A 144,179-nucleotide genomic window follows, 5' to 3' on the forward strand; every position below is an offset into this window, starting at 1 on the left:
AAAGATCCTTATAAAACCATGGATAAAAGCATAGAAGCTCCTCAAATCCATGAAAGCCATAGTTGATCATAAGAATCAATGCATACCATCTAATGGTCATTAATCATGCCAAAAGAAACATTAAAATTGGTGGCCAACTCATCAATCTGGAGTATATGAACGTGGTGTTGTTCAAACTAAACTCCAAACTAAGCAAGTGAAACACATACGTGTAGCACTCATTAAAAACCCCTAGACACAAGTGATCTAGGCAGAACCTGATGAGTCCATATAAAACTTGGAAAACATCCAATAAAATCTACCAAAACAACCGATCAACTAACCCATGATAGAATTTGTTTTAGGCTTAAGAAAATAAGTATAAACCACACTTAAACAAGTGCAAAATAAATTATCATGGACAAGTGTCAAAGGTGAGACACACTTTGAACACAAATTATAGCCATCATTGAAGAAATTAAGGAACATGTCCAAAATAATGGTAAAAAAATCATGAAAATATCGTTTAGAATTAATCCAAACAGAAATAACTACTAATACAAGGTACAATCGTATTAATAATATGCAAATAACCCGCATCTATCTAATGTCAACACGAGAAAACGTACTTCAACATTAAATAATTCTCGATAATATTAAATTCTCGAGAAAAAGAATTATCATGATTTTTTCCTAATTTTTCCTAATTTTATAGGGCCTTAAAATACAATAATTTTGAATTCCACCAAACCTCTCTTATGGCATTCCAAACCTATATTTTTCCAGAAACTTTTTAGCAATTAGATTTGCCAAAATACCATTGATAGTGGAGCATGGGCTAGGACTAACCTTAAGGGTTAAGCTTAGGGTCAAGCATCCAAGGTTCACACATAGAAAATGGAGAGTCAAGAGTCACTTGAGGGTCCTCCTATATAATAGGGGCATGGGACACACTCAAGGGAGGCTAAGGCTATGTTATCTTGAGGCTAGGTTATGATATGATGTTCTCTTGTATAGAGGATTATATCTACTCACCTACCATTTCACACTACTATAGCTACATGCTACTGGATTGGAGTTATACCTCTTGTTGATGGTATGGGACATCAAGGTAAAGGTATAATGTACTTCATTATAATTCATGTGTGCATCCCTTGGGCTCGGTTGGGTGGATGAGTTTATGCCTGATTTATGCATGTTTATGCATAAGAATTATCTAGAGAGATCTTAGGGTTTTAACAGTGGTATTAGAGCAATCTCTAGTTAATTGTTGTTGATTTTTTTCTCTTATTATAATTTTTGGTATTTTTTTAAAGTAAATTTAAATATTTACTAAATAAAAATAATATTTTGTTGATTTGTGTTGGTGATTTCGCACGTGGATCGTCAATATGGTGGTTGAAACGCGTGTTTCATATGAATTATAATGAAGTACATCATACGTTTACCTTGATGTCCCATACCATCAAGAGGTATAACTCCAATCCAGTAGCATGTAGCTATAGTGTGAAATGGTAGGTGAGTAGATATAATCCTCTATACAAGAGAACATTATATCATAACCTAGCCTCAAGATAACATAGCCTTAGCCTCCCTTGAGTGTGCCCCATGTCCCTATTCTATAGGAGGGCCCTTAAGTGACTTGACTCTCCATTTCCCATGTGTGACCTTTGGATGCCTGACCCTAACCTTAACCCTTAAGGTTAGTCCTAACCCATGCTCCACTAGAGCTTGTTCCTATGCTCCCATGCTCACAAGCTTATTGTGGGTCAGCGTCCTAGTATATACACACATAATGTGCATATAACATATTGTTAAAACCCTAAGATCTCTCTAGATAATTGTTATACCTTTACCTTGATGTCCCATACCATCAAGAGGTATAACTCCAATCTAGTAGCATGCAGCTATAGTGTGAAATGGTAGGTGAGTAGATATAATCCTCTATACAAGAGAACATCATATCATAACCTAGCCTCAAGAAGATAACATAGCCTTAGTCTCCCTTGAGTGTGCCCCATGCCCCTATTATATAGGAGGGCCCTCAAGTGACTCTTGACTCTTGACTCTTGACTCTCCATTTCCTATGTGTGACCCTTGGATGCCTGACCCTAACCTTAACCTTTAAGGTTAGTCCTAACCCATGCTCCACTAGAGCTTGTTCCCATGCTCCCATGCTCACAAGCCTAATGTGGGTTAGCCTCCTAGTATATACACACATAATGTGCATATAACATACTTCCCCTCTCTCAACACATTGCACTCTTGCAATGAAAAGAAGGAGAACTGCACTAAACAATCTCAACCGACTCCCAAGTCGAATCCTCTATTTCCCTGTCATTCCACCTAATTTTAACCTCAAGGATTAGACAACTATAAAGTTTCCTTTCCCTGAATTCAAGTACCTTATCAGGTTCATGTGGAACATAGGATAAATCTTCAACTTCAATGAGTTCTTGGGGAGTAACTGTGTTATCCTCACCTCCTAGTTTCCCTTTCAATCCATTGATATGAAAGGCTCGATGAATAACATGTGGAGGCAGTTTTAGTTCATAACGCAATCGTGCCAATCCAATGTATAACTCAAAATGGACCATAATATCTCGGAGGTAAATTCGAGCATTTTCCTATTAACAAAGTCTGAGAATCTTTAGGAACTTTTAAATAAACCAACGCTCCTAGTTCAAAAGACCGAGATGAGAGTCCCCTATCAGCATAAAATCGTACTCTATCCTGAGCACTCCTGATAGAATTCTGAGCTTCGGTCAGCATTTCCTACATATCATGTCCTTAAACTGACATCAATAGGTGCCCTGGGTTGATACCCATACATAAGTATGCACGGACTAAAACCAATAGCAATATGTTTAGAACTGTTATAGGCGAATTCCATCATTGGAAGATACTTTTTCCAATTTGATGCTTTTCTAGAGACACATACACAAAGCATATCCTCTATAATCTGATTCATATGCTCTGTTTGCCTATCAGATTACGGATGATCAGAGGAATTCATACTCAAAATAGTATCCTCATTGTAAACCATTTAGAATAAAATAGGAAGACATGGCATTATAACTGCAGGAACCAAGGATCCATCGGCGACGTGACATACCCACATCTGCACAGGGAATCATCGACGTCCCGAGTTATCTATATCAACATAAAGAGTCATCAACATCTCGATGAAACACATATATACATCTGTAAACCATCAGGTGGATTGTATAAATCACCTGAAGTACGAAACTAGAGAAAGAAATGCCAACAAAGGAAGAATCCAAATTTCCTTAATCCGAACACAATAAGATAAACTCGTTGAACTCTAAAGAAAGAGATTTCAACAAATGAATATGCCGACGAGATTACACTCATCAAAACGTATAGGCTATAGATAAAAGAAGTTTATCTAGAGAATGCCTACACGACAACTTTAAATGAATTCTTAAAATGAGATTGTCTTTGAATGTTGAGGTCAACATGCTAAGTGATGTTAGCAAAGCAACAATCCTGAGCCCAAATTATCCCATAAGATAATATATGTGAGGGATCGCTAGCGTGCCATACCATCAAGAGGTATATTTCCAATCAATTAGCATGTAGCTATAGTGTGAAATGGTAGGTGAGTAGATATAATCCTCTATACAAGAAAACATACATAAATCAGGCATAAACTCATCCACCCGACCACTCATGAGCCCAAGGGATACACACATGAATTATAATGAAGTACATTATATCTTTACCTTGATGTCCCATACCATCAAGAGATATAACTCCAATCTAGTAGTATGTAACTATAGTGTGAAATGGTAGGTGAGTAGATATAATCCTATATACAAGAGAACATCATATCATAACCTAGCCTCAAGATAACATAGCCTTTGCCTCCCTTGAGTGTGCCCCATGCCCCTATTATATAGGAGGGCCCTCAAGTGACTCTTAACTCTCCATTTCCCATGTGTGACCCTTGGATGCCTGACCCTAACCTTAACCCTTAAGGTTAGTCCTAACCCATGCTCCACTAGAGCTTGTTCCCATGCTCCCATGCTCACAAGCCTGACGTGGGTTATCCTTCTAGTATATACACACATAACGTGCATATAACAGTGTGGGTGTGGGTATGGGTGTATGTATGTGTACAAGAGAGGGGGGGAGACAAAGATCATGACATTTTTAGGAAAAGCAACCTAAAATCCTCATCTTAAAAGTTACCCCCATATTTATGCCCATGTAAGGCTAGAGTAAACACCAAAGGAATGTTTTCTGATAAAACAAAGTACATATAGCTTGATGGGCACAATTCTTGCAGCAATTATGTGCACAAAAGGGTAAATAGCATATTATTATGCAAATAATTGTAGCAATTATTTGGACAAAAGAGCAAATAAATTAATAATGCCATCTGCAACAAGTCTCTCATTCTTATAAGTGACTCATTTCTAGATCATGTCATTAGGCACTATAGCTTCTACTTAATCTATAATCGAAGGGAAAACTCTCTCTAGACGTGGAAGCAAACGATGTTTCAAGTGATTTTTAATTATCCAACATGTTTCTTCTTGACAAATTCCATTGTCAATTAATATGTAGTATAATATAAAGTAGGTATGGGGGTAGTGTATAGGGTGGACTTCATGCATCAGGAGCGCACTCTCTCTTAGTGCCCCATCATGTACCTGCACACATGCTTCATTTTAGCCACGAAATAATGGGAGGGAGAGAGAGAGAGAGAGAGAGAGAGAGAGAGAGAGAGAGAGAGGATAAGCAGTGTTTGAAAATTCTTATATTTGAAAAAATCTACTTATCCTTTTTGTGTCTTCTTTAATAGGAAATTTTGTAAAACTTACCTTATAATTTATTATAATCTTAACTAGTTGTATTTCCTTCTACCTTTGATTCTAACCATCCATATCATATTTTCATGATAATTTGAGACATAGAGAGGAACAAGAGAGATGAGAGAGAGAGAGAGAGAGAGAGAGAGAGAGAGAGAGATTATAAAATTAAATTTAAGGCAAATAAAAGGAGCTTGCTTACTCTACCACAGTAGTGCCCTTAGCACACACAAAGGAGAGAAGAGAGGGGGGGCTATAGCCCTTGCACACACAACCGACAGAGCAAAAAAAGAAAAAGAGGGGATGCTCTTGATCAGCTGTCACACGCAGTATGCTCTCATGATGGAGCATAACTTCAACAGACTCAGAAATAACAATTTGACTCCTCACACATCATCCTACAACCTTGAAAAATCTGGCATAGGTAATGGGCGATGCTTACGCATATAACGAGCTAGACTTTTGAAGGTGTGGGGGCAAGAGCATCATCTTTTTAGAGAGAAAAGAGTGGCATATTTGCCAGGAGAACAATTCCAATGCCTATCATGAGAAAGAGTTGGATGCTATGATGGGCACTCTCGCCATGCACTCGTGATGCGTGCTATTGCCTACTACCTTGTGCATGAGACTATATAAACTGACTTATATGAATGTGATGCTTTAAAAAAATCAAGGCAAAGTAGCCTATGCCGGTGCAGGTTGCTTGTCTTGGTTTTTTTTTAATTTAATTATTAAAAACCCTCGCATATGGAGAGAGAGTCTTAGATAGGTTGAGGATTTTGATTGCAAAAAATATGAATGTGAAGCAAAAAAAATTCAAGGCAAAGCAGCCCGCTGCGCACGGGCTGCTTGCCTTGGTTTTTTTATTATTTAATCATTAAAAACCCTCAGAGAGAGAGAGAGAGAGAGAGAGAGAGAGGGTTACTTGACCCTGCCCATGCCAAGGGGGAAGAGGCTCCAAGGATGGCAACAACAATCATGCCATGAGGTCCAAGTTCAATTAGGCCAAAGTATATGGGTGGGAGGAGCACGCTAATTGTAGAGGTTCATTAGAACATAGAAAAAGGTTGTTTAATGTTGCAGTAGAGATTCTAAGAAAAGTGATCATCCTTTGTACAATGAGACACACATTTTCTCGTCAGAACTTAGGACTCAAGGGCAAAAAGGTATTAATTATTCAGTCACAATATCCGAGTTTCAAAGTTGTTCATGTCCTAGTTGCACTACATTTTAGCCTTGACCATCTTCGGTAGGATGGGTGGTTGATCAATCTATGTACTAAGATTTCATAGTGGAGAACTTTCTCTCAATGTAAATTTTTGTTTTGTTAGCTTACATTTCTTAGTTCAATAGTCATATTTTAGTGTGAACAGCATCTTTTTTTGGTATTCATTTTTTTCCAGTTGCTCAGTTTTAAGTTGTTCCTCTTCTATGCTTATATGATTCATGCTTGTGTGGGAGAGTGATTGCATTATGCGACGGTGCGAGTGACTCTACGATGATAGCGTGGAGGTGGAGCTTGGAGGTTGGAGCTTAACAAGTGAGCTTGGAGGTTAGAGCTTAACAAGTGAGCTTCGAGGCCTCAAGGGACTCAAGTTCAAAGCATTGGTAAGTGCCCTACGACAGTTGTGATCTATTGCTCATCCTTTAGGTGAATGCATTGAGTTCCCTCTTGGAGGTGTGGTAGCCCATAACAGTTAGTAGTGGACCCATATGGTGGTTCTTTGGAAGTCGTAGTTGTAAAGAACCTTGAAGCCCACTCGATGGGGTGGGCATAACATCTTCTGCATTCTTGCTCTCCACCTGGTATCCACCTTCCTATAATGAATATACCTCCTCGTTTGTGAGGTTAGTTCCTATAGCAACTAGCCATATCTTGGGTGGTGGATTGGGCTTTGGGTCTATGTTGGTGTCCACAATATAGCAATGAAGCACGAGGTCAGGGCAGAACCACATACATTATCTAATGAGACCATTAGGGTGCTTGCGCGAATAGCCTTCAAAAAGATGGTGCAAGCACACCCTTCAGCACACCCTTCAACTATGTGTTACCGACACCTCTTACCCCCATGAGGAGTTCTGCTGCATGTGACCTTGCTGCCAATGCATGTCCTTTGGATTTCCCACATTGCTTCATTCACCTTGCACTCAATGACACTGCACTATGTGACTTTTGCTATTCGTTCTGGAGTACTGCTTGTATCATGCTCCTTAAAAATGATCTTATGTGGCCTCCCAGCATACTTGCGGTCTCGTACATGTGCTTTATACTCTAGTCGATGCGTGGCCTCATCATCAATATCAATGACCATAATGGTGGCAGGCGGTCTCTTGTGATGTGCACTTTCTTTGTCACGTCAGTGTGAGAGGGGTAGGCACCTTATACATGGGTGTTCCTTCAGCTGCCTGATTAACTTTTGGATCACTTGGGCTAGGCTTGTAGAGCACCATTCTTTTAGTTTCTCCAAGATTTGTCCTCTCCCTACGTGCTTGCCTTGAGAGTAAGAGATTGCTTTTGTGCTTTGCAAAATTGCATTTGTCATATCGGTAGTACATGCATTGTAAAGAGAAATCATGCATCTATATCCTTCCCTTAAAAGCCAACTTCCATGCTTGCTTTCTGCTAGGTTTATTCTTAGGGTATTTGGACCATCGTTACTTCTCTCTATTATTGTTCATGACTGAACCCCAATGTGCTATGCACAGCTCCCACTCAAGAATATTCATATCCATAGCATGACCATTGCATCACCATTGACGTATCAATCAAGACTCCATTTATGCAGCGTCACACTGGTAGGAGCCATGCGCCACTTCTTACACATTGCTTTGTGCTTTCCTTGAGATGTAACACACACATACTTTGTTGTGGGGGAAACCATGCTCTGCTCCCAATGAAATAGGGAAAACCTCTCCCTATTTGTCTCAGGACATTATGGGTCAGCTAACATTTTCCCATAATGTGCCCTCTCTAGCCAAAGGAATTAATTCTTATAAATCAGGGCGTGGAGCTCGGAGAGGGTATGGCACATTGTGTTGTTTTGTTGGAGTGATCTCATAGTAGGCTTCTAGCATGATTCGTCTAGTTGGCTCAAATGGAATGATCTGCATAAGGACCTTAAACATTAATTTTGGGTTCAAAAGAGGGCTGTCAGCGTGAATGAAACCCTCGTACTCTACACCTGGCAAAGATTCCAAAATGGTGTCATCAGTGAAGGCCTCAATATTATTATGTGGAATAGGATTTCGTACCTCTTGAGAGTGATGTTGTGGAGATAGGTGAGGTGCTAGCATCTCCTCTCGGGGGTGAGAGGGTTAGTGGGAAAATCTATATGTGGAGGAATGAAGCTTAAGAAAATGCAGTCAGCTTGAGATGTGTTAGTAGGTGGCATGTTAGGATAGGGGTTAAGTAGGTTACTAGCGACATTAGAATAGACAGGGTAAATTGATTTTGAAGATGAGGAAGAGGATTCTTCTTGACCCTGACCTGTGCTAGTGGGTGGGTGGTTAGGCTTGCGAGACTTTATAAATTCTTGTAAGTCAGGGATCTCTTCGGAATTGATAGTGGAATATTCAATATGGGTAGCATCAAAATTGTATTGTACGTTTGTTAACATGGCTTCTACGTGCTTGTAGGTATTAGAGTATAGCTTTAGAATGCCAAAAGAATGATATAAAGTGGATTCACATAAGTTTAGATGCTGGTAAGTGTTATATACTTTAAGCCACCCATGACTTATAATCCACTGGTAACTATGTGCTACTACCTCATAGTTGGCCGGTGTCTCAGGAATGTCATCTGGGACAAATAGGTCTCTTTTTTTGACACTGTTGTCTAGAAATTCTAAATTTTGGAGGACCCGACACCAACAACGAAGGTTTAGCACTATAGGATGTAAAGGGTAAAAGAAGATGTCTTGTGGATTAGTTAATACTAAGTCTCCCTGCAAAACTCCCATTATTATGGTAGGGTCAGCATCTCTTTCGGTATTTTGTTAATTAGGGTTAGTTCTCCTAGGCCTATATCTTTAGATAGATTCATGTCGTACTGAAGTAAAGAGAGTGTTAGTGTAGCAAAAGCAAGGTGAGAGTTTGAGGGGCCGAGGAGTTACTGTCAACAACTGACCCAACTTAGAGACACGCTCAAGGAGGAGGTGGAGATCATCGTTAGGCTCCGGCCGCTGACCTCTGTCTTGGATCGCTAGTAGCCGATGCTCTAACTCTTGTAAGCGAGAGTCAGTGTTGTTGAGGAGGTTTGAAATTGTAGTTTCCCGAACCATCCTTGCAACATCTAACTCCTCAAATCTTCTGGTTACGTCCTCTTGGGCACGCCTGGCTGTTGCTTCTCTTTCTTGAGCTTTGGTGATTTGTTGGAGGCTTTGGGCAGCCATCCTCTTAATGTCGTGTAGTTGTGGTGTAAGATGTGCCATTGCCTCTTGGTGGGCCAGCTCTTTCCTTTGTACTTTGACCTAGCTTGCACTTATTATGTCCTTAAGTGCTCTAATCTTTTCTGCATGGGCCTTGTTTGTTTGTTCCCTCTCTTGTTGTAATAAGTGAGTTGCCCTCTCCTCCGCTGCCTTTAGCTGTGAGGTTAGCTTTGCTGGATTTGGCTTTGCAATTCTTCTTCTTTGGCCCTGGCATTGGTTTGGGGCTCCTGTACTTGGTGGGCATGAAGTGTAGTGAGCTCGTTGGTGTGGGTGACCTCTTTCTGAATCTCCTCCTTAGCTTGTTCTAGTTTTGCCTTGAGGTCCACATTTTCCTTGATTCTTTGTACAATTGTTTGGCTGAGGACCATGTTATTGTTTTCCAGGGCTTTATACCTGTTCTCTTTCTCCTTCATGGCCTTCAAGCTTTTCATGATTACATCCTTATGGGTAGCTTCAACTATTGCCAAGTGGTCTTTTAATGTTTGCACTTGTGTGTTCGTTAACTTGCTTCCAAAGGGCGGCGTTACGATCGTGGAGCATGTGCATTGTGAGGAGGTGGCACCTCCATACCTTTTGTTCTTGCTCCCAGACTGCACTTGTGCTTGCTTCTTCTTCGAGCCCAGCCTATGGTTGGTTGAACAGCTCATCTAGCCCTTCCATGGTCTCTTGCAAGAATTGTTGATAGTCCATTTTCTGTAGGGAGGCCAACTGGGGTATTCTTTCTTCATCTTCCAACTGCCTTTTTTTGCTTAGACTGGAGGGCTCTACACTTCTTTGTCTTTTTCTTGCTTCATTGGGGGCCTTTGTTTCTTGTACTTGAGTTATGGCTGCCTCAACGCCTTGTCTTTCCTCAGCCTGTACTAGTGCTTCTTGTTCGAGCGTTGTCTCTGTTGGCGTGTCTGACAGAGCTGATTCTTTGAGTGGGGATAGATCCATAAATACTAGTTGAGCAAGGCTTGTTGGAGGAGTAACTTATTGCAGGGGCTCCTATGTGGCTTGGCTGATAATGGTCTCTTGCAATGCCTCTTGGTATGCTCGGATTTCTTAGGCCACTCCGCCTCTAATCTTTGCCATTCGGCAGCTATATCTGGAACTACTTCCCTCATCTTCTTATCGGTCTTCTTCTTTCTCCCCTTCTTGATTTCCTTCATTATTCCCTGGGTCTCCATCAAGACATCCTGCCCCTTTTGCATATCTTCAGCTGTTAGTGTTGGTTGTTCTGGCAGCAGTGCCAGCGCTGCAACTGCTCCGATGGTTCAGGCTCTAGGAGAGGCCTTTTTGCTACATGATTTAGAACTTGTGTGAGTAGGTACGGGTTACAAATCTTGGATTGGTGTGGGCCTTCAAGTAGTTCTCCATCTCCCGATGGACATAGTAAGCCCAGTCCTTCTTTCATGTACCTTTGCAATTATGTTCAAGGGCACCCTGTTATATTTGTCCATGGGCTTCACCTGCATCATTAATGACATGGCCCTACAAGATTTTTTCATAGCCTCATTCACGGATGTTTTCGTACGCGGCCCCATTTGAGTTGTAAGAACTTTTCTTGAGCATTGCGTCCAGAGGCATTTTGTCGATTGCGTGGGCATGGACCTTGACTGGGCGGGAGCTGCAGAGCATCCTATATGAGCTCTTCTGTGATGAGGAGTTGCTCTGTAGTGTCGTCAGTCTTGGTGATAGTTCCCCTTTTGGTTCCCTTGTCATAGGTCTTGAGGTATTCAGCCCAGAGTTATGTGTCGATACTTCTTGGGAGTATTTGTGCCATTTTCCCCAAGCCAACCTTGTCTAGCTTTGCTTTGACTTCGGCCTCTTCTAGAATTTGGAGGCATTTTGGGCTATGGTAATGTAGGGCTACCTTTCCATGGGCCGTGAGGGCTTCCTTGCTGATGATGGCCCCATGGAAGGCCAGGGCATAAGGGCCCAAAAACTTCAACTTCGGGACCCGCACCTTGCCTCTTTTTCTAACTTGCTGGGGATCTAGTGGTGTTGGCTTGAGTTACAGCTGGGGGTCTCGAGAGCTTCTGACTCTGAGGCCGACATCTGTACATGAACAGCACATCAGAGTCTTCCGACAAGTGGGGTTGATACCATCTTTTCTTCTCTCTTTTTTTTTCTTTTTTTTTGGTTAATGGGTAATCGGTTAGTTGAATTGAGGAGTGTGTTAGTGTAGGAGTAATCATAAGGTGTGTTAATAGATAGGTGAAGGCTGTGGCATGAAGGTGCAGGTTAGAGTGGTTTCGTGAACCTACAGGCCGTGAAGTTAGGTTCCATGAAACAATGAGGTTCAGTGAAATGGTTAGGTTTCGTGAAACGTTGAGGTTCCGTGAAACACTGAGGTTTCATGAACCGGTTAGGTTTCGTGAAATGGTTAGGTTTCGTGAAACACCGAGGTTCCGTGAAACAGTGAGGTTTTGTGAAATGGTTAGGTTTCGTGAAATGTTGAGGTTCCGTGAAACAGTGAGGTTTCGTGAAGTGGTTATGTTTCGTGAAATGGTTAGGTTTCGTGAAACAGTGAGGTTCGGTGAAGTGGTTAGGTTTCGTGAACCGTTGAGGTTCTGTGAAGTGGTTAGGTTTTGTGAAACACTGAGGTTCCGTGAAGTGGTTAGGTTTTGTGAACCGTTGAATTTCCGTGAAATGGTTAGGTTTCGTGAAACACTGAGGTTCCGTGAAGTGGTTAGGTTTTATGAAACACTGAGGTTCCATGAAGTGGTTAGGTTTCGTGAACCAGCAGTGAGGTTCCATGAACTGTTGAGGTTCCATGAAGTGGTTAGGTTTCGTGAAGCTGCAGGTTCACGAAGCTGAGGTTCCATGAAACCACAGGGTGATAATATCGTGAATCTTTAGTGAAGGTGCCGTTTGTTATGAGGGTTTTCATTTTTGCCTTCATTGTTAAGATGCCGACTCTGCTCAATGCATGTGAGGATACCATGAAGAAATTTTTAGAATAATTATGATGTATGTACAATACGCATTGCCGACAAGATTTTGATCAATCATTGAGATCAAAAAATACAAGAAGAAAAAGAAAAGAAAAGGCAAAGGATCAAGCTCCCACCTCGATAGGAGACAGATAATTAAGCCCAAAATCCGGGATGGAAGATGCACAGCGATCAGTAATGCACCCGTCGGACAGGGCGGCTGCCTTAATGAAGAAAACCATGTGGCATTGCTTGATTGGCTTGTGAGAAATGACCGTTTCATGGCATGAACGTTTTTGAATTGGTTCATGGGACGTGAACCCTTTTTGAATCATGAATGCATAAGGTTGATACCTTCTCATTTGTTTTTTTGTTTTTTTTTTCTTCATGCTCAAGCAGTTAAACATGTATATAATGAGTGAATGATACCCTGCTTACCTTGTACCCATTGTCCAACCATTGGACACCCTTATGTTTTACTACCAAGGTGTCACTTGGGCACTTTTGGGCATTTGTTGATGCAGTCGTTTTAGCTCTATGTGGGAGTTTTTAATTGTTCCTTCTACCCAACTGAGCAATGTTGTTACTGTGCCTTGTGGTGGAGGTCTTCTATCTGTCCCTTTGCTGAACTTCTTTGTTTCTACCTTTAGGTTCCCTGTTCAGTTCTGTGACCGGAGTGGCTACTATCATTGCTTTGGTAATTCCCACCCCATTTTGCTGAGTTGTCTTTTTCCTCCACACAAAGGTTGGTGAGGTTCCTACTTGAGTTGGGAGTTGATGCTGTATGCTTTTACTACTCTCTTTTTTATGACTTGAACTACTGTGGTGTTGGCTACTGAGTGGGGTTTGGGTACCCATATTGCCGTATTGCCTTGGTAGTATCCTTGTGTTCGCAGTAAGTCTTTTCGAGCCCATTGCTTATGGAACCCTTGAGGTCTATTGGGATGCTTGGAGTCCTCCCAATCTGTTTGTGTCAACAAGGCTTGACTTTTGATTTTTTTTTGTTGATTCTTCTTGTGTTCCCCATATTAGCTTCTTCTTGAGCTTGCTGGATTTTTTCCTTCACGAGCTGTTTTTTGTTGTTTTAAGAGATGTTCTTGTAAGAGCATCTCTTGGGTCAGTGGTCCAAAATATTTTTTTAATTTACTTCCATTGACGTAACCCTCCATCTGTATGCCATCAATTGTCTCAATTTGAATAGACCCCTAAGGCGTGATCTCAGATACTCGAAATGGTCCCAAGCCTTGGTATTTGAGTTTCTTTTTCCTAGTGCATCCTACACCATACATGAGGACAAGGTCCCCCGTTTCCAATTCTTTTTGTTTTAGATTTTTGTCGAACCAATGTTTCTTGCGTAGTTTTTCGACCATGAGTCCATGTGATGCTATTAGCCTGGTCTCATCAAGCTTCTCTAAGTCAATTAGCCTTTCAGCTAATGCATTCTCCATCAAATGTTCTTGTATTGCAATCCTTAAGCTCGGGACTAGGTATTCCATAGGCATTACTGCCTCAACACCATAAGCTAGACAGAAGGGACTATACCCCGTCATTACCTTATATGATGCTCAATATGCCCATAGGGCTGCTGAAGCCAATGTTCCCAGTCTATTCGACTTGCTTCCAAGGTTTTTGTCAAGATAGTACACAAAATTTTGTTTGTACTCTCTGCTTGACCATTGGCCTGGGGATAATAGGGTGATGATTTTCAATGGACCACTAAGAATCCCATAAGTAAATGATCAATCACCTCATTAATAAAATGTGAGCCACAATCACTAATTCTAATGGGCAGTCGAACCTCGAGATATTTTGCTCGTATAAGAATTTTGTTGTTGTTCATACATCAGCTCTCTTTGAGGCTATGGCTTCTGCCCATTTTGTGAAATAGTCCATGGCCACGATCAAGTATCGAGCTTGGGATGGATGTGCCGCTCAACTAATAGGTCCAACAAAATCTACTCCCCATTTCTCGAATGGTTGTCTTACAATAATAGCGGTCACGCTAATGGTTCGGATGGTGTCCTGATTGGTAGTAGAAGTCGAACCACTTGCGTGGTATGGACAATCCTTGATCAAACGATCAATCCCACATTTAGTACAAGTGAGTACTGGCATGTCATTGGGCATAGCAACCACTTGTTGGGGTTGGTGTGTATGAACCATATTCTTGTTTGGGCACTCAACGACTCGATGCGGCCTTCCATAGCCAAAACATTATAGTGGTTCTCTTCTCAGGTTCGAGTTCATGTCCTTGCCCTTCCACTGTACCGTGGTTTGAAACACAGGTACTGGCATGTTATTCTATAGGACGTAGAATTCAGGCGTGACCACTGTTTCCTCATTGTACTCTTCACTAAGTTCTACTTCACGCACCATATCAACATCTTCTGACGGCTCTTCAATCAATACTTGATTGATTTTAGCTTGCGGTGGTTGTGGTGGTAGAACTGGTGGTGGCAAAGGTGAAGCGTCTTGTACCCGGAACATCCCCCTAGGTAAGTAGGAAGAGTTGGTTTGTCCTACAGTAGCGGTGATCTGTACAGGTGGCGCAGGTAAAGCCAATGGAGCTCTAAGTGCTGTAGCTGTGTAACATTTTGGAATCTTGGATATCTGCACATTGAAGTGTCATGATTCCCTAATTTTACATAGTGGGCACAATAGAGTAGGCCTTGCTCTTAATTGTGGACATTCGATGTGGTAGTGTGATTCAATCTGCATAGAGCACCACACCAATTTCGGGGGTAAAGATGATTATGCCCATGCCCATATGTTTCTCTTCCCTCCTTTACTATCAATTTCTTTAATATAACATTACTAAGCTCATCCACTGTCATGTTTCCGATTTGCTTGCTCCGAGTTCCAATTTCTTGGACACGCAAAGTCGTAGTTATTTGTTGAAGATTTTTTGACATCTTCCGGTTTGTGCAATTCCAATATATTATGTTCATATTCGATTGCCAATTCGCAACATGCATCAAGAGTAGCAGGTCGGGCTAGTACCAGATAATCATGCATCTTGTGGTCTCTAACCCCTCTCCGAAAGCAAGGTAATAACTTATCGTTAGTTAACCTCTCGCGTAGTTTGCACCTTGAATTTAAGTGCTTAAGTCGAGACACATAGTCTCTCATCGACTCAACTTCCTTTTGTTTAATATTATGTAACTGTGCCACAGGGCTCCATCTGTCACCACTTTGGGCAAAGCTTGGCACAAAAACATTCTTGAGTCTTGTGAAGTTAACCTTATCCTTGGGCTTAAGGGTTCAAAACCACTGATGCGCTTTCCCTTTCAGGGTTAGTGAGAAGGCATGAATCATTGTCACATCACTGACAGGCCCGCAGGTTTCACGTGTGGATTTAAAAATCTCTACATGTTAGATAGGATCTCCGTCCCCCAGATAGATTTTGGACGAGTTTGGAAATGATATGTGGCTTCATTTGGGAGGGTCGAGATTCTAGAGTAGTGCCTAGTTCTCTGACCATTCCTCAGCCCACCATCTCCGCCGCCATATTTAGTAGATCTGTCCTTGTGGCTACATTAAGGTCAATCGTTGGATCCATCCTTGGCCTTTGAGGAATTGCTCCCCCCTTCCTAGACCTCGTCCCCTTCCTGTATTGGCTCTTCTAGGTATCTCCGGTCCATGGGATGGTCCTGCCACCACAGTACCTTGGAGTGGCTCATCATTAGTCGCCTCCGTACGCCTTTTACAGAATCAGAAGTTCCATGTCTTGTAGGAACATAGGATGATTGATCATTTACTCAATATCTTTTTTGGTGTACATACAATCCTCCATTTCGCCCGCCACTCTTGCTAGGTTTCCCTCTTCTTTTATGGTTGTAAACCCTTCCTCAGCTCGGGGCTCCTCATTTATGGGTTCCAAGTTTGAAATTTCTCCCTCACTTCTTCCCATAACCAATTCCGGTTCCTTACCCCGTGATTGGAGTAGGTTTAAACTTCCCGTTTCCTTTTTCTCAGCTCTCACCCTTCGAGTATCGAGCTCTTATTTCCTTAAGCTCAACTCTTGTAGCTGTCGTTCCACCTCGCTCCTTCTGAGATCTAACTCTACTTCCTCTGAGGTGGGGAAGAATATTTGACCCATCCTGGCCGCACTTTCCATGTCCCGTCTCATTTGGGGGGTGCTGGTGTTTGATAGCCTAGAATTCGACGTTTGGATGGGCACTTCTTGTCGTGGACCGAGTCCAGCACTGGTTGACGGATCCATGCCCGCAGATTACACTTCTTCGTCATGACTAGTTTGGAGACCAAAAATCCCCAAGCGATATCAATGATACCAGTGGACCTGGTTGGGGAGGGTGGTTTCTCCTCTTCCCTAAACCCAGAGTACCTCAGCCCTTCATCCATGGATTCTTTACTACTAGCTTCAACGATGGTCCGGTTCCTTAAGACACTCAGGTGTGTGCTAGCTGAATGACCTGAACCCACACTTTTTTGATAGGAAGATCCTAGGTCATTCGATGCACTATCGTCAGGTGTAAGATCGTCTCCGATGAGTTTTCCAAATCTTAAGTGCATGTATGTATTATTTGATAAGCTACTTTGTTGACCCAATTTGATTTTGATCCGATTCTATTGCTCTGTTTCTGAAGCCATGAGACTGCAAAGAATAGTTCACAGCGTGAAGTGTCAAAAAAAGGTTCACGGGGTGAACGTTTTTCTACACTTTCATGTGTTCAATTTTTTTTGCTTTTAGGGTCAGAACCCCTCTTCTTTGTTGTAGGCGTCCCTCCCTTACCGACCTTCGTGGCCTTGGCCTCTGACTGTTCATTGGATTGGAATAAATTGTGAGTTTGCAAAAAAAGTTCACGTCGTGAACAAAAAAGGGTTCACGCCATGAAGAGTTCTAAAAAAGTTCACGGCGTGAACGTTTTTCTGAACTTTCACATGTTCAAAAATTTTGTCAGACTTCGTGGCGTCAGAGGTGTCAAGATAAGGTTACCTATTTTTGGCAAGGCAATCCTATGATTTGCGGTGTTAATTATGGCGTTGATGTCAGGAGCGATTCGCGGCGTGAAGTTGCATAAAAAGTTCACGATGTGAGCGTTTTTCCACAATTTCATGTGGAAACTTCCCACGTCAAATGTTATGTTTTTGGGTGCAAAATACTTATCCAACGGATCCCAAATTGATTATGCCATGCCTAAGGAGTGGAATACAAGTTCATGGCACAATCAATGGCTCCTTATATTTTTTATTTTCATAAAGTTTTGAAAAAGAAGAAAATAGAGCATCAACCTATTCATTCACGTTGATGCTTCCAATGATACAAATATCAAAATTATCAAGAAAAAACAGTGAAGCTCTATTCTAAGACCACTCCACCACACACATACACGACATCACGACTAATTTCACACGATTTCTTACTACTACACAAATCTTATCCATTCATTTTCTACACAATGCACTACCAGACTGAAGGGAAATCATGAATCTTATGCAATGGGAGCTGAAACTCCAAGAGGATGGAAGAAACAAAGGTGTTTCCCCGGCAACGGTAAAGGATGAGAAATAGATCACAAATGTCGTAGGGCACTTACCAATGCTTCAAACTTGAGTCCCTTGAGGCATCCAAGATCACTTGTTAAGCTCTAACCTCCAAGCTCCAGCTCCAGCTCCACGCTGTCACTGTAGAGTCGCTCGCACCGTCACATAAGGCAATCACTCTCCCACACAAACATGAATCATACAAGCATAGAAGAGGAACAATTCTAGAATGCTCTCTCTCTCCCAATCTCTCTCAAGACACAAGGAAGAGCTCTCTATAGTACAAAGGGGACTGTGTCTTTTCATTATGAGAAAATGCCTTATATACATTTGGCCCTTATTCACACTTGGACGTCCAAAACTTATATACATTTGGCCGTTATTCACACTTGGACGCCCAAAACTTACTTAACTAGGCCTTGGGTGGCCAATATCTCATAATGTACAACTTTTATAGTGCCGTTTCATGACACTTATTAATGTCCTTAATTTGAGGATCATGTTTGTTAATCCAAAATGGGATTAACACTAACATAGAGACTGGTGGCTCAGGCATGCGAAATGGCATAAGAGTCAAGTACCTCACGTTGATATCAAAGGAAGCAACAAGAAAAATAAAGGTCGCTTTAAATCATGCAAGCACTTGTACTTTATTTATTTGTGTGTTCTAGGCTTGAGCTAGAATAAGAATATGTTCATCCACCAACCTATCCTATTGAAACTTCAACTTTACAATTCCTTGTCTCGTAGGAGAACCTGCCCTAATTTAGACAATTGAATGCATGGATTATTAGTTGACCTGCAGTATTTTGGGATCTATTTAACCTCTGTGGAAGCAACCACGTAGAGGGTTTGATTATGCAATATCTTTCTCACCCCCTCCCTCCCTCTTCCCCCTCTCGCTATGGGTTGTGCATTTTCAAGCAGGTATGGTATTGTAGAATGTGGTCATATATTGATGAATGGTTCATCGGTTTGAAATCTTACACAAATGAGAGAGGAAGAATGAGCTAGAGAGAGAAGAGTCAGGGTCAAGGTGCTACACAAAACACACAACCACTTATCTAAAATTGTATGTATTAAAAAAACCAATACATACGCACTCTTTCCCAAAAAAGCACAAAAGATGCCTTTATTATTGTGGTGTATAAACTTTAGGAAAGATGCCTTTATTATTGACTAAAAAAGATAAAAATTATTTTTTATTTTGTTTGTTGCAGAAGCAGAGTACACCTCTCCCACTGCTATAAATATAGAGATAAGCTCCACAACACTTTGTTAATCACCATTGCCATCAAGCCTTGTTAGCAGAGTACATCACCATAAACCCTCCTTCGTATCGTTTGTGATGGCCTCATCAAATAGTAGCATTGAAGTTGTTTCTGCGCGTATCCAAGGGAGGCCACCAATGTAGAGGTCAAGCAGAAGACCATAGATGGTGCACAAGCATGGAAAGGTCTCACATCCTTTCCACTTCCTGGTAATGATGATACTATTTCTCAAGTGAAGGCCAAAGTGGTGGGATTAATTGTGATATGGCAAGCCCATGGTTTTATTGATGAAGCATCTAAGCGTGTCTTGCTAAAGGAAGTGCGGAATGGTACGAACATCGTTCGTTTACTTTGTGCCTTCACCCTGGAGGACAAGCGAGGCCTATAGTAGTAAAGATGATGGTTTTCACATTTCTGTAATTGGAAGTTGTACGTGAATGAACTTGGTTTTATTTTCAGTTTTTGAAGTAATAACCTTGATGTAGAGGATGTGATGTTGTCTTGTTTTTCTATTTTCACTCCCTCTCCCTCTCAAATAATTATGTCATGACACTCTCTCCAATCATCTTTGCCCCTCTCTCTCTTGATGGAGGGGGAGGGGAGGGTATCTTTTTCGAATCTGCTCACCCGATTCCCAAAATTTCTCGATAGAAAATGCTCACCAAAAAAGTCCCCCCACCTTCGGGTCCTAACCCCGTCTCTAGAGTTAAAGCGTCTTCCTCATTCCCATCCCGAGAAGATTCAAAACTAGACTCTCTAAATGAAAACTCCCGAGAGTATACTGATGTACCAAATAATGCCGCTCACACTCTGCCATGAGCTCTCTCAGCCATTCGAGAAAAGGCAAAAGCCAAAACCAAAAAAGAAATAAAAAGCAAAAAAAACAAAAAACACATCATGGTCGCCAAAGTGTTGTCGGGTGTGTGCGACTCTCAGCAACATACTAGGGTTTCTCTAATCATGTGCATGACATACATTGGTGTAAACTCAAAGAACATACACAAATGACTATGAAAGAAAACATAAAAGATAAAATACAGAGATCAAATAACATAGCTTCATTGCTTCATAAAGAGGGAAATCTCATTATAGAGACACAATGAACTATTGTATATTATACACTCTGTGCATCAGAGCCAATGTTGCTTATCAAGAAATTACATAGAATTTGAATAGCGCTATCCATTACATTAGTTCAAATTTAAATAGTTATTTGTATACATTCTTTGAGTTTACACTCATGTATGTCACACCCATAATTAGGGAAACCTTAGTATGTTGCAGATAGTCACCAATAATGGATATTGGTAATATCACTTTTGCGCTTTGTCTTGCAAGTTAGAGGGAAATAGTAAGCTATAACACTTCCCTCCTGATGTCCTTAAGACACGCCCATCATTGAAATACTTGTATGTGGATCCTTAGATCCCTCCTTTTGGCACCTTTGTAGAACAATAGTTCTATCTTGACACAAATCCATCGGTCTGTATCATCCTTACATCCCTCCTTTTCCTTTCATCTCTTCTACAATGGTATCACACCCTCTTTTCTTGTTTTCTTTACTCTCCTTTGAGATCTATTTCTTACATGCTCAAAGGAGAAGAACAATGACATGCTATTATTCTTCTCTCCTTTGAGCTCTGTTTCTTACACGCTTGGAAAATGCGTGATCCATCTTGTCCCTTCTCTTGTAACTTGACCTTTCATCTTTTAATTAATAATGTAATTCTCGCATGCAATTATCATATTCTATTAGGCAATTGCCTATTTTTCTCAAAAACACTTATGATTATATTCCTATGGTATACTGAGAAGGCAACTCTAGTATTGCTTCCAGATCACAACTCAGGAACCTTGACTCACCTTGAGCGTGTAGCAGAGGAGCCCTCGCTAATCATCACACTCAGGGTGAACCAAAGTTAGAAGTCCTACTCATTAACCATTGTTAGCAAGATAGGGAACTCATGTTTGGGATTGCCAGTTAGCTTATAGCCCTATACCTACTTGTTCTCATAGTTAATATATCTACTTGCTACTCAACATCCCTCCACATACCATATATACATAGTTATGACCTCAATTTAGCATTTCATTATATCAATGTACAGAGCAAATACAAGTACAAGAGTGATTTGTAAAATGTGGAATAATTCAAACACCACTTTAGTATTATCTACTTTTTGATCTCTCCACAACATCATGCCATGCCTTAATATATATTTTACAAATACACGTGGCGCTGACCCATCTGTCTTGGTGCATGGTTCTTGGATTAATTCCCCATTAATGTGAACCGTGGGTAATGTAAGGACTTCATTGTCTTGCTTTCTGATTGGTTCACCCTGCTGTCTGAAAGGTTGCAATGCCTTGAAAGAAGATTCTCTACCTACGCTTTCTTTGTATGAAACAAGCACACTATCACGTGGCATGTGATCTTCCGGCAAGATCCATGACCCTCAAAAGCCCAAAAGTGAGGTCTTCATTGACCATCACTAGTCACCTCGTGAGGTTGTGATGTCAAGTTACACCAAATGGAAATTTGATTTTGACATGCAGAAATCAGAATACTGCCAGTTGCCTTCTGCCCAAAGTTTAGCCAATTCACTCACATATGCTCTTCTAATATCAGCAAATTTTGTGTTTGTGCCCTTCACACTTCAATTGCACTCACAGATGCTCATCCAAGAAGACTGCCATTTGCCTTCTTTTCAAACTGCCCAGATTTCAGCCAATTCTAAACCCATTGCACTCACAGATGCTCCTCTAATATCCACAGTTTTGCACCCTTCAGTATCTTTGACTACTTGAGAACACTAGCCCATTGGACAAGATAGCAAGGCTACAGTAGCTTACAGACAATCATATGCGCCACTAAAAATTCAATGATGCATGGGCATCAAGAGAGACATAGTACACAAAAACTTCAGATAGCAACTCCACAAAATTCTCCGTGGATCAGAAACACCTACTCCTCTCACTTGGGTATCGATTGAAACATTTATCTTACCGAACAGCTGAGAAAACTGTATTTAAAAAAATCAGGAGTTGGGGGGCCCAAAAATCAACACTCGTTACTGCAGTAAGATAGAACCTACCATTCATAAAAAGACTCCCAAAGGTCCAGTAACTGTGGGAGCTTGAATCCCCAAGGACAACTAAATGAGAGGCTCTCTACACCTGGCATTACACCTGAGACTTGAACTTCATAATGCATTATACAATTGGACGTCTACCTTCAAAACCACACTTGGAATCCTCCTGGTGTGTCATTGTAAAGCCAGTAAGGGAATGTGAATGTATCTCAAAGCTCACCATCAAAAATCCCCTTTTAGACAAAACGTTTTAGGGCTCGAGGCACAGAATCGTCTGTAACTTTTGTTTTCTTGGAAGAGGTCAACTGATTTTGAGCCTGGATCAGAGGCCTTTTCGCTGAGATTATGTTGTCCTGCTTCCGCTTCTGCCGCTTTCTAGGTTTATTCCGCCCTTTGGTCTTATTTTTTATAACTACAGCCTTGCCAGCAATTATGGCAGCTGTCCTGTTTGCCTCCAGTGCTTGCTGGCTTTTCATTTGCTGATGCTCACTAGGCTCACGCCGGACAGAGCCAATCTGCATCGGATCAAGCACAATCATCTCTGGCTGAAGTTTATCAAGCAAAGAGTGAATCTCAGCTTCTTGCCTCTGCTTCAATGTCTCAAATGGGTTGGCCACATAAGTGTCAAAGTTGGCCTCACCAGAACCAGGCACAAGAATGGAGGATATACCACCACTATGGCCAATACCTATAGTGTCCTCGTAAGGACAGAAAGAAAGATGATTTGTCTGCCAACCCTTTAATAGGTGATGCGTCATGTAAGGCTTAGACTGTTTTGAGACCAGTGCATCCCTCCACACCTCAATACAAGAGCCCTGACCAACAGCCAAAAGCCCTCTCTGACTTACATCCAATGACTTGGCAGGTGATTTGGAAAAGTAAGTATGTAGAGGAGTGAGTTTCCTCAAATCAAACACCTTTACTTTCCCATCCATGCCAGCTGTAACCATCTGCTGCCCCTGTGACTCAAACGCTAATGCAGTGACAGGCCCACGATGGCATAGCAAGGAGATCAGTGGCTTGCTCATGTTGGGGCTCCACATGGTGACAGATCCATTGCTGTGACCAAGACCAACAACTCCATTGTAGGGATTCATGCGCAACACAGCACAGCGTCCTAAATGTGTCCGATGTTGGGCAACAATGGTACCAGTGCTAGTATCTTGATATCTCAAAGCACCGAATTTGTCGACAGAAACAAGCAGGAAATGATGAGGAAGGAACTCAAGCTTCAAAGGAAAAGTATGTTCCTGCCCATTCAAGTCAACACCACATTGAATAAGTTCATTGAGACAGGCATGGGAATAGATCAGAACTCATGAGACTATTACACATACTTTCAAGCAATGAATCTCTGTCCCCTTCTTGTCATATATGTAGACATACCTGCAAAAGAAACACAATGACATGAGATAGCTCTAAGAAGGCAAAGAGCTTTTAAAACTTAGGGACCATGATCGATGCAAAATATGGAAGTGGCAGTTGATAAAGCCTTACTTTCTCTGGGCGGCTGCAAAAAACAGCTCATTATGCAGGAACTTAACATCCCTCGTTGTTTCAGCAACCTGGTATCACACATCAGGAACACAACAAAGAAAGCTTGTTATACATTACTATACATTACTGTCATTTCGAAATAAATGCATGTGCACATGATTTAAGAATATTAGCCACATGCAAACCAACAAAACGATACTAGAACATTAGCTTGAGTTTGAAAATAGCTACAGAAGGTGAACTAGAAAAAAGGCTGCAGGCAAGGACGCCTTACACGCATGCCCCACTTCATCCACTATAGATGCATGTGTGGATACAGTGTCAGGGTGCAGCCTTGGTCCAACCCAGCAGCCCTTTCTCAGTTGGACAGCCCTTGCCCAGTTAGGCAGGGCCGACCTGCCCCCAGTCTTCTATGAAAGGCACTTTTAGAGTCTGCATTCCACATCTCAAGCACCCGTGGGTTCTACTGCAAGGAGGGATTCTCACAAGCAGGCCAACTAGTCTGATCTGCAGCAAGCCAACATTCCTAAAAACAGCGTTGGGCTGAGTTCAGAGAGACCTACATTTTTGTACTTCATTCAGTTGTAGCATTCTGTACAGGAAATATACATTAGGTTTGAGGTCTAATTTGTGAATGTGCTTTCCGTTTTGTGTTCCACTACTCCTCTCTCATAACTGCTGCACATAAGCATAAGCAGTTCACAAACCTAAGAAGCTTTTCTCGCACTTGTGTGCATTGACTACATGTTTAGGGTCACTCCGGTTTCGTCTCTAAAATGGCCCATCATTCGCGTGCAGGCGGATGATAGTCTCTCTGCTGTGTCACTCATGTGACATGAGAGATCATAGGCTGATGCACGGTAACATTGGCATGCAAGAAAGGTTTTAAACCATCCACAAAACGCTCAGAGCATGAAAACTTCTTCCAGAAATGGACCAAAGAGTCGGTTCTTGATTCGCCTTTTTTTTTTAGTGAAGTGCTCCTGTTGCTTTTTGAAGTGGCAGTGGTAATCCAAGTGAATTAATTGCTTCAAGACGGCCTTGCAGCAATCTTCCCGACTCAGGCAGTCTTCCTACCATAAGAGAGCGGCACTTTTCAATGCCGTACGAACAAGATGAAGCTGAAAGACATTAGAACTTCATGCTACAACAAGATTGGTAGCCCATCTCAGGGGTCCAATTGGTGACAACTTCACTGTCCATCTTCTTTCCGTTGAACCTCAGAGACTTCAATGGCTTCAAAAGCGAGCACGTTTTCACGAAGCTTGGAGGAAGAACTTGGCATTCCAGTAGTTTTCCTGCGGCGAGTTGGTGAAGGAGAATGGGAACTGTTATGAGAATCCAGCGCAGAGGGACTCTGAAGGAAACAGTTGGGGATGCCTCTCAGAATGGGAACTCTGATGAGAATGGCGACTCGGGTTGACTTTTACAACACTCCTAGTGACAGCTGTCGGACCAGGAGTGTGGCTCATCTACTTGCTCCATGTCATACATGGATAATTGCTAAGCACATGAGAGATTAACGCTAATCAAAACTTAGCAAGACATAATAGAGAAGGAGAAAGAAAGAAAGAAAGATATATTAACGTCTACACGAGGCCAAAGTGGCCTACGAGACTAGAGTACCAATAGATCCAAAACTCAAGGAAACTAAATGTCCCTAGTAGAAAATGAAAAGCATAAACTGAAAAACAACCAGCTATAACATGTGGCCAAAGAGGAACTAGCGGCCTGATACAACTGCCAAAAAAAGGCATATCTGATAAAAGTGTGGAACTCGAAAAATGGTACGCTATGGGAAGCAGCTGAGATAGACTCATCCCATAATGTCTCGCATAGGTCGATCCAGCATAGTCAGGCTGAAGCGCCGAGGTCATGTATCCTCTGATAATGTCTCGGCTCGGGGTGGACACCGTGCTCTACATAGCTCTGTCCAAGAATTTATGACCCCAAAAAGAGCCTTTAACGTGATCATATTGTGCCCAACTTGTGTCCCAACTATTGGTCCATGTCCAGGGCACCTCCCGGCACCTATTGGCTTGCCAAACAACCCCAAACAGGACATACTCTGCCACGTACTTTGCCTTGAAGTGAGGCCCTCCACGCGCCCAAAAGTGTATGGAACATAAGCCCATGGATGGGACAACTTTTGGGCATAGTTTAGAGGCCACATGCCTTTTAGAAATATAATTATGTAGTGAAAAAGGCAAAACCGACCTAAACACAACTTTCCATCCTATCCCTATATAAAGGAGGTCAAAGGACATGGTGTAACTATTTGGCCCTCCTAGCTCTATTTCAAATGATGAAACCCATGCCCGGACACCACACGGATGGAAGAAGACATGGGGACAAGGTCCATAAGGTTTGGTTAAGAAAAAGCACCATTCTTGGTCAGAAAGCAGGAAAAGGCAAAAAGTCAAACAGGATTGACCGCAAGCCAAGGACACCATTGGAAAGAGGAGACTGAGCCAAACCAAAAAGCTAAAAGTAGCTTTTACAAAAACCAGCTCCAAGGCCAAAAAAGAAAGGCCCTGAAGCTAGAAAAGCAAAACAAGAACTTTTCACTAAAGTTAAGTGATATGTTACTATCAAAAAGACCAAAAGCAAAGTAAAAGGCAAAAGCAAAGTAAAAGGCAAAAGCAAAGCAAAAGCATCACTTTTTGGCAAAAAGCAAGGCTTGCCTCTCTTGAGCATCAAGTTGAAGAAGAACCTCTTCATCGCGTTGCCATCTTCCTTGAAGCGTGGAGATCATCTTCTCCATCATCATCTACTTGATCATGAACCAAATCATGGAATTTTTCATTGCTGTCCACTGATTCAAAGCGCCTCCATCAACTAATGTGCCACATCATCTGACATCACCTGTCCGTACCGCCATACGGACGTGTACGGACTGAAAATTCAAAAGCCCTAAAACTGCTCCAAAAACCCTGAAAATTGCTTTTTTGAGGTTTTATCACCCGAACACCATTAAAACAAGTTTTATATCAACAAGTTTTCTTGCCAGAAAGAGCTTTTCCATGGTTTTCTTCATCGTCAATGCTGTAGGAGTTGTGGAGATTACTCATGGGATGAGTGAGTGATTCTTGGGCATGGAGCTTGGATTTTGGACTTGGATTTGATCTAGACTTGGATCTGGATCTGGACTTGGATTTGGATCTGGACTTGGAGCTTGGATATAAACTTGGACTTGGGTTTGGATTGGATTCATTCGATTTGCATATTGGATTTCGTACTAGCCCGGTGAGAGATACTTGTGGGTCATCCTCATGGTGTGCTCAGCATCAACATCGACTTGGATATCCCACATCGGCATTTCTCTTTGTTTTGTATTCATTGAAAGTATTGATCCCAGCCAACGTGCCCATGGATTGTTCCTAAATAAATTCCTAAAAGTGAACGAGGCCTATTCCCTGCTCAACGTGGTGTATTGTGCACGATCCCTATTCCCTTCTCTCTCTCCCCTCTCTCTATATCTTTATCTCAGTGTTGGATATTCTAGACTTTTTTGTGGTTAAACATGGAGAGCTTGCATTGAAGCAGTCTTGAACCACGCAGGCCATGTTGTGGCCTATGAATGCCAAAGACAACAAGGAGGCAAATGCATTATCTCGGAGACCCTTGAGCCATACGGTTTCTATGGGTTACTATATGGATTTCACTTTGATAAAGGATCCTTAAGCTACCAAAGAGGATTTCAAAGATGTTTTGGAACAGATTGCAGATTAGAGATTTGGTGACTTTTTCATGTCATCAAGTAGGGTTTTCTTATGATGCAAACCCGTTTGTGTAACAAACGACTTGAAGACCAAAAGTGTCTACAACTCAAGCTTGGGAGAAGCTACTACAATGGCCTAGCAGAAAGAACATTAACTTTTTTGTCCAAGAATGTTTGGTTTTGTCAAACGGACAAGTTTGACCGACAAAAGCTAGCATGATTATTGCACCCATTGAACGTTCTATGGGAGAGTATTACTATGGATTTTATCTTTGGATTGCCAAAGTTAGGGAATGATGGTATATGGACCTCTTCACGATACCAAGAAGATCAACCATGTGTATCATCGATTGGACCTTTCAGATCACTAGAGGATATATAATGCCTTCCATGACAGTTTATGGAAACCATGTATAGGGTTACCCCCAGAGGAGCCTGTATTGAAGAATCCATCAGGGATGGAAGAGCCAGAACAGATTGTGTTTCATTCTGTGAGAAAAAGAGTAAAGATGTGGTCAAAAAGTTTCTCTTTGAAATGGATGCCAGAGAAGTACTTCAAGGACTATCCATATATACTTCGAGTTTATGAGGAAGTGGTTGGTTCAGATATATTTGAAGTACAAGTATATCGACATCTTGCCATCAAGACAGATTCAATAGGGAGGCATTACTTCGAGTTTATGAGGAAGTGGTTGTGGTTCAAATATATTTGAAGTACAAGTATATCGACATCTTGCGATCAAGACAGATTCAATAGGGAGGCATTGTACCTCTAGCCCTCTTCATCGTGTATATATATTGGACTGAAATTGATCATTATTATGCTTATTATGATTACTTGGACATGCTCTAGTTTGGGTGGCAACGATGCCCAATAGCCCAAGGAGCAAGATTTGTATTTGGGTGGCAACGATGCCAGATGACCCTTTGGATGGCAACGATGCCCGAATGAGATTTGAGTTTCAGTGGCAACGATGCCCGAATGGGATTTGAGTTTCAGTGGCAACGATGCCACAATGAGATTTGTATATAGGAGGCAACGATGCTAGATGACCCATTGGCGGCAACGATGCTAGATATCTTGGAATTCGCAGTCGGGCGATCATTGCGACCACATGGCCCAGATGACTGTATTGGATTTCGCAGTCGGACGGTCATTGCGACCAAATAGCCCAGATGACTGTATAGGACTTCGCAGTCGGGCATTCATTGCGACCACATGGCCCAGATGACTGTATTAGATTTCATAGTCAGGCGGTCAATGCGACCAAATGGCTCAGATGACTATGGAAGAATGCTCAAGCAGTCCTAGTAACGAGATGGCCTTGAGGATAGTCTGAGTGGTCCCCACCTGTTCACACGCCACAGCTCGTCAACAGACAGCACACCCACGGTACACTGGGGACGTCCCCATCCAATGTAATGACACGTCAAAGCAAGCAAACACACGAGAACACGTCATGCGAAAACAAATTTATGCATGCAAACATAAATGCATGTGCACATGGACGAAATCTCCCTTTCATGAAACTTGTACAAGGATTTCTTGTCGGGCACCAAATTGGCGCGACAGAAATGTGAAGTCTTGGTTTTCCTATGGAGTGATAGTCCCATATGCAAAACACACATCCTGGCACAGGCCTTTCTATGGAGTGACAATCCCGTAGACAAAGCCCGGCACAATATCAATCCTACCATGGAGTGACAGTCCCATGGATAAGATGAGATCCTGGTTATACACCGATGGCAACACAAAACTGGTTCCCGACCATATGACACCAGATAACTGACTCTTTCACATAGGGACCTAGCCACATGTGAACATGGTACAAATCTGGCCGCTCTATGGAGTGACAATCCCATAGAAGTGGCTCCAGAAATGGAGATGAACCGAATGGTGACATCCCCCCGGCTTCTAAACAAATGACCTCAACTGAAAAGCCTTAAGATATGCTTGCAAAAGCTGCAGATAGTCAACAAAGTAATCCTCATCTACCTACTTTGCATCAATGGGTAAGTAGTTCTTGAATTTCACAAGGTATCTCCTAGAACGCTTCCCATGTGGTAACTTTCTCTCCTTGTGAAATACAATCTGCTCTGGCCGGAGAATCTCCTCAAGCTTATCAATCTCGGGCAGGTCTTATGTGACAGGCTCTTCCGGATCTGGCCCCACATACTTCCGCAAAAGACTCACGTAAAAAGCATTGTGAATCTTCCAATTACTGGGTAAAGCAAGCCTGTAGGACACTTCATTGATCTTGTCAATCACTTTGAAGGGCCCATGGCAAATAAGTTCTCATGAGAGGCCACTGAAACTGCAGCTATATAAGGCTTCCTGGACAAAGCATCTGCCACTAGATTCTTCTTTCCCGGAGTGTGTACAATCTGAAAATGAAAAATGGAAAGAAAGTTTGCCATTCTCATTTGCTTCTCCGAAAGCTTTGATTGAGATAGAAAGTATCTCAAGCTTTGATGATCTGTCTTGACTACAAATTCAGCCCCAAGAAGATAATGCTTCCATATTTTTAAGGCATGAATTACAGCCAAGAGCTCTTTTTCATAAATGTCCAATATGGATCTCGACATCATGCAATCGACGGCTTTCATAAGCAACTGCATGACCCTCTTGATTTAGGACAGCCCCTATACAATTCCCACAGGCATCACATTCTACCGTGAATCGCTTTTGCAAGTCCGGAATAATCAACACGGGTCCACAAATGATAGCATTTTTGAGTTGCAAGAAAGCATCTTGCTCATTTGAAGTCCATTTGAAGGTGGTTTTCTTCTTTGTAAGATCATGCAATGGGCGAAATGCCTTATGAATCGCCTATAGTATGAACACAACCCAAGAAAGCTACGCACTTGATGTACATTTTGCAACTCTGGCCAATTCCGAATGGTTTCAATTTTAGCAGGATCCATTCTTACACCCTCTTTGGATACGATGTGCCCCAGATAGTGTATCTCTGAAAGGAAGAACTCACTTTTCTTAGTATTTATGAAGAGTTTATGTTTTCGCAACTCTTCAAACACTGTAGCCAAATGAATCTTATGCTCCTCCTCATTCTTGGAGAAAACCAAGATATCATCAAAGAATACACCTGTAAACTTACGATGGGATTGAAATATCCTATCCATCATTCGGTTGAATGTTGCTAGGGCGTTGGTAAGGCCAAAAGGCATTACCAAGAATTCATACAATCCAAAAGCTGTTCTGAATGCAGTTTTATGGACATCCTGAGGTACCACACGAATATGGTGGTAGCCACTCTTCAAATCTCTATGTCTGAAGCAAGCCGAACCATCAAGCTTATCCAAGATGTCATCTAGGCGTGGGATTAGGAACTTGTTCTTGATGGTGAGCTTGTTTAGAGCTCGATAATCCACGCACATGCGAAAAGATCCATCCTTCTTTGGAACAAGAAGTACAGGAGAACAAAAGGGTAAGGAGCTTGGCTCAACCAAACCCTTTTCTAAAAGCTCATTAACCTGCTTCATGATCTCCTCTTGTTGCACGATATGCAGGTTTGTTAGGTGGGGAACTACCTGGCACAAGATCTATGCGATGATCCTCGGGTCTCTCACGTGGTAGTTCTCCTGGCAATGCATCGGCAAATATGCATTAAGAAAATTCAGCCTATCATGAGTCAATACATCTACATTCACATTACTTTGTTCAATTTTGTCACGAACAAAAACCAGGTACGCGGAAAGACTCTTTTTCATTGCCTTATTAATATGGATGTGAGATACAACTGAGATGGAATCTCCTTCCTTGCCCGCATCAATAACATGCATGCGGCCTCTATGCATAAATGTGATCCTGTTGGTTTTATATTCTTTGCAAGGCTCAAGCCTATGATGCCAAGGCTTGCCAAGTAATACATCACATCCATTGAGTGGGGCAATCAAGAAATGCTCGTGATCCAAATAACCCTGTATATGAATGCGCAACTTTCCAATAAGAGACATGACCTGCACTTCTTTGCCCACAAAAGCTGCCTCTGCTTTAATTTGGGGTCCCATGTCCCCAATCTCTATGCCCAAGGCAACTGCCATCTGTGTGGAAATGAAATTATCTGTCGCACAATCATCAAACATGAATAGAGCGAGCTGATCCTTGATTTGTCCCCAAGCTTTGCATACCACTCTCTCTTTGCCATCATGTTCAGTGGTACCCTGCACTTCAGGTATGGCATGCACATTTGCCTTTAGTGGCTTGTCTTCATGCTTTTGCTTGCACGTAGGGCATTGCCTAAACATGTGCTCTTTACTACCACAAGAGAAGCATTTTTCCTCTTTGACATATTACTCCCTTTGCTCGTGGGTCAAGCCAAACTTGTTCTTCTTTGGTGCAATGTCTTTGGATGGGGTTTTTTCAGCTTTACCACCCTTTTGGGCTTCGCAAAAGCTCTTTTTAGGTGGCTGTCCACCTTTTTGCAGGCTTGGGACAGCCCTCTCTTCCTTGATCCTACTTAATTTTAAGTACCGATTGCTCCAAAGCAAGAGCAGATACTATGAGTTGCTGAAGAGTGTGTTTCGGGTGCAATTCGATACCCGAACGATGCTGGTTGCAATCCGGAGCGAAACTTCCTCTTCCTTTCATCTTCGGAGAGTTGCATAAAGGGAGTTACCTCGAGTAACAATTTCCAAAACTTATTGACATACTGCTGCACACTTTCATTGTCTTTTTGCTCAAGTCTATCCCACTTTTGGGTGAGAGTTTGCTCCACATTAGGAGGCAAAAATTGTGCATAAAATCTATCCTTGAACTCTTTCCAAGTGCAAATGGAATTTTTGGTGGTCTTTTCAGTGATCCACCAATGGGCAACTCTCCCCTTCAAGAACATGTTTGCATGACGTATTTTAGACTTCTCAGTGAGGTCCTCATTGCTAAAAGCAATGTCAAATTGTGCCACAAAAGCAAGCACCTTGGAGACATCATACACTCCATGATAGGCATCAAATTTCACGGACTTGTCCCCTACCTTGAACTCCTTGAGCTTTTTGGGATGTGATACATCATACATGTTCTTCTCTCTTTCTCTTATCCTTGTCCAACGGGGCAGCCCTCTCTACATTGGCTTCATGGGCAACCAAAGATGTTTCAAGAGGCACGGTGGCATGTGCATTATGAATCTGTGCCCAAGATGCATGTGATGCATGTGACCTCCCCAAATGATGCAATGTCTCACCACGAGACAACTCAATGGGCAAAATCTTTTGGCTTGCATGCCGACCACTCTCTCCATGATATACATCCTTTGAATCCACAACGCCATCATGTCACCCACTACCTCCAGCATGCACATACTTGTTGCCTCCTGACCCATGAGGAGTAGATGCATGGCGAGAAGTGATTCATACCTCTTCCTTGTGTATAAAAGACCTCAACCATTGAGATGTTGGGTCTCCCTGCTTCAAACGAGGTGGATTCTTGAATAATAACTCTCCATCCTCTCCTTCATTGAGATCACCCTTTCGGATGAGGTAGGAGAGTGCCAACTCCCTTGGCTTCTTACCCACTTCACGAGCTATGGACTGAAAGGTCATATCCACCATAGCATCAGCTTTCCTTGCTTCAATGACACTTTGTACATGGGGATCTTCATGCAAAAATTTCAGCTCTTGCTCTTTTGCCTACAAAAGCTTCTTCATGTGCTCCAATTCAACCCTCAATGCATTGGACTCATCCTCATGCAAAGGCTCTTTTCCACGGGATGGATATCCCATGAATGCACTGGCATAACCTCTCTCAAGTGGCTTGTGCCTTCCAAGCAATGCATCAGAATCACGAGAAGAACTGGACTGGCCTCTAGAATTTGGCACTTCCAAAGGGTTGCCTTGGCTGTCCATTGAGTCAAGTGGCTGTATTTGCTTCTGATCTCAAAACACTGTGTCTCCACTTGAGAAAGAGCGACGACCGGGCTTTGATACCAATGTAACCACTCCCTATGGGAGGCCTACAAATCGGAAGACAAAATACACATCTTTTAGATCACTTAACTAATACAAACAATGGACATTATTAGCAACATTAAAACTCAAAATGACAAAGAACACTTGATACCATCACTGCCTCCCCCCCCCCCCCCCCCCCCAAAAAATACAGATTGTATTTCTTGGAGTATTTATATGGACAAGTGCTCACGGGCCTCAAGGCCAGATTTCTACATAACATGGAGTGATACAACTTAAAAAAAAACAATAAAATTTTGTCGATGAAGAATCAATTGTCGGAGTAAATTAAATCACAGGTAATCTCCCACCTTTACTGGGTGCACACCTACCCTCACTCGTCTTTCGGGACCGTGCACCAACAGACACGTCCGTACTAACACCTGGCAAGGTGAAGCACCGCGGAGGGAGTAATACCCAGTGCTCCCAAGTCAGCGTTGCTCCCAATTTTCCTCATACCCACATGACCTTCACTGGCTCCTCTAAACGAGGGAGCGCGGTCACGGTAATCATGGGAAAAAGTCACTATCCCGGTGGCCTTCCATGATGAACGCAACTGGAAATAATGTTTGCCTACACACAACTTGTAAAAACTACATTTAACTTTAATTTTATCTTAATTTTAAAAAGAATGTGGCAGTAAGTACCTGGCAAAAATTTCAATTCAAATCTCAGGAGAAAAGATCATCTCTTTTTAATGTATCTCTAATTGGTGCAAGCAGCAGGTACAAACAGGTACAGCCGATACTGCAAGTATTGCAAGTATAATAAGTACTACAGGTACAGCAAGTATAGCAAGTACTGTTGGTATAGATATAGGTACAACAAGTACAATAAGTACAATAGGTATTGCTGGTACCAATACAAGTACAGTAGGTACAACAAGTACTGCTAGTACAGATGAAGGTATAGCAAGAACAGTAAGTACTTTAGGTGCAACAGGTACATTAAGTACGATAGGTACAGTTGTAGGTACAGCAGGTACAGCAGGCAGGTCAATTCTGCAACAACAGGTACAGTACAACAGCACCAGAGTGCAAGGACAACAAGCGGATGCAGTTTCTGCAACAAGTACAGTACTTGCAAGTAGGCACAAACAGGCGGGCGCAGCTGGTACAGGTGTAGACCGGTACAAACAGGCGGGTACGGTAGCATACAAGCAAACGAGTACAGTTGGAAATAATAAGTTGGATAATTTCCTTCAATTATACTCCAATTAAACCTCCACGTGTGGGGGAAAAGAAAAGTTTCCCATGCAATATATGCTTTAAATATTATTAAATCTTACTCAAAGGTTAACTCTTGGGCAACCACACTAGAAAGTGTCCGATCAATATTTTAAATGTGTGTGAACACACAACCTTATAATTATTAAGGTTGACAATACTTAAAGGATTTTATATTTAAAAAGGCCAAAAAGAGCAATACTTACCACCTGTTCACACGCGACGACAACTAGTCAACAAACAGCACACCCACGGTACAATGGAAGCGTCCCCGTCCAGTGTACTGGCACGTCATAGCAGGCAAACACACGAGAACACGTCATGCGAAAACAAATTTATGCATGCAAACATAAATGCATGTGCACATGGACGAAATCTCCCTTTCATGAAACTTGTACAAGGATTTCTGTCGCGCATCAAATTGGTGCGACAGAAATGTGAAGTCCTGGTTTTCCTATGGAGTGACAGTCCCATAGGCAAAACACACATCCTGGCACGGGCCTTCCTATGGAGTGACAGTCCCGTAGACAAAGCCCGGCACAATATCAATTCTACCATGGAGTGACAGTCCCATGGATAAGATGAGATCCTGGTCATACACAAGGGGCAACACAAAACTGGTTCCCGACCATGTGACACCAGATAACTGACTCTTTCACATGGGGCACTGGCTTGGCCACATGTGAACATGGTACAAATCTGGCCGCTCTATGGAGTGACAATCCCATAGAAGTGGCTCAAGAAATGGAGATGGACCAAATGGTGACAGTACATATTCATGTTTGGAATATACAATAGATAAGGTCTGTGGGGATCGTTGAGAAAAAGATCACCCTACATTTTGGAATGAGGATTTGTTTTGTTCTGTCTTCTAGCCGTGATTTTGTAAGGTCTATTCATACTTAATAGAAGTGTCACATGCACCCTGCACTGGGGTACACAGTGACACACTGGCATGATCATCAGTGCAGCATTTGTATAGAAGTAGCACCTTTTTCAGGAATATTTGTCGTATGTTGTGACCCCATTGTGAGCCCTCAATCCAGGGACAGTCATGCACGAACTACGTAGGTCAGTCTCTGAGCCTTAGAGGTCAGTCAAGTGTCACTCCTCTTAACCCACTTTGAGAATTCATCATTTAGATGCATGTAGATGTCACCCTTAGCCATAGGATGCATGATTTAAGCATGTAAGCTCATTGCATGTAGAAGGGACCAGCCCTAAGGCCAGCCCCGAGGCAGCCCCCAAGGTGGGCTAGTAGCCAACCCCTAGTCATACACATAGGCCAGTCGGCAGCCCTTTAGTGGGCTTGGTCGGCCAGGCCAAACAGCTAGTCGGCCAGCAGCCCGACCAGCAGCAGCCAACAAGTGCAATAATCAGCCAACTAGGCATTTAATGCCAGTCGTGGGAATTCTGCAGGGCGACCGCCTCCTCAGGCTGCCGATTACATCCCTAAAGCCATATAAATACAGGCGCTTCAGTCCTCATCAGATATTCAGGTATCCAGCAAAAGTGCAAAAGCAGATCAGCATCCAGACTCTCTAGGCAACTAAGGAAGCTCCTCTTCACATTCAGCCAGCATATGTGCAGTCCTACAGCTATCGAGACTTGCAGCAGTGGCCTGAAGAGTCTTCACTAGAGCCTCAGATTTGCTGGATACTCAATCAACATACAGTCTTCCTCATCCTTGCGTTGGGCATTCATATCACTTGTTTACTGAAGCATTGTACAGCATTCTCCAAAGAATAATATAAGCAAATACTCCTACTTGCAGGAGGGGGGCCCTTCAGTGGGTATTTTTTACTCGATTTTGTGTCTTCTTCATTCTCATTCTCTTCTCTCTCTACTCTCTAAATAGGATGCCACGGAAAGGTATAAATAAGGCCATGTTGTGCGTTATCACGATCAAGCTCAGTGCATGTAACACTGGTCTCAGAGCATCAGGCTGGTGACCCAACTCGGCTACCTAAAGAAGTGAGAGCATCAGGTGGATGGTAATACTGCGGTCCCAAAAAAAACACCCAGGCCTCCGGCCTCCACCATGTCGGGAGAGAAATCACATCAAGAAGAAAGCCAACAAGCAGAGATGGAGGCACAAAGCTTCCAAACACAAAGCACACTTCCACCAAGAACAGAAGAACTCCTGAGAATAATGATGGAGCAAATAAATTCTCTAAAGATGCAGCTTGCCGCCGAAAAAGAGAAGCCCGAAGAAGGCATCTCAGATCTGGCACAGGTCCTTCTCACTATGGAGGAACAAAGAAAAAAAGAAGAAGATCGACGTGATGAAGTAAAAAGAAAAGAAGAAGAAAGACGTGAAGAAAAAAGAAGAAAAGACGAAGAAGCAAAAAGAAAAGCAGAAGAAGAGAGAACTAGGACATGCGGAGGAACAAAGAGATAACGAAGCCACACGCAAACATGAGGACCACCAGCGCTGTTGAGAAAAAGCCGACCAAGAGTTCTAGCAAAGACTCGAGTGGGAGGCTATGCAAATCCAGTGTCAGTAAAGATAGCATAGATTCTGGCGTCTCTCCCTTAACAGGCTCCGAATTCCTCGTCCTCCACTACCTCTACCACCACCGTCATACGAAGCTCTCCAAATTTTAGTAAGTGTGATCATGCTGCTGTTACTCTATTTATTCATCAATTTGAAGCACATTTTCCTTTCGCTAAAATTACAAATCCACAAGACAAAGTCCATGTAGCAGCACTCCAACTCACTCGGGAAGACGTTACTTGGTGGCAGCACTGCACAAAAAGTCCATGTAGCAGCACTAATCAGAACTTCACACAAACCCCATCACGGGCCAATTCCACTTTCATTCGACCATCTTCGTGGCTGACCTCAAAGCTTGTTTTTCTTCCACCACAATACATGACCAATCTTGAGGAAGAGTTTTACAAACTCACTCAAGGTGGTTCCCCTGTTTTGACCTATTCCAACAAGGTCATTACAATGGCCCAACAGTTGGACATATCGGAAGCAGATAAGCTCAAGCAATTCATTCGAGGTTTAGACACTACCATTAGGTACCCAGTGAGAAATTTTGAGCCTCAGACTTATGCATGGGCACTGACCCTCGCTCAGAATCAGGAGCTGATGTTGAACGGAGGTAAGCCCAAGCAGGTACAGTCTTCCCCAAAGCCCCAACAACCGTCATCTACCCAGTCGAAGGGGGCTCAGAACAACAAAGACCAAAAGGACCAAAAGAAAAATTCTCCGTGTCAATCGAGCGTTTTGCTTTATGTTGGTTTTCTCTGCACAACTCACAAAGCCGCCCGTTTTTTTCTCTTCCATCAATATTTATGGCATATCTTCCACGGTCCACCCTTGCTCTATTGAGGCCTAACTTCTAAGGTATCTACCTTCTCTTCCCCTTGCTCTATTGTTGGCCAAGATGACAGTTAAAATCATGAATCATATAATGAGATTACTTTACGTTCTATGTCGCACTTGCAGGGCCAACAATCTGCATTTATCCCCGCCTTGTAGGATGCCTCGAACAGGTGCTTCTCTTTGGAACAATGGTCTAGATATGGTGGCTCGAGCTCCGGAAAGTGGAAATGCAACTTTCGTGCTGATAAGCACCATGGCAGTGTCACCAAGCTGAAGGCACATTTGTCACAAACAAAGGGTTTGGCATCGGGCCATGTAAGCATGTGCCACAAGAAATCTATGATAGCCTAAAGGCTTGGAAGGCCCTGCAGCTAGGTATCCCCCTTGAGGATATCCCCAATCTGGGAGAGCCTTGCATCCCCTTTGGAGGAATGAGGAGCAATATCTCAATGAGGAGCTAGAGTCAGGATGGACCGAGTACATTTCCGAGTTGGTGGGAGTGGGAGGTGATATACAGCTTATGAGAAAGCTCGAGGATGAGCTTCTCATTTACCGCAACGGCAGCCATATGTTTGGGCGAGCTACTGCATTGCTCAGGGAGACATAGTTGGAGCCAATGTCTTGGTGGGAGAAATACGGTATTGGGACACCTAACTTGGTAAGGTTCTTGATTCTTGAATCTTGTATCTTTGTCTCCTATTCTTTCAAAATCTACATTCAAGTGCTACTCTCTTTTTGACTCTTTAACATTCTTTTTTGTACAATGTAGAGACGGATTGCATTGAGAGTTCTCTCCCAGGATTGCAGTTCAGGGCCTTGTGAGAGGAACTGGAGTACATGGGCTCTTTTTCACACGAAAAAGAGAAATAGACTCTCCACAACACAATTGGAGACATAAGATTGATATCATGAAGTGCAAGGAGATTCCCGACATTCCTCAAGAGGAGAGAGACATCTATTCTATGCTCTATGAGGAGATCATGGCTCCGGCTCGCACTACACGATCTTCTCGAGAGGCTAGTACTAGTGGTGCACCTGCACCTCTAGAGGATGAGGCATTTGGACTCGGCTACCGGCAGTGACCTTGAGAGTGAGGCTGCAGAGGCAGAAGATGCAGATGAGGATGAGCATGAGGATGCAGTTGAGGATGCAGATAGTAGCTAGCAGTTGCCAGCATCATTTTATTTGGACATGTTATTTAGTTTGAACTTTGGACATGTTATTTATTTTGATCTTGGATTTTGAGTCATACTCATCACCCACATGGTGGTCCTTTTGATTTCTATTTAGTCATCAGTGATCACCCACGTGATTTGTGATATCATCATATCTTACATGTATTTTGTTTTTATTGAAATGAATTCAATGTGGTATCTTATAAGTTATGTCAACACTTTTTTCTTTTGTATATTTCAAGTTAAAATTATATATGCTTTTTCTATTTTGTATGAAACCTTTTTGTACCCGTTTCTTACCTTTTATGAAACATTTCAAAACGTATGAAACCCGTTTCATACCTGCCGTTTTAGAAACGCCTGGCAACACTGCCCACAGGGGAGCAGCAGATGGCTGGTCTTTTGTCTCAATACAAAAACATCATGCTACGAGACGACCTCCCGCCCAGTAGACCTGAGGACCATCACATAGAGTTGGTTCTTGGTTCAGAACCTCCAAGCAAGGTGTGGATTTACCCCACCGTCTTCCTCACCTTTTGCCGCTCCCATTCTATTTGTCCAAAAGAAGGATAAGTCCGCACGCTTATGTGTGGATTACAAGGCGCTCAATAAGCTAATAGTTAAGAATAGATTTCCCATGCCCAGAATAGAGTACATCCTAGAACGACTCAATGGTGTTAAAATTTTATGTAAGATAGATCTTAAGAGTGGCTACCATCTAGGTTCGGATCTTCGAGGCTGACATTCCAAAAACCGCCTTTAGGACCGAGTGTGGCCACTACGAATTTGTGGTGATGCCCTTTGGCCTCACCAACGCACCAGCGACGTTCAACAAAATGATATCTCCGGTTTTTTGGGATCTCATTGGCAAATGCGCCTTCATCTTTTTAGATGACATTCTTATCTTCTCAAGGATTCAAGAGCAGCATGAGTGAGATGTGGCACAAGTTTTGGAACTCTTGGTCGCAACACAATGAGTTGTTTATCAATGCCAAGGCCCAAGAAGAGTGTGTTTGGAGTATAGGAAATCCATTACATGGGATACATCATCAGTTCATTAGGTATCAGCCTTGATTCTAATAAGGTATAGGTCATTCTCAGTTGGGATGTTCCCACTACAGCCCAAGAAATCCGCTCATTGTGGGTCTTTGTCAGGTCTACAGCACACGGACTAGTTTTCTAACCTTGCAGCACCTCTCACTGACTTGCTCAAGGGCGTGAAGACTCGTCGTCAAAAAGTGTCCGTTTACGGACAAGGCTGTAGAGGCATTCCACGCAAGGAAGAAAGTTGCCTCTAAGTCACCAGTTCTGAAGTTGGCATCATGGGACGATCCTTTCGAGATAATTACCTATGCCAGTAACCTTCCATTGGCACTATTTTACAGCAAGCTAGAGGGCGTGTGGCTTATTATAGCTGCAAATTGAATAATGCGGGAAAGAATTATTCGGTGTATGACAAAGAGCTCTTGGGGGTGATGACCACTCTTAAGCATTGGAAGCACTTCCTGAAACCGGCCTTTAGTAGAGACTACAGTGCGGTAGACTAGCAGTCACCGAAACACAGCTGTAAATCAGCAAATAAGACAAACCAAAGGCAGCTAGAGTGCTCCTGCACAAAAAAAAAAGACACCAATTGGCCCCAAAGCTTGGCGCCCCTTTCAGTATTTCTTTATTCACATTCAATGGAAAAATTCAACTGAATACATCATGGCTTATACATATGCATGTCCAAATTGTCAGTCCTCTTGTCCTCTTAGCATAGAGGTTTCACACACCCCAATGCCCAAAACACCACACTATGATTCACCTCTAATTTGCCAAGATAGTACATCCACGAGGCCCTAAATACGCATCCAATTGGCCCATGCACACAGCCATACATCAGCCCGTAGACTCTTCCAAAAACATGTTAGATATGCTCTTGTTTCTGCCCTCATAGGCTGCAAATCCCTCCTCTCACAAGGGACCAAAAGAAGCACTCCCAAACAGCCAACGAACCGGAGAAAAAAGAGCTTTAACATGTGCGCGACCGCCCACAAGCCTGTAAAAAGAAAGGGAGAAAGAAAGAGAAGAAAGAAAGATTTTATTAACGTCTTCCAAAAGACCGAACTCAGCCTATGAGACAAATCAGTGCACCTGTGTGGGGTATCCTCTGTCATCCCAACAAGATGAGAAAGTACTGAACTAAAAAGCTGAATCTGGGTGTGCAATATGTACAATGAGTGGGGGACGGGATGGAGCTCTACTACTAGGAGAATGCAAGGCTATATGCATGGAGTATACAATCATGATATGCAACCTAGCTAGCTCCATCATGTACCATACTGGGGGTATAAAATGGTATACATCGATGATGTCCACAGCTCCCTGAAGAACATGCCTGGGTCTGCTCTGAAGCGAGCCAATCGCTCCGCACCCTTTCTGTGAAACTGAGCTCTGATCTCTGTCATCTCTCTGGTATAGGCGTGGTGTCCGAAAGCCAGGTGTCCTCTGTCTCCTGCGGGCTCTGAGTGTCTCTCCTCTCTGGAGAGTAATTCCCTACTGTGTAGGGGCTGGGAGCGGGGTGAATCTATAAAAAAATGTAGTAATCTGTGTCTGTCGTCCCCCCTCTGGAGCTGTCTGAGCCTGTAATGATGTCTCTCTATGACGCTGTATGTCTAGAATGAATCTCCCCAGTATGCGCTGGTCTGCAACCTCAAAGATCTAGTGTAGGGAATGTGGCTCTCTAAATAAAATGGGATATCTCTCTCTGATGGCTGTATATGCTCCGCATCTGTATACATAATACTCCTCACTCTCCACCTCCTCTCTGCACAATCTGCATACCCTCTCCTCTCGGGGGATCCGTGCTGCTCTGCCAGTCTCAATCTCCAATCGATGTGATGAGACTCTAAGCTAACCAATAGCTACTCGGGAGCCGTGTGGTAAAAAGCACTCCATGTATCTAGGCCTCTCTATAAATCCATCATCAGTGATACTCATGAAGTGATCTCTGTAGTATAGCATCTTTGGTGGAAGAGGCTGTGTAGGCGATATCCATGTCTCTCGTGTATAGAGCTGCCATAGGTCCTGTCTCAATACTCTGTTCCTCTCACTATGAGAGAGACGGATATGTGGTGCATCCCTATCATACTGGAATGGTGGTAGATGATCCATGTCTAGGCCATGCTGTGAGAACCAATGTGTGACCTGTGCATACCATGATCCTCTGTCTCCTGCCTCAGCTAGCTGTCTAGATGCCTCAAAAGCTCGGTATGACAATCCGTCCTGTGGCATCTCTCTGAATCTGTCTAGCAGGCATATAGTCTGGAATATGGCCTCTACCATCATAGGAGACGCAGCAAACTCTGCTCGGATAATGTCATGAGGTACTGACGATTTGCTGAGTATCATGCGTGCCATCATGAGGGCCTATGGTCTCTCGATCTGTGTCCACCAATGGGTAGCAAGGCTTGGCGCCCATACCGCTGCTCCATACATCAGTGCCGGTGTGACTAATGTGTCAAATAGCCACCCCTTCGTCCTGGGCTCCTGAAAATGCGCCTGGTGGCACTGTCTCTCTAGCATAGCCAATGCTGCATATCCCCGTGTCAATCTAGCTCTGGCTGCTGAACCCATGGTGAAGCGCGTGGCTGCTGCAGGGGAGGTAACCCCTAGGTACACGTATGATGTCACCACCTCCACCTGGCGTCCTGCGAGAGTGAATGTCAGCTGACTCCTGCCCTGTCTCGATGTATGAAAGACCATAACCTTGGTTTTCCCAAGGTTCACAGTTAGACCCTCTGTGTGCAAAAATCATCGAGTGCATGTAGATGCTGTTGTAGACCTCCTGGAGACTTAGACACTAATACAATATCATCAACATAAAGCATAATATGTACTGAGGTACCTGCTAGATCAACTCCATCTCCGCCTCCCCGTGTAATTAGTCAGCCACCTCATCAATGTATAACCCAAATAGCATGGGGGAAAGTGGGCATCCTTGCTTCACACCAATGGTGCTAGCAATAGTCTCGGACATACCTCCTGGGCATCTGACTCGCCCAAAAACCTGCTCATATAATGCATACATGCCCCATGTCATATCTGCTAGTATGCCAAGAGACTGCAGGCGCTGAAAGAGCCTCTCTCATGGTACTGTGTCAAATGCCTTGCGGAAATCCACATAGCAACAACAGAGCTTTCTCTTCCTCACTCTGGCCTGATGAATCATACATCTCAAAGTGAATACATGGTCAGTGATAGAGAAAGCTCTCCTAGCCTGCCTGCCCTGATGAGCGTAAACCTGCTCGCTCAGCATATAAGCTAAGCTCTTGCTCCAACACTGCACCATAGAGTTTGGCCAACACGTGGCCAACCATAACCGTCCTGTAATTGCTCGGATCGAGCATATCCCCTGTTTTGTGGATCGGCACAATGGTGTGCATCGTCCACTCCGCAGGCAAACCCTCTGCTAGTGCCCTGTTAAACAGGTGTGCAAGAAAAGGAGCCAAAGAATCTACTGCATATATGAGATTCTCACCCTGTAGGCCCATATGGTCAGCGGCCCGTCCATGGGATAGCCAAAGAATCTACTGCATATATGAGATTCTCACCCTGTAGGCCCATATGGTCAGCGGCCCGTCCATGGGATAGCTTCCTTTACCATCGAGTGGGTAAAGAAGCTAGCAATGGTAGGTCAAAGCTCCTATGGCTGAGATATAGGTGGTTGCTGTGGGGCGTGTTATAGGCCCTCTACATATGTGTGCCATGTCTGTGGGTCTTCAATGGGTGTCGATGTCCGGGGCTCTCTGAAGTGCCGCCATGAGATAGGGCTATCTCTACTCATGAAGAAATGAAAGATCTCTAGCTCCTGTATCTCTGCGAAGGACCGCCTTTTGCGGCAAGTAAGTCTCCTCATCTCTCTCCTCGACTCCTGCTCTCTGTGATGGCTCCCAAGGCTCTCTGTATGCGGAGCCGTGAGTATAGGGCTCTGCACTCGTCATCATACCATCTGTTCTGGGGCATAGTCCCAGATCTTGCAGGCTCTCCTGAGTGGACACGATGTGGGAAGCTCTGTAATGCAGCCGTGTGTAGGAGTGATGCCAGCTGGTGGGCATTGAAGTCACCCGTAAGAAATACTTCCCCTAGTGTAGAATAATGCATAATCTCCTCTGACAGACAAGTGTATGGCGAGTCTCCTCCTCCTGTGGCATGTCCTCTGTAATGACATAGGAGGATCCTGATGAAGGAAAGTAACATAGGGCTATGTATATAACCGGTTCTGTCCTGTGAGAGCTGTAAGCTGATCCACATGTATCTGGCCTCTGGAACCTGTGCTACCACTCTCAGTCTCCCCTGTAGCTCCCGTCTGAATAGAACTGCTACTCCCCCCGACCCTCTCGAGGTACCCTGGCGTGTGGTCCTCCTATATGTTGACTCCCACTGGAATCCCTCTACTCGAGGTAGCCCTCTCTATGGGCTATGATGTGTCTCTGTCAGAAGTATGATGTCTCTCCTCACCATAACATGCTCCAGTCGTCCAGGCTACATCCATAGTGAACCATTACAGTTCCATACTGCCATGTGTATCTCTGTCAGTGGCCTGGTCTGTGTCCCATAGGCCCCAAACCGCTAATCCATGGGCCGGCCATCAATGATGACCCGACCATCTCGATAGAAGGCCTTCTTGCCTTCTCTCCTCTCGCGTGTAAGACTCGTGGCATGCAAGCTCTCCTATGCTCTAGCTGCATCCTCGTGAGATCATCATCCAAGAAAATAGGAGCTCCCTCTAAGCCTCGTAGTATGACCCTCTTCCTCATGAAGGTGACCCTCTCCGTCTCTCCTACAAACTGTAGGATGAGGGCTCGCTTGCGTGTTGAGTCTTTCCTGGCTCTCCATGCTTTGGTGAAGGGGAGAGGGTCCTCTTCCCTGTAGCCTAGCTTCATGCATAGAAGCTGTCCATCTTTCTCGGGAGTGGAGTTGGGTGTCTCGGCTATACTTGTGACCCGAATGTTGAGGCAGCGGGCATGCCTCATCTTCTCCTCCTCAATGGTGGTGTGAATGATTTGATGTTCTTCCCTTTGAGTCTCCTCCCTCCAAAGTGTCTCGTGCATATGAGAAGTGCTCTCCAACTAGTCCATCATGATCCTGTGCCTTTCCATTCTATAACTTGTCTATCGCATCTAGCACCATCCGCATAGTAAAAAAGGTGCTGCTAGCCGGTCTAGCTCCCAGTGGAGGGGGGGTGGGGGGCTGTCCTTGTGCATCATATAGCTCTCTAGCATAAGTATGCCATGCCTCAGGTACAATAATCGGAGTACCAGGCTGTCTCTCCTGAAACATCTTCCATGCCCTCTTGCTGTCCTTCCCCAGGAAGAGTTGGTAGATCTTCTCCTCTAGCTTAGCCAGATAGGCTCGTTTCTTCCTCCGCACAAGGCGCCAAAAGATCATCCTGGCCTGTCTATGCGTGTGAGACCCAATGGCAATCTCACGCTGTAGCTATGCTCGTGTCTCACGATACTCATCATCATACCAACTGTTCTGTGGGGCAGTGATGCAGGGGTGGGTGGAAGGGATCATAGTGCAGGGAAACGCATATGAGGCGGATGCATGTAGTACACCTGTCAATCCTCTCAGGATCTCAACCAGAGGGCTATGCGGGTCTAAAGTGAACAAGCCATCAGATACTGCATCTTGGTAAAGCCCAACTGTCTCACGTGTAAACTAATATCTCGGGTACCTAGGTAGATGAGTGGCTGGCCCATCTCTCGGGGATCTACCTACTAGTGTGAAACTCAGGTATGCATGATCGGCTGCTATGCCAATGGGCCTACTAGAAATCGTGAAACCCCGCACATCAGGTATCAATGAAGGAGATCCCATCAAGTAGTCCACTGTGCTCGCTCCCCCTTTAGAGTTCCAGTGTGTGAGAGCATCTGATCCTTTCCATCTCGATAAGCCATTGTATATGACCAACCCATGTGCACTCCCAAGTGTGAGAAAATGCCTGCCATAATCTGTAATCTCCCCCTCATCCTGTGCTGATCTCTGCAACCCTACATCCTCTATAGTGATCTCCCGGTACATAGCCTCTTGAGTATCATACAGCTCTGTCTGCTCTGTGCTTGTACATGCATTAAAGTCTCCCAATAGTAATGTCTCCCATGCTGGCAAACCTCATGATATCATCATATAGTGGTATATAGGGCGACTCTCTTGATGGTGCAAACCTGGAGTGGGCTGGGGGGAAAGAAGAATACCGCCACATATAGCTCGCGGAGCCCCTCTCTGCATATTCGGACCCACATGTACCTCACATCTGCATCTCTATGTACCACATGTATTTGTCACGAAGCTCCTCCCTATAAAGTATTGCCACTCCTCCAGATCCTCTGGTACCTCCCACTGTGCGTGGCTAAGGGCGGAAAACTGATTCCCATCTATAACCCCGTACGTCAAGAAGCCTCTTGTTTGTGCATTGATGGGTCTCCGTATACATAGCAATATCACTGTGTCTGAAAGTATCCTACATCTGTTCTAAGGGCTCCGTTGCAATTCCACACCGTGAATCGCAAGGTCTCATAGGCCGCGCACTGTCAAGCGGGCCTCCTCTCCATAATGATGACTCGGCCATCTCTGTATACCGTCCACTTTCCCTCTTTCCTTGCCTCAAGCACACGTGGCATGTGTTCCTTTCCGGTGTGCTATCTGTGCTTGTGTAAGGTCCTCATCCAAATAAATCTTTTCCCCCTTAAGGGCCATCCTTTTGAAGAGGAAGGCCTTCTTCTTCTCCAAGTCACCAAACCTCATGATCAATATCTTCGCCCTAGTTTCATCTCTGTGCCTACTCGCCATGCTCCGGTAATGGGTACATCAGTGGCTCCAATTTTTGTTGCAAGAGCTTTAACATCTCTTGGGGATTTCCCTTATCTTCCCACCCAACTACACATACATGTAAGGCACATGCCCGTCTCTTGGCTTCCTCTTCCAATGTAGCATTCATCACCTCTACTTTATTGATTGGTGTATCCTTCTGTTTTTTTACTACTTCAATCCATGGGTTGACTTCCTCAATTTGTTTCTTTGTGGCACTGGCAATTTCAGCCCATGAATGCATTTCCTTCTCACCTGTAGCCACTTTTGCCTTATATGATTCCAAAGTGTTTTGCATTTCTGTGATGTCTTTTTCACGGTCAGCCATACATGTCTTCAAAGTGCCTTCGTACGATGCAACTGTTGTGCCAATCTCTAGGAGCATGTCATCCTTCCATTTTTGCATCTCTTTTTTAATTTCCATGTGCAACAAGGCTTGGGCTAATTCCATCTCAACCCGTACTTGGGCTTGCATTTCTCCCTTCAATTGGACATATATCTCTTCCTTCAGCGTTTCGTATATCACTTTCCTTTGGGCACGCATCTGCTCGGTCCATTCCTTTTCAAGCTTCTGTCGCGTGGTGTTCATCTCTGTCCTTATGTGAAGCTGTATCTCCTCATAAAGGGCCTCATCTCGTCACGCCATCTTGGTAATCCTTCGTGAGCCAAGAGACATGATTCCTTCCCTCAGTCTTCTACGGTAGGCATTTGGAGCCTTCGTGGGGGTGTGAAAGGTTGTCTCACTGTAACTTGGTTGAACACAATGCTAATCAATACACTTAAATACACTAAGATTTGAAGGACACTTGCTCATATACAAGAAGTAAATTGCTGAATTGACAAGAGACACACAACGAGCCGGAACGGCCGACCCCTCCCTTGAGTAAATTGTATTACTATTGGAGAAATTCAATACATAGCTTCACGGGCATCCATTGCCAAATCCTCCATGCCAATGCATATGAAATTCAGCATTTAGAAAACAATGGTATGTCGATGTAGATCACCAAGGAGCTGCCTTGATGCCCGGCCCGACTTCAGTGCCCATATTCTCTACCATTGGCTCTATGTTCTACCAAGCAAGGTAGCAACATCTTCAAGAGCACATAGGACAAGAGAAATACTACACAGGGCGGCTAAACAAGGAGTCCTGCCCTTCTACTGAATAAGTAATGACAACACATTGTCCAAATAGCTTACCAGTCTTCATAGAAGTTGTTGCAAGCGGAAGCCTTCGCCTTGGAAGCTTTAGAAGTGTTGATATCTTCGATTTGCCGCAATCCTTTGCAAGACAAAAGTCTTCAAGAGGATGAAGGGAACCCTGGGAAAGCTTCCCCTATGGTTCAACTTGAGAAAGGAAGCTGAAATTAGGGTTTTCAGCAAAAAGACCAGAAATTACAGCAAAAATGAGAGCTGTTTTGCTGAATTTCAGTCATTGGGACTGAGTAGGAGAGTGATTAGCACTTGAAAACACTCTTGGAAGCTTGGAAAACACCTAGCAAGTTGGGTATGGCTATGGAGAGCTTGGAAATGGAGAGAAATGGTGGAAAAACAGAGTTTTCAGCCTCCAAAAATCCTCATGAAGAGAAAATACGAATTTTCTCTTAATAAGTAAGTGAATTGGGGTCCAATCAGGTGAAGGGACATGGGGAGATGCCCATTTATGAGTAAAAAGGGAGGATCAAATCCGGGACATTGAGTCTTGTCCGCCTCGGGACTTCAGTGAGTGTGAACTTGGAAGTGGTCATAAGTGACTTTTGGGCGCCCAAACTTTAATGAAGTGGAAACGCACTCACTTATAAATATTGGCTAAGGGCTATTTGAGCCTAGATTGGGTAATACTTACCACCTATTCACATGCCACACAACCATGTCAGCAGACAGTTTCACACGCACGGTTCACGGGCGGGCGTCCCCTAGCCCGGAACTACACATAGGTCATGCAGGCATGAAAACAGCATGCAATTTCATTTGCAGGCAAGCACATAAAGATGCTATGCAATGTAGCATTGGCATGAGCAATTTCCGTTCATGAAACCATATAAGACCAGGCGTTTCCAGGCAAGTATATGCGATACCAGACCCGGTGGAAAGCCAATCCTCCAGGCGTTTCTGGGCATGTACACAAAGGCACAAGTCCCAGCGGAAAGCCAAGTCCTCCAGATATTCCGGGCATGATAACGTCAAGTCCCAGCGGAATATCATATCCAACTATACAGCATGACACGTGTCAATCACATGCATAGGCACATTCCATAAGCCATGGACACCAATCCAATATGTACATAGTGTGAAAGCAAGAGTGAACCATTCGGGTGGCCAAATGGTGACATTCCCCCCCGCTTCTAAACAGTTGTCCGCAACTGAAATGCATCCAAATATGTCTGAAGCACATGCGGGCAATCTTTGAAGAACTCTTCATCTACCCATTTAGCATCAATGGGAAGATAGTTCTTAAACTTCACAAGGTAACGCCTCACAACTTTGCTTGCAGCAAGCTTGCGTTCCTTGTGATACACAATCTGCTCTGGCTGCAAGATCTCCTCAAGCTCATCCACTTGTGGTGGATCCTCAATGACCATTTCACTGGGCTCCGGCCCCACATACTTGCGAAGGAGACTCACATGAAAAGCATTGTGTATGTGCCAATGACTAGGTAATGCCAATCTGAAAGCCACTTCATTGATCTTCTCGATCACTCGAAAAGGCCCATAGTACCTGGTTGCAAGCTTAGGATATGCACCCTCTTTGCCAGGCCTCTTTGCAAGTCTTGCTTTCTCAAATTTCAGCAATACCCAATCATTCTCTTTAACATCTAATTGCCTTCTATGCTTGTCGGCAGCCTTTTTATGCTTGTCTTGTGACCTTGCAATGACTGTCCGCACCTGAGCAAAAGCAATATCCAAGTCTCTTACATACTCATCAGCTGCAAATATCTCATCCTTTGTGCGAAGGATGGGTGGCAAAACCACCTTACCATAAACAATCTCAAACGGGGCCTTTCCCGTAGATGCATGCACTGTGTTGTTGTATGCAAATTCCATAAGCGGTAAGTACTTCTCCCAAGAAGACTTCTGATCCGCCACATAACATTTCAAGAGATCCAACACGGCTGAATTTGCAGCCTCACTTTGCCCATCCGTTTGAGGGTGATAAGCTGATGAGAAGTCCAATTTGGTGCCCATATTATCAAATAAGGCCCGCCAAAAGAGACTTGTAGTCCAGGGATCTCTATCCCCCACAATGGACTTCGGCATTCCATGATGTTTGAACACTTGTGCAAGATATATTTTAACCATATGCTCAGCTTTGATGGTCTTTTTGACCGGCAAGAAATGAGCTTGCTTGCTAAACCTGTCCACAATTGTCCAAATTGCATCATTACCCTGTTGGGTACGTGGCAAGTCCATAATGAAATCCATTGTAATACTTTCCCATGGTTGCGTGGGAATAGGCAATGGCTGAAGCAAACCTGGTGCCTTTTGCCTATCAAATTTGACCTTTTGACAGGTGATACATGCACATATATGTGCCTCTATGTCCTTCCGCATACCTGGCCAAAAGAAATACCGCTCAATCATGTGCGTACTAGGCATTATGCCTCTATGACCAGCATATGGAGGAGCATGGCACTCATCCAAAACCTTTTGCCTCATGTCAGACACCACACATAGGCAATTATCTTTCATGAGATAACCCTCTTTGATCACATATGAGGCATGTGCATGACCAGCCGTCAAATCAGCCCAAATAGTGGCAAAATCAGTATCCGTATGATACAAATCACGCATGGTAGACAAGTCCCCATGAGAGGCAACCGAGATAGCTGCTACATACGGCTTTCGTGACAATGCATCGGCCACTACATTCTTCTTTCCCGGGGTGTGCAAGATCTGAAAATGAAACATAGAGAGGAAATTGGCCATCCTCATATGCTTGTCTGATAACTTAGTTTGAGTAAGAAAATACCTCAAACTCTGGTAATCTGTCTTCACAGTGAAATCAGCCCCAAGAAGGTAATGTTTCCATATAGTAAGTGCATAGAGCTCTTTCTCATAAATGCCAAGAGATAGCTCTGCATCATGCAATCTACGACTCTCATAAGCCACGGCATGTCCCTCTTGATTAAGGACAGCTCCTATGCAATTTCCAGATGCATCACATTCCACACAAAAAGGCTTTTGTAAATCCGGAACGATCAACACTAGACCATGAGTAGTTGCATCTTTCAATTTGAGGAATGCATCTCGCTCTACATTAGTCCATTTGAACACGGCCTTCTTCTTTGTCAAATCATGCAAAGGAGAAGCAATCCATGCAAAGTGCCGAATGAACCTGCGGTAGTAAGAGCATAATCCAAGAAAACTACGGATCTCATGGACCGAACTCAATTCGGGCCAATTCCGAATTGCATCAATCTTTGCAGGATCCATCCGCACTCCATCTTTGGACACAATATGCCCAAGATAATGTATCTCTGACAAGAAGAACTCTCTTCTTTGCATTTATGAAGAGTTTATGCTTATGGAGCTCTTCAAAAACAATAGCCAAATGAGCTTTATGTTCTTCTTCGGTCTTCGAGAAGACTAGGATGTCATCAAAGAAGACACCTGTAAATTTCCTGTATCCACAAAATATGCGATCCATCATTCTATTGAATGTAGCCGGGGCATTTGTAAGACCAAAAGGCATAACAAGATACTCATAAAGCCCAAATGCTGTCCTGAAAGCAGTTTTGTGTACATCCTGAGACACTACACGCACTTGATGATATCCACTCTTGAGATCAATTCAGCTAAAGCATGCCGATCCATCCAACTTGTCAAGGATGTCGTCTATGCGTGGAATCGGAAACCGATTCTTGATGGTAAGCTTATTCAAAGCTCTATAATCCACACACATACGAAAGGATCCATCCTTCTTTTGAACCAAGAGTGGGGAAGAGCTTGGCTGAACCAAACCCTTCTCAAGAAGCTCATTTACTTGCTTCATGATCTCCTCTTTTTGGGATGCACTTACACGATAGGCTGGCCTATTAGGTGGTGAGCTACCCGGCACAAGATCAATGCGATGATCTTCCGGTCGTATAGGTGGTAACTCATTTAGTAACTCATCGGCAAAACAATCATTGTGCTCTTGCAAAAATTTCAGCCTATCATTACAAAGAGTGTGTACATGTACATTAGTTTTCTCAATAGGATCTCGTACAAAAATCAAGTACGCAAAAATACTCTTTTTCATTACTTTCTTAATTTGTACATGAGATACAAGGGGAATGGTATCACCCTCTTCACCAGCATCAATTACATGTTCTCGGCCTTTATGTATAAAGGTGATCTTGTTAGTCTTGTAAGCCTTGCACGGATCAATACGTGTATGCCAAGGCTTTCCAAGCAATACATCACAGCCATTCAAAGGCGCCACAAGAAAATCCTCATGATCCACATAGCCTTGAATGTGTATGCGCAACTTGCCAAAAATAGGCATGACCTGCACTTCTCTACCAACAAAGGCAGCCCCTGCTTCAATTTGAGGTCCCATGTCCTCCACTTCAATACCCAAAGCAGCTGCCATTTGAGTGGATATGAAATTTTCAGATGCACAATCATCAAACATGAACAAAGCGGGCTGATCTTTGAGCTGTCCCCAAGCTTTACATACAACCCTATCTTTGCTATCATGTGAAGTGTTGCCCTGCACATCCGGAACCATATGCACATTAGGCTTCGGTACATTAGCATTTTCAGCTTTGTTCTTCTTATTTGGGTATGCTCTTGCCATGTGCTCAGTGCTGCCACAAGTAAAGCATTTGCCTTCACGCATATATTGCTCCTTCTTCTCAGCACTAAGACCAAAGTTTGCCGGCTTATAAGGGCGCTTTTTAGCAAACTTATTTTCAGCTTTTGGACCTGATTTGGCTTGGTTTTGGTCCCTTTTAGGTGGCTGTCCATCATTTTGCAGGTTTTGGACAGCCCTCTCTTTGCCTTGAAATGAGAGTTTAGCCTTATTGGATCGACTCAATTTGAGTTCCAATTGCTCGGTGACGATGGCGGCTGCGATTAATTGGTGTAAGGTATGACCAGGATACATTTGTAATCCCGCTTTGTACACGGGTTGCAATCCCGATTGAAACCTTCTCTTCCTTTCCGCCTCGGTGACATGCATAAATGGAGACACCTCCAAGAGCACTTTCCAAAACTTTTGTACATATGCCCTCATTTTGCTTTACCCAATCCCACTTCATTGTTATCTCATTCAATGCATTGGGAGGCAAGAATTGAGCATAGAACCTCTCCTTGAACTCTTCCATGATCTAACGGGATTCGGTGAGAGCTTCTCCGTGAGCCACCAATGGGCAGCAGTCTTTCATGAACATGCTTACATGCCGGATCATGGATTTCTGAGTGAAATCCTCATCACTGAAAGCAATATCAAACTGGGCAATAAAAGCAAGTGCCTTTGATGCATCATATTCCCCATGATATGTGTCAAACTTCACAGATTTGTCTCCGGCTTTGAAGTCACGAGACTTTGATGCATGTGTGTGCATCTCAACATGTTTTCCCCCATGTTTGTCCATTAGGACAGCCCTTGTGACTGGCATCATTTTTGGACCAAAAGGTGATGCATAAGGCATATATACATGTGCCCTGTAAGCATGAGGCATGGCTGGCCCCTCAACATGCATTGATACATTTTCAGCCATAACTTCTCCCTCATGAGCACACTCGAAGGCATGAGTGGCATGAGAGATACGTGGAATACCTGCACCAACAGAAAATTGCAGCCCATGTTGCATGTGGTGTGCATGTACATTTTCAGCCGGCAATGGCATTTGACATACATTTTGACCACTGCCATAAACATTGTATCCTTCACGGGCTACATGAGGTATTCCTACATGGCGTGAAGTCACTGATTGTTCCTCTCCCATAGCATGGAGATTTATCCTCTTAGACATAAGTTCTTGTTCGGGCACCAATGGGGATTCCAAGACATGTGGGATGGTTGCCTTTTCTGCATAGACATCCTCGGTACGAGCAAGGTATGCACGTGCTGCATCCCTCGGTTGCATGTGCAACTCTTGAGCAATCATTGCCATTGCATGATCCATATAAGATTCAGCTTTCTTAACGATCATGTACCAATGGATCCTCGCGGCGATAGAGATTCAATTCTTCTAGTTGTGCATGGAGAAGAGCCTGCATACGAGTAAGTTCAGCCTTTAAGACTATGGACTCTTCTTCTTGCATCTTCTCTTTGCCACGGGACGGCTGTCCCACATATTCATGTTCCCTATTGTGCACCACATGAGTTTGCTCATCCTGTAAAGCATTGGAGGCATGCATTTCATTGTCCCTGCCTCTTGTATTAGCATCTCCAACATTCATTGTATGGCTGTCCATAATGTTCTAAGTGTAGAGATAGCTAGTGTTCATGGTGATCGTCTCTCACGATAGAAGTGAAAGAGAACCGTATGCTCTGATACCAATGTAACTTGGTTGAACACAATGCTAATAAATACACTTAAATACACTAAGATTTGAAGGACACTTGCTCATATACAAGAAGTAAATTGCTGAATTGACAAGAGACACACAATGAGCCGGAACGGCCGACCCCTCCCTTGAGTAAATTGTATTACTATTGGAGAAATTCAATACATAGCTTCACGGGCATCCATTGCCAAATCCTCCATGCCAATGCATATGAAATTCAACATTTAGAAAACAATGGTATGTCGATATAGATCACCAAGGAGCTGCCTTGATGCCCGGCCCGACTTCAGTGCGCATATTCTCTACCATTGGCTCTATGTTCTACCAAGCAAGGTAGCAACATCTTCAAGAGCACATAGGACAAGAGAAATACTACACAGGGCGGCTAAACAAGGAGTCCTGCCCGTCTACTGAATAAGTAATGACAACACATTGTCCAATTAGCTTACCAGTCTTCATAGAAGTTGTTGCAAGCGGAAGCCTTCGCGTTGGAAGCTTTAGAAGTGTTGATATCTTCGATTTGCCGCAATCCTTTGAGACAAAAGTCTTCAAGAGGATGAAGGGAACCCTGGGAAAGCTTCCCCTATGGTTCAACTTGAGAAAGGAAGGCTGAAATTAGGGTTTTCAGCAAAAAGACCAGAAATTACAGCAAAAATGAGAGCTGTTTTGTTGAATTTCAGTCATTGGGACTGAGTAGGAGAGTGATTAGCACTTGAAAACACTCTTGGAAGCTTAGAAAACACCCTAGCAAGTTGGGTATGGCTATGGAGAGCTTGGAAATGGAGAGAAATGGTAGAAAAACAGAGTTTTCAGCCTCCAAAAATCCTCATGAAGAGAAAACACGAATTTTCTCTTAATAAGTAAGTGAATTGGGGTCCAATCAGGTGAAGGGACATGGGGAGATGCCCATTTATGAGTAAAAAGGGAGAATCAGGTCCTGGACATCGAGTCTTGTCCGCCTCGGGACTTCAGTGAGTGTGAACTTGGAAGTGGTCATACTTTATAAGTGACTTTTGGCCGCCCAAACTTTAATGAAGTGGGAACGCACTCACTTATAAATATTGGCTAAGTCCTAAGGGCTATTTGAGCCTAGATTGGGTAATACTTACCACCTGTTCACATGCCACACAACCATGTCAGCAGACAGTTTCACACGCACGGTTCACGGGCGGGCGTCCCCTAACCCGGAACTACACATAGGTCATGCAGGCATGAAAACAGCATGCAATTTCATTTGAAGGCAAGCACATAAAGATGCTATGCAATGCAGCATTGGCATGAGCAATTTCCATTCATGAAACCATATAAGACCAAGCGTTTCCAAGCAAGTATATGCGATACCAGACCCAGTGGAAAGCCAATCCTCCAGGCGTTTCCGAGCATGTACACAAAGGCACAAGTCCCAACGGAAAGCCAAGTCCTCCAGATATTCCGGGCATGATAACGTCAAGTCGGAGCGGAATATCATATCCAACTATACAGCATAACACGTGTCAATCACATGCATAGGCACATTCCATAAGCCATGGACACCAATCCAATATGTACATAGTGTGAAAGCAAGAGTGAACCATTCGGGTGGCCAAATGGTGACACTCACCATCCAGTTCCCCCTCGAGGGGTTGAGACATGTTTTCCCCTACTAGTTGCTGCCTTGGGGCTGTTCGAGGACCTCATACACACTCAAGGCTCAAGACTCACTAGCCGGCACACCTCATGGCGCCCTCGCTCTCTTGCAAGTCTACCTTGGTTGTGTCCCATGATCCAAGTCCTACCACTTGCAGCCAAGACACTTTTCATAGCACCCTTGCTCTCTTCGTAAGGAGATGAAACCGGCTTTCAAGACAGCTTCCATCATGACCTTCCCATGAAGTGTTTTCTGAACCAAACACTGTAGCACTCCAGACGAGCAGATTTTTGTCTCCATAAAGGCTCACGCTGCAACCCTCTATGCGTCTGACCATGAAAGGACTCTGTAGTCTGCCTCTTAGCCACATCTCGCCTTCTAAGTCACAGTCCCGAGAGCATAGATCCACAGAACACCGAGCAACCTCTCAAGCTCACGAGGCCCAGTGCAACTCTAGCACAAGGTAGATGAAGGCGCATGCGAAAGGGGGGGGGGGCGAAGGTGATGATGCAATGCCGGCTTGTTTCACGCCGCAAAAAACCGCCCGCCTGGCTGCTTCCACACACGCAGCCGCCACCAGCATGCGGCCTGCTCCATGTCTCCCAACACCCGGCTGGTTCGTTCTTGTGTGCCCATCCCCTGCACCGCCTTCCCAAAACTGAGATACGCCTGCTTTGACTTGCTTTTTGGTGACTGGCTGCTGCCGTGCACCCCCGCCCGCGATGTCTTCTCTCAGCCCTCGCGACCGGCTACTGTCGTGCACCCCCGGCCAACGCCTTGCTTTTTACCATGCTACTTCTCTCTTCTCGCCGGCGCCAACACCAAGGACATGGCCTTGTCTTGCCTACAGCGGTGCCTTGGTTGCTGTGTGCCAACCACCATGTTTGCTTGTGCTCTCTAGCGACCAGCTATCCAAGGAGAAGCAACCACACGCCTCTTCGAATTCCGCCACCCTTCGCTTTATAAGGAGGCGCCTCAGCCTGCTTTTCTCCAAAAACTAAAAGCAATGGCTAAAAAAACGCATCCTTTATTATTTTAAATCATCCAAGGTTTTAAAACCTTATAAACTTTAAATCCTTTTGTCCTCTTCACACTTGGGCTGGCCACACATGGGTTTCTTCTCGATTCCAAGCTAATGCCGTTCACACTGTCCATCACGTGCCCGTGCCCACCTGCTTACTGTCCTGAGAAAAACACAAGGTCGTAACACTCTCACCATCTAAAACAAATTGAACCACATTTTGTGGACCCACATACTCAACAACCTCACTCCATAACTCACATAGCACAGGAGCAGTTTTTTGTCTCACCCCAGCTTCTGTAGACTTTATGTAGAGTGGATTCCCTCTACACGCTGCAAGAACGCCTTCTAATGAATGGATGCGTATATCACTCCACCCATCAACCATTAAAGAGACCCCATACGTGCTCCATTTCTCCTTTACAGGTGCAATGGCTTCATTGATGGATGTTCTCATTCTCAAGCAATCTCTCCGTCAAGGCATCATAAGAGTGTGGAGTGTATGCACCACCCAATGCTGCAATTTCAGCAACCTGTGCCTTTCTTTGTGGATGCCATGCTGTGTAAAGATTGGACTGCCTAGCCTTTCCTTTGGGAGGAGCATGTGTAGGCATATCAAATGAGCTTCCACCACTCCCAAGAGACAATGCAGCATGCAAAGAAGTGGGTGGATGGCCAGATGTAGCACTTACAGGAGTTCCATGAGAAGCTGAATGCTAAGTTGGAGCACTTATTGTATGCTCCTTGCGCCGAGTATTTGGTCGAGGGGGAAGAAGTGAAGCTTCACATTCCATTCTTTGTGCATCTACCAGAGCAATCTTCTCGCATTTACCTATGCCAAACCCTCGCAAGGCAAGCAAATGGGCTTCAACCCGCTTTGGACAACCACCTCTTTCCAGACCACAATATCGACGACGAAATCTTCTTGCCCCACCTCTCTTGGAGTCATATTTATTAACAATGTCCACCTACTGCCACCAATAGTCACTCTGGGTGAATTCCTTCTCATTCTCTCTCTCAAGATGTGGCTGCCTAGATGCCATGAATGATGAGAGTGACAAAGAGATGCCTGCAAGAATGGGGATGGAAAAGAAAAGGGCAAACACAAGAATGGGCACAATGTGCAGTGTGCAGCAAATTGCAAGAAAGGAAGAGGGAAAGCAACTTGTGCCTTTCTCTGAAGAGGGAATGGAAGAAAGAAAGGAAAGAAATGGATTGCTAGTAGCTACAAAAACTTCAAATTTCAAAGAGAGAATCGACACTGGACAGGCTATGCACTGCTATGCGCAACCAGGTGGAAAAATGAGGATTTCTTTTTGCTATTTTTTATCTCCACACGTGAGCGTGACTACCAGGTTCAATAATGATTTGGGGCTTTTTTTTTTATCATTCGAAGATTGAAGTGCTCGCTGTTTGAAGGGCATTTTTTTAAATCATTCGAAGGGCTTTTTTTTATCCACCCCTGGCGCCGCCCTCGATAAAGATTTTAAGGCTTTTTTTATTCTTCGATCTGCCCTCCCGGTCCTTTTTTGCTCATTTTCGTTGGGAGTCGGGGATCGCATTGTCTAGGTGCTGTTTTTATTTGGCCTGCCTGCCACGTGGCTTGAGACCCACGAAACGGCTCATTAATGGCCTAGGAAACGTTTCTCTCCAACCAGAACGCCGGGAACTCGCCGTTTCCGGCGGACGGAAACATTTCTGCAAGTGAAACGCGTTTCAGTCCCAGCACTGCACGAGACAGCGTTTCTTCTCTCCAAAATGGGCGTTTCCCACGTTTCCCGTAACTATGGTCTGTCTGCCTGCCGACAGGGTTCCATGACCCCAGTTGAGGTTGATGCTGATGATGATGAGATGATGTTGATCCTACGCTGTAGATCATGCTGATGAAGATGATGATGTAGGTACTGATGTTGATGCTTCTGATGCTACTGATGATGACATTATATGCTGTCCTAACTGCTGCACTGATCAAGGATTAAGAATGTTCATGCCGAAGATTAGCCATGGCACGGGTGTGCACGTGACAGTGGCAGCACCACAGCCCTGCCCAGTACCTCCACCTGGCTCTCCAGGCTGTCACTCGTGTTTATATATCAAGGGTATACCCTGGACCGGCCATTGAACTTGCTTATGTTCACTGAGCTTTGTAGAAAAGTGCCAGCTGATTACATGCACCTAGTAAATATGATGATATTTAAAGGGGACATATATCTGGAGCAGCCAATATATATACACAAATCAACATATTTCACCCAATGGTCTCTAATTACCATGCATGGTGTGCCATTTTAAGGAATTCGTCTGCAAAGACTGATGCAGAGCGAATCACATGCTCCCAGCACAAAGGCCTAACCCTCTTTCTGCCCTGAGATTGATACTAGCTAAAAAGGGATCATAGGATATTCATCTGCTGTCTGGATTTATACACACATTGGTGTTCTTTCCATTTTTTAATTTCCTTTTCATGGCACCATTGTATTACTTATGGTCTCATAGACCCCTGGGTCTTTCGTAGACATAATATCACTTTTTTTCATGATTTCTTTTTCTTTCTTTCTACCCCTTTATATGCCGATTTTAACAATAAATGTGTTGTTATAAACTCCAAATATGAGCTTCCGTGTATATTCATTTCTATGCTTGTGTAAACGACTGCAAATTTCATATCTAATCTGAGTAGATAAATCTGGTCGCTAAGCATGACATCGTACAGGGCATTGACAAATCTGTTGCACTTATGTTCAAGTAAATGTTCAAATCCATGAACACTCTCATATCCAAGTAACCAATGACTAGAGCTCTTATCCAGAAATACCTTTGGTGGCCGTTACCAACAAAACTGATTCATGGGAACAAACCACACCCAAGGGGCATCATAAGTACATGGTCATTCGACCAATCTATACACCTAGCCCAAGCACCAATGTCCCGTACCACTAATATCCATTATCTGAGTGTCCAGCTAGAGATAGATTTTTGAGACATTATGGGTTAGCCTAATCCCTAGCAATTAAATCACTTGGACAACTTATTACATCAACTATGCAAGATTCCTATAGTATTTTAAAGATTCCATTTTCAAAGTTGGAAAGATTTTGAGGATAAAAAAGACTAACACGCTTATAATTCCTTCAACTTCAACTTGTATACATAACAGACCACAGTCGCTCAGCATCATAGGAGAGGTAAAGCATCAATGAATGACAAAAAGTAATAGGCAACACGAAGATGGGGTTTCGTTTTCCACAAAACTAGTGCCCTTAATCACGTCCTTATGTGGGTCACACTCGGACACGCTCATGATGTTTGTTTCTAATCTTTTTGCCAGCAAATACTCCACAAGGAAGGGCAAGGGAATCCACGACAGAGGACAAGAGAAGGAAAAGGGTGATCAAACTCACTAAAGATATCTAAGCATATATGGGGTCTTTAGGGCTTTCTTGAATGGCTTGAGATAACTTGTCACCATAGATGAGCTTGAACTAGTCAAATTCCATCATAGCTACGTGACACTTTATCTGATTCAAGCGCCCCTATCAAGCAATATTCCCCACATTTTGTTGTCTGGATATCCTTCCTAAATTCTCCTACTGATTTCCCACATTTGAACATCCAGGCTCAAATCTCTATGTCAACCATCTTTCACGTTGTGTGACAGATGTAAGTGTTTACTTCACAAGCTGTTTCCTTGGTCTTCATCTACTACATCTATTGCATCATGTCACTATGTGGGAGATGAGGTCTTCCACATGCTAAAGAATGTTTTCTCATGGTATCTAAAAGTGCAACTTCTTTCAGCCAAAGAAAGAAATTCTACAATTAGATTTGTTCGTATTCCTTCAAATTGGGAATGTCTTCACAACGGAGTTAAGTCAAACTTGTGAGAAAAAGACAGTGGTTTCCTCAGCATAATACTTTCTACAAGAACTAAAAAAGTAAAACTTTAGCGAACAAACCCTAACAAAACAAAATTTAGAATCCCTTTCCTTGCTGATTGAAAATAGCCCAAGAAGTAAGTTGTGATGCATACAAGACTATGTAGTTGCTACCTGCAATTCTGTGATAAGTTGGGCTGCCTTCCAATCCATAATTGCTATATGACCTTTCCTTCCTCCAAGAACTAAGTACCGCCCATTGCGTGTATAGTCTAACATGTAGGGTCCCAAAACTGCAAAACCATAAAGCAATGAATCCCTTCTATAATAAGTAAGCACTTGATATCGCCAAACCAACAAGAATATCAATACAAACTTTGAGGCATTTAGCATGCCCTTCAAAAAGCTAATTATCAATTATGTTAACACACGAAAAAGGGCCTCGTTCTGAGCAAAAGTATGTCTAAGATCATGCTTTCACATCAACATGATGCCATATGCATCACGCATCAGTATGCAGATCAGGAGTAGTGGGAAGAAGTGAAATAGTATCACAGAAAGATGAGAAAGTTTCGGGTAATTTGGTGAGGAGCCGATGAACAAAGCCTTCCTCAGTAGCCTTGATCCCCAAAGAGATCAACTACTTCTGGATGGTAACAAACTCCATGATGGAATCCATGATGTTGGCAATATCGGAGATCTTCAAGTTGGCATGTTGATTCTGTCACATGCACTCTGCACTGTAGTGCAAGGTGACAAGATGGCTCATCAACATCAATGCAACATTGTACAGTATTAGCACCCTTTAGGATGATAATTGTCGTACGCCGTGACCCCATTGTAATCCTCAATCCAGGATAAATCAGGCACGAGCTACGTAGGTCATTCCTCAACCATAGTGTCAAATCCCCACGGATCTCCTCGTGATCGTTCTTGGAACGAGACTCGAATCCTGCAAACAAACGAATAAACAACAAGGGGGGGTGTAGGCCTGACTCACCTCCCAACCATGACAGCCGTGGGCAAGCCCACAGTCTTGGCTGTCCCCACCGAGCCACGAGCTGAGCTAACTAGGTTGACGTACCGACAAATCTCGTCCTCGCGACGTCCCATACCGCCACGAAGCTGCCCTCGCGGGCCTCGAGATTGCTGCCGGCCTCGGTGCATAAAGCAGGTGCACGTCTGCACTAGATCCAGGCTCCAAGACCATAGAGCTCTCACAAACTCGCGAGACTCTCTATATCCCAATAACTAACCTTGGCCACCCTTTTATAGGCTCTTGGCCGGTCATCGGGCGTCCACACTTGGGCGCCCGCCCATCCATACTTGGGTGTCCACCCGTTAGTATATCCCTAACTCAGCTCGTCAATCAGCCTGCCTAGCTCCAAGCTTCCCCAAGCCTCGAAACTAGTCTTGCGTGCATGTAGCACACGGTAGATACACACTGTGCACATGACATACTCCCCTTCCTCTAAGAGCTCACTCCTGAGCTCGGTAAAAAGCCAGGGTAATCTCTCTAAAGAGTAGTCAATGTCTCCCATGTAGCGTCCTCCTCAACACGATCCTTCCACTTGATCTTGTATTCCGTGATAAGCGTATTACGTAATCTTCTTTCACGAAATCCAAGAATCTTTTCAAGTTCGTGCGGAACAAATGTCGTGTCCTCGACATCTATAATTTCTTGAGGAGTAACTAACTGATCTGTTCCATCCAGTACTTCCTTAAGTCTACTGACATGAAATACAAGATGAACTTTCACATGAGAAGGCAAATCCAATTCATATGCAACTGAACCAATCCGTCGTGTAACACCAAATGGTCCACAGTATCTAGGGAATAATTTCGAAGATCGACCTGTCCGTAAAGTCTCGGAATCTTTCGGAACTCGCAAATACACCATCGTTCCTTCAGAGAACTCTCTGGGTGAACGATGTCTATTAGAATAAAACCTATCTCGGTCTTGAGCACTTCTAATAGATTCCTTCAGTCTGGCCATCAGAGTGAGGATGATCAAAGGAACTCAAATTCAAAGTTGTTTCCAACTTCTCAAAAACAAGTTTCCAAAAATCACTCGTAAACTTAGAGTCCCTATCACTGACTATGTCCGGCGGTAACCCGTACAGTCTAAACAATTGCTCGATAAATTGCCGTGCTAATTGCGTAGCTGTAACAGTCTTCCGGGTCGGTAAAAATCTAGCCATTTTTGTCAAGCGATCTACCACAACCCAAATAGAATCGTGGCCTTGATGTGTTCTTGGCAATCCGGTAATAAAATCCATGGAAATAAAAAGTGCGTTTCACTAACGATAGTGTCCTGTGTACCCCAGGGTGTCCGGCAGAAGGGGCGTCGTGACACTCCTTAAGAATCTTGGAAAGAATCTTGGACCTAATGTCCAGGACCTGTGGTACACAAATTTTGTCATTACGGAATAGTAAACCATTCCGAATCATGCACTAGCCTCCTGCAGCCTGAATGGTAGACTGCTCAGTCATCGAGTCTTGGTCAATCAATGAGCTCCCGTCCTAGATCTTCTGCCAAAATGGACCAAAATAACTATCAGTCCTACAAAGCCCTCTCAATGACTGAAATAAGTTAGTAGAAATCCCGATGAAACATTTCCTGCATATCTTGCAAAAAATTACGTGCTACATCATGCTGAAGTCCTGAGAATCCTACTGTAACAGGTGATCGTATTCACCTCTCTAATTCGACTAAGCGCATCTGCAATACTATTCATGGACTCTTTCCGATAACGGATCTCAAAATCAAAATCTTGCATTAACTCCGCCCAACGAGCTTTCCTTCCTCTCAAATCATCCTCATCACACACATACTTGATTGACTGATGAATCATCAGCTCAATCCATCTCTAGTGATCTTGTGTCCCAAGTAAATGATTTCTGTCATAAAGAACTCACATTTACTCAACTTAGCATATAGTCGATTATGTCTTAAAATAGATAAGACAATCGTGAGGTGTCTGACATGATCCTCAAGAGTACGGCTATATATCAAAATATCATCCAGGAACACCACCACAAATTTCCCGAAATGTTCACGAAAAAGATCGTTCATCATTTGCTGGAAAGTGGCTGGAGCATTGGTTAGCCCAAAAGGTAATACGAGAAACTCGTAATGGCCATATCTAGTCCGAAAGACGGTTCTTTCGACATGCCTTTCATGAATACGTATCTGGTGATAGCCAGTACGTAAATCCAGTACGTAAATCTATCTTCGTGAAATATTTCGCTCCTGCTAACCGGTCATGATCTAGGGAGAGAATAACGGTTCTTAATGGTCAGCTTGTTCAATCTCTTGTAATCTATACACATTCTTCAGGTGTAGTCGTTCTTTCTCCTAAGCAACACAGGTGCACCCCAAGGTGATTTACTTGGACGGATCTGGCCCATCCTCAAATAATCTTCGAGTTGTTTAGCCAACTCATCTTCATCAGCTTGGCTCATCCTCTAAGGTAAAATACTGACAGGATGAGCACCAGGGATGAAGTCAATACGATCATCTACTGCCCGTTCAGGTGGTAAACCCTATGGCACTTCCTTAGGAAATATGTCTTGAAACGAACCAAGTATCTTCTGTAATTCTTTGCTTTCAAAAACACTTAATTTATTTACATCCAAGGAAGGGATGAGAAAGGAAGAAAGTGGAATCGATACACAATGGAAAGCGGTATACAAAGAAGAATCCATTATATTTCCAAAATCAATTGTATTTACAAGAGGTCCCTGAGAGGGATGAATACAATCACCTAAAATACTATACTTGGTGTCCCTATGCTGAAAAGAAAAAATATGACTAGACCAATCTATCTGGACTTCAAGAGTCTTAAACCACTCAATCCCTAATAACAAGTCTACATTTTCTAGATGCATTACATAGCATTCCAAAGTATCTTTGTAGTCCTGAATCTTGGATTGGAAACATCTCCACCTTTTGATCCCAAACTTGCCTTCCCGCAAGGCGTACCTCATAGGTATGATTGTTGGTTGTCGTATCAAGACTCAATTTCTGCACAAGTTGTGTGAGCTACCAGGGTAGAGAAGAATGTGAATCTTATGGTCATTCACTTCTCCATAAACTCGGAGAAGATCATGCAAGCCAAATACTTTAGAATTGAACAGACAATCAGAACAAGTACTAGGGCGAGAAAGTACAGTAATTGACGTACATGTCAAAGCAAATGGTTAGCTGCCTTTGGCTTGGGTCCTGCGTTTGTCTTGGCTCTTTTGCTTTGGGCACTCATTACGCATGTGTCCTTTTTCTTCGCAAATAAAACAACATCCTTCCTTCTTGAGCTTTAAAGCCCTAAGGAGTCGTTTCTTCTTCGCTGGTGTCGAACTTGAGCTCTTCGAAGGTTGGTCCGAAGACTTTCCTTCTGTCGTGTTAGCCATAGGTGCGGAGAACTTTCGTTTATGCTTGTTCCCCTACTCGGTAACGGGTTTCGACTTGGAAGAGACCATTGTATCATCATAGATACGAGCTGAATCAATGGCCTCGTCCAATGTTTTGCATTTGTTATTTTTTACCTGTAAACGGTATGAGTCTGGTAAACCAGCTACGAAAAACCCCAAAAGAGTAGTGGGATCCATCTTTGTAGCTTTCATCTGCAAGTCCCTAAACTTCTGGAGGTAGACCTCATAAGTGAGGTGCTGCGAGGTCATGGTCAAAGCTAAAAACCGGGCAACAACATTGAAGACAAAACAGGGTTAGGGTTAGGGTTTACAGAAAGCAAACAGGCGTGGAAACCAAGGTGAAGGAGTGAACACGACTGCTGTACTCTTCAATGATAAAAAAAGTGAAGTACAAGCCACATGATAGTGACCCCTAAAGGATAAGTGTTCACATGTCCGGCCATAAATGTGCCGGGTGGACCAAAACACTTATAAACTGCATATAAGTGAAAATGAACTAAACTGGGGGGAAAAACCTCCACTAACTGAAGTAAAAAGTGCCCCAGTAACCTACTGATGATCACTAGCACTCCTCTGGGTGCATACACAGCATAAAACCCAACAAACCCCCCTGGAGTGATATGTGATCACTGTACATCATCCACCAAAAGGAAACAAATTCAAAGCATTGCGGAATGCTTCAAATTTCGGACGTGGTAATGCCTTGGTGAAGATGTCTGCCACATTCTGATCTGTAGGACAGTAGATCAGACTGATATCTCCTGCCTGGAGTCTCTCCCGAACAAAATGATAGTGAATCTCAATGTGTTTCGTGCGAGCATGAAACACAGGATTCCTGGCCACAGCAATGGCACTCTGACTATCAGTATAGATAGGTGTAGGCTCCTCCACTGAAATATCCATATCAGTCATAAGACAACGCAGCCAAACACACTCAACAGTAGTAGTGTAGGCTGCTCTGTACTCTGCCTCACAAGATGAAGTGGCCACTGTGGTCTGTTTCTTGCTTAGCCAAGAAATGCATAAAGCGCCAAGGAAGAAACAATTCCCACTAGTGGAATGTCTGGTATCAAAATCACCAGCCCAATCTGAATCACTGTAAGCATGTAACTGCATGTCACCCCACTCAGGATAAAGCAACCCAAGAGACAAGGTACCCTGCAAATAACGGAATACACGCTTCACAGCTTGCCAATGTGACAACCGTGGGCTGTGCATAAATCTGCTCAACTGAGAGACTGCATACTGAATATCTGGCCTTGTATTACACAAGTAAATGAGGCACCCAACAGCCTGAGCATATGTAGTGGCATCAAAGGAAACACTGTCATCTTGTAGTGACAGTTTCATCCCAGGCTCCATAGGAGTACTAATAGGCTTGCAATCCTGAAATTTAAACTTCTCCAGAAGTTTAGCAACATAACGTGATTGCAACAACCCAATGCCTCTGTTATCCTGCACAAACTGTATGCCCAAATAGTAATGTACAAGGCCCAAGTCAGACATGTCAAATGTCTGTTGCAGTATCTCCTTAAAAGCTGCAATTTTGTCATCATTTGATCCCATGAGCAAGAGATCATCCACATAAAGACTGATGACCAGCAGATCTGTCTCTTCTTTCTTCACATACAAAGTGGTCTCTGATGGACTGTTCACAAATCCCTGAGTGAGTAGAAAAGCATCTATTTTTGCATACCAAGCTCGTGGAGCTTGTTTCAAACCATACAAGGCCTTTTTCAGCCTGCATACTTTCCCCTCATGACCATGTTCTGCAAATCCCATGGGCTGAAATACATATACTTCCTCCTCGAGGTCCCCATGTAGGAATGCAGTCTTTATGTCCAACTGGTGAACAACCCAACCACGATGTGCAGCCAATGCAATGACACACCTAAGTGTCGACATACGGGATGTAGGAGCAAATGTCTCCTCATAATCAATGCCCTTCTTCTGTGCATAGCCCTTTGCAACTAGACGGGCTTTGTACCTGTCAATGGATCCATCTGCATGTCTTTTCAACTTATAGACCCATTTAGTACCAATGGCTTTCTTGCCTTTGGGCAGATCAACCAAATCCCATGTTTGATTCTTTTTAATAGAATCAATCTCATTCTGCATGGCTTTGTTCCAATGCACATTATCTCGTGCATCCACAAATGAATCAGGCTCATCATCATCCTGTAAACTGGCTGCCATAACCAGATTCAAATCCATGATGTGTGCATGCTCATTGGTCCTTGTCTCCCTACGAGTACGACCAGCAAGAGGACCCTCTAAATGGCTGTCCTGTAATGTCCTCAAATACCATCTAGGTATATGTCTGACCTGTGGTGCCTGCTGTCCCATATTTGGTTCAGCTTCTGGCTGATTTGGCTGCTGAATTTCTGCACCACCTACATCATTTGCTGGCTGTCCAGTACCCTCATAAGTTGGATCACCAACTGTGGAATGAAACTCCATGGGTAGTAGACCTTCAAACACATCATTTTCAGCCTGATTTGCCTCATAACCAGCCATGGATAATTCTGATTTTTCATCAAAAATCACATCCCGACTGATGAATATCTTCCTGGATAGTGGGTCATATAACCTGTAGCCCTTGCTCTCACGGCTATACCCAACAAAAATGCATTTTGTGGCTTTATCATCAAGCTTCCTCCTTAACTCTTTGGGTATGTGTGCATAAGCAAGACACCCAAAGATACGAAAATGCGATACAGAAGGCTTGCGGCCATGCCAAGCCTCAAAAGGAGTAATAGAAACCAATGCCTTTGTGGGACATCGATTTAAAATATGACAAGCACACATTACTGCTTCCACCCAAAAGATATGTGGTAGTCTTTTTGCCTTCAGCATACATCTGGCCATCTCCATGAGTGACCGATTTTTCCTTTCTGCAACCCCATTCTGCTGTGGAGTGTAAGGAGTAGTATACTGATGTTTTATACCTCTACTCCCAAGAAAGGAATTCAGTACATGTGACATATATTCCCCCCCTCGGTCAGAACGGAGAGTCTTCACCTTGCATCCTGACTCTGTCTCAGCAAGTGCTACAAAGGCCAAAAATGCATCATATACCTGTGATTTCTGTGTCAAAGGATAGACCCAGCATATACGAGAGAAGTCATCAATAAATGTTGCAAAATAAAAGCAACCACCTAATGACTTTGTCTGCATGGGACCACAAAGATCACTGTGTATAAGTTGCAACTTTGCAGTTGCTCTTAGAGCCTGATCACGTGGGAAGGAAAACCTGTGCATTTTTCCCAAAATACATCCTTCACAAATGTGATCTGGAGGCTTCTCCATGAGAGGTAGATCTGTAAACATATTATGTCGCTGCATAAGCATAAGACTACCAAAATTTACATGCCCCATGCGAGCATGCCATAACTCCGCATCAACCATAGCTGGAGTAAGAGTGAATGCATGATAAGCAGACTGATCCACTGGCTGAAATGCATCCAACTCATAAAGTCCATGACATAATGTACCAGTAAGCATCAAGGTCAAGGCATTTGCTTTGTCTCTGACCATGCATTTATCATCATCAAAGTGGACTTGCATTCCACAATGTGCTAAAGAAGAAATGGACAACAAATTCTTCTTTATCCCTGGTACATATAAGGCATCTGTAAGGCGGAGAATGGAGCCATCAATGGCTGTAAGCTGAATCTCCCCAATGCCACACACTGGATATGAAGCATTGTTGGCACACTGAACAGTTTTGCCAACAGGGGCAGGGCCAACATGACTAAACAAATCCCTGCGAGATGTGATATGCTTTGAGGCACCACTATCAAAATACCAAGTACATGCATGCTCTGTCAAACTGAGTGCCTGTGAAGACCAAGAGGCATCATAGCTGCATGTAAAAAAACAGTAATCCCTGTCCTCAACAAAAGAAGCAGTCTCTGGAGGAGCTTTAGGAGCATCATTAACAGACATCCCAGCTTCCTTTGCCTTCTCTTTGGCAATCCTCTTCCTACATTCCGTGATGTAGTGACCTGGCTTCTTACAGTAATGACATTTGCCCTTCTTCTTGGGCTGTCCATCACCTTTCTTGGTATCCTGTGAAGAACCACCATCACCTGAATTTTGATTTGCACTCTTTGGCTGAAATTTCCCTTTCCCCTTTTGACCTGTAGTAAATGCTTGTTCAGCATTTGTGTTCATATTCATATTCTTCCTCATTTGCTCCTCTTGTAGTAAGAGAGCAACAAGTTCCTGATACTTGAGGGGTTCAACAGCATTCCTCATGCTGAGGTTCAAAGAGGTATGGAAAGCCAAGTAAGATCTTGGCAAAGAGTGCAAGATGGTGGACACAAGCTGTGTCTCAGGAATAATCTCATCCACATTGATGAGTTGCTCTCTCAAATCCTGCAGCTTGTTTAAATGGCTAGACATATCATCTCCTTCATTCATTTTCTGATTTTCCAGCTCTCTTTTCAAAAATGAGATCCTAGCCTCATTACGAGCAGCATACATCTGCTCCAAAGTCACCCATGCATTCTGTGAAGTGCCAGCTGAACGAATATGAGGTATAATGGACCTCTGAACTGACAATGCAATGAGTGACAAAGCTTGCGCATCCCTGGCATCCCATGTCTTTTGAGCATTTGTTCTCTGAACAGGCAATGGCTGTCCTGGAGCCTGTACCTGTTGTCCTCGTCCACGAGCACCCCCTTGGGGAGGAGTCTCTGGAGCCAATAGACCTGGACGTGGTTCATCACCACTAACAAAATCCCAAAGACCTTTTGCCACAAGCACATTTTTCAGCATAAAACTCCACAAGGAGTAGTTCGTGCCATCCAATTTGTCTTCCTTAGACAAATATGTGAATACATCACTTTGCAGTTGATTTGCCATTATGCTTTACGCACAATGTTGTACCTGTTTACCAAAAAACCCAATAGCAAAAACCCTGATAACAACTGTACTCCACTGAATACAGTTCACCCAAATCTGCCTGCACTCTCAATCCTCTGAATGTGCAGCTTAATGCACCAATGACTGAGTAGAGCAGCAAATGGCGTACACAATGCCAAAATGCCCAAATTTGCTGCACCCAAACTGTGCAAAAATCTGTATATTTTCTTGCTAGAAAATCTGCCTGTTGTGCCTGTATATTTTTCACAGAGAAAAAATAAGAATGCCCAAAACTCAAAACCTGTAATGCTTACCGGCTGAATTTGCAATACGTATGAGTTGATTGTTGTACTCGTAGACTGTTGTACTGTGCAGGTAATGTACGAAAGCAGTCCTCTGTAAGCAAGCAAGTACAGTACGGATACTGAGGCGACCACAATACTGAAGGCGTCGCACAGCTGCAGGCGGCGATGTACTCAGCTGGTACTGTACGGAGCACTGTATTGAACAGTGCGAACAGGTACACACAAGGTACTGTATTGAAGGCGACTAGGCACAGTAGGTACAGGCGCTGACAAGTGCAGTACAGTACTACGCTGTCTTGTACAGTTGGCGCAGGCAGGTGACAGACGGCACTTACAAGCGTATGGCTGCACAGTTGACTGTCGGCGCTGTTGGTGGCTGGTACAAGCACGCTGAGGTTGTAGGCGGCGTGCTACAGGTGGCGCTCAGGTACACGGGCGCTACAGGTGGCGCTCAGGTACACGTTGTACGGGCAGCAGCAACACAGAGCTTCAATGCTCTGCTAAAGTCGGCGCAGGCAGTGTACGTATGATGTACGGGTAGTGCTGAGCGCAGGCAGTGTACGTATGATGTACGGGCAGTTGATAAAGATAAATGTGTACAGCAATGGGCAAAGGCAAAGCTTCAATGGCTCTGATACCAATTGAAGACAAAACAGGGTTAGGGTTAGGGTTTACAGAAAGCAAACAGGCGTGGAAACCAAGGTGAAGGAGTGAACACGACTGCTGTACTCTTCAATGATAAAAAAAAGTGAAGTACAAGCCACATGATAGTGACCCCTAAAGGATAAGTGTTCACATGTCCGGCCATAAATGTGCCGGGTGGACCAAAACACTTATAAACTGCATATAAGTGAAAATGAACTAAACTGGGGGAAAAAACCTCCACTAACTGAAGTAAAAAGTGCCCCAGTAACCTACTGATGATCACTAGCACTCCTCTGGGTGCATACACAGCATAAAACCCAACAAACATCATAATCATCCTCTTTCTTGAGGAATTCTTTTTTGAAGACGTCTTCGAATTGTGCCCAAGTTGTTGGCTTAGGGTTGAGTTCCTTCCACCAAAGCAAAGCTTTGCCGGACAGGAAACCTGCTGCTAACTGGATCTTCTTTCCATCATCATATAGATGAAACTGAAAGTGAACTTGCCACTTATGTAGCCACGTGTCCACGATCTCCTTGGTGCGCTGCTTTTGCTCGCCCCCGAACGGTTCCGGAGTAATGTTGGAGCCTAAAGCTGAAGCCAAGGTATCCATACCCGATAGAGTAGTGGTCAATAGAGCGATGGAGTTTTGCAATGCTTGCATCTGGGCTGCGATTTGTGCCTGACGTTCCATCGAAGAAGCTTCGAGAGCTACTTTGAACTCTTGGAAATCTGATTTTGACACAAAATCGTCAAAAACATCGGCATCGGTACCTTCCATAGCCGGCAAGCCTTCACGTTCCACAAGGGGCTCCAACTCCGATTCTTGGGTCGACATCGTGAAGAGGGTACGCGGAGAGAAAATTTGATCTTTGCACGATAAAAGTACGAGTGAACTTGAGAGCTTGAGAGCTTGAAAACTTGAGAGATGTGTGGCAAGAAGCCCACTTAAGGGAGTCTATAAAGGTTTCTACAAAAACTAAAAGCCCCCAAAAGCTATCTTTGGCTTTTGCTTTTGTGTTTATATATATATATATATATATATATATATATATATATATATATATATATATATATATATATTCAATTTTCTAAAAAAAATAAAACACCTTTGAAACCTTGAAGGAGGAGACTGTTAAACTTTTTTTTTTAATTTAAACTAAAAAAAAACGAAAGCCCAAAAAAAAAGACGTGTGCTTTCCTTGTTTTTTTTTTTCTCTTTCCTCCTGGATTAGTGCTGCTTGTGTTACCCACCGAGCTACAGGCGTGCTTTTTTCTTGCCGTCGGCCACCTCGCCTGTCGGCTGCTGTCGTCACGCGTACAAGCGCCTTCCGCTAGCTTTCCTACCGGAGCCTTCGCGCCACTCTGCACCTGCAACAGCCCCTTGTAGGCCTGGCCACAAAGCCACGTAGGCCTAGACGCCTGCATCGCTGGGCCTGGGCGCTGCCTGGGCTGGCTACGCAGGCCTGGCCGCCTGGCTACGCAGGCCCATGTGCCCGCCTACCAGCCTCCGATAGCCAACCAACATCACCCGCCAACGCACAAACCTGCCAGCGTATCCACCTTCTCACACGTGCTCTCTCTCTCATTCGCAAAAAGCAAACCATGCTTTTTACTCACGAGACTCTCTATATCCCAATAACTAACCTTGGCCACCCTTTTATAGGCTCTTGGCCGGTCATCGGGCGTCCACACTTGGGCGCCCGCCCGTCTATACTTAGGTGGCCGCCCGTTAGTATATCCCTAACTCAGCTTGTCAATCAGCCTGCCTAGCTCCAAGCTTCCCCAAGCCTCGAAACTAGTCTTGCGTGCGTGTAGCACACGGTAGATACACACTGTGCACATGACACATAGTGAGTCAATCAGGCAGTCAAGTCCCTTAACCCACTTGAAGAGATTCATTCATGCATGTAGAGTCAGTAGAAGCCTTAGGGTTTGCATCAGCTCATGGTTGCATTTTGCATATCATCCATCCCATAGACACATAAGACTACATAGACCATGGCAGAGGCATCAGAATATTACTCAGTATTATTTCAATATTTTTTCCATATTTTATAGCATTTAATTGGCATTTTTACCATATTTATCCATTTATACAGGAGATGATGCAGTCGGCCAGCTCTGTAGCCAGCCGACCAGCATCAAAAGTGCATATAAATAGTTCAACATTGCACCCTTCACTCATTCATATCATTATTCAGCAATCAAGCCATCAACGCTTGGAGCCTTCAGCCCAAGGAGCATAAGCGATTGAAGCATTCAACACCTCAGCCCTCAGCGTTTCATCCATCAGCACCTAGGAGCATCAACACATGAGCATTCAGCCTTCATCCACCTAAACGCTGTAGGCATATGCTCACTTATGGTAGTGCTATGTGTGAACAGGGCTTGACCAAGGGCACTTTTTCCCATGTGGTTTTTCCCCTTGGACATCAAGTGTGAAAGGACACTCTAACATATAATATTTTGTACTTCTATATTATATGGATGTGGCACACATGCAAGGGTTGACTTGCATTTTGTGGATACCACACTTTTGGCTCTCTCTCTCTCTCTCTCTCATTTCAGTGTGTGAGCTTCTCTACCCTGCACCTAACCCTAATGTGCAAGTTTGTGTGTGTGAGTGTGTGAGTCCAACACCCAACATTTGGTATCAGAGCTGGGAGCTGGGAGCTGGCCTTGGAAATCTGCTGCTGGAAAAATTACTGCAAAATTCCGTCGACTGCGAATTTCCGTCGACATTGTGTTTTTCCGTCGACGGACGTCCGTCCGCCGGTTCCGTCCAGTTGCTCCACCGTCCAGCTGCCAGAGACGGGCGGCACTAGTGGGGAGCCCACCACCTCCGCCCAGCTCCCGGGCGGTTCCGCCAACTCCAGCCGGCGCCCGCTTCTGTCGCCGCCCAGCCCCCCTCCGCTCCGTCCCAACCTGACGTTCTGTTCCGTCCGACGTCTCCGTCTAGGCCGACTCCGTTCCAGTCGCCGTCTGCTTCCGTCCGACGTCTCCGTCTAGGCCGACTCCGTTTCAGCGCCCGTCTGCTCCATCGTCGACTCCAGGCGCCCGCACTGGTCCAAGCCCGCCGGCACACCCTGCCCGACTCCAGGCGCCCTCTGTTCGCTCCCAGCGCTACCCACGACTGCCTCGTGGTCTTTTGTTCGCCGCCTTCGCCTAGCTCATCGCAAGCGACTCCGGCTCCACTGCTTGCCCGCCTCCGTCTGACGACTCGCCCGACGCCTGCCCAGCACGACTATGACACGACGGCTGCCTTTGTTTCTGTTTTTCGCTGCAGTCGGGCCCAGGTGCAGCTAGCCTACGGCTGCCGCTCCGTCTTTCCTATTGGCTCCGTTAGCTCCAGTCTCAGCTCCCCAACATTCCGCCTGCTCGACTACCGTCCAACGTTTGCTCTCATCAGTCCTCTGCAACGTACAACACCCAACATTGGTTTGACTCCCTCCAACGTCTCCACCTGCAACGACTGGCCACCTGCAACGACACCTTGCCTGAAGGTATTTTTCTGTACAAATTTCTAGGTCAAATACAAAATCTGCAGCCATTGCAGGGCAGGTCATATGCCGATTTTGCAGACAATGAATACAATACAAATTGCAGATGAAATTTGGGGGTTTTTGAAATTGAGGTCAAAATCAGCAAATTGAACCTCTCTTATTTGCAGAAAATTGGGGGTTTTCAAAATTGAGGTCAAAATTGGCAAATTGAAGCTCTTACATTTGCAGAAATTTGGGGCTTTTCTGAAAATTGGCCAATTAGATGCACATTGAAGCGATTGGAGTGCATACAAATTGGGGATTTTCTGATTGGAGCATGTAATTGGGCATTACAGCTGCAATTTGTCGCGTATGTATACACATTGGGTGTAATTGGACAATTTGGTGCAGGTTTACACTTGCTTTGGTTTGCAGGCATACATTTGCACAGGACATTTGGTTGCCTGGCAGTGCACATTGGTGCTTGGTTTCCTTGCAGATATATTTTGTTGACATGGCACAGAATGCTACAGATGTATTTGGTGTGCTCACCCAGGAGGACAAGCTGGATGGATCTAACTACTCCCTCTGGAGTTTCATGATCCGTAATTTGCTGGTAGCCAAAGGGCTTTGGGGCATCGTGTGTGGTGATGACACACGCCCACATACCATTCAGCCAGCCACGCCTCAAAGGGGAGGTGCTCAAAGAGCTCCTGATGTAGATCCTGCTCCCACACAAGAGCAGAAGAGATGGGACTCTAGAGATGCACAGGCCATGTCATTGATAGCCCTTTCAGTAAAAAGGACTATTATTCCGCACATTCGTTCGTGCAAGACATCGAAGCTTGCATGGGACACATTGGAAGCAATGTATCAGGTACGCAACGAGGCAAGAGTTGCCTACTTGAAGAGGCAATTGGATCTTCTTTCTATGGATGAGGGTGACTCCATGGCAGATCATCTCACCAAAGTGAAAGATTTGCAGGAACAATTGCTCAACATTGATGAGGTTATCCCAGACAGACAGATGGTCACCAACACTCTTCATTCTTTACCGCCTTCCTACTTGGGCTTTCACACCTCTCTCAACCTCTCGATGAGAGGAGGTGGTGATCCCATCACTTTTGAAGAGCTCGTGGGTTTACTCTTGCAGGAAGAACAAACAAGAGCAAACTTATCGAGCAACCGTGGTGGAGAAAAGGCATTTACAGCCAAGGATAAGGGTAAAGCAAAGAGCTTTAAGCATGGGGGACAACAGTCTAGCAAGGCTGGTCATGGACAGCCCTCTTCTAGTGGTGAAAAGTCTGACAAAGGGGATGCAAACAAGCCCAAAAAGAAGGGCAAATGTCACTACTGCCATAAGCCTGGACACTACATCAGTGAATGTAGGAAAAGGATTGCAAAAGAGAAAAAGAAAGAAGCAGGCAATGCAGTAGCAGACTCTTCGGATGACAAAGCACAGCAATCAGCTAATGTAATCCATGAAGAGTACACTTTTTTGGTCACATGCACTAGTGACACACCAGGTGCTTCAGACACTGATATGTCTTGCATTGCATCTGACAGACAGAATGCATCATGGTATTTTGATAGTGGTGCTTCGAGCCACATCACTTCATGCAAAGATGTATTTCAGCACTTGGTTTATGCTTCAAATGGCCGCACTGTATCATGTGCAGATCATACCACATATCCAGTAAAGGGAATTGGTAATGTCATACTTATTGCAGCCAATGGTGCCAATATATGTATGAAAAATGTATTGTATGTTCCAGGAATAAAGAAAAATCTGCTCTCCGTCTCAGCCATAAACGACCAAGGTTTAAAGGTTGAATTTGAAGCTGGGAAGTGTTTGGTAAAAGACCCATCAAAGGGTTATGAAATAGTCACTTCTGGAACACGATACAAAGGCTTGTATAAGCTGGACAGCTATGACAAGCGCACTTATGATGCAAATACAGTGACTGCCCACACTCCTGCTATGCATGATGCAGAGCTATGGCATGCTCGTTTTGGGCATGTAAATTTTCAGAGTTTGATGCTTTTGCAGAAGCATCATATGGTTGATAATATGCCGCCTCTTGAGTCTCCGCCAAGACATGTATGTGAGGGGTGTATTTTGGGAAAGATGCATCGGAAACCATTCCCCAAAGATGGAGCTGTTAGAGCTGAAAGTAAATTACAGCTCATACATAGTGATGTATGTGGTCCAATGCGGACACCATCCATAGGGGGGCATCTTTACTTTGTCACATTCATTGATGACTACTCCAGGTTTGCTTGGGCTTACCCTTTGAAAGCGAAAGAAGATGTATTTACATGCTTTCGACACTTTGTAGCAATGGCTGAAAATATGTGTGCATGTTAAGTCCAAACACTTCGCTCAGATAGAGGTGGAGAATACATGTCAAATGCATTCAAGGATTATATGCTTCAAAAGGGCATCAAACACCAATGTACTGTGCCTTATACACCGCAGCAGAATGGTGTAGCTGAGAGGAAAAATAGATCTCTCATGGAGATGGCAAGATGCATGGTGAAAGCACAAAAGTTGCCTCACAAATTCTGGATGGAAGCTATAATGTGTGCAACTCATGTGTTGAACAGGTGTCCAACAAAAGCTTTGAAAACCATAACACCATTTGAGGCTTGGTATAGCCGAAAGCCAACAGTGGATTATATGCGTACATTTGGGTGTTTGGCATATGCACATGTGCCAGAACAACTCCGAACAAAGCTTGATGACAAAGCAATTAAATGCATTTTTGTGGGCTACAGCAATGAAAGCAAAGGATACCGTCTTTATAATCCAACTACACGAAGGATTTTTGTGAGTAGAGATGTGGTATTTGCTGAAAATTCAGAACAGCCCATGGTCAGCTTGTATAAAAGCAATGATACAGGCTTACAGGACATGTTTGATGGACTTTTACCCATTGCAATTAGGGGCGATTCAGATCAGCCAGCCCCTACACAAGAAAATTCAGCCCCCTTCTGTGGAAGAAGTGGAAGATCTTGTCAGGGAAGAGCAAACAGCCATAGACACAGCCAAGTCAGTGCCAAGATGGTTGCTGAAAACTTCGCAAGAAAGCAAACTTGCAGCTCCACTCACAGGTAGAACAAGGGCTAGTTCCAGCCATGCTTTGAATGTACATCGTGGGGAGTCTGCATTCGCAATGGGTGGTCTCTTTGATTCAGAAGAGCCTTCTTCTTATGAAGAAGCACATGAGAATGAGCATTGGTTGCAAGCTATGCAAGCTGAAATTTCTTCTATCATGAAGAATAATACATGGGATCTTGTGGAATTGCCTAAAGGCAAGCATGTAATTGGCACAAAGTGGGTGTACAAAGTCAAAAGAAAGTCTGATGGTACTATTGACAGGTACAAAGCAAGACTTGTGGCTAAAGGCTACTCCCAGAAAAAGGGAATAGATTATGAAGAGACTTTTGCTCCTACTTCGAGAATGACCACAATAAGATCTGTGATTGCATTGGCTGCCCATAAAGGATGGAAAGTGCATCAATTGGATATCAAAACTGCATTCTTAAATGGGGATTTACAGGAGGAAGTATATGTAAATCAGCCCATTGGTTTTGTAGTTCCTGGTAAGGAACATAAAGTATGCAGGTTGCACAAAGCATTGTATGGGTTAAAGCAAGCTCCAAGAGCTTGGTATGATAAGATACATGCTCATCTAACCAGCCAAGGTTATGAGAATAGTCCAGCTGAAAGCACATTATATGTGAAGAAAACCAATGCCGATATTCTCATAGTCATCTTGTATGTAGATGACATGCTCATTACAGGTACAAGCAAAGCACAAATTTCAGATTTCAAAGCTGATTTGAAAGCTGAATTTCATATGTCAGATTTGGGGCCTTTACACTACTATCTCGGCATACAGTTTATGCATACAGATGATGGCATTGTTATGCAGCAAACTAAGTACATAAAAAGTTTGCTAAAAAGGTTTCAAATGGATGAATGTAAGCCCATTTCTACTCCAGTAGAATCAGGTGTACGGCTTACTATGCATGATATTGGAGAGCCTTTTGAGGCCGGCCTTTATAGCCAGGCAGTGGGATGCCTCATTTACTTGTGTAACACGAGGCCAGACATATCTTTTGGGGTGTCTTTGTTGAGCAAATTCATGCACAGCCCAGGCACAAAGCATTGGCAAGCAGTCAAACGCATTTTTCGTTATCTTAAGGGTACCCTGGATCTTGGTTTGTTCTATCCCAGGGGGGGCAGCTTGCAGCTTTATGCATACAGTGATTCAGATTGGGCTGGTGATTATGATACCAGGCAATCCACCAGTGGGAATTGTTTTTTTCTTGGCAGTTCATGCATATCTTGGTTGAGTAAAAAGCAACCCACTGTTGCTACATCTACTTGTGAGGCTGAGTACAGGGCAGTCTTTACAGCTACAGTAGATTGTGTATGGTTGAGGAAACTATTGGCTGATCTTCGTGAGTGTCAGCAGACACCCACCACCATGCTATGGCCGTGGCACGAAATCCAGTATTTCATGCACGTACCAAGCACATAGAGATTCATTATCACTATGTCAGAGAGAGGCTACATGCAGGGGAGATCAGTTTATCTTATTGCCCTACACAGGATAATGTTGCAGATCTATTCACAAAGGCTTTAACTAGAGAAAAGTTTGAAGCTTTCCGCAAAGCTTTGGGCTTACTCTCATACAGAGAGTGATCTGCTACCTTGTACAGGTTCACACTTCCACTACAGGGGGGATTTGTAGGCATATGCTCACTTATGGTAGTGCTATGTGTGAACAGGGCTTGACCAAGGGCACTTTTTCCCATGTGGTTTTTCCCCTTGGACATCAAGTGTGAAAGGACACTCTAACATATAATATTTTGTACTTCTATATTATATGGATGTGGCACACATGCAAGGGTTGACTTGCATTTTGTGGATACCACACTTTTGGCTCTCTCTCTCTCTCTCTCTCATTTCAGTGTGTGAGCTTCTCTACCCTGCACCTAACCCTAATGTGCAGGTTTGTGTGTGTGAGTGTGTGAGTCCAACACCCAACAAACGCATCAGCATACAGCATTCAGCCTTCAGATCACCTTGCGTTTTCAGCATACACACGGTTTTCAGCATACCTATCTTCATCGTTTTGCTACAGCACTTTGGTGAAGGTAAAATTCAGCATTCATTCACATCCTAGAAACAGTCCCAATCAGCCCATACCTCAGCCTCAGATTTGCAGCCTTCCCTCATTCCATTGGGAAGAGTGCATAGGCTCGAGATTGCTCATCATTGGTGCTTCTACAGCCGTGTTCAATTCAGCCTGATTCTTGGTCCTCCGAGATCTTGCGTTTGGCTTATCGTCAGTCCAAAGTCGGTCTCTTCAAAGTAATAAAGCAAATACTATTCCGGTAACGGGATAGGGACCCTTCAGTGGGTAATTCGGGACCCCACATACCGACGCCACACACTACCATCTACTTCAAACATAACATGGCAGACATATACACTGGCAGAGTAGAGGATGGGCTCCTACTCATGGATCCCCTGACACCTATGGATACCATTATAGCCCACAGCTGATATCACTTCTACACACGGCTGCATTACAGAGCTTCCCACATCGTGTCCGCATAAAGAGAGCCTTGGGAGCCATCACAGAGCAGGAGTCGAGGAGAGAGATGAGGAGACTTACTCGCCCCAAAAGGCGGGCCTTCACAGAGATACAAGAGCTAGAGATCTTCCATTTCTTCATGAGTAGAGATAACCCTATCTCATGGCGGCACTTCAGAGAGCCCCGGACACCGACACCCATTGCAGACCCACAGACATGGCACACATATGCAGAGGGCCTATACCATGCCCCACAGTAGCCACCTATACCTCAGATACAGGAGCCTCGACCTACCATAGCTAGCCTCTTTACCCACTCAATGGTAAAGGAAGCTATCCGCCGCCTACAGCATGGATGGGCCGCCAACCATATGGGCCTACAGGGTGAGCATCTCATATATGCAGTAGATTCTTTGGCTCCTTTTCTTGCACACCTCTTTAACAGGGCACTAGCAGAGGGTTTGCCTGCGGAGTGGACGATGCACACCATTGTGCCGATCCACAAAACAGGGGATATACTCGATCAGTGAAGTGCTAGGATACCTAAGTAGGATCCTAGAGAGTTCTGACCAGGTGATGCACGGGCTCGTGGTGGCTAGGACACCCATGCGTGCGTCGAGGAAGATTCGGATGGACTAAAAAGAATGACTTTTGTGAATCAAATTTTGATATTAGATCTCGTTGGTTGGCCAGCTGGTCTTCAACGGAGAGTCCAAATGACATATTTTGTAATACAATGGACTCAGAATTTTGGAGGATGATGATCAGTAATATTATGATTTTCATTGAAGGATTGTTTTAAAGACAGCCGATTCTGTTATAATGGCAATTTCATATTGGGTGTGTACGTGGTATGCCTACCTTAATTTTTGCATGAAACGCCGGCTAGGGGACCTGGGAACTCTTTTCCTCGGTACCCGGGCAAAACATAACCAAATCCTTATAAAGGAATCCCACCAATACAGTGGTCGAGCGGTTAGCTAACCCATGGGCCGGTTGAGGTTAGGCTGGATCGAGGGATTCCTACAATACCATTAAGCTACGATTAGTTACGTTAGTTAGATTAAGTCCTGAGAAGACCCTTGTTCTGTGGGATGGAATCAGCGGCTGTGCCTTATTAAAGAAGGAAAAAAGCGGTGATTCTATGGACCAAGTGCAAGTCTCTTCTTTGATCTGACCATGTGACTTCAGATTCGATCGGATCAGTTTGATTAGTTAAGACTTTGACCCGTTAGATTAATTCTCCCGTTTGAAGATTTTCCATGGAGGAATTGCCCGTGCCTTCCGGGCGAGGAAAGTTTTTCCAGGTTCGATTTCGGAGGAACCGCCAGGCTAGTCTCTTGTCCGGACATCTGTGGGCGAGGCCCCGAGTGTGGATCCCTGCTCCACGCGAGAGGCTGACGCTGCTTCCGCCGCCAACGCCCTCGGAGAGAGCACCGCGGAGGAGGGGCGGGGGCCTTACACTCAATGAAAACAACACACAGCTTTCTGCTCTCTAATTATCTTTAGTTCTTGTATTCAATTATGTCTTAATAGACTAGGAAGTCCTCAACACCAGGGGCTACCCACTCCTCCCTAGACGTTAGGTGAGGTGAAAGAAAGATGTAGAACTATACTCCTTCCGAAGATCAAGGCACATCGGTGAAGACGGGAGAAGACGACCCAATGCGCGATGAAGTAAGGGAGAGAGAGGCTGATGGATCAAGTGCACGGTGTTACCACTAGTCCAAGGTAGGGACAGAATACAAAAAATAAGGATGCTGCAAAAAATTTGCATTGGACTGCAGGGAGGGAGGGCTCAAAAAACAAACGTTGGCCGAAAGACTTTCTGTAGAATGTAGAAGCAAGAGCCTGAGAACCTCAACGCTCTGATACCATGAGAGAATAATTGAAGGCAGGAAGCGGAAGCAAAGAGACTTGGAGCAGCTAGCAATGATCCAACACTTGAGCAAAATGATGAATGAATTAAATGGCAAAAAGCATGTTATTATATACATCATGAAGGGGCTGGTCGGCCAACATAAAAACCCATGACTCATGACAAAGTCCACAACTAGAAAAAATGCCCAATAAAAGGTGAGAAAATAACCCAAATATATCAAATAAATATGTTGAATAAAAGGGGGCATAAAAAGGATCAAACGGGACTGGAGATGATCATTCCAACACATGGGTGCTTGTTTATAATTGATTGATTGTGATTAGCATCTAATTAGAGACTTGAACCCATACACAACAGATTGCTTCTTCTTCATGCTCAATACACAATAGAGAGAGATAATATATACCTAGATGAATCCAGGAACATGCCCAAATTCACCTTGTAAGAATGTGCAATTTATAACCTCATGGTAGTCATCCACAAGACAATAAACCATCAACTCCATCATGCATAGAATGGACTGGATACTACGACATCCCCACTAACGTCATTAGTGCCCAATAGTGGGTGTAGAACTTGGTACCAATATATGCTCCCACACACACACCCCCCCACGCACACACACATAAGAGCATACAAAGGTCTGTGTGCTGAGTTTCTGTCAGACCTCCGGAGATACAGGGTAGACTCAGCCATAATGAAGCCTAGTACTAAAGATCATAACAGATAGAAAGAATTATTACAACAAAAAAGTAGTTGATAGGACATATGCACCACTAAAGATAGAAAGAATTAACACAATATCAACTGGCTGCAACTTGGACGAAAACTTCACAACGTGAAATTTCCATGTCCACTAATACAGCATAAAGATATACCTAAGATGAACCCAAGAACATGGCCAAATTCACCTTATAAGAATGTGCAATTTATAACCTCATGGTAGTCATCCACAAGACAATAAACCATCAACTCCATCATGCATAGAATGGACTGGATACTACGACATCCCCACTAACGTCATCAATGCCCAATAGTGGGTGTAGAACTTGGTATCAATATATGCTCCAACACACACCCCCGCCCCCGCCCCCGCCCCCGCACACATAAGAGCATACATTCATACAAAGGTCTGTGTACTGAGTTTTTATCAAAGCTCCGGAGATACACGGCAGACTCAGCCATAATGAAGCCTAGCACTAAAGATCATAACAAATAGAAAGAATTATTACAACAAAAAGATAGTTAATAGGGCATATGCACCACTAAAGATAGAAAGAATTAACACAATATCAATTGGTTGCAACTCGGACGAAAACTTCACAACGTGAAATTTGCATGTCCGCTAATACAGCATAAAGATATACCTAGATGAATCTAGGAACATACTCAAGTTCACCTTATAAGAATGTGCAATTTATAACCTCATGGTAGTCATCCACAAGACAATAAACCATCAACTCCATCATGCATAGTATGGATTGGATACTACGACATCCCCACTAACGTCATCAGTGCCCAATAGTGGGTGTAGAACTTGGTATCAATATATGCTCCCACACCCCCCCCCCACGCACACACGCACACGCATAAGAGCATACATTCATACAAAGGTCTATGTACTGAGTTTCTGTTAGAGCTCCGGAGATACAGGGCAGACTCAGCCATAATGAAGCCTAGTACTAAAGATCATAACAAATAGAAAGAATTATTACAACAAAAAGGTAGTTGATAGGGCATATGCACCACTAAAGATAGAAAGAATTAACACAATATCAATTGGCTATAACTTGGACGAAAACTTCACAACGTGAAATTTGCATGTCCACTAATACACAGAGAGAGAACCTAATCTACCATATATATATATATATATATATATATATATATATATATATATATATAATTTGCATGTCCACTAATACACAGAGATATATATATATATATATATATATATATATATATATATATATATATATATATATAATTTGCATGTCCACTAATACACAGAGAGAGAACCTAATCTACCATATATATATATATATATATATATACCTAGATGAATCCAAGAGCATGCCCAAATTCACCTTATAAGAAAGTGCAATTTATAACCTCACGGTAGTCATCCACAAGACAATAAACCATCAACTCCATCATGCATAGTATGGACTAGATACTACAACATCCCCACTAACGTCATCAGTGCCCAATAGCGGGTGTAGAACTTGGTATATACTAACATGAAGAATATACAATGGTGAATATCGATACTCAATGGTAGCACTACTCTTGAGCTCTCAATGACTTAATGATGACTAACTGATCAATGAATGATTATGGCTAAGGCCTAGACTCCTATTTATAGTGTGTAATGTTGGTGAGTTGGCTACCAACTCTACCAACCCTAATGATAATGTCCAACTAAGTGTGTTCACACAATAACCCACATAACTCTATCCACACTGAGTTGCTCATTGGACACCTCGAGAATATTACAATGACCTAGCACAATAGCCCTTACAAACACATGAATCTGGCCACATACTTGGCCTCTAAGGTGGCCAATGGGTAGAAGCATGTCCACGTCACACTCGAAAGAGTGTGTGCACGTGACATCCTCTCTTGCTTAACTTGAAGCACGGGTGCAAATGATGCTCCATGGCTCCAACCAGGTACGGATCTTCAGGCAAACTCGCTTGTTGCTCCGCACATTAGTCAGAACTCCAAAAGCATGGCTACTAGACCTACGGCGGTCTCCAATGATGTCTCCGCTACTGCCTCCTCCTTGGAACTGCAGGCACTGGAACTAGGCCCTCTGTGTCGGATGCTTAGCTAGCATGGTAGACACCATTGCAAAATCACTCATCTCATCCTCCTCCTCAAGGGATTTGGAGAGAAAGGTCTGAAACTCACTTGAAGACTCCTCTCTGTCCTCAAAAATGTTGGAATTAGGGTTGCAGGAATGCACACACAACTTCAAGAAGATGAGGAAGCTTGAGCACAACACAGTAGTGTATTATGAGTGCCAAAAATGAAAGATAACAAGCCCTAGAAGATAATGGGCGTATATACAATGCACGGGGGAAAAAACCTCCTAGTGAGGGAAAAAGTGCCCCGGCGGTCCTAAGTGTGTTCACACACATCACTACTATAATATGGTAACAAATCCCCCCTGGAGTGATGCGGTGAACAAGAGCTAGCACTCATGTATAGGGAAGTGTCTAGCTATGTGGACGAATCCACAAAAGGGAGTAAGCCCAAAGCTTTGCGAAAAGCTTCGAACTTCTCACGAGGCAGAGCCTTTGTGAAAAGGTCTGCAAGGTTATCCTGTGTTGGCACATAAGCCAAACTGATCTCTCCTGCAGAGAGTCTCTCCCTGACATAATGGTAGTGCACCTCAATGTGCTTCGTACGAGCATGGAACACTGGGTTCCGCGCAACTGCCAATGCGCTCTGACTGTCAGTGAAGATGGTGGTGGCAGATGGCTGCCCAACACCGAAATCAGCCATAAGGCGTCTGAGCCACACACACTCAACCGTAGCTGTGAAAGCTGCCCTGTACTCAGCTTCACAACTAGAAGTGGCCACAGTAGGCTGCTTCTTGCTCAACCATGATATGCATGAGCTTCCAAGCATGAAGCAAAAACCACTCGTGGACACGCGTGTGTCATAACAACCAGCCCAGTCAGAATCTGAAAAAGCATGTAAATCTGGCGGCAATGATCCCCCCTTGGGATAAAACAACCCAAGATGCCGAGTACCACTCAAATAGCGAAAGATACGCTTCACTGCCTGCCAATGCTTAATGCCTGGGCTATGCATAAATCTGCTCACCTGTGAGACTGCAAACTGAATGTCTGGCCTCGTAATGCATACATAAATGAGGCAACCAACAGCTGTCTGATAGAGTGTGACATCAAAGTGATCTCCAGCATCATGAAGACTCAACTTCAAACCTGTCTCCATTGGAGTAGCAATAGGCTTGCAGTCTTCAAGGCCAAATCTCCGCAACAATGTTTCAATATACTTTGTCTGACACAAAGCAATACCTCCATCACACTGTTTAAATTGTATCCCCAAATAATGATGCAAATGCCCCAAATCTGACATCTCAAAAGAGGCATTCAAATCAGCCTTAAAATCAGCAATATGACTCTCATTTGGTCCTGTGAGCAGCATGTCATCGACATAGAGAGCAATGATTAGATGTACACCATCCACACGTTTAACATACAAAGTGCTTTCTGTTGGACTATTCTGAAACCCATGTGCAGTCAAATATGCATGTATTTTTTCATACCAAGCTCGTGGAGCTTGCTTTAAACCATATAAAGCCTTTTTTAACCTGCACACTTTGTTTTCCTGCCCTCTTTGAACAAAACCACGAGGCTGCGATACATACACCTCCTCATGCAAATCTCCATTTAAGAACGCAGTCTTTATGTCCAGCTGATGTACATTCCAACCATTATGAGCTGCTAATGCACAGATGCTACGAACAGTGGTCATACGACATGTGGGAGCAAAAGTCTCATCAAAATCAATGCCCTTCTCTTGAGCATAACCTTTTGCAACAAGCCTAGCCTTATGGCGATCCACTGTGCCATCAGGCTTACGCTTCAATTTGTATACCCACTTAGTGCCAATGGCCTTCTTGCCAGGGGGCAAGTCACATAAAGACCATGTACCATTCTTCATAATAGCATCGTATTCTGCTTGCATAGCAGCCATCCAATTTTCTGAACTTTGTGCCTCATCAAATGAAACAGGCTCACTTTCATCGCACATACTAGAAACAGCCAATGCATGACAATCTGACGCATAAGAGGCACCATGAGAGCCAGAACGAGTGCGACTAGACAAAGGGGCATCCAACTTGCTGTCACGCAAAGTCTGCACCAGCCATCTAGGCATATTCCTAGAGCCCTCAATCTCTTGTCTCTCATCCTCAAGTGCATCATGCACATCTGCATCAGATATAGGCTGATCTGTGCCATCATTTAAAACCTGCATAGGCTGAAAAACTGCCTCATGAGGTATTGCACTTGACTGTGCACCACTGAAAAGAGGCAACAATGTATCATAGACATCACGTGAGCTGATATCTGTCTCCTTAGTACATGAAACCAAGGGCTAAACTGCATCTTCCACAAATACAACATCACGGCTAACCAAAATGCGCTTTGTCTGTGGATGATACAAACGATAGCCTTTGCTCTCAGCACTATATCCAACAAAAATACATTTGACAGCTTTGTCATCCAATTTTCTGCGATGTTGCACAGGCACTAATGCATATGCCAGGCAACCAAAAACACGTAAATGGCCAACAGATGGCTTGCGGCCATGCCAAGCCTCATATGGAGTGACAACCTGTAATGCTTTGGTGGGACACCTGTTTAGTACATAAGTGGCACACATGACAGCCTCAAGCCAAAAACCATGTGGTAGACTTTGACTCTTAACCATACATCTTGCCATTTCCATGAGAGACCTGTTTTTTCTCTCAGCCACACCATTTTGCTGTGGTGTATACGGCACTGTACATTGGTGTTTTATCCCACGCTCAGCCAGAAATGCATTAAATTCTGAAGACATATACTCCCCCCCTCGATCTGAACGGAGGGTGCCCATCTTACTTTCTGACACATTTTCAGCCATAACCAAAAACTGTTTGAAGCACAAAAACACTTCGGACTTTGCCTTCAAAGGATATACCCATGCATGCCTGGTAAAATCATCAATGAAAGTCACGAAGTAAAGGTAGTTTCCAAATGATGGAGTTTGCATGGGTCCACAAACATCACTGTGAACAAGCTGCAATCTGCGTTCAGCTCTCACTGATCCATCTTTGGGAAAGGAAGCACGCTGCATTTTACCCAATATGCAGCCCTCACAAACATGCTTGACAGGTGCCTCAAGCTTAGGCAAAGAAGACACCATTTCAGATTTCTGCAGGCGCAGCAAACTTGCAAAATTCAGATGACCAAAACGTGCATGCCACAGTTTTGCATTTGAAATAGCCTGCGTATCCATAATAGCACATGCTGAATCCTCTACACATTTGCCATCCATATTGAGCTTATACAGCCCTCGACATAGTGAACCAGATGCTACAATGATGTCACCACAAGAGAGATCATGAACAGTACATCTGTCATCCACAAATTTTACAACCAAACCTGTTTTGGCAAATGCGGAGACTGACAGCAGATTCTTTTTGATCCCTGGCACATACAATGCATCAAAAAGTGTAAAGGTGTTGCCATTTGCAACATTCAGCACAATCTGTCCAACTCCTTTAACGGGATAAGAGGAGTTATTGGCACAAGTGACAGTATTCCCTGTGGGAGCAGACTCAAGGAAAGTGAATAAACTGCGCTGCGAGGTGATATGCTTAGTGGCACCACTGTCAAAGTACCATACATCTGAATCTACTGCAGACATACATGTGTCATGCAAAGATGGGTCATAACTGCACTGCGCATTGAATGCCCATTCTGTATCTAGCACAACATTAGCAGATTCATTGTTAGAAGGAGAGGCATCTGCAACAGCCATACCAGCCTCTTTCTTCTTAGCCTCTTTCGCAGCCAGCTTAGGACACGCTTTGATGACATGATCATTTCCCTTACAGTACTTGCAAAATGTCTTCTGTTTGTCACCCTTCTTCTCATCTTTGTCTTCCTTCTTTGGTTGCGCAGCATTTGCAGATTTCTGCTTACTAGAAGAAAAGCCAGCTTTACCTTTCCCGCTTCTCTGATTAGCAACGAAAGCTTGATCTGCGACACGCATATTATTCCTGTTTTGCCTTGACTGGTCTTCTTGCAGCAAAACAGAAACTAACTCCTCAAATGATAAGGCATTGGGATTGCCTTTCATCATCAAGCGAAGAGTGGAAGCAAAACCCTGATAAGAATCTGGTAGACCATTCAAAACAGTCTGCACAAGTGAACTGTCTGACAGGATTTCATCTGCAGAAATGAGCTGCTCTTTGAAATCCTTGATCTTTGTCAAAAAGCTATCCATAGAATCACCTTCGTTCATATGCTCATTCTCCAACTGTTTTCGGAGGTAAGCAACACGAGCCTCATTTCTTGCCTGATACAATGTGGCAAGTACATCCCAAGCATCCTTAGAAGTCCTGCAGGAGCGAATATGTGGGATAATGGTACGTTTGACAGACAGCGCAATCAAGGCATGAGCCTGCGCATCTCTACCATCCCAACGAATCTGCTCTGCTGAAAGTGGTGGTTCTCGAACAGCTGCTACAGCACTTGTGCCTGCACCATCATCTACAGTACCTGTTTCTGATGTGTTTGCAGCATTCCCAGCCACAATAGGACGTGCATCAATACCCTGCACAATATTCCATAACCCCTTTGCTACCAATACATGTCGCATCATATATGCCCACAATGGATAGTTGGTGCCATCCAACTTATCCTCAGCAGCCAACATGCGGAATACATCATTGTTGTCAGCCATGGCCAATGACTGTACTACTAGATGTAAATGCTGTCTGTAAGAGGTAAACCTGTATAAAAACGACCTGTGCTATGCAGCACAGCCCAAAACAGACGAATGGGCACCTGTCCTGCAGATTTTAATCTTGACAGAAAATCTGCACAGTAAGACGATTTTGCCTGCGCAGTACTTGGAATGCAAAAACGGAGGGCGAAATGACTTCAGATCAAAATTCTGAAACGACCAAGCCCTATGGGCTCTCCCACGGCATATACTAACCTGCAGACGCTCGTGAAACCTCGTTGCAATCGGAGGAGATGAAGCGGCAGGTGCCGGTGATGCTGCCCGGGAGGAGGAAGCCTGCTCTGATACCAATTGTTGGAATTAGGGTTGCAGGAATGCACACACAACTTCAAGAAGATGAGGAAGCTTGAGCACAACACAGTAGTGTATTATGAGTGCCAAAAATGAAAGATAACAAGCCCTAGAAGATAATGGGCGTATATACAATGCACGGGGGAAAAAACCTCCTAGTGAGGGAAAAAGTGCCCCGGCGGTCCTAAGTGTGTTCACACACATCACTACTATAATATGGTAACAAAAAACTGGAATGGACTCTGGGATGGGTTGTCCTCCATCTGTTTGGATCACCTCCACGTCTGGTAGTGTCTACAACTTACTTGGGAACTATGTGACCGATACCACTTCCTCTCTTGAAAGCATCCTCAAACACTCTCTCCTATTAAGCTTCATTTGTGGATGGATTTACCATTGTAAGTGCTGCCTTTCTTGGTTGGATCTCTTGTAGGCAGGCAGGCCAACAACTAGCACTCGAACTGTTGGTAGATAGTCACCTCACCCCTTTATCCTATATGTTTCCACTATGCTATTGTGGAGACTGATGTTGGCGGACCATGTTTCCTCCCAAAAAACCAAAGAATTCTTTGACATCTATCGAAATTCCATGTTCTACACACGTGCACATGCCACGTGTATGTGAAGAAAAACAAATACACCTTTGTGCTCCAGGACTAGGCAAAGGTTTTCATCCTTGCGTGATAGAGGAAGGGTGGGTGTAGCCAATTGGCTCAAGTAGGGAAGCCGCATATAGCCAGATATATAAACGCTACTCTAGCTGCCCCCTCTGTCCACAAACTAGCCGGCCTGTAGCACCGCCTTGGACACGCCCCTCTGAAGCATTTTGCTAGATGGCCACCTATAGTGTGATGTCCTGCAACCTGAATAAAGCTGCGTTTTGTTGAACTTGGCCACCCTTATGCTCTCCTAGATCTAGCCTTTGAGTGCCCACCACTAGACCCGCCACTAATGTGCCTTCTTCCACCCTTGTCTAGCTACATTTGAAGCACCAACATGCCACCTTGCCTACTTGCTCTGTCCGCCCTCTACTTAGTGTGTTTGGTCCTCTTTCTTGCCCTTTGGCTAATCGCCCCTTGCACACACGAGCTATCTAATATAGAATTTGCAAAACGCAACCTTGATGAAAAAAACGCAAACCTGAGTGAAAACGACAATGGACGATGGGATTCTTCGCAATGAATCTCCAAACCCTGATGAGAGATTGCAATCTTTCTTCCATCAAAACCTAACGCTCTCATATCAATTTAAGATGGGTGCTTGCAAAAGCGTGTTTGTGATTGATTGATTGCAATTACCACCTAATCAAAGACTTAAACCCGTGCATAACAAGCTCCTTCTTTTCATGCTCAATACACAGTAGAGCCAAATGACCTAATTGTCACGTGCGAAAGCTCTATGTCTTCTTTCAGCCCTAAGTATGTGAGATAGGAACCTTGATGCAAGTCACCGACAAAGACAGAGAGAGGAGAGAGAGAGAGAGAGAAGCTCCGTGTGTCTTCTTTCAACCCTAAGTATCTGTTGAAATAAACAGATTCTAAGGTTATAAAACCGTGTAATCAACTTGCAATAAAGATCTCAAGATGCCAGTAAACATGGAAGAATCCACGGGTTGTAGAAGGCCACACAGCATTCACTGTGGCCACCTATGTTGACTTTTGCACCTAGAATAGTGGAGGAGAATAAGGAGGCTAGAATCATGGAGAGAATTATGTAGAGAACCATGGAACTTTATTAGGAGTTAAGCTTGATCTAATCAGCCTATATAAAGAGGCACTCATCTAATGGAAGTACACTCTCTCATTCTCATCCTTATGCCTTGCTCATGCTCATCATTGTGTGATTAAGCTAATCAACATTGCTTAGTGCTAATGTTGCCTTCACCATAAGTTCAATCATCATGTTTGATCTACCATGAAAACCAATATGGTATCAGAGCCATGTACTAGTCTTCTCTCATCACCCAATAATCTCCTTAACTCATTTCTTTTTGTTAATGATTAGTTAAGCCCTAATTAAGCTTTTCTTTCTCTTCACCTAAAAACCCCCAGTCACTAGTCATTGGAGCTTCTGGTTCTCACTCCATAGAGCAGAATTTGCCAAGATTTTTACATCAAAAGGAAGCTCTCTCAAGGCATTTGCTACAGCCCAAAGCATTTCGTCTATCGAGGTCTCCATCGCAGGCAGCACACATTCAAAATGGCGCATTTTTTCTAAGAAAAACATAGATCTCAATCAAAATTGGCTAATTCCTCTTAGCCCCAAGGGTTTTCAAGCATGCCCAACATGATCCTAGGCTCAATTTGTTGATTGTAGACTTGTAGTAGCCGATGCATGCCTATTGCATTCATAGAGGGCATCTTTCGTGAAACTGAGATTAAGCTTAATTAAGAGTGGTTAATCTAGCTTAAATCTTACAAACACGTGAATCCGACCATGTACTCAACCTCTAAGGTAGAAGCATGTCCACGTCACACTTGGGTCACACTCGGAAGAGCATACACACGACATTCAAAGATTTGGAACCAAATACTCCCAAGTTTGGAGCTTCACATCAAGGATTATCGAGAGAGCCTTGACTTCCTTATCAACGAGCCTAGATAGGGCTGATCTAAATTTTCATACCACACAGCCGGGAGAGGGCAAGAGTTCACTTCCCTACACTTAGCTATATATGTAACTCTCCAAACAAAAAAGAAAAACAATTGCCAAACCTGGAAGTTGGATATCAAAAGCCTTCCGGGAGCTTGAAAGATCAACATTTGAAACAATAGCTTCTTGAGAGAAATTTTTTGTCTGCTCGAGACCCTCAGCTTCGAGGTAACCAGCCTCGCTCGGCAATAACCACTAAATCACAAGGAAGCTCAAATTTAAATATTTAATTTTATATTTAGAGATGTATGTACACACACATATATACATGCATGCATGTGTGAAAAAATATGATAGGAAAACGCAACCCCAACCTGCTCGAATTTCGCCGCAGTCCGTGCAGATTGGCCTATCAATTCCTCCCTCCGTTGAAGCTGCCCTCTAAGCTTCTTATCAGAGAGGTCCTAGTACAGCCACCAGAAAAAGATCGGTGAGCTTTCTTAACCCTTGCAAGAAACGCAAAAGAGGTAGGTTACCTTGAATGACACCCTTCTGCCCCGTGTGTACTTGATTTCCTGCGGGGTTAGTTCTGGTAGAGAACCTTCATCGTCCATCACTGCTGCTGCGAACTCCGAAGAGCTCTCTAGTTCCGGGTCGTTTCTAACCTGAGAGTTGGACCGCTGATAGAGCAGGGCATATGACGCTCAAAATTCCTTTCGCAAACCTAGTGAATTTTTTGCACCTTAGGTTTCAAAGATAGCCGAGTTATGAGAATAATTTTCATGGTTGATGAGCATTTGATGTAATTTTCTAAGCTTGTAAACATGAAATTTGGAACCCGCCTGCTTATTGATGGCCCCTTTATCTAGAAATCTATAACTTTGCTTCAAGTGAGGGCTACATGTTGCTCAAACCATGCTGCATGTGCGTATATTGCATTTTCAGTCTTGGTTAGGTCAGCCCTCCATTGCTAGTAATGTCTTTCACCTTACCTTGCATCCAAGTTTGTGGACCTATGAAGCGTAGAGCTTGCAAGTTTCATTGATAGCAATCCATGGCCTTGACATTTATGTGTCATCGACCTAAGAACACCAAAAGAATAGCACATCACCAGGACTACCAACTCATAAAAGTCATTGCACTTTCGTTGACTTGAACCAATAACAGTGGTGTTTACATAACACATCACCAAGACTACAAACTCATAAAAGTCATTGCACTTTCGTTGACTTGAACCAATAATAGTGGTGTTTACATAACACATCACCAGGACTACTAACTCATAAAAGTCATTGCACTTTCGTTGACTTGAACCAATAACAGTGGTGTTTACATAACACGTGACACAAACAATTAAGAATGGTCAAATACATTTACTTTTGCTGATGATCAACTCTTAAATCAAGAATGCCAATAACTTCATAAGCACAAGCTACTTGCACATCTAACAAAAAAGTAACTAATATAATTCCTTTCAAATGTTTTTTTTACATAATGTTTTATTAGTTGCATCATTTGTATTAGGTCTTTGTGGTCGATGACCAAGGTATGCATGTAAGCAAGAATCCCAAATCTATTGAATGTGACCTAATGGTCAAACACATGTAACTACAACATGACTATGTTGTAGTATGTTCAGCTCCAAGTCTATTTCAACCCTAGTTTCAACTCTAGCATAACAAATGATGGGTATCACACTACTAAACCCGTATGGAGCTTAATCTAGTAGAGTTTCACATGGATAGTTAGTGGGATCACTTTGCATAGTGTGGTGGACACCTTTCAATGGTCCTTCTACTTAACCAAATGATGTTGTAGAGCATGACATGATAATGAGACATAGTATAGATATCACACACCAACATGTGTACAAGAAGCATGCTTGGACATTCATATGGGCATCAAAATGTGGTCTCAATGCTAGGTTCACTTATCTCTAGAGACTTTGTGATAAAAAGGGCAGTAGGGCGAACCAGGTACATCATCTCTAGAGACTTTGTGATAACAAGTAGTGGAAGGACAGATGATATGCTTGATTTTTATCTTTTCATTTATACTAATCACTTTAGGGATTGTGGAAATGTAGTTTCCCATGGAATTGTGAGATAACATCTACATATCAATTATAAGTCTTATTCTAAAATTAGTATTATTGGGGTTGATTGAAATTTTAGTGCAAATTATTCACATTTATTCTGTGAATTCGATTGAGCAGATGATTAATATTTGACTTCCAATTTTTTGGGACTAATGTTTTTTTTTTCGTGCAACGAGTTTTTTTTAAAAACTGTCTACATTTTTTTTGGGGGGGGGGGGGATGACAAACTACAGCCAAGATGTAAAATAGACATAACTTTTACATAATTCACTCAGATATAGCAATATGATAGTCAAAATGATTGGAATAAACATAATCAACCAGTATGTTACAACTCGCAAAACATGGAAATGCTTTCTAAGATACAAATCTCCATCATCCGCCTGCAATAAAAATTACGACGAAAGTTTTGCATTTGTTCGGGTCTCACCACCTTCGCTCCGGGGGGGGGGGGGGGGGGGGGGATTGTTGGGATATGGGTTTACTACAAAAGTTTATGGCTATGATAAACGGAAAAGTTCTAAAAGTTAGCTTCCTTTTTGTTTCACACACTTGTTTAAGCCAAGGTCAAGGTGCACTTCTGAGAGATTGTTATCTTGTCTTGACAAAAAAAAAAAAACCAAGCACCTATCAACATCAAGTATATACTAAGTGAAAAATAAGCAACAAGTGTAAAATTTAATTTAATGCTTGCTCAAATCTTTGATAAATGCAAAGCAAGCTCAACATATGTTAGGCTCTTAGCATCATCTCCTCCTTTCCAGGATTAGGTTTCCTTTTTTTGAAGCTTTTGACACTCCTCAAAGCTAAGAGCTAAGAAATATTAGTGAAAAAGAATCGCTATCTACGTTCTTAGTTGTGAGAAAGGCAAAATGGTGAATTCAAAGCAAGCACATGTCAAGCTCTTAGTGTAAAGACATTGATAAATTCAAATAAAGCTTAAGCATATGTCAAGCTCTTAGTAAATGACAAGCACAAAACAAAGATTGACAAATGTAAATCAAGCTCAAGCATATGTTAACTTCTAGCAAAGTCAAACACAAGATGCAATATTACCTCCTCCTAAAATACAATCTTTTTCAGTTTTCAAGCAATCCTCAAAGCCAAGCACTAAGGTAAAGAGTAATCAACATCCTATTTATAGATATAACTTTTTCATACGGAACTTTTTATTGAAATAAACAAGTTACATGAATTCTTGCTTAAATAATATAGCCAAGCGAATGGGCATTATTTGTAAATAATTTCTTGCTTAAATAATATAGCCAAGCGAATCATTTATTCGGGCGTTATTTGTAAATAATTTGTATTGGATGCATAACAACAATGTGGAACGGTAAGTCAAGAATGTGGGTATGGGATGAAGATGGTGGAATTGATTTGGTTGACTATTCAATTTTAGAAATGCTAATATACAACCAACAAATATACAATCTACGTCGCCGCCCACCACCGAAACCGTCATGTCCCTCCGTCCACGTCCGCCCACGCCGCCCCGGTCTCCGTGGGTTGCCTGAGCTCCGTGGCCGTCCCCCGTCACCTGTGGCTAGCCGCCGTGCCGCCTTCGCCGCCGCCGTCGTTACCTCTATTACGAGCCGCCGTCATCCGTGCTCACCGCCATTTCATGATGCTCATCGCCGTGAGTCACCACATTCTGCGCCTCCTAGCCGCCGTGAGTCTCGCCGCCCTCTTAGAGCTTCCGAGTCAAGTCGGCGCTGTTGGGGTTTTGATAGAGACCCCATAACTCTTTGTGAAGCCCAGGAGGGCGGAGGCGATTGAGGAAGGTCTCCATAAGCGCCTCCTGTCCCCACACCGCCACCTCTCCCAACCCCACCCTATATATTTAATGCACGTTCATGTGTCCATACACGTGGATGGTTATATCCAATAAGCACCTCCTGTCCCCACATCGCCACCTCTCCCAACCCCACTGGCTCCAACGCGTTCAGCAGGAGTCCATGCTCACTACCTCCCCTTTTGTCGGGCCCTAGCTCCAACTACCTTAGAGCTGCCCTCGTCCTCCCTCCTTGCATTCTTCTCCTCCCAACAGGCAGGATCTATTCCTCGCCTCTTCATTTCTTGCCCGAAAATCAAACTAACATTGTTCCTCCTATCGAAATGCATATATGGGGTATAGACTTTGGGATCCAGTGAATAGAAAGATTATACGTAGCAATGATGTCATTTTTGATGCATTGTTCAATCAGTCTCGCTCAAATTTTGCCACTATATTTTAATCATACTTCACCTTGAAGCAATCCATATTTTAAATAAGACTCCGATTCTCCAAGATTCTCATCAATGTTCCTTAACATAATTCGTAGACTCAAGTGGTACCCTTGATTGATTTGATTCTACTTAAGGTAAATGTGAGAAATTCAAGCTTCTAGTATCCACCTTTGAAGAAGATTTTAGAGTACTTGTATTTCTATGTTGCAAAAACAAACTTACCTTTTCTAGCTATGCACAAGCCTATATTCATCTCCCAACATAATGTCACCACATCATGTACAACAATTGGGTTTGCGGCACCTCTCTTCCCACAAAAGAGAGAGAGAGAGAGAGAGAGAGAGAGAGAGAGAGAGAGAGAGAACATTGCCTATTCATCTCCCAACAATAGGTTTTTATAATGTCCAAGACCTAGAGTCCCACTTTGATCTTATTTCTTGATTGACATGTATGTCCTTTTCATTGTGTGTGCAAGTGGTGGTGGACGCAATAAACACTCCCTTTTTAGGGACTTATCATTGCCTCTCACTTATAACACCCACATTTATTCCCATGAAGAGGCTTAGTGCACATGTCACCACCAAAGCTTGCTGCTAAGGCCAAGGCTAGAATAGTTTAATGCCCATTGCCAGTGATGCTATAGGAACCATGACATATCTCACTGTTGGTACTAAGGAAAAGTAGGGTGTCCTTTGGTCCCATGCCACGAGTTCAAGGAAACCATTAGCCCTACCAGTCCCACCAAATGCTCCTTAGCTAGAACAAACTCTAGTTACTACCTGCCAGAACACGTTACCAAGAGAGGTATGTATAGACCGCCACAATTGCCTTACTTAGGTATTACCACCTCAACCGGTTCCTCTAAGAACCACACTAATACACAACAATACTTGGTGATCCTCCCTATTATAGGTTCAAAGATTTAGAGAACATTAAAACCATTAGCCCTACCAGCCCCACCAAACTCTCCTTAGCTGGAATGAACTCTAGTGCCTGCCTTTACCAGGATGCCTTACCAAGAGAGGTATGTACAGATTTCCACAATTGCCTTACTCACCTGTGGTATTACCACCTTAATCGGTTCCTCTAAGAACCAAGAGAGGTATGAACAGATTTCCACAATTGCCTTACTCACCTGTGGTATTACCGCCTCAATCGGTTCCTCTAAGAACCACACACAAATACATAATAGTACTCGGTCTTACAAGCAATAAGACCAAACACAATAGTACCCGATGATCCTTCCTATAGATTCAGAGAACATTGAACATGAAAGTTGTGCATCTTACGAGAAACAAGACCCATTCAAGTAGTATGATCCATATGGGTATCCAGAACTAGCTCTAGGCATACCTCCTTTTTTGAAGCTATGGTGCAACAACGAGCAAGGACTTCATTTATATGGCACCGTAAGCCACCACCAAGGGCACCGCTTCAATGCTTCCGCTGCAAATGCCCACACCAAGAAACTGATTGACTATGTAACCTCCCCAAGAAATTGAAAGAGTACCGTAGGCCATGTCTTCAGCTTGGGTGAGGCTTTTCTTGGCCTTGGCTAGCTCCTGCTGTCTTATTGCCTTATTTTCACATGCTCTAGGTGGTCGCATGAGGCTTCTAGGGCTCACACCTACTATAGTTGGTTGTTCAGGGTAATGGGGGTAGGCTTTTGGGTTTCCAATTGGGCACAAGTGGCATGGCACATGTGTGTAGCCTACAAGATGAGTAGGTCTTGGGTAGGAGAACACATCTCTTTTAAGGCTCACATTCGGAATGCCTCTAAAAATTGGATCCTTGCAAACAACCCATAAATTTGGCATAGTGTGGGCTTGAGATTGATGTCGAAGGGGAGGCCTTGCACGTGAGATTTATCTTACTTGTGCCATTGCATGGGTCCCTTCTTATCTTTGAAACCATGTAAGCGTCTCTGGATTGTTTTGGAGGAACTTGATGGGAGCTTTGGATGGCAATATTTGGGGAATCTTGATTTGAGGCAATGAACTGGATGATTAGGCGGACATCCATTCGTCAGCCAGAAGTATGCCGAATGGTGGTGACTCATACTCTCGGAAATTGTAGAGGAGGGGATTGGTATTATTTTTAGCTGCATACTCCTTCCACCACATGACATGTACATTGGATTGATTCTTTGGTGTTTCGGCACATCACAATACGTAGCCAATCAATAAGGATTATAGAGATATCAAAGCCGCCACTTTGGCTAGTTTTTCATCTCTGCATTGTTGAATGCTCTGTTCTCTACTCGCATAGCACCTCGTGCATAGCCACTACTTAAAAGAGTGCTTGAGGTAAAGCCGCATGAGTAGGACCTAGAGTTTGTGTTCTCCATGTATAGGCTCCCTGGATGGAAGCTTCTTGGCCAGCTTATAAATGACTTTGGTGGAACTTTAATATATAATCATTCACCCTTTCTAGCTCTTCTACTCTAAAATATCCCACTCTATTTGCAATGATTTGGTAGGGGATATATGGGGAGATCCCTTCCTTGGGTGTGGCAGTGTCTCTCCCACTGCGAGTTTTGGCTACACCTTTGCTGGAATTATCTTGACTCTTTTCGTGCTAATATAACCCACAATGCGAGAGGCTCTCCTAGCATGGAAAAAGGCTTCTAGCCTTGGTCTTTTTTTTTTTTGGGAGAGGTTCCCTTGTGGGGCTTACCCCTTCAAAAATCTGCAATATTTAAGGTAACCTGTAATCAAATCCCTCCTAGATACACTCTCTCAACCTCTTGTACTAGGAGTTGTGCGCCAAGTTGCAAACCAACTGCAAGAGAAATGCGCATATATGACTTATCCAACTCCAATTGCTGTACTATGTGTGAGAAGCGAGCACGCGAGAAGAGTTGAGAAATTAATCAATTAGAGAAGTGAGATGAGGCCAGAATAATAATGTGGGTTGAACATAATATATTTTGAGAGAGTTCTGTGAGTACCTGAGTTGGGATCACTAGTGCTAATGACTTTTGACTACCTCTCCTTGAAGTGATCTTCTCTTGGGAGGTTCTTCCTTCTGTTCCTCTAGTTGTCCTTACACTTGGTAGGCTACATGTGGTGTCATGCCCCTTTCCTAGACCTTTCAGTATTCCTTGCCTCCTTGGTAAGTACTGGGATATATGTGTTATCTTCTTCATAACATAAGTCATTTTGCTGGCTATTAACACTTGCTTATCACTAAGGGTGCTTCATGGAAGTGTAAACATCCCTGAAAGTCCTTAGGAATATTTGTGATAGTGTGGAGGTTGCCTGATGCAATTTCGTTATTTCCTCATTATCGACTCTAAGCCTCCTTTTAGAAAGAATCTGTAAATCACATTTGGGAGAAGATTCCTCACAGACTATGCTTTCATCATGTAAAAGGAATGATCCTTCATGAGTTTTATTTTGACTTGTCGTGACACCCACACCCACTCTAACTTAGTTCCCTCAGTGTTTTTTTAGTATTCATAGATTCTCCAAGCGCAAGCTGCCTCTCATGAATCTCCCATTCCCTCAAGACATGGTCATGTAGTGCTCTTCGGTTTCTTGCATCCTTTGTCTCTAAATGTCATTATAGTTTTCATTTTTTATTCTAAGCTCACCTTGTGTTTCCCTATTTTTCCATTGTTGTCTTGAGTGGTCCTATGATTGTCGATCTTTTTGTGATTCCTTTCTTGAGACACTAACTTCATGAGATTCATCTAGGATGGGCTCTAGAGTTCTTGGGCTAAGAATCACTTGTGGATACATCATGATAGGTCCTATGAAACAGACAATGTTCTTATCGAAGGGTTTAAAGTTGTTGGCCTAAGAGGGTAGTCTCATTGATCAAATGATCAATTCCACACTTTGTACGACTGCTAACCCATTTCTAAGGTTAACAATAGCTACTTTCATTATCTTACATCAAGTAGTCAAGGTAGATACACCAACAGGTCATACATTCAAGCTATGAAGCAATGGTGTTCAAATCCACAACTTGGCCGGGTGTCCATAATGGTCCAACGCGGAATACTTATGGCAATTTTCGCTTTTCAAGAGCGTGTGGTAGCAAGTTAGGTGAAGTCACAAGTGATGTACTTCATGGATATATTATGAGAGTAGTCATTGTAATAGTATTAGGCCTCTTATGAGCCTAAAGTGCCCGATCGGTCCCACCGTTTAAGTGAGTGTGAATACTTATGGCCATATGCATATAAGTGAAAATCTCTCATAATACAGGGAACTCTTCCATTGTGCAATAGAGTCTTGCTAATCCTCTTGCTAATCTAAATGTAATCCATGATAGTGAGTGCGTGTGAGTGAAGTGGGGTGAGAGGAGGGATGAGTACACGTAGTGCAACGTGACGGTGTGACAACGCTTGGGGAGGCATGGTGGAATTACTTCTTCTCTAGGAGTTGTGGAGCTTGGAGACCTCAAGGGATACGAGCTCAGCCAATGGCCACAACAGTTGCGGCTTGCCAGGTAATATTCTTGTTTAATGTGTTTTGATGGGGGTTTGGGTGAACCATAACATTTTTGTTGCCAGCTCTACCGGGGAGCCATCCCTTGGCTTTTTCCACTGTTTGCTCTCTAATCTACGTAAACCCATTGCCCTTTGGCTTAAATGTATTGTTTTGTTAGTTTTAATCTAGTTTTTAGTGTTTGTTAAGTGTGCACATAGAGTGTGTTAGGTGTAGTTTGCATCCATTGCATCAAATAATGCAATGGATTGCAATTTTGTGATTTTTTAAGCTTTTTTTAGAGTTAAACATAGAACTAGAATCATTAATTTTTGCTTGATTTGTGTGTTTTTTAGTTGATTTGTATGCATTAGAGTGTTAGCAAGTATTAGGGGTAGCTTAATCATTTGAAAAATTTCACAAAAGCTTTTAAAACTCTTGACATTGACTAAACTTTCTTAATTGATTGATTTTTGTCATTAAGAGGTGATTAATTGAATTCAAGAGGCAAAAAAACTAGAAAATGTGTTTTCTGAGGTCAAAATCAAGGTTTTAAAATTAATGTTTTTGGGTGTTTTGGAAACATCTAGATACATAAAAAACATCTAATTGCATCAATTTCTTCACCAATTAGAGAATTTGTGCTCTCTTTGGCTTAGTTTGCATAAAGAAAAGAGCCAAAATGAAGGGCTTAATTAATTCTTGATTATTAGTTAATTTATATTTTAGATTAAGCACACAGCTTAGCAATCCAAGGATCTATCTAATCATGTGCTTAATGGTATGGATTAGTTGATAATTAGGAGTTAATTAGAGATCTTTAATTAATTCAAAAGAGAGATTAATCTTTGATTAATTCTTAAGCACTTTTTTCCTTCTGTTCCTCCACTTGTCCTTATACTCTGGTAGGCTACGGGTGGTATGATGTCCCTTGCCTAGACCTTTTAGTATTCCTTGCCTCCTTGGCAAGTATTGGGATATATGTGTTACCTTTTTCATAACATAAGTCGTTTTGCTGGTTATTAACACTTGCTTATCACTAGGGGTGCTTCACGGAATCGTAAAGATCCCTGAAAGTCCTTAGGAATATTTGTGATAGTGTAGAGGTTTCCTGAGGCAACCTCGTACTATGTTATTTCCTCATTATCGACTCTGAGCCTTCTTACAAAGAATCTGTCAATCACGTTTGGGAGACGATTCCTCACAGACTATGCTTTTATCATGTAAGAAGGAACGATCCTTCATGAGTTTTCTTTTGACTTGTGACACCCACATCCACTATAACTTAGTTCCCTCAGTGTTTTTTTCCTATTCATAGATTCTCCAAGCGCAAGCTGTCTCTCATGAATCTCCCATTCCCTCAAGACATGGTCATGTAGTGCTCTTTGGTTTCTTGCATCCTCTGCCTCTAAATGTCATTATAGTTTTCATTTTTTAATTTAAGCTCACCTTGTGTTTTCTTATTTTTCCATTGTTGTCTTGAGTGGTCGTATGATTGTTGGTCTTTTTGTGATTCCTTTCTTTAGACACTACCTTCATGAGATGCTTCTAGGATGGGCTCTAGAGTTCTTGGGCTAAGAATCACTTATGGATACATCATGATAGGTCCTATGAAACCCTCTATTTCTAGTTGAGCTTGGATTATCAAGTCATGTGCTTCGATTAACATCAAGATATCCTCTTGGATTAGATTATTCTTGTAGATTTTTGGGAAGATTCCTCATGTTTTTGCCTTGGTTTGTATTGTCCTTCCACAACTTTCTTGGCCATTTCCAAGAGCTCATGTGTCCTATCCAACAGGATAGATTCATCACTATTTTATCTCTCATTCCTTGTCTAAAGCGATTTTGATAGGAGGCTTCGAAACATATCTTCGATCTCATACATCAAGGATTGTCCCTCATATTCCTAGTTTATTTATGTCTCTCTCCTAATATGGGATTATGATGCTCTCTCCCTAAGTTCTTATATTCTATCCATGAGAACTGGTTTGTCAAAGTTTCCCATTCCTTGCTCTTCTTTTTATCAAAGGTAATTTGAGTGGAAAAATATGGAACATCCTCAATCTTAAAATAACCTAGTAGGTTCCTAGGGTTTTTACCTTTTTGTTTTCCTTACCACCTTAGAACTTTAGGAAGTTCTTGGTTGAAGTGTCTCAATTGTAGGCTCATTTAGTAACGCTTGTGCCTTTCCTTTATTACGGTCCCTACCCTTTCGTTTTTCTTTAAATTTTCTTTTAGGGGATTTTGATGTGGAAGAAGTTGTGGACATGGCTGCTTGATCTTGCAATTTTGAATGGTACTTCTTTTTTGTCATGTGAAGATGATGTCAAATATGATACATTGACTATCCCTAACCCCACGGTACGATAATGTACTCATCGAAGGGTTTAAAATTGTTGGCTTAAGAGGACAGTCTCATTGATCAAATGATCAATTCCACGATTTTTACGACTACCCATTTCTAGAGTTAACAATAGCTACTTCCATTATCTTATATCAAGGAGTCAAGGTAGATACACTAAAGGGTCATACATTCAAGATATGAAGCAATGGTGTCCAAATCCACAACTTGGACGGATGTCCATAATGGTCTGACGGAATAGTTATGGCAATTTTCGCTTTTCAAGACTGTGTGGTAGTAAGCTAGGATGAAGTACCAAGTGATGTACTTCATGGATATATTATGAGAGTAGTCATTGTAATAGTATAAGGCCTCCTATGAACCTAATGCGTGCTCAGTCGACCCCACCATTTAAGTGAGTGTGAACACTTATGGCCATGCATATATGTGAATCTCTCATAATACATGGAACTCTCCCATTGTGCAATAGAGTCTTGCTCTTGCTAATCTATAGGTAATCCATGCTAGTGAGTGTGTGTGAGTGAAGTGAGGTGATAGGAGGGACAAGTACACTTAGTGTCAGTTTAGAGGCAGGGGGAGTCAAACAGGTCAGTTTAGAGGCAGGGGGAGTCAAATAGGTCAGTTTGGACGTGGCCAAATTGGTGTTTCTACTATTGATGATGATAAGGTGAAAGTGTGTCTACGTGGTCTCAAGCCACAATACAAGGCATTCAAGACGTCTATTTAGACTTGGGAGAACATTCCCAAAACTGATGCTGATCATTGAAGAGAAGAACTTGGATGTAGATCAACAGTCTTCACAAAACAAAAACAGTTCAGAGCAGCAGGCCTTCTACACAAGTGCAGGTAGAGGACGAGGTAGAGATTGTGGCCGTGGACAAGGTGGTGGGCCGAACAGGTAATTAGAATTATGGTCAGTACAGCATAACAGTCTCAAGATTCGCAACAACAACACATAGGTGGAAGAGGCTAGTTTAGAGGCAGGGACAGTCAAAGAGGTCATGGTAATTGACAAAGGTAGCATAATGATACACGAGGGTGTTTTTACTATGGTAAGCTTGGACATGTGCATGTAGATTGCTATAAGAAGTAGAGTGACATGTGAAATGAAAAAGTGCAACAAAAAAACTATGCATCCTTTAGCAGCAAAAATAATGAGGATAATGAGAGGTTGTTTGTTATGAAACATGTGGTTAATGCTGTGTCTGAAAATGATGTAGCAGCATGTAAGGATGTATGGTATGTTGATTCAGGTGCTTTGAACCACATGATAAGTCATGGTGAGTGGTTCAAGGAAATGAAGAGTCTTTAAAGACCAGGTTTTGTTGAAACAAGGGATGACACTGCTTATCTGATTGCCCATGTTGGAGATGTGTCATTGTCCATTCAGGATGGTAAGGTGAAGTACTTACCTTGCAGATGTACTTCATGTTACAAACATTACAAAGAATCTGGTTTCTGTTGGCCAGATGATTGAGCAGGGTTTACAGGTCCGGTTTAACCCTGATGGCTGTTATGTAGAAGACTTTAAAGATAAGTGCAGGTTGGTTACAAAAGGCAATAGAGTGGGCAGAATGTTTACATTGAATGTAAATATGCCTAAAGTGAGTGCTGCAATGTTTGCAAATGGTTCAGGAGTTGTTGCAGATACAAACATTTAGCATAAGAGAATTGGGCATGTAAATGTGCAAAGAATGAAGTTTATGTAGACTAAAGAAATTGTGACAGGGCTGTCTAGGTTTAAAGTTGAAGGTATGCAGAAAGTTTGTGAAGCATGTTAATTTAGAAAGCAAACAAAACATGTATTTTCACATGACAAAATGTGAGCAGGAATGTATTAGATGTTGTGGATTCAGATGTATAAGGTCCTGCGAAGACTATGTCTATGGCTGGCTTTTGCAGGTACTACGTAACATTCATTGATGACCACACGAGGAAAGTGTGGGTGTAATTCATGAAGGAGAAGAGTGAAGTGTTCACTCATTTTGAGAATTTCAAAGCGATGGCTAAAAAATAGACAGAAAAGCATGTGAAGTGCCTAAGGTCAAATGGATGGGGAGAATACTTCTCTAATGAGCTCTGAATTCTTTCATAAAAAGCATCCTAATTAAGCATAAATATAAAATTTTTTGTGATTAATCATTAGAATTTTTATAAAAAGCTTAATTTACACTAAAAAATAATTTATTTGAAACTTCTCAAGTTTGAGAGGGGTTGAGAAGTGAAATCATTGAAATATTAAAGAAAACCATAACATTACATCTTACCTCTTGATTTTGCTTGCTTCTTTATCATAGAAGGAAGCCTCCAAACAATTAATTGGTTTAATATGTTGAGAAGAAAGCTCCAAGGATTGTTGAAGAGAGAGAGAAGCTCCAATCTCTCCAAAAGTAGAGGATTTTTAAGGGATAATAAAAAATATCACTATTTTAATGTAATACTGGCATGGTATAGCTCACAGATGAGGATACAAAAGAATGAGGGTCTATTTATAGGTGAGGGAGGCCACTAACTGAGTCCAACCAAGTTCTAGAATTTTTCAGCTTCAGTTTGACTGAATTTGGACAAGATTTGGATCAGTTTGGCTTCCTTTTTGATTTGGTTTGATCTACGAGAGATAAAAATATCACAATTTTTTTGAATTAAAAACTCATCCACATGTGTGAAATAGGCACCTACCTCAAGAGTCTCCTCCTCTTTACCAAGGTATCAAAAATTCATCATTTCTCTAAAATATCTCATTTTTTTAGTAATATCTCTTAATTTTTAACGAATAAACCTTGTACTCAGTCAATTCTTCATCTTATGTGAGCATTTACTCTTTTTTGGGTATTTTCTTTTATTCTTTGGATTTATCTCATCCAAACACTTGGATTAATCCTATTGGTTCCCATAGGAACCTTAATTGGACCATAATCCAGAAATTTCTGAAAATCTAGACCCTTAGGCTAAGGTCCCTTATATCATTTTTAATCGATTCCTAATGCACATTAGAAAGTTCATTTTGAACTTTTGTTTTAGCGAAAACTATTTTAGACACTAGGAGGATTTTTATATCCAAAGATATTTTAATTTTGGATTATCTATCTCTAGATATTTTCTCTCTCTAGGTCAAAACAGGGTAAAACAAGATCTTTCTTCTATTTCAGAGAAAGGAATAATTACAAAATAGAAGAGGAGGTTCTTACACCTTTACACCTCAAAAGCTCGAGGGAGGAATCTTACACAATTAGTGTCACAAACACAATGATAAGACACATATAGGATGTCAACACTCCATCAGTTGTGCGGCGTGGCAAAATCTAGTGTAGATGTTCCAGACCAACACAAAGGCAAGGAAATTGTAGCTAAAGCAAGAGCTGCATACTATGGAAAAGAAAAGCATGACAATCAATGAGTATGCTTTAAAGATCAAGGGCATTGTTGAATCCCTTGGGTCCATCAATGTATCAGTGGAAGATGAAGGGTAACATAAATGGTAAGATGTTTACTTTGGATGTGAACATGCTTGAAGTAAAGGTAACCATGTTTGCACATGGAACATGTGTCATTGTAGATATTAACATATGGCACGAGCACATTGGTCATGAATGTACAGTGGTTGAGGTCTATGCAGGCCCAAAATATTGTTGTAGGTTTGCCAAAGTTTAAGATTGATGGTATGTACAAAGTATGTGAAGTATGCCAACTTGGTAAGTAGGCCAAACATTCTTTCCCACATGAAAAGCATGTCAATGTGCAAGGCCATTAGATGTCATACATTCAGATGTATGGGGACTGACCAAGACTGCAACAGTTCAGGTTGTAGGTATTATGTTACATTCATTGATGATGACCACACTAGGAAAGTGTGGATTTACTTCATGAAGGAAAAAAGTGAGGTGTTTGCTCACTTTCAGAGGTTTAAAGCCTTGGTCGAGAAGGAAAAAGGTATGCAAATAAAATGCTTGAGATAAGATGGTGGGGGAGAATATTTCTCTAATGAGTTCAGCGATTTCCTGTGAGGAATCAAGAGACATTTTACATGCAGGTACCCTCCGTAACATAATGGTGTTGCAGAAAGAAAAAATAGGCACATTATAGAAGTGGCACGTGCCTTGATGGCTAAAAAGAATATGCCACATTATTTTTGGGCAGAAGCAGTAGCAACTGCTGTGTACATTATGAACAGGACACCCATTGCATCTATTCACGATATGACACTTGAAGAGAAGTTTACAAGCATAAGACCGGATGTATTTCACTTGAAAGTGTTTGGGTGTATTGCATATGTACATGCTCCTGATCAAGTGAGAACAAAGTTAGATCCAAAGGCAGAGAAATGCATCTTTATTGGTTATGCTATGGGATATAAAGGTTATAGATGTTATAACCCTACCACTCGTGAGATGAGAGTAAGCAGATATGTTGTATTTGACGAGATGAGTAGCTGGTATGCACCAGTAGTGAAGGCAACAGAAGATGCAAATGTAAGAAGTATTGATGTTGCACCACATGTAGAGCAGCAATCATCACAGGTGCTTAGTGGACCAGGAGAGTTCTTTAGTAGTGGATCCAATGTTAGCCTATGTCCAGGCAGATTGATGATAGATTTAGGTACACATGTATCATGCAAAGGGAAGGAAAAGGTAGATCAACCTTTTGTGCCTGATCTATGAGTAGGTCACTCATATGTGGATGGTGACTCTAGCGGCTCTGAATGAACAAAGCCTCGATGAGAAACTTGGCATCCCATTTGCGGTTACTCTGGGTGTAAGGAGAATGAGGGTTGTTTTGAGGACACCTGGTAGTGGTCCAGGTGTACGCAGGTCTATGAGGGTTAGGTACCTTGTTGACAAGTTGAGATATGATAGATATACAGCCCATCATTATGCTTACATGGTTAAAGCAATACAAAAATTGGAGCCCACTTGTTTTTAGCAGGAACTTGGAAATAAGAAATAGGAAGATGCCATGAATGAGGAGATGGAAGCATTGGATACAAATGCAACATGGGAGTTACTACCTTTGCCTAAGGAAAAGAAGGTAATTAGATGTAAGTGTGTGTATAAAGTCAAGCATAACGCTGATGGTTCAGTGAGCAAGTATAAGGAAAGATTGGTGGCCAAAGGCTATGCGCAGAGACTTATGGCATTGACTATGAAGAGACATTCAACCCAGTTTGCAAGAATGGCAATCGTGAGAGCTATCATTGCTATGGTTGTAGCAGCAAAGGGTTGGTCTTTACATCAGATGGATGTAAAGAATGCCTTCTTGACAAGTTTACATGATGGAGCCACCAGGTTATGAGAGTGATGCACACCTAGATTTGTGTGCAGGTTATGCAAAGCCTTCTTGCATGGTGATTTGTAAGAACAAGTTTACATGATGGAGCCACCATGCCTTCTTGCATGGTGGCTCCATGCAAGAACAAGTTTACATGATGGAGCCACCAGGTTATGAGAGTGATGCACACCCAGATTTGTGTGCAGGTTATGCAAAGCCTTGTATGGCTTGAAGCAGGCACCCAGAGCATGGTCAAACAAGATCGAGGAGTATCTTGTTACCATTGGATTTCAGATATCCAATGCAGATTTTTCACTTTATGTGAAGAACAGAACAAATAGAGGGATCATGCTATTAGTCATCTATGTGTATGACTTGAATATCACTGGTGGTGATAGTGATAGAATATCACTATCACTATCACTGGTGGTGATAGTGATAGTGACTTGAATATCACTATCACTGGTGGTGATAGTGATGGTGACATACACGATGTCAGGAAGCTTTTGAAGCAAAAGTTTGAGATGAAGGATTTGTGTGAGTTGCGGTATTTTTTGGCCATAGAGGTGGTGAGATCACCTCATGGCATTTTGTTATTGCAGAGGCAATATGGCTTAGACATGTTGTCCAAGTATGGTATGACAGGCTGTAAGCATATTTCTATGCCATTGGAGCAAAATGCAAAGCTTTCCGTAGATACAGGTGAGCTTTTGGAGGACCCCGCCACATATAGGCGCATAGTGGGTAGCTTGATCTACATGACTATTACTAGGCTAGACTTGAGTTATGTTGTTGGACTTGTAAGTCAGTTTATGCAAGCCCCTAGGAAGCCACACTTGGATGCGGCTAGATAGATTCTTAGGTATATAAAGTCCACAGTTGATTATGGACTTTTCTATGAGGCTGGTATAGAGATATAGCTACATGGGTACACAGATGCTGATTGGGCTGGTAGTGTTGTAGACATAAGATCTACCAGTGGTTTTATGTTCTCGTTTGGGAGTGCTGATGTGAGTTGGAGCAGTAAGAAGTAAGCAGCAGTTGCCTTGTCGAGTATAGAGGCAGAGTACAGGGGTGCTGCTATGGAAGAGTATAGAGGCAGAGTACAGAGGTGCTACTATGGCAGAGTACAGGGGTGCTGCTATGGCAGCTTGTGAGGTAGCTTGGTTTTAGAAGCTACTTGTTGATATGGGTGAGCCCTTGGATAGGGAAGTTGTCATTTATTGTGACAACATGAGTAGCATACAGTTGGCTAGTAACCTAGTATACTATGCTAGAACGAACCACATTGAGGTGCACTATCACTTTGTGAGGGATAAGGCTTTAGAGCAGGTGATGTAGATCTAGTATATGTTAGCACACAGAGGATCACGTGGCTGATATCTTCACGAAGGCATTGGGCACAGAGAAGCTCCAAAGGTTTAGGAGCTTACTTGGAGTGCATTGTGTGGAGTTGAGCTCGAGGAGGAGTGTTGAGATATTGAACTCAACAAGTACTACAACAGACATTAATGACCCGCTTGGGTGATAGCTTCCGCACTTATGTCACTGGCATGGTTGGTGTGATTATGGTTGATATGCCGCTAGTGGATGATAGGCTGTGTGATAGCCACGTTGGAGTACTAGAGTTATGGCGTAGTTATAGCGCCAGCTCATATAGTCAGGTTCACACTATAGACCGACTACTTTGTATGTTGTCGTAGGAGAGTACTTTCCGTTTATGTATGTACTCTTATCTTTTAGTTATATGGTTGTAGAGAGAAGAAGATAGAAGAAAATTTAGCCTTCCATCTCTCTTGTGTCTTACACTCTCTTACGTGTATGTGTGTGTGTGTTTGCTTGCAAGGGAACTCAAGCTCTCTCTCTTCCCCACATTATCTTTAAGATAGAGAGCAAGTTAGAGAGTGAGTGAGAGTTAGGTAGAAAGAAGATAGAGAGTGAGTTAGAGAGTGAGAGAGAGTTAGGTAGCAAGAGAGAGAGAGTTAGAAAGGTAAAGAGACTAAGCTAGTGAAAGAAAGAGTGTTAAAGAGAGAAAGAGAGAGTTAAAAAAGGAGAAGCAAGATATATATATATATATATATATATATATATATAGAGAGAGAGAGAGAGAGAGAGTTAGAGATAGAGTTAGGGACAAAGTTAGAGAGAGTAAGAGACAGAGAGACCTACATAGAGAAAGAGTTAGCGAGTTAGAGAGAGAAATAGAGGGAGCTAGAGAGAGTACGAGAGATTGAGTGAGTTAAAGAGAGTTAAGTGTTAACCTATTTTACGGTTAAGATTAGCCACACCTCTACATCAAATGTCAAGGATGGACACACCAAACGCATGTACAAACAAGCCATAAAGTAAGATGGTTTGAGAGTTAGAGAGAGTTAGAAAGAGAGGGTTAGAAAGAGAAAGAGAGAGGTAAAGTGAGTGAGTTAGAGAGAGAGAGTTAGAAAGAAAAAGAGAGAGTTAAGGATAAAGGTAGAGAGAGAGTAAGAGATAGAGAGAGCTAAAGAGAGAAAGAGTTAACGAGTTAGAGAGAGAAATAGAGGGAGTTAGAGAGAGTATTAGAGATTGAGTGAGTTAAAGAGAGAGAGAGAGAGAGAGAGAGAGAGAGAGAGAGAGAGAGAGAGTTGAAGAGAGAGTAAGTGTTAACCCATTTTATGGTTAAGAAGGTTGGCCACACCTAATTGTATGCCAAAGCATGAGTAATCTACATATGTCAAGGATGGGCACACCAAACACTCATGTACAAAGAAGCCATGAAGTAAGACAGTTAGAGAGTTAGAGAGAGAGTTAGAAAGAGAGGGTTAGAAAAAAAAAGAAAAAGCGAGTTAGAGGGGTAAAGTGATTGAGTTAGAGAGAGAGAGAGTTAGAGTTAGAGTGAGTGTTAGAGAGAGTAAGAGAGTTAAATAAAGTTAGAAAGAGAGTGTCAATGTTTCTTGCTAATTTCCCTCTCAACGAAATAGCAAGACAACAGTCTTTGTGGTGATAGACCAATCAGGCAATGCCATGGGAGACATGTAGTCACCCACCAGAGTTTTCGAGTACGAACACCATCTCTCAAATAGTCACGGGGACACAAACACCACTCTGCTGATGAGAAAACCTTCACTCTCACTCTCTTAGTTGTTGTCACTTTGCATTTCTCCACTAACTATCTCACTCACTCTCTCATACATAGACAACATGTTCAGTAGAACAGAGACACTCCAGACTTAATTCACATAATGTAGAGAACAACTCAAAACCACAATGAAATGGCAAGCTTTCTCTTAATCATATTCCAGAAGCACTTCAAACTAATACACAGCAATTGCCCAACATAGACTAACATCTCTTGAGTACCATTACTATGACAAGCTTCACGACACAACTATCAACTAACAGTTGAGAGCATACAACGACTGCACCCTCCATACATTTCTTCCATCTGAGCATCTATCTCTATCCCTGCCTAGCACTGCATTACCCCCTTGTCGCCATTTGTAGTGACCAATTTTCCTTTTACACAGTCTTCTTGTTCTTGGCAACAACTCTCCGGAGTTTCCCTTTTACACAGTCTTCTTGTTCTTGGCAACAACTCTCCGGTGGTTACAATTTGCCACCTCCACACATGTGATATGCTCACAACATGGGGAGTGGGTTGCCAGTGCCTTCTGCCACCACTGACCTGCTGGGCACAACACATGGCATGTCCAGTTCTTGAGCTTCTACTCTTGAACCAATTTCCATGACAAATTTCTCTTTGAAACTTATAAACATTTTTGGGGGAGTACGGTCCGGGGACGTATATGTCATCCGAGTAGGTGGCATGCTTCTACATCCTTTTAAGTTTTTCAGTCTATTCTTCTGAGCAACCCAGACCCTTGCTGTCGATCTGTGGTGTCTTCTGATCAAAAACTTTTATCACCAGTTTGAGTGGGGTTCGCCCTAGAATTTTCTTTTCTGCCACCGTTAGTATGGGCCTCCACTCAACCTGTGTAGCTTCTTCATACTTTGCTGGATCATTGGTAGGTGGGCTTTGCACCTTTTCCTCTTTCCGCTTTCGGGTCTCCGATACCCCACTTCCAAACATTGACACTTGTAGGTGGTTGCATTCTAGGTGGAAGAATCCTCCTACCCTCCAGTGTTTGTGAAATAAGAATTGTGAGCATGGGTGTTCTGGGGGAAGAGGTTTTCAAGTAAGTATTGACCTTATTCTATTTGTATTCTAAAAATATTGCGGTAGCTCCTTGTTAGCCCTCAATAGCTCAGAGAACGTCACATGTGAGGATTCAAATAATGGGTTGTATAGGCTGGCCCACGGCGTTGCTTAGCTATTGACCAGTCGTCGGTCCTTGAGGTGCTCATTCTCTTTGTGCAAAGCTTGGTTGGCATCAAGACCTCAAATAATAGCTCTCCTCTTTCCTTTCTGGGTACTCTGGGTGTCAGCATTGTCATGTTCTCAGTGGCTAGCTCAGCATCGGCCCTTATGTTTGTGAGTTCTTCCTTTGCTTCCCTTAGCTATGTCTTCCATTATAGCCTTGTCTTTTGGGTATGTTGCACCCTTTCTACCATTTGCTTTGCCTCCTCTATTTGCATTTGGAGAGGGCAGCTCTGTAACTTTTCCAATCTCCGAGCCCTTATTCTCTGAGCTGATTCTCATTTTTGATGCAATGCTACATTTCTAATTCTAGTGCATTTAGCTCATTGATGGTGTCTATTTCAAATTTGGTACTCCTTTCAAGCCTTTTTTTGTACTCCTCTCCCTGATCTTTGGCCTTATCTGTGTCTTGGAGGGCTTCTCTCAATATATCTACATATTCTCTGGAGGGTGTTGTGTCATGCAACTCCTACTGCAACATGTTATTTCTTTCAGCTAACTTCCTCCACCTCCTTTTCCTAGTGTTCTGCCTTCCAATTGATGGTCTTCAATGCTTGTGCAAGATTATGATCCTCATTTTCCACTTGCTTTCCTTTTCTTGAAGTGCTTGTTTTGGGGGGCTCTTGACTTACTTGCTGTTGTTGTTGCTGTTGTGGCTATTGTGGCTGCGGTTATTGTTGTTGCGGGTCCCTATTTGCATCATCATCTTTATCAAGGTCATGAATGACTTGTTGTGGCTTGCAGGACTGATCCCACACCTTACCAAGTCTGGCCTTTGTTGTTTTTATCATTGTTGCTTTGGCATCTAGTGGTAGGCACAAAACTTCTTCTTCTTCTTGGTTTTTCAGGGCTTGAGCTTCTGATTGCACTATAGCCAATGCTGTTGTCCTATCCAACACCTCATCCTTCAGTCCTTGTACTGTATCAACCCAGACCTTTGTTGGCTTTCTTACTTCTGCTAATTCTTCTTGGATCCCTTGCACCTAAGCTTGGAGCAAGTGACTTTTGTTGATGAGGGCTCTAATCTTCCCTCCCCACTCAGCACTTTTTGTTGCACTAGGGCCCTCTCTGCCATCGTAATCTTTTTCTGCATCTTCTCGTTTTGCTGTGCCATCATCTGTGATTTGCTTTCTATTTCTTTGGCTTTAGCCATGGCATTCACTAGCATCCCATGTTGTTTATGATTTCGGGCACACATGTCATTGATTGTTCTCTAGGCCTTCTTCTCCACAGACGAGAGAGCTTGTGAGAGGATTTTTTGGGCTACAAACATCAGCCCTTTGTTATATGCAGTTGCTGGCTCTGGGAAGTCCTGCTTCCATTTCTTCGGGTAGCGTGAAGTTGTGGCTTGGTCCTTCTTGCATCTTCTGTGCCAGATTTGCCACCCAAGGTTGCAGTTCTATTGGTATAACCACTTCTATCCTTATGGGTAGTTTCCCCTTTTGAGCTTCTTCTTTCTTTTCTGTTGTTCTCCTTCTTTCCTTTTTCTCTCTTCTTTCTCGTTCCTTCTCTTTTCTTCTTATTCCTTCTTCTTTTCCTCTTCTTCAAGCTTCTTCTTTCTTTCTTCTGCTAGCGGTTTCTTGTTTCTGTATCTCCTCTAGCTCCCTTTTTCTTTTTTCTTGTGCCCTTCGTTTCTTGACCTCTTTTGGGTCAAGCAGCATCTCTTCATCTACCCTATGTTTTCTTTTCTTGCTGGCTTTCTGAGCAATCTTCTACCATTCCTCCTCGTCATCTATGTCATCCTCAAATGAATTGAAGGTGACCTTGGCAGCTTTTGAGGATCCTCCAGCTTCCTTATGTTGGTGTCTGAAATGGACGTCTCCAGTTCGGTGATCCACTGACTTGGCAGCCTGAGCAATTGTTTGTAGGTGCGCATGTACTACTATGGGCTGTTTCTCCTTAGCCCAGGTGGCTGCCCTCTTCGCCAAATGTTCTTTGTAAATGGTGGTCCAGTTTATTTTTTCTCCTGCTTCTGTTGCTCTAAGCAGTCTGTAATTTTTGTTGGACATGTCCTCCGTCTTGCGCATAAACATGACGTTTTGCAAGAAGAGTGTGAGTTGTTCTTGTCGGGTTTCGTTCGCCATGTCCTTCACCTAATGCATGTTTTCAGTTTTAGGAATTTCTTCTTCCATCCTCGGCTTCAAATTTGTGTCCACCCCACCATCCATTGGCAATCCTAGTGCATGATATACTATGAGCTCTAAAACTTTTATAGGCTCCTTCCCTTCTATGTGAACTGTGTTTGTCTCTAGGAACTGATTTATCAGTTTTCCCCCATCTTCGGGGTCCTGTAGCTCTTCCCATTGGTGCCCTAGCAGTTTTTCAAACCCACGCTTCCTTGTCCACTCCTAATGCTCTTTCTTCTTCATATCGGGGATGATCATGGGCATGAAGAGGCTTTTCTTAGGCCTTTTGTTTGGCCTCTAGGACTTGTTGATCTTTGGCATGGTGTTGTTTTCTGAGAAAGTGCTGCAGATGGGTGAGAGTTGTGAGCAAGAGAGCAGATTGTGAATGTGCGTTTTAAGACTCCTTGTGTTTTTTTTGCAATGTTTTCTCCTTTTCGCTTCCTTTTTTGGGGCGGTCATTTTCAGCTTCCTAATTTTCGATGTGATTTGACCCTTGATTCATATTATGGCCGCTGTCTCGACTTAATGGTATTAAAGCATTCTTGTTGTCTTCCCATCTTACTGTTGTGAGAGGAGTTTTAATGATGTTGTGACACCTATCTTCCATGCAATTTCTTATGCTGACATATGGTCTTTTGAATTGTTGACATGGATCGAGTTGGCACACACTTGGTCACTCGCCTTTTTACTGTCCTGGATTTGAGTGGTTGTGGAGATCTGTGGTTTTACGGTCTAGCTGCCCTTGCAGACTAACCATCCTTCCACGGCTTTGTGGTCTTTTGAATTTTTCGCATCCACCTCCACTAGTGAGATTGGCATGGAGTTTGAAAGTCATCAAGTGGGAGTACCAAAGATGGTGGAGAAGGAGGTGCAAAAGGAGCTTGGCCAAGAGAGCCTCAAAGAGCCCTTAGATACCCCTAATCTACCACTAGAGTATGCTCATGCAGTGACTGTGGAATTTCTGTCAAACATATCTACACAAGAGAATTTGCAGTTGTTGGAAGATGTTGCCGGGATCGATATATGAATCCCATAAACAGATTTTGAACTTAGAAATCCAATGTGCTGTGAACAAACCTTACAGGAGTTTACACATGCTGATTGTGATGGTTTGCGAATTCAAGCAAAAAGTCAGACCATTGTGTCTAATGTTGCCGATGATCATCATGGAAATCAGATTTTTGATTTTGAATGTTTTGAAGGACATATTTTGATGTCACAGGTTGATATTCAACAAGGAGATGTTTCAATTTGCAGAGAATTTGAACAAGCGGATTGCTTTTTGTTTTGGACTGAATTGGGCTGAATCAGATAAAGGTCTTATCAATCAGATTGAGTAGGGGGATTATCAAGAGCAAGCCATTGAAGAGTATAAAGTAGGTTTGACAAGTTTGGAGGATCATCATATGATGTTTGACATGCAGGATGATGTAATTTCAAGCTTTAGATCGATGGATGTGCATTCTGAACGAGATGTGGGACAAGTTGTTGTCAACCCAAACATACTTTTGTCAGAGAATGTGTTTTTTAAAGCTGATAAGCCAATAGAAGTGGATTCTTACAGAATGGGTTGTCAGATGTGGATGACGGGTTGTCAGAATTCAGATTTTCATATGTTTCCAATTTTGTGGTTGCAAGTTGGGTTTAAAAGAATGCATTACAAGGTGCAATGTGATCAGAATTCACTGTTTTCAAATCAGATTTCACTGTTTCAGAGTCAAATTTCAAAGGATGTTGAGGAGAAAATTTCGTCAGGTTCAGAAAAATTGCACAAAGGTGTGAAATATGTAGATGACACTTTGTATAGTTCAGAACTAATGTCAGATCATTTCAGACAGAAAAAACAGATCTTGGAGGATTTTTTGATTGTCAAGGCGGACTTGTACCTAGTTTTGCAGAGGACAAAACAGCTGCAATATGCTATTTCAAAGGTGGAGGATAGTTTGAGGATTGCTAATCCAATCTTAGATCATGCAAAAGTGTTAAATCGGACTTAGGAGGATTTTTAGAAAAAGATTTTACCGTATGATTCGACAAAAAGGTGTTCAGGTGTTCAGAAAATTCCACCCCATGTTTTGGAAGTATTTAGAAACTTCTTCTTTTCAAGGAGATTCAGATCAGAGTCTGAGAAGTGCAGGGAGGAGGATTCAAAATTCAGATTTTCATGTGTTGCAGACTTTGACGTTGCTGATTGGACAACGAAGAATGCATTATAGGATGCATAGTGATCGATTTTTATGGTTTGTGGATCAGATCACATCTAAATAGGTTCAGAGGATTCCAGAGGATTATATGCGGATTATTTACTTGATTCTTATGGAATTTTCAGATTTCATAGCAAACTTGGTTTGTATACATCTCAGTAGTTTTCTTGCATATTGGTGTCACATTTTCATAGCAGATGGCCAAATAAACCTACAAGAGCTGATTGAGGCTGATTTTGATGGTTGGAGGATTCAAGCGGAATGCCAAATTCATCAATGGAAAGTTGCAAAAGTTGTTGAGGGTCAAAGTTTTGGTTTTGAAGTGTCTCAATCTCTGATTTTGGTGTCAAAGGCTCAATCTAATCTTAAATATGTTTTCATTGTTGGTAATCAAATTGACTATTTGGCAGATTTGGGTTCAGATTTATTTGACAAAGGTAGTTTTGATAGCATTCAACTTGGAGGATGTCAAGAGCAGATATTTGATGGATGTGAAGCAAGTTTTACAAATCTGACTATGTCACAACAGGTGTGGAAGATTAGATCGGATTCAAGGCACAATTATGTGGTGAAATTTTCAAGTGTTCTAGAAGTGTTGTCTAATTTGCCAATCAAGTTTCTTTCATTCAGCTTGACAAGGGAGTATGGTCCGATTTTCAAAATGCAGAGGAAGCAATATTTCAATGTCCGGATAAGAACTCAGATCAGCAAAAATTCAGTAGTGCAGCAGATTAGTCAGAAATCAGTAGAGCATTATGTTTCAAATGAAAGTCAGCGGATATGCAAAATTTCAAAGAGGAGGATGTTCTGATGGCATTTATGCTGATTTTGTTTTATCTTTGTAAGATTCTTTGCTTGTCTAGTTTACGGATCAAGGGATTGTGGGTCCGATGTCAGCCTTTGGCTCAAGCCACCGAGCTGTGCCAAGCTCAGCCACCATCGAAATAGACACACCAAACTCATGTATAAACAAGCCATGAAGTAATGGCATCCAAATCTGAAACTTGGATGGGCACCCATAAATGGCATTTTCTGCTCCAAGAGCATGTGGTAGTGAGCTAAGACGTGCTCCCTAGTGTTGTAATGCATCAATGTATTATAAGATAAGCAATGTACAAGCAATAGGACAAACAGAAGCTTTCGGCACCTGCTTGGCCATAATTTAAGTGTATGTAAACACTTAAGGCCATGTATATAAGGTAATTTATCTCATAATGGAACTACACTCTCCCATTATGCAATTGAGCTTTCCCTCTTGCTAAACCTCTCTCTAATCTTCTCTCTAATGCATGCTAGTGAGTGCGTGTGAGTGATTTGAGGTGTAAGGAGGGAGTAGTGCTTGTAGTGTTACGCAACGTGTGATAATGCTTCGAGAGAAGGCAAATGGTAAGCTACCCATGGTGATGTTGAGCTTGGAGAGATCTCAAGGGTTACAAGCTCAGCCACCATCGAAAAGATCCCCATGCAGAGCCTTCTGGTCTGAGTAGTAAGGCAAGTTCATTGTTCGAGTTTTTGGAGCCAGAGGCTCCTAGGGTAGACCCTTACTAGGTCTTCACATTATTGGTGTGATTTCATACATCATCACCACCTGTGACTTCTGACATCACCACATTGCCATGATTCATGATGTCTATTGTGATTTCATACATCACCACAATGCCTTGAACTTTAACATGTGAGACGTGTTTCCTGAGAAAATAGCATAGGCTGCAATTTCTAATGTGTGTTGTTGTGACATGTGAGACTTCATGTCATCGGTGTGATTTCATACGTCATCACCACCTGTGACTTCTGACATCACCACATTGCCATGATTCATGATGTCTATCGTGATTTCATACATCACCATAGTGCCTTGATTTTTAACATGTGACTATATCATGCGAATGTTTGTTCCTATGTGAATGAACAACTGTTTCTAACTTCTAGAGGGAAAATTTCTCTATTCTAGAGTGTGACTTAGCATCTTCACTCAACACATTCATGCACCTCCGCTTAGGGAAATTGGTGTGAAACAACCCCTTATTTGATGACACTGAACCCTCCTATGCACAATCACTTGCTAGATCTGACCCTTTGGTTAACACCACGTGGAGTCAAATAGTGTTGGTCTTTGATAGCACTAGTGAAAGAGAAGAACACCCAAGCACTAGACAAGCCACCCCTGACTTAGAGACAGGAGGATTGGCTACCCACAGTGCATGGACACATGATTGACTCAAGAGCAAACACCAAGATCCCCTGCACATTCACACAAAGGAGTCTTGCCTCAAGATTAAAAAACTTTATCTTGGGAAACACACAATCAGAAGAGCCTCATCCTAGGGAAACAAGCATGGATCATCAACCTAAGAGAGCTGCTACACCCCCGCTAGACCTGAGACTGGAGGTGGGGTAGGGCCCAGATAATCCAATTCAAACTGATCCAATAGTCTAGGGAGCCATACTGACCATCGTGTTGGTAGATTCATTTCAAGTTTGGAGACTAGTGCCAAGCCTAGGTCAAGAACCATCTCATCAAGGCCCAAAGACCTCCTACCAAAGAGAAAGAGTCCATCCAGAGCTCTCCAGCCAACACACAACAGCCATGTATAGTAACTACCCACCTCGTGGTGGGGGGTGTATCTTGGATACCCTATGGATCCTTATGAAGTGCACACCAGCTCATAAGGCATGATCCATAGATGGGATACTATCCTCCAGGCGTTGCTTCCCCACCTATCATACATCCACCTACACAGCCTTGGCTATGGCAAGATTGACATTTGAAATGTTGAGGATAGCCATGGAAATAGTGAGAGGGGTAGCTTCAAGAATTGTACCACCAGCATCCGTGCAGCCGATGCAACGGATCACCTCAAAAGGTCCGTAATATTTGGTAGAGAGCTTAGGGCATGCTTCTTCCTTTCCTTGCCTCTTACGGAGTCTTGCTTTCTCAAATTTTAGCAATACCCAATCATTCTCTTTGATGTACACCTCTCTTCTATGCTTATCGGCGGCAATCCTCTTATGCTTATCCTATGAACGAGCAATGGTGGCTGTTCACACTTATGTAAAGGCAACATCAAAATCTCTGACATACTCATCAGTTGCAAAGATCTCATCCTTAGTGCATAGGATGGGTGGAAATATCTATCCTATGCACTAAGGATGAGATATTTGCAACAACTGATGAGTATGTCAAAGATTTTTATGTTGCCTTTGCACAAGTGCGGACATCCACCATTGCTTGTTCCAAGAAGAATCCAGATGGTGAGAACTTAGAAGAATCTAGATGGCGAGGAGTGATCATTAACGGGAGTGGCACTTAGGAGGGTATTTTCTACACGTGTGCGATGCATGTCCTGGTATGGAGACATACTAGAGGTTCGCATGCATGGAGGGGGTGTGGCCGATGGAGTTGCAAGACCAAGAAGGGGGATGGGGAGATTGGGGAGAAGAATGCATTGACAAGACGAAGTGACCCCATGATTAGTAGGAGGAAGAGAGGGAGCGCAAGAAGTTGATGCTCGAGTGGTTAGCTCTGGGAGGGTTGGAGGACAGCCTTAGAAACCGAGAAACAAGGGGTAGTAAGGTATGCTTACAAGTATCTTCTGAGTTGGTGAAACATTAGGTTGGTCTGTTCTCACTCTGTAGTGCTATTCTGTTTTGCTCTAGTAAGACACCTTTGAGATTAGAAATAGGTAAATGGTTGCAGGAAGAGATATTTCATGAGAATGTAGTTTCACAAGTCTTCTATTTAGGAAAAGGTTTTTACAATGTTTTGTTCATTAAAGGGTAGGCAATTTTTGAACTCTTTGCCAAAGCCCCTTTATTTTTGAATCATAAAATAGTTAATGCAATGCCTTTTAGCCCTCTTTTTGACATAAATAAAAGTCTAGTGGAGGCGTGTCCAGTCTGGGTTGAAATAGTGGGTTTACCACCCTGGTTGAGACCTGTATTAAGGAAAATAGCGGCAGCTATTGGGCTGGTGTTGTATATTTCTAATGATGATGTGTCAGCAGGTAGGCAAGCTAATAGGCTGCGTATTTCTTGGAATACATTAGAAGAGATTCCTAAGACTGTAGAAGTGGATCTAGGGGAGATTGGAAAACTTGAGCTCCAAGATAAAGGTGAGAAGGATGGAGGAAAAGATAAAGGGAACATGCCTACAAAAATAGTGGATAAGGGGGACAAAGAAGGGAATGAAGGAAAAGGGGTTGTAGGGAGTAATCTTGAGCCATTGGCGGGTGATTTGGATTGGAAGAGAGTTAAAGGTAAGGTCAGTGTTAGGCAGGATAAGGAGGAAGCAAGGAAGGGTACTATTGGTGATGGTTCCAAGATTATTTTAGGAAGCAGACCTTTTGGGAGTGGGAGCCCTATTCTTTATTCCAATCCTTTCAGTCCTTTAGGGGAAGAGGAAAGTGAGTCATCATCTATTCAAAAATTTAATTGGCAAGTTGATGAAGCATGTAAAATGATTCATAAAGAAAATGAACCTAGTGGGGGGAAAGGGGAAGTAGATATAGTTCCTGAGATTTCTTTAATATGAATAATACTTTGAGAATCTCTGGATGCACCTGGAATGTTAAAGGCATTAAAGAGATAAAAGAAAGAGGTTGGCCTTTTGGGATTTAATAAAGGAGTGGGATTTATCTATCTATGATGCTGTCCAAGAAAATAACCTTTTTGGGCATAAGTTGCTAAGGAGGGATAAGTTGGACCGTGGTATATGGGGGGTTGGTTGGAGGATATAGTGGGGTTATGTTCATTATTAAAAGCTCATAATGCCTAGTATAGTTGCTAATCATCCTAATGGGAGGATATTAGTGGTAGAAAGTTTGGCACAAGAGGAGAGGGCATGGCTGGTTAACTTGTATGGGGCTCATAATCACAAAATAAGAAGTGAAATGTGGGATTGGATTAATAACCTGAATATTCAGAAGCAGTGTGGTATAATGGGCGATTTCAACATGGTGGAGAGATAGAGGGATAGATGTGGGGGGAGCTCTATGTTGATGGGCCATGAGAAGAGGCAGTGGGAAAGTTTGAGAGGGAGATTGGGTTTAAGGGATGGATGGAAAATGGGAGACTAGGGGTTGGATCCAGGACACACGTATTTCAGCCTATAATATTTTGGATCTTCATCCAGGCTAGATAGAGTGTTGTTCAATCAGTAGGCTGCTTGGGTTCCTCATACCCTTAGGATTTCAATAGATTCTAGTACTGCATTATCTGATCATATGCCTCTTAGATGGAGTTGGCACACCAAGGGTTGGGATGAGGATGATTTGAATAGATTTCCAACTAGGAAATTGAGAGTCAATAATTCATTTTTGAGAAATGAGCTATTTAGATCACAAACTGAAGAAGCTATAGAGAGATTGAAAAGGAGAACCTCACAAGGGTCTTGGAGACTCTTTGCTAATGAGATGCAAGGGATAATTAGGAGAGTGGGTAAATTGAGAGCTAAGGAGAAGAGGCAAGAAAGAGGGAGATGGGGTGATCTTCTTGGCCAATTACAAAAAAAAAAAGATAGACTAGGAAGTTGTCTGAAGAAGAGGTTATTTGGTATCTCAAATGTCAAGAAGGGCTGAAAGTGGAGGATGAGAAATACTCTAGGAAGAGTAGAGACAAATGGAAAACTTTTAGGTGTAAAAAGACACCTGAGAGGTATTTGTTTAGACTGAATGAGACTAAAGGATGCAAAGAAGTGATGGGGAAAGTGTTGGATGAGAATGGACATGAGGTTGAGGGCATTAGAATGATAGATGAGAGATGGGTAAAATTTCTGGGGTCTACTCTAAGCCTAGGAGAGGACTAGTCTACAAAGAGATATCAAGTTGAAAACAAAATGCTTGATTTAATAAATAGAAGGATTGACTTTGATAAGGCTAGATGGTTGGAGAGGGATATTGAAGAGTTGATGAATGCTAGGATGCCCTTCAAAAGCTCGAAAAGGAAAAATCACCAGGCTGGGATGGGCTCTCTATAGAATTCTTCATAGCTTTCTGGCCTTCCCTGAAGGATATTATTGGGAGAATTTGTAAAGAAGCTTTTAGAATAGGCAATTTGGAAAGGGACTTAAAGGAGGGATTAATCAAGCTTATTCCCAAACAGTTTGCTTGTGAGAGATTTAATCATTGGAGACATTACTTTGATGACTGTGATCTACAAAGTCTTAGCTAAAGTCATTGCCATCAGGATTACTCCTACTCTTCAGGATATTATTTCTAAGAGACAGCATGGATTTATCAAGGGCAGATCTATATGTGATAACATATATGGTGCAATGTTGGCAGAGACTTAGCTTTGAAGATAAGGCAGAAATGTATTATGATGCAGTTGGATCTAGAGAGAGCATAATGCAGAAATGTATTATGATGCAGTTGGATCTAGAGAGAGCATATGATAGAATTCATTGGTCTTTTATTGCCAGGGTGATGGACAAATTGGGGTTTGGGATAAGGATGGCTACATGTATATATACCCTCACTTTTGGAGGTCAATCTAGGTTGTTGTTGATGGCAGGGTTGTGTTGCAGAGGGTTTGAAGTAAATAGATCTATGAGACAGGGTTGTCCCCTTGCCCCTTTACTGTTTGCTATTGCTTCTCACCCTTTGATTGTGGCTCTGGAATCTACCTCTTTGGAAGGAAGAGTTACTGGCTTGAAGCTAAATAATGGGGAGTAGTTGATAATATAGTGTTTTGCTGATGATTCTCTTTTATTTTTGCAAGTAGATAATGCGAATATTAGGAGAGCATTGGGGATCATTCAGGACTTTGCTGATGCCTCAGGATCCAAATGCAATATTCAAACGTCAAAAATCATAAGTTTATCTGAGGATAATAACTTTGACCTTGAGAGATGGGGCTGTGAATGATGAAAAACAGGTAGGGGGAGAGTAGACACACACACAGGAGAAAACCCTAATGTATATTGCAAACCCTAACCATAGAGGGAAGCCATCTCCCTTCTCCCACAATGCATAAAGCCATAATCCATAATCTACAACACACACTATGTGTTGTGTCCACACACTGCTAACTCTAGCTAATGTCCACACACTATGACCAGCTGGACGCGGTCATTTATGTCTCACACATGTTACTACCTAACATGCCAGCACCACATGGTGCACTTGGCACAAGCTAACATCGAGCTTGAATCTCAACAGTCCCTCTTAAGCTCATGATGTTTGCGAAAACAATCACGTGCCATATGACCAAATTTCCCACAATAACGGCATTCCACATTTTGCATAGATGTTTGTTGGCCTTGCCAACGTTCTCTACCATGAGGATTACCTCTGCTTCTCTGAGGTGTATATTCATGACCACCTCTAGCACCATATGTAGGCTGAAAATTCTGTTGTGGTGACCAATCCTGCCATCCACGACCATTACCATGACCACGTGTTACAAATCTCCCCCTACCTCTAAATCCCCTTTGTGAATAGAAAGCCTGATTCCTGCCATTATCATCATGGCTAGTAGATGCATCATGAAAAGAGTCACTGAGTTTGATTTCCTCAACAAGCAAAAGTGAAACCAACTCATCAAAATCTGGTAAACCTATACTCTGAACCAAGATAGATGTATCAAAAGACTTATACTCCTTGCCAAGACCACGCAAGGCAATGTCTACCAAATCATCATCAGGCATGGGGACATTGATTGTTGCCAATGCATCTGCATACTTCTTTATCTCTTGTACATAATCATGGATGCTCCTTCCTTTCCATTTCACATTATGAATCTGTTGTCTCAAACTGAGACAACAGATTGATTGTTGCCAATGCATTTGCATACTTCTTTATCTCTTATACATAATCATGGATGCTCCTTCCTTTCCATTTCACATTATGAATCTGTTGTCTCAAACTGAGACTTGCGAGCACTAGTGTCTGTATCAAACAACTTTACCAATGTATCCCATGCATCCTTGGGATTCTCAGCATCATGTATATATATGAGTATAGCATCCGAGATACATATAGATAGGTAATGCAAAACTTTGTATGCTCTTTTTGACCATTGCTTATGAGCTATAAGCTGTGTAGGTTGTCGGGGTAGTTCCGGCTCTGGCTCCGCACCTGTAACAAGGTTCCAAAAACCTTTTCCCTTCAGAAAGCTTTTAATCCTGTACTTCCATGCCTGGAAGTTCTTCCTATCCAACTTTTCACCCACAATTTGTACTGGGTTGTTTGACATATTTGCTCAATGCAAATGCACCTTTCGCACGTGTCCAAATCTATAAACGAGCCTTTTTCAACTCAACCACACTCTAATAAGTGTTCCAGATACTCCAAAGTACTCAACAAACTTCACTTTTGATGTAGAAAATCAAATTGATTGCATCCAAAATGAACTGGCATACGCAGTCCAAGGTACCCTGTTTTGGCACACTTTCCAAGGCTTCAAATTGCAATGTAGTGGTTCAATCAAGTGTGGATAACTTGCATTGACACCTAAACAAGCTCAATGTTGCATATCAACACCAACCAAGATGCGTACAAACCAAATTTGTCAAATCCCCTTCTCTGTTTTGAGAAAAACCAGTAAAACCAAAAAAGACCAGTAGTAAAATTGCTCTAATTCCTTTGATTCTTGTCCAAATTGAGAGACCAGGCATTCATTAGCTTGGCATTGATGTCTACTAACTCCATGTAAAAGGAACTAGACCAATTGTTTAAGATGAGAGAGTAATTAGCCGATTAATCACCCTCAGTTTCACTAATCACAATAGACAGCCTGTTTAATCAGCTCATTTCCAGCTCCATAATGCATAATTGCTTCAACCAAACATATAGCATCCTTCTCAAGTGTATGTACCACACAATTTCTAAGGAGATTTTGGAATTTATCACTCACAAGACTTGATTTTTGGCCTCCACCTAGCAAAAAGATGAAAACTACTCTGTTTCCTCATGACAGTCTGCGCCGCCTGCTATAGAGGTGAATTTGTTTGTTTGTAGTGGTATTTGGGAGCATATATGGTTACCTAACACTCCAAGGCATGTGCACAATCCATAAATTGATTGAGTTCTGCAAAAAACTAGCTCTAATTGCATCCACAATGAGCATCATTTCTCTGTTTTTGTGAAGGCTTCAAACCAGTGATTTTTCTCTCAATGCATCAACTTGGCTCCAAATTCAATGTAGGGCTTGCACATGAGTTGCCAATACATTAATCCTTGTCACATACATGTTCCTTTGCCATATTGGATCTATTTTCACAATACATCACTGCTTTCAAGCTCCAATGGAAAGCTTGCAAAAAACCAAAATTTTCTTTTGCTTTGGGCAACCCTGATTTGCCTTGTTTGTGCTTGAATCACCTGCAATCTGCTCAAGGGTGTTTAGTAGTCCTTACCCGGTAGGCTAAGCTCTCAGATTTGATGGAAATTGGTGTGCTCCAAGCTTCACAGCATCAATGGCAAGCTTCATAGCTTTTCTTCACAGCTTCTTCTCCCTCTTCTCTCACTCACTTATAAACCCTAATAGAGAGCACCAAGCTCTGATACCATGATCAAAAATAGGTAGAGGGAGAGTAGACACACACATAGGAGCAAACCCTAATGTATATTGCAAACCCTAACCATAGAGGGAAGCCATCTCCCTTCTCCCACAATGCATACAACCATAATCCATAATCTACAACACACACTATGTGTTGTGTCCACACACTGCTAACCCTAGCTAATGTCCACACACTATGACCAGCTGGACGCGGTCATTTATGTCTCACACATGTTAGTACCTAACATGCCAGCACATGGTGCAGTTGTGGCACAAGCTGACATCGAGCTTGAATCTCAACAGTGAAGTCATCAGAAGAGGACAGATACTTAGGCACACTGGGGTACCATTTGGAGTGGATGTAACTAACAAACAGCTTACTGACTTGGATTTGGATAGGTTTCAACAAAAACTTAGGAAGTGGGAGGGTATTAGAGTTCCATTTTATGATAGAGTTGCCATCTACAATACAGTATTAAATGCCTGAATTATGTTTTTATGTTCAATATTAGACTTTTGGCAGAAGATTATAAAACCCATCAGAGAGTTTCTATGGAGGAATGGCAACTCTGGTGAGAAGACTCTAGCTTGGCTGGCATGGGATAGACTAACATTGCCCAAGGAAGAAGGAGGCATTGGCATTCTTCACTTTCCTTCTCACACAACTACCAGAATTGCACTACTCCTTCCTAAATGCCTGCAAACAAGAGGAAATTTGGGCAAAGATATTTAGGGAAATTGTTGAAGATCATCAAGTTTGGGCTGTAGGTAATTGGCAAGGACTAGATTGGAAAGACAAGTTATTTTCACATGCTCCTTGGAAAATTATAGGGTCAGCCTTGGCTAAGATGTTCAGTAGTAGCAAGTGGAAAGAGACCCTGATTCTTACAGTTTGGGAAGGATGTACTAGGGCCTCAGGAAATTATTTTCTATGTCTTGGGATATGGTGGACTCATAAGTTCAATCCTCCTCTTGCACTTTAGGATCTTAAAATTGCTAGGAGGCTGAATAATAAAGGGCTCAAGAAGCTGTTTGACTGTTGGGATAGGGTTTTGGTGGGATGGAAAGAACCTGAACAGATGGATGAGGATTTCAATCTGAACGATAGGGAAGGGAAACTAGTCAGAGAGCTGTGCTAGAAAAGGTATAGAAAGGCTGGGCATCCACTGCTCAGGATGACACATGTTAGGTTAAGGACTAGACCTAGTTTAATGGGACTAATCTGGATAGGGGGAACACTAATTGTGTATATAAGGAACTTAGGAAAATCGAGGATAATGTAGAATACTCTAACAAGCTCTGGAAAATAAATTGGAGTCCTCACAATTGGAAGAAAAGATGGAAGAGTATCTGGGAGCTAGATATTCCTATTAAGGCCCAAACATTTCGCAGGGAACCCAAGAAATGGCTAAGCTATCTGCACCTAGTCGAGTTCGCCTACAATGCTTCTTATCACCGAAGTATTGGGATGAGCCCTTTTAAAGCTCTGTATGGACAAGATTGCTTAACTCCATTAACTTGGTCCGACCCATTGATTAGGGTCGAGATGTCCAGACAGATACTTGACGACATGGAGCAGCAGATGCAGTCAATTCGTAAAGATATTAAAGCGGCCCAGGATCGACAGAAGCAGTATACAAATAAGAAGAGGACAGACAGAAATTTTGAAGAAGCAGATATGGTCTTCATTAGAGTACGGCCCAAAAGAAGTTCTCTATCTCTTGGGAAGTACAAGAAGTTATCCCCCAGATATTGTGGGCCATATCTGATTACAAAGAAAGTAGGTGACTTAGCCTATGAGGTTCTTCTGCCTCCTCATCTCAAAATTCATAATGTATTTCATGTAAGCCTTCTAAAGAAATATGTACCAAGCCGAAATCATGTGCTTGATGATGAAATCCTAACCTCTTCAACCCAAGGGCAGATGGAACTCCAACCGGAAGAAATTCTTGATGTTCGAGAAAAGATTCTCAGGAATAGAATTCTCAGAGAATTATTGGTAAAATGGAAGTTCTATCCTTTTGAAGATGCCACCTGGGAGAATGAAGCCGATCTATTTTGCGGGATTACCCCCAGTTTGCGAGATGAGGGCATCTCACGTTTTTAAAGTGGGAGAGAGTGTAAGATTCCTCCCTAGCCTTTCAAGATGTCCAGCATCTTCCCCTGTAATCAAATCCCTCTTCAGAAATATAAAAGATCTTGTTTCTACCAGTTGTGGCCTAGAGAGAGAAAATCTTCTAGAGAGTGGTAATTCAGTTTTTAAACATTTTTGGATGGAAAAATATCTCATCTTATTAGAATAAGTTCCCCTGAAACAGAAGTTCAAAAAGATTTTCAGAAGGTGCATTAGAAATTAAGTATAATCTGTTCAAGAGGCATTATCCTAGGCCTAGGTCAAGATTTTTTTGAATTTTTAAATTAAGGTTCCTATGGACCAATAAGATTCATCCAAATGTAGGGAGGAGATAAATGAAGAAATAAAAGGAAAATCTCCCAAAAATGAGTAAATACTCACATAAGATGAAGAGTGACTAAGGACAAGGTTAATAGTTAAGAAAGAGAGATATTTAGAAGTAATGATGCATTTTTGACACCTCACTATGGGGGAATTCCCCTCATGAAGGAGGCGCCTAATTCACATGTGTGGGAGAGTTTTAAACTCCCAAATAATGAGATATTTTTATCTCTCCTCTTTCCTGTTTCAACTAAATCCAAAAAGTGAATTGACCAAACTGATCTGGAAAATTCTAGAATCAGTTGGCTTGGTTAGAAGCTCACTTTTTCCTATAAATAGAAGCCTTCCCCTTTGTTGAAGCTTCATAGTGTTTTTGCACTATTACCCTACTTCTCCCAAGAGCAAAAAATTGTGAATTTACTCATAATTCATTAGTTTTTGACCTTCCCTCTTCTAAAGATTGGTGGCCACTCTTGTTTCAAACAAGAGTAGAACCCTCAAACCATCAAGCCAAAGGAAAGCTCTCAAATTCCTTTGTAAGTTGGAGATTCTTCTCTTTTCTATTCATTTTATGGTTTTTTTATGATTTTTGTCTTCTCTAAATTGAATATGATGTTATGCCTCATTGAAAAAAGGCATTCCCCTCTCTTCTTTAGTAAATCCAACCATTCTTTATCCTAGCTGAATGATTGATGGATAAAATCAAGTTTTTCATAATGTTTCTCTTTGATAAATAGAAAATGTTTACATTAGAATGATTTAAATACTCTTGGTGAACTTCTAATTAATTTTAGAGAATTAAAAATTGAAAAATGGTTAGCCATACAAAGGAGGTTATGGTAAAATTTTCTAAAATTGTGAAAAATAAGTTTTACTTGTTTTTATTCAAAAAGAGTAATTCCCATCGTATATGTATTCTTAAAGTGTTATTTTTCATCCTAGGTATAGAAAAATGTATACTAAAAATATTTTATTAAAAAAATATTACTTTCTTTAGAATTAAATTCTATGCATAGAAGGGAGCATATTGAAATTTTTATTTTAATTATAAAAGTGTTATTTTTATCATAAATGGATTTCTATGCATAAATATATGCATAAAAGATATTTTTTTATTAAAAGAGTGATTTTTATCATAAATAATTTTTATGCATAAAAGAAATTCTTTTATATTAAAAGAATGATTTTCATCATAATGATTTGTATGCATAAACATATGCATAAAAGATATTTTTTTATATTAAAAGTGTGATTTTTATCATAAATGATTTTTATGCATAAATGGATGCATAAAAGAAATTCTTTTATATTAAAAGAGTGATTTTCATCATAAATGATTTGTATGCATAAACATATGTATAAAAGATATTTTTTATATATTAAAAGTGTGATTTTTATCATAAATGATTTTTATGCATAAATGGATGCTTAAAAGAAATTCTTTTATATTAAAAGAGTGATTTTCATGATAAATGATTTGTATGCATAAACATATGCATAAAAGATAAATTTTTTAATATTAAAAGTGTGATTTTCATCATAAATGGATGCATAAAAGAAATTCTTTTATATTAAAAGAGTGATTTTCATCATAAATGATTTGTATGCATAAACATATGCATAAAAGATATTTTTCTATATTAAAAGTGTGATTTTTATCATAAATGATTTTTATGCATAAATGTATGCATAAAAGAAATTCTTTTATATTAAAAGAGTGATTTTCATCATAAATGATTTATAAGCATAAACATATGCATAAAAGATATTTTTTATATTAAAAGTGTGATTTTCATCATAAATGATTTTTATGCATAAAAGAAATTCTTTTATATTAAAAGAGTGATTTTCATCATAAATGATTTGTATGTATAAACATATGCATAAAAGATATTTTTTTAATATTAAAAGTATGATTTTCATCATAAATGATTTTTATGCACAATTGGATGCATAAAAGAAATTCTTTTATATTAAAAGAGTGATTTTCATCATAAATGATTTGTATGCATAAACATATACATAAAAGATATTTTTTATATTAAAAGTGTGTTTTTTATGCATAAATGGATGCATAAAAGAAATTCTTTTATGTTAAAAGAGTGATTTTCATCATAAATGATTTTTATGATGATAAAGTGTGACTTTCATCAGAATTGGATTTTATGCATAATTAGATGCATATAGAATTTTTATAATTAAATAAGGGTTCTCTTTAATCCTCTTTTAATTTTCGTAAAAAATAGAAAAATAAATAGGTAGATAATATGTGAGAGGAAATTCTACCGTTTCATATTCACTAAGATGGGAATGAGAAAATTCAAATAAACTATCGAAGTTGGAGATCGAGATAAATGATTATTTTATTCCTCCAAGGAATTCATGTTTAGTTTAGAAATCTGTAAGCAAAAATCCAATGAACGAAATTTAGAAAAAGAGAAATTGAAATATTACCTTTTGAGAAAGATAGTTTAGGAAGAACCTTTCCAGACCCAAACTCTGATTCAGACTATTGACCAAGACCTAATTCCTTCGTCAGTTTCAATCAATGACGATGTGCCCAGTTGAGGAAAAATGCTCTCAAATCCCCCACCGAATTTGAACCTAAGTTAAGACTTTTGATTTTGATCTGAGGATCAAGTTAACAGAATTCGAGGAATTCTATTTGAAATTCAGACCTAGATCTAGAAGTATTAGGATACGGATTTAAGATTTATTCATGGTATTCAAACAAAATCAAAACTGAAAACTTGCATAAAAACCCTGTTTTCTTAAAAAGGACTGTCTTACGCCAGAATGTTGGAGGGAGCATTTGGCATATATGATTATCTAAGGGAAGTTCGGTTGCAACAGCTGGCGGGGAGTGTTCAAGGGACAGCTCACGCAACAAAAACCTGCCTAGGTCTTGACCAGCCTAGGTATGGTGAAAAATGGTGTGCTTCCGGTACGATGGGCGAGGGCCGACGAAGCGGTCCTTGAGTGAAGTACCAAGACACCTTGGAGGGTTTTGACCAGGCGATGCACGGGCTCGCGGTGCTTAGGACACCCATACGTATGTCAAGGAAGATATATATATGTATGTTGACGAAATGATTATTATAATCTGTTATTACTGGATCTCTTTTTGCTGACCAGCTGGTCCCAACGGAGAGTCCAGAGTGGTACTATTTTTGTGAAACAAGGGATTGAATGGAAATTTTGAGTTATGAAATCTGTGATCATATCTGTTTTGTCAATGGATTATTTTTATATTAAAGTTTTAAAGAGGAGTGTGTGCGTATCTGTTTTCTAAAGCTAAAGTTAAGAAAGGCATTCACTTATGGGTGGGTGAGTACTTGTTTGGTTCTACCGATTCCAGTGGTAGGGTGGTGGCTAACCCATGGGCCAGATGGAATTAGGTAGGAATCAGTAGAGTTTTAATAATCAAACTGAAAAAAATCTTAGGATTACGCTAGGATTCGAATGGTTAGTTATTCCCTGATAAATTTCTCATTTGAGTGGATCAACGGCTATGCCTGATCTTGATTAAGAAAAAAGCGTTGAAATCGCTCAGATGATCAAATTATATCAGTGATAGTTTCCTTCTATCTGGTTTATTCAGGTGAAGGATAGTTTAGAATTGATCTCGTTAGAAAAATTCATTAAGAAAATTCAAAAAGATGGAATCGTCCCCGCTTTCTGGGCATGGGAAATTTTCTCGGTTTCGGTTTTCGGAGTGACCACCAGCCTAGTCTCGTGCCCGGACATCCATGGGCGAGGCCCCAAGTGAGAAACCCTGCCCCGCGCATGAGGAGGCTGCTTCCGCTGTCAGCAACCCAGAGTTCCAATGCGCGGAGGGGGCAGAGGGATCTCACAAGGCCCTTGAGGCTGACTCCAAGATTATTCATTTGTAGTGCGAGCTAGAGGTCCTATACACAGAAGTGGAGGGGGCTAGAGGAGCCAGAGCATAAATATAAGAGGAGATCACTCGGGCTATGACAACACTCCAACAAGTTGAGACCATGGCACGTAACCAATAACAGTTCATTTGGACGAGGCCCACAAGAAGATGCCTAAGCACCACAAAGATTTTTGGAGGTCCATCAATGCAAAGGAAAGGACCAATACTCAACTCGATCAATAAATATCAGAGCTCAAATATGGGTCCCAACAAGAGTAGGTCGCCTTTGTAATTGAAAGAAAGGTGGATCGCCTAATGGATGCGCCTACCCAACCTTGACATTCCTCCCTAACCTCCTCGAGTTGTAGCACCAAACCCTCCAGATCAACCTCCTCCAACATAACATCTTCATCGACAAGGAGATCCACACCACCAACTTTTCCACCATCCTCTCCAAAATCCCTTATGCCTCCCACACTAACCTCGCCATGCTCTTCTTTCAAAACACTATCTCCCTTATTAAGTCCTCCAACATCTTCCAATTCCCTCACCACATCCTCTGCCTCAACCTCTAGTCTTGGTGTAGATTCCTCACCTTCTTTGACTGCATGGATGAGGGTGACTCCATAGACCTCTTTGTTCCCACACTGAGTTATGCTCGTACCCCACTTCCATCATCATCATGAGCAGGGCCATTCAGTGGATGCACACACACGGCTAGGATGTCGTAATGAAACCTATTGCCATATCTAACTGCAGAGGCCAACACTACCTACACCCCTATCAGCATCCTTATCTTGTACCATAGAATTTGGAAACAATTGTAACTTATGTCGCACTAGCAACAACAAGTGCCATCTCTTTGACATGGTGCACGTGGCCTACCCCTAGGCCTACCCTCAGGATATCTTCGAGGAGGAAGCCAGGGAGGCCCTCAAGTTTTATCAATCCATGAAGCCATCACTCAAGGTTAAGGAAGAGGAAGAGGACACCATGGACACTGCCAAGGGAAAAAATGATGATAATGCATCCGGTAACAACAAAGACATGTCCAAAGAAGGCCCCCCAATAGGATCAACCAACGATAATGACATGGGGCCTTGGTGAAGCTTCCCAAGGTCCTTGAACATGAGGAGTCCCCCTCTTCAGCTGCACATGCTTCATGAACTTTTGCCAAATGCAAAGAGAAAGAACATGCCTTAATACCCTTCCCCCTGGACTACCCACCTACATCAACTCCCCTTCTTCTCATCTTCACCTCACCACCTCCTACCATTCATCCTTGGATTTCCCCACTTGCATCTCTAGCCCCTCTATCACCCCCTTCATCTCCCAAGCCTCCCCCACCACCAACCTCTCTTGGGGACATCCTCAATGGACTCACCAAGGACTCAACCTCGTAAGTCGACACACTCCTCTCCCACCCCTCTCCCACCCCTCTCTTGGGGATATCCTCAATGGACTCATCAAGGACCCAACCTTGCAAGCCGAAAGAGATCCTAGAACCCCCTGTCTCACAGAACAACAACACAACAGACGTACCCCCCTAACTGCCCGAGCAAGATCCGAGAACCCCCGTTGGAGTACAACATCATAGTATCCCCCTAATTGCCCATTCAACTTGCGTGATCCTCTTAACATGGTTGATATTGATAGAGCCCTCAAAATACTAGACTAGTGGCACTGCTTGAACCCTACCCCTGAGATTAACAGGATCACTAATTACCTCGACATATGCCTTATCAAGTTTTATATAGAACATAATTTCAATCTCAGTGGTCTAGATCACATTGGAAGAGGGACCAAGGGGGATATAAATGACCATAGGCCATCATAGCCCCAATAATGCATGATCTCATCGGGGAGCAACTTATGTGGCTATGACCTTAACTTATCAAGGCCAGGTGTTGGAAAGAGCATTAAAATGCTCCAAGGTATCTTAGGATCATTCTTGATTATTTTGTAATCAAATGTAGATGGGCCTAGGACCTCTTCTGATGAGAAGAACTCAAAGCTGTAGTGATGACCCCTGGATCGAAGCCATTTTTAGCAATTTTTAGGGTTTACATAGGGTCAATTATGGTCATTTTGGATGCATTTCCATAGTATTTGAAAGCATGTGTGTGTGGAATGTCGTGGTATTTGCATGCATCATGATTGTCGATGTTGTCCATTGGTGTAAGCAATTGCATGGGAATGGTGACGATTAATATTATTTTGTAGGCAGAGGAGGTTGTATGTAAGTGGGTAGAGAGAAGAGAGAGATCGAGGGGAAGAGAACGAGGGTTAGTACGGTTAGGTGGGAACGCAAATTTGTAGACCTTAATGTGGTTATAAATGAAAAAATTCCAAATTAAAAAATGGAGGGGTGGGTAGTTTTAGCACCCGTTGGTACCCTCTTGAAAGAATAGAAGAGAGAGAGAGAAAACGTTTCTTTCTCTGGCTGGAGTGAAGAACACGAGGAGGAGGAGGAGGAGGTAAGCCCTTTTTGTTTGTTTGTTGATTAATGTGTGTGTTTGAATTCTGCACATAAAGAGAGAGAGAGAGGCGTAGGAGGGCTCGCGTCTGTGCAAGAGCTAGATGGCGGAGGCTCTGTGGTTGACAGCGGCGATGGCCAACAATGGCGGGTGTTGAGAGCACCCGTGCCTTGACACGTAAGGCAGGCCGGTGCATGGGGCTTGCGCCTGGGGTGCCAGCGGAGCACAGAAGGGGAGGAGCCCATTGGAGTGGTTTCACAACAAGGAGAAGGCGGGTTGGCTGCCTGCACGTAGAAGGAGGAGGGCTGGCTGTTGCGCGTAGGCCAAGCCCGATGGATTGGGTTGGCGAGGGAGATGCCAAACCACATGAAGAGGAAATGGCCGCACCATATGAGGGAGGTGCTCCCATGGCCAGGTGGGAGTTGATCCCCGTGTGAGCTTGCGCATCAGCACGCAGTTGGGCTGGCTATGGAGGGACCGAGCTCGTGTGCAAGAGGGATACGAAGTCGCCATGGCTAGGTATTGGCCACCTACGCAACACAGAGGGGGCCGAGCCCCTGCGCTTGGGGTAGCCGGTGGGCTGCCTACTAGAGATGAAGAGCGTCGTGGTCATGAGGTAAAGGAACGGATAGGCTGGCCAAGCCAATGGATAGGCTGGCCGCCCGTGGGGTTGGCACTCATGTGCATGGAGAGCCATTGACAAGCACTAGAGAACGTAGGATGGCCGTGCTGGAGCGCTTAAGGCTAAGCGCCATGCACCTAAGGGGCTGGGAGCCTTGCGCATGAAGCATGTGGAGAGGTCCGGCACCCTTGTGCGCGCCCTGCATTGAGAGCCCTAGCCCATGTGGTCAAGACCGTGCGACAACCACTAGGAGGCCGCGTATTGTGTGGGTTGGTGGGCTGTTAGAGCTGCCATGAGCCTCACAGGGTCAATCGACTTGGAGCATGAGGGTTGGTTGGTGGCCGATTGCTAGCCTACGCGATGGAAAGCGAGGCCGGCGATGCATGTGGCTTGGAGCAAGGCCAAGCATGAGGTCTTGGAGCCGACTGGCGCACATAGCAAGGGCCTTGGCCCAGGCTGCTATGGGGATGCTTATGGTGAGAGCGGACACGTAGGAGGCCGTATGGCTCAGTGGTGGTGGATGGAGCCTAGGCCGTGTCTTGGAGCCGACCAGCCTACACATGGGCAAGGTACCATTATGGAGAGCCTAACCTCACTAAAGTGGGATGCTCATGAAGAGAGCAAGCATACATCTAGGAAGGCCACCTATGGTAGAGTGTGAGAGAGAGAAAGAAACGTGTGTGTGCATGTGGGAGGTCTCCATGCTCTCATGGTAAAATGAGGAGAGAGAAGATGGGGAACCATAGCAAGTAGAGGAGACATTGTGTGTGGGTAGAAGAAGAAGGAAAGAAGAGAGAGGGTAATATGACTACGCTATGTGTGTACATGCAAAATAGGAAAGAGAGAAAGATATTTGATCACTTTGACATGGTGCATATTTAAAAGTAAAAGCATGAGAGTGTGAGAGAATGTATTAGATTGTGTGCATTATTCTTGTGTTTGGGTTTCAGGAGGAGGAAGAGAAAGAAAGAAGAAGAAGAAGAGAGTTCACGAGAATAATGAGTAGATAGAGAGAAGAAAGAAAGAAAGAGTTTTGAAGTGTGAAAGAGAGAGAGTGAAGAGTGGAGTGAAGTGAAGATTAGCCAAATGTTGAATGCAGTGATGCTGTTGCAGATTGACTGAAACGTGGAAGTGTTGGAAATATCGGTTCTTTTTCATTAAATTCTTGGAAACAATTTACACAAAACCATTTTGACATTAAATTTCTTTATTCAGTTTAGAATGGTGAAGTTGTGTCTTGAAGATCTGTTGGGTCGTAGTAGTTTGTTCTTTTCCATTTGTGTGTCTGTGTGGGTGTGTGTAAATAAAACATTGTAAATTATTTCATACAAAAAGATGTCTTTTCGGTGTGTGTTTCTAGGATTTAGGCTGTGTGTGGTTGTTATTTAGGACGCATTCACTGTTTTAGTGGGTATTTAGTGCATTGGACTAGAGAGTAGGAAGGCCAATCCTGTAGTTCTCAACTTCCCACCATAGATACCTCCACCTTGATTACCTCTCATCCTACATGAAAAATGGATGCTTCACACCATGCGAAAGTTCATCCAAGATTGCTATGCAGTGTCGTACCCTGATATGGTCACCACCATCTTATTTTTTAGGCTCCTCATTGTTCTTTGGTGGAAGTTTCCAATTGGCACGCATTTGTCATAGGGTGACGGAGGAGTAGTGGGCGGGATTCTTTCATTATGGGTGCTATGAAGTTTAACAGGGCATGTCGTTTGACATCAATAAGGGTCCCACACTTTTCCCAAATACTTGACTACTATAAGCGAGTACAGTGGATACAAGGCTAGTGTATACTCACTTTTAAAGATATGTTAAAAAATGCCTTATGGACATCCTACAAAGCCTTCCATCGAACCACCTAGTACAAGTAATCTTGCTTTGATTTCTACTGGAACTTTAGCAGCTTCTACCACTAATCTTCCCAAAGCTTCATTGTGCCAATTTCGAGGATAGAACCGTGATTAGGGAGAGGTATGTTAACCACATTGGCTAACATTACCCCAAAACGCATCGAAACGTCTTCAAGCTATATTTTTATGTCATGCAATGTGCTTCATGTAAAACGATATGGAAAATCTCCAAGCTTACGACTTGTGTAATATCAAAAGAAAGTCAAAGATTGAGCTTACGACTTGTATAATGTAAGTACTGTGTACATTTAGACTAAGAAAGTAGCCTAGACCAACTCATTGGGCCCCCGGACATTACTTGGGTAGCTGAGCATTGTACAAATAAGTCTTGTATATAAGACACTTCGACTAAGACAAATAAGTCTTGTATATAAGACACTTCGACTAATGAGAAAAGACATAATCCCATTCTCATAATTGAGTTTGAATCTTCTTGCTCTTGTGATTGAAGTTGCTTGTGTGCTTTCTCTTCTTCTTCATTGGATGCTTAGGGATTGTGTGATTAAGTGATGGTGATGGTGTCGGTTGTATGTTCTGTTCTCCTTCTCTTGTCTACTCTCTCATGCTATACACAGAGGGTTGAAGGGAGAGGTTGCCTTTGTTTACCTCCTATTCAAGCTGGAGCAATCTCTTGTATTTGGCATTCTCCTTTCTTGTCTGACTTCAGCCCACCACTGCCTTTCTTATATGTCTTAGGAACCCCTGAGTTTCATTTACCGCCAGGGACCATCTCCTCGCTGGGAGTGATTTCCCTTGGAAGTTCGTGCGCCAAATTTCTTCCACCCCTGCTTTGACAGAAGGCAAATCAAATAAGGTTGGATTAGTGTGAAACCATCCTGACCTTATTTTTGAATCACTTTTTTCCAGCTATACTAAGATAGGTTGGTGGTCTGAGAGGGAAATGTCGGTGGCTAAAGTAACTTTAGCCTTTAGGTATCTGTTGCAGAGGTTGGAGGCTAGGTAGCAGCGGTCCAGGCTTGCCTTTCTGAGCAGGTTCCCCTGTCTATTATTGCTCCAGGTGAACTCTTTTTTTTGATCTATGTCCATAAGGTCTTGCAAACCTGTAAGATTCTCCCAGGCCCTCTTTTCCCTTCCTGAGATTGTGATTCCTTGACATTGATATCTGTCAAGAGGGATTCCACCATGTTGAAATCTCCTATTAGAACCATAGGAGGAGGGAGGCTACAGAGGGAGTTCCATAGCTCTAGTCTAGAACCTGATGGTCCATAGGCATAAATGCTCACACATGTCAGGGGATCCGGGCCACCTATCTCCACAGCAACCCATTTATGATTGGGGTCAGTGAAGGTTTTTGAGATCAATGGTGATTAGGGGAAATCCCTATTGCTGTCCCACTTGAACCTTGGACATGGTTAGTACAGTACCAAGCAAAGTCCTTTGCTATAGCTTTGAGTCTTTTGAAGATGTTTGGGAGGAACATTTCAGTTCTTGAAGGCATATAATATGTGGCTTTATTAGCTGATCTCTAAGACATTGGCTAATGATCATTGCTCTAGAGGGCTCAGATAGCCCTTTGATGTTGAATGACGTAATCTTCATTTTTTATGTGAGGAGGTTTTCCTATGCTCCATTGCTCTAGGCATCTTGTCAGCTGGGGGAGTAAAAGCCGGGTTGACAGGCCCTCCTTTCCTTAGGGTCTGCCTTAAGTGGTGGTGGGAGGGGGAGTCTCTCTTCCTCAGCTTGGGTTAAGTGGGTATCAGCCATTTCTATGTTGTCCATATGGTTATAGAGCTGAATGTCCATATTGTTGACTTCAGCAAATCAGAGGGTTTGGCTCTAGTAGAGTTTGTAGCTGGGTGTCCATTACAAATCCCTCTTTGTCATCATTATCTGAATCCTCCATGACTCGGTGTTGTAGCATGTCTTGAGAGGGGTCATTCACATCTTCCTAGAAGTGCAGTGAATCGATTGTCGTTTTTGGGTCTGATCCTTGGTTTGGAAGGTTTTGGTTTGCCAGTGTACCTAGCTTTTAAAGCCATTATCTTGCTTATTGGCATCAGCATGAGGTGGAGCCTTAGAAGGGCAATCTTTAATAAAATGTCCCTTCAAACCACAGTGGAACCAGGCATTGGGAAGCTGTTTGTATAACACCTTTTGGTGGATAGTGATGCCTCCCCCAACGTGAATGATGAGGTTTTTGGTCAAGTCCTGGTTAAGGTCTAACTCGACTAGGATTTGGGGGTGCCATCTAGTGTTAAACTCCTGTGCGGGGCTCACACCGAGGACTTTCCCTAGGGGAGCCACTAGTCTATTGATCATCGGGTAGAGATGAAAGGGCAGATTGGGAAGCTCCACCCAGACCGGACAAAGGGATGGTTTAGGCCCATCTGGGGTGAACTTTGCCAACCACCTGAACAAGACTAGGGGGCATTTCTAATCATCCAGTGCCCTGCCCCTAACGCATTCAATGCCATCTCCTCCTCTTTGAAGAGAAACACAAAGTAATTATTCGGGAGGAATTACATACTCTCGACGTTGATCCACGACCTGAAAAGTTCTACAAGGGGTCTAGCCCCAAAGATCAAGCCTACAAGGGCCCTACCCTGGTAGTCTATCTCCAAATGTTTAACATCCTCCTCAGGCAGGGAGACGGAGATGGACTTACCTTCTTGCTTTCGCTTATCGCCTCCTCCAGCATCCGCATGATGGCTGTCTTGCGAGTGATGGGCTGAGCAGTCCATTCTACTGTCATCATCGAGTTGAACTACAGCAGACGTTGAAGCTCCTGCACCTCCTCCATGGACAGGTTCTTCCAGTCCATGTCTCTCCACGGGCACAGGGGGTCCCGAGCTTTGGAGTTAAATAGTTGTTTAGCAAAAAGTGTGGAGCTTTCACCCAGCCCTAGGTTGGATCTCCATGGGCTCCCTGGTGTCTTCTCGGATATGACCACCGGATGACCCTGGCTCTGATGCCAACCGGCAGCGCTATTCTAGGGTAATACTAATGATGACATCTACGCTCGTGGTAAGTGGCTGTCTCTGCTGAGGAATGGCCGCATGGAGGGCATGCAGCAGATGGAAGTGAAAGTGCCAAAGAGAAACCCTAATCGCGTGGAGGGCATGCAGCAGGGCCGAGATAGGTCTTAGGTAGCACCATTTTTGAACTACTTCGTTTGCAATTTCTTTGTCCATTTAATGCTAAGTCGGTCTTTTTAAGAGAGTTGTTCGTTTGTACCCTTGGAAATATTTAATGGCCATTTTCTTTGTGAGGTCAGAGGCACGATACCTTTGGACCTTGGTTGCAAATAAATTTCCAAAGTGACTTCAAAATGCAATCAAATTTTGAAATTAAGGTCAACAAAACATAACAATAGACACACGTGACACACGTGTCCCCTACACTGATTTACCTACCACAGTCATCGTTGTTGGTGATCATGTTTAATGCACGAAATCTAGACTCACCCAGTGCCAACTACCTTCTTTTAGCCAGTACGAAGAGGAAGAGGATAAACCAATGAGATTTTTATTTCTGTTTTAAAATGTGGGTTTTATTTCTTTTTCCTTTAGTTAAAAAGTGCATGGGTTGCTCTCTGTGACTCTCTGGATTTCTACATCACCTGGTATAAACTTACAAAAACCCTGTTTCAAGACAAAGTAGTTTCATGCACCGCTGAGTTAGAAAATTTAGCTTTTTAAGTGTTTAAAATGTTCAATAAAGTTTTTAAGTGTTTAAAATGTTCAATAAAGTTTTTAAGGGTGTTGATGTGACACTAATACCAACATAATTCATCTGTTTTTTCTTAAAGTATCGAATATATATTTGATTGTTTACATAATAATCTAGGTCGACATTTAATATTGTCCTACCCAAAAAAACAAGCATTTTTCTTCTATATAACCAAATCAAGCATTTTTCTGGTATATAACCAAAATCTTGAAATTATGGAGAAGGGAATTTCTCCTTCTCTACAAGTTCTAGACCTGCCAAATTGCCAATACATGATATCTAGATTTACAACATGCGCAGAAATTCACTTCAAAAAATAAGTGGTGAATTCACTTTGAATGTCAAGGGGTTGACTGACCTTTCAAAAGTCCAACTAGTGAAACAATGGCTAAGGAAACAAGGAAGATTTGACTTTATAGCTCTAACTGAAGTCAAAGTTAGCGGGGATGAGCTTGAAAAAAGGTTGCTCAACATCTCTAAAGAGCACATCTGGATCTACACAGCCCACTGTCAGGGGTCTGGAGGAGTGGCTGTGGGTATGCATGTGGACCATTAGATGAACTGAAAGACATGAGGATTGATACGCTTGATCAATGGGCTGCATTTGAAATGACAACCTTCTCCTTCATTGGGATTTATGCTGGAGGTCCTCACGCGGTCAGAATCAGAACCTGGGGTACCGTGAGAAGCGTCCCTGATCCTATCATTCTAATGGGAGACTTCAATATGGTGGAATCCAAAAATGACAGATTAAGAGGGCTGGGACAAGTCATTAAAGGGGTAGAGCTCCTAGCCTGGCAGTGCACAGTTGATCACTTGGAGCTATGTGACGTAGGGAATATGGGAGACTTCACGTGGCAGAACTATGCCCATGGGGAATTGACCAAGAAAGCAAGATTGGACAGAGGATACATTAGCAAAACCCTCGGTAACTCCTACATCAGATGTGAATGTAGAACTGACATCTCTACTTGCCTCTCAGATCATTACCCCCCGTGATATTAGTGTTGGACAACCATGACAAAAAGGTTTCTAATCAATGGTTCCACACGGATCCTGCCCTGTTCAAAATGCCTATTATTCAGGAGGAAGTCAAAAGAATCTGGACTGAATTCTTCAGCTGTGGCATTACCCCGGCGAGGGCTTGGAGTCTGGCCATCAAATCTACCCAAGCTCTTTTGATTTGCATTAGGAAAGAGGTAACCAGAATCAGGAAAAACAGAAGAGATCTGCTATATCTGAAACTAAAAGAACTGGAAAGGGCAGCCAATAAGGAAGATGTGGCTATTCAAGAAGCTGTTCTTGGTACTAGGGCTGAAATTAGGAGAGAAGAGGAGGTAACCCAGAAGCAGGCCCTTCTTTTCTTTTGAGATTGGTGGGCTGGGAAAGCTGACCTTCCCACTCCTGAGATGTTCAAAATGCTAAAAGTCAAACAATGTAAGGATGCAATCCCCTCATTGCATGATCCTAACTTTCTGGATATCGCCTCTGAGGAAGGGAATAGATCAAGAGACTTCCAGTACTTTAACAACATATTTAGTAAAGGGGGAGGGGTGACCAATGACCAACTTAATTGCATTGCTCTCATTGGACAGGCTAGAAAGCCAACCATACCTGACACACTCTTGCTAAAGAGCTAGAAAACAATATCTCCAAAGAAGAGATTGGCAAGGCCATTGACTACCTAAAGGTGAGGAAAAGCCCAGGGATAGATGGCATGCCCGCTGAATTCTACAAGATGTTCAAGGATCTCTTGCTGTCTCCCTTACTCTGCTACTGGCGGTGTGGTAGGAGGCTGTCTCTTTTGGGGCGTTGCCTCGCTCGATCAATGAAGGGTGGATAAAACTTATCCATAAAAAAGGGGAGAAGAATGACTTGAGCAATTGGAGACCGATTACCATGTTAAACTATGCCACAAAATATTTGCCAAGGCCCTGAGACTGTCCAGACATCTAAAGAATTGGATCAGACAGGAGCAGAAGGGCTTCATCAAAGAAAGGTACATTCTAGATGCCATTATCACATTGTGGGAGGGTATGGAGTATGCAGAAGAATCGGAACAGGACTACATCTTCTTCA

General features: G+C 42.8%; 1 protein-coding gene across 2 annotated transcripts; it reads right to left on the reverse strand.

Annotated features, from left to right (window-relative positions):
* Positions 1-21,944: 21,944 nt before the first annotated feature.
* Positions 21,945-93,181, reverse strand: LOC147641508 (Transducin/WD40 repeat-like superfamily protein). 2 transcript variants are annotated; one of them, XM_086784388.1, is made up of 8 exons: positions 93,166-93,181; positions 93,020-93,135; positions 92,858-92,947; positions 92,606-92,738; positions 60,998-61,116; positions 23,528-23,595; positions 23,368-23,416; positions 21,945-23,280 (listed from the first exon to the last, which is right to left on the reverse strand). In XM_086784388.1, exons 2-8 carry the CDS (start codon positions 93,095-93,097, stop codon positions 22,267-22,269), a joined length of 1,551 nt encoding a protein of 516 aa, XP_086640514.1. In that variant the 5' UTR covers positions 93,098-93,135; positions 93,166-93,181; the 3' UTR covers positions 21,945-22,266. The 2 variants fall into 2 exon arrangements, with proteins under 2 accessions (XP_086640514.1, XP_086640598.1); XM_086784472.1 differs by having other exon boundaries at positions 93,020-93,181.
* Between the last annotated feature and the right edge of the window lie 50,998 nt (positions 93,182-144,179).

Source organism: Cibotium barometz, chromosome 1 (assembly GCF_041138505.1).
Source record: "Cibotium barometz isolate CiBa-2024 chromosome 1, ASM4113850v1, whole genome shotgun sequence".
Lineage (NCBI taxonomy): Eukaryota > Viridiplantae > Streptophyta > Polypodiopsida > Cyatheales > Cibotiaceae > Cibotium > Cibotium barometz.

Bases quoted from the DNA above. Each gene is read 5' to 3' on its own strand.
- LOC147641508 (XM_086784388.1), bottom strand. From the start codon at position 93,097: ATGGACGATGAAGGTTCTCTACCAGAACTAACCCCGCAGGAAATCAAG. The intron at 23,596-60,997 runs GTAGCAACTACA...GTGTGATACCAG, and splicing joins AACTTATCACAGAATTGCAG to GTTGCTGAAACAACGAGGGA. The intron at 23,281-23,367 runs GTATGTGTAATA...TTGAATGGGCAG, and splicing joins CAGAGATTCATTGCTTGAAA to GAACATACTTTTCCTTTGAA.